This window comes from Lepidochelys olivacea (genome assembly GCF_965140295.1).
Source record: "Lepidochelys olivacea isolate rLepOli2 genome assembly, chromosome: 19".
Taxonomy (NCBI): domain Eukaryota; kingdom Metazoa; phylum Chordata; order Testudines; family Cheloniidae; genus Lepidochelys; species Lepidochelys olivacea.
In genome coordinates, this window is record NC_140429.1 from 7,961,201 (window position 1) to 8,099,834 (window position 138,634).

The window sequence follows — 138,634 nt, forward strand, 5'->3', positions numbered from 1 at the left end:
GTTACAACAGTGCCAGTAGCATGCATAGCACTTTACAGCTACAAGAATAAAAGAGACTTGTCGGGAGTACAGGGGCTGCCTCCCTCTGGAAAATATTTCTCCGTTACCAGACATTTGGTGTAATGCAGTGCATTCCAAAGGCCAAAAGTATTTGCTCATCAGAAGTATAATTATGAGCAAGCAATAAAAGGGAAGATTTAGCTGCACCAAGAGAAGGGGAATGAACCCCAGGGGCAAGCAAACCCCCATGCTCTCCCTGCACCACCAATATGGGGGAGCAGAGGATCATTAAGGTAACACATATGGTAATAAAAAAGAGCTTCTCTGGGTTTCCTATCACTGTCCCTGAATTTGCTTCAGACTAAGCCCAGCTCACCGGGTGACGTTTTACTTGCCTACTTCCCTGAGTTCCATCTGTAATATGACTTGCTGCTTTTGGCCTGAGATGGGTTAGGAAATGATTACCTTCCCCAGGCACAGGTGGTTAGGGGAACATCTTTTGTCATTATCATCAAGAGTCTTTCTAGGCATTTCCCTGTAGATCACAGCTCAGACCCCACCCCCTGGAAGGTCCCATGCTATAGCCCCCCCAGCTCAGACCCCACCCCCTGGGGGGGCCCAGCCTGTAGCCCCCACCCACCTCAGATCCCATCCCAGGGGGGCCCAGCCTGTAGCCCCCACCCACCTCAGACCCCACCCCCGGGGGGGTCCCATGCTATAGCCCCCCCCAGCTCAGACCACACCCCCTAGGGGGGCCCAGCCTGTAGCCCCCACCCACCTCAGATCCCATCCCGGGGGGGCCCAGCCTGTAGCCCCCACCCACCTCAGACCCCACCCCCCGGGGGGGTCCCATGCTATAGCCCCCCCCAGCTCAGACCACACCCCCTGGGGGGGCCCAGCCTGTAGCCCCCACCCACCTCAGACCCCACCCGCGGGAGGGAGAAAGCCTGTAGCCCCGCCAGCTCAGACCCCACCCCCCGGGGGCTTAGTCTATAAACGCCACCCCCTCCTCCTGGAACTGGAGCGGTAACCCCCCCCACCGACCACGCCCCATCCCATTGGCCAATCCCGAGCCGCCTTCCCGGAGAGGGGCGTGGTCCTCCTCCGGCCCGCCCCCGGCGCGTAGTTCCGGTGCGGCCGGAGGCCGGAAGTGGCGTGCGGCGTGGGGGCTGCTGGACGGGGGCTGCAGGCGGAAGCGGAGGGAGCAGCGAGCGGAGCAGAGGTGAGTGAGGGAGCGGCAGGGCTGGGGGGCCCCGCCCGGGCAGGGCGCGGGGGCCGCGGGTCAGAGCCCCCCCCTCCCCTCCCCAGCCTGGGGCACTCGGCTGCCTTGGCTCAGGCAGGGGCCGGACTCGGGTCTCCTGGAGCTGGGGCAGCGTGAGCAGCCGGGGGGCAGGGGTGCGCCGGGGTGAGGGGTGCCTGAGTGTGGGTGGGGGAGCAGGGCCCGCCCCCAGGTCCATGGGGGGGGCGGAAGGTGCCTGAGGGGGTGGGGGAGCAGGGCCCGCCCCCAGGTCCATGGGGGGGGCGGAAGGTGCCTGAGGGGGTGGGGGAGCAGGGCCCGCCCCCAGGTCCATGGGGGGGCGGAAGGTGCCTGAGGGGGTGGGGGAGCAGGGCCCGCCCCCAGGTCCATGGGGGGGGCGGAAGGTGCCTGAGGGGGTGGGGGAGCAGGGGCCGCCCCCAGGTCCATGGGGGGGGGCGGAAGGTGCCTGAGGGGGTGGGGGAGCAGGGGCCGCCCCCAGGTCCATGGGGGGGGGCGGAAGGTGCCTGAGGGGGTGGGGGAGCAGGGGCTGCCCCCAGGTCCATTGGGGGGGACGGTGCCTGAGGGGGTGGGGGAGCAGGGCCCGCCCCCAGGTCCATGGGGGGGGCGGAAGGTGCCTGAGGGGGTGGGGGAGCAGGGCCCGCCCCCAGGTCCATGGGGGGGCGGAAGGTGCCTGAGGGGGTGGGGGAGCAGGGCCCGCCCCCAGGTCCATGGGGGGGGCGGAAGGTGCCTGAGGGGGTGGGGGAGCAGGGGCCGCCCCCAGGTCCATGGGGGGGGGCGGAAGGTGCCTGAGGGGGTGGGGGAGCAGGGGCCGCCCCCAGGTCCATGGGGGGGGGCGGAAGGTGCCTGAGGGGGTGGGGGAGCAGGGGCTGCCCCCAGGTCCATTGGGGGGGACGGTGCCTGAGGGGGTGGGGGAGCAGGGCCCGCCCCCAGGTCCATGGGGGGGGCGGAAGGTGCCTGAGGGGGTGGGGGAGCAGGGCCCGCCCCCAGGTCCATGGGGGGGCGGAAGGTGCCTGAGGGGGTGGGGGAGCAGGGCCCGCCCCCAGGTCCATGGGGGGGGCGGAAGGTGCCTGAGGGGGTGGGGGAGCAGGGGCCGCCCCCAGGTCCATGGGGGGGGGCGGAAGGTGCCTGAGGGGGTGGGGGAGCAGGGGCTGCCCCCAGGTCCATTGGGGGGGACGGTGCCTGAGGGGGTGGGGGAGCAGGGCCCGCCCCCAGGTCCATGGCGGCGGGGGGGAGACAAGGAGATCAGGACTTTCTGTCCCAAACCAAATAACTATAGCTAAGGTGCTTCTCTGGTCACACATTAAGAATTGATGAAACTTCATTGGGAATATCATTTTAGGGGAAATACTTCTGTTTAGTCGTCATATGAGCTGCTTTCTCTGACTAAAGGGGCTTGCATGGAAGTGGGAGGGTGGTTGTGTGTGTGAATCTGCTACTCTAGAAACAAAACAAAGTTAAACAGGGTCACTTAACTATTCAATAAGTAACAAATATTCATAAGTGTGCTTCTCTTGCTATGGTCAGTTTAATAAAGACTCTTACAGATGTCACCCGTTAAGTCAGGAAAAGAGGTTTGGGCTTCTCTGACAACTTCCTGCCCTTACGGTTGGCAGTAAGCAACACTTCTGTTGTCAATCTGAGCTTAACAGGAAGAGTGCATCCTTTTGACTGTTACTGAAATAAGTAGATCCAAGTACTTTGCAGGGGAGTTGCTAAATTTGTGTGTATTCATAAAGCATTTTTCAGTCCTCAGGTGGAAGGCTTACTATACCAGTGTAAAGTGCTGTAGAGCTCTAACAGTGTAGGTCTGATTTCCTCCATTTAGCACTGTTCTGTGAATTGAAGTAGGAGTAAATATAAATAATGGTGAAAAAATCCTCTAGTGAAAACCTTGTGTGAAATCTGGCTCAAAATCTAGAAAGCGGTGATCCCATTCTGCCCTGCTCGATTTCACTTTAGTTCTTTTCGTGTTCTCTATGTATATAAATTTCCCCACTGTATTTTCCACTGAATGCATCCGATGAAGTGAGCTGCAGCTCATGAAAGCTTATGCTCAAATAAATTTGTTAGTCTCTAAGGTGCCACAAGCACTCCTTTTCTTTTGCGAATACAGACTAACACAGCTGCTACTCTGAAACCTGTCTTTAGTTCTTCTGAATGCCAGTTCTTCACTGTTGACGTATAAAAAGAAAAGGAGTACTTGTGGCACCTTAGAGACTAACCAATTTATTTGAGCATGAGCTTTCGTGAGCTACAGCTCACTTCATCGGTGCCACAAGTACTCCTTTTCTTTTTGCGAATACAGACTAACACGGCTGTTACTCTGAAACCTGTTGACCTATAGTCATTAAACTGAAAGCTGGGCATTTCACATGCCTATTCATCTTTCTGCAGATGTGTAGTGTGATAGATTGACATATTAGAAAGCAAACCAGAGGTGTAGACTAAAGAGATTGGTGTCTCTCAATGACTCATTCAGACATGAGAGGTGAACTTGGGCACTGTGTCCAAATTCGAACTACAGTACTGCATATGTCTTAGTACTGCAGTGCCGGAAGAATTTTCCTTTAATAAGGACAGGCCAGCTACATCAAACCACTGGTGCCTCTCTACATGTCACTCTGATGTTCCCTTTCTCTTGTTCTCTGTACTGCTGTTTTCTCCTCTCACCCTTCCATTTCACAGTGAAATTGATATCTCAGTTTCATGATCAAAATGCAACTGATCATCATGTCTTCACTATGCTGCTCCACTGTCACATAAAATTGGAGCAGTGGCTCTTCTGTGCTAAAACTCAGGATTTGTTATGCCAGCTTCTGGTACCATGCTAGAAGTTGCCAACATCTGGATTAGATACACATGGGAATGAAGGATTGGATTGTAGGAAATTAACCTGGGAAAAGCACTCTGTCCTGTTGTAACAAAAGTTAACATTCTTCTCTCAGAAAATCAAACGGGAGAAAAGTTAAAATGGATGTTTTGTGATTTTGAGGACTCTAGAATACTTCTCAACTTCTAAGGAGCCTTTTGTGTCCATGGTTTATCAGCTTTAAACAAAGCAATCTCTACCCAAGGAAGCATATTCAGAACTCCTTCGGTCCTGGATCCGTGACGCAAAATTTAGTACAGTGTCAAACTAGCTTAAATGTTGAGGTTCCAAATTATTTGTAAGATTAGGTGTAGGTTACGTACTCCGATTTTAAAAAGAGGGAATCTGTGCTAGACTATTCACCCTGACAGGAAACGTAGCAAGATACTCGACAAGTGCAAATCTTGTATTCCAGGTAATTCTAGTGAACAAAGATTCCTTCAGAGTCACTTCACTCTATTAACACAACTTCTTTCTAAGAAGTTTGTTTGGCACTTTTTATTCAGGTAAAACTTCTAGTGACTTCGGTGGAAGTTGTTACTCAGGAGTGCTGAATAGGATCCAAATAGATGGTTGACTTTATCTCTCTTATCTAACAGAATATCAGTATGGGATAACTTTCTAAATCCGAAATAAAAAGTTGTAATTCTGAGATATTGGCCCTAAATATCTTAATTTCAGGACCAATGTCAAAAAGTATTTAGACTAGAGAACCTTGTGTCTTGGCAGCAATCAGGGACTAGCAGTAGCAGTGTATTCACTGCTAGGCCTGGCAACTCCCAAGATGCATCAGACCCTAAATCAGTCACTCTGATTACTGTCTTGCTCTCCTTCAAGTAAAGCCTGATTCAAATGGTGTACTGAACAGCTAGTTAGAAACAGATTCTTAAGCTTTTAGAAGATACAGATCTCGGAAGTAGTATGAAACCTCCCAGGAGGTCAGCTGAGAGTGTCAACTTAGTCTTTTATTTTCTCATCTTAATTGAGAAATTGTCCCATCTTAGCTCCTCAGGACTGTGGAAACAGGAAGAACTCTTAATGCTGTTGGCAACATGAGGCTCACTACTGCTCATACTTTGCAAAAAGTGAATCTGAGCAGAGGTGCACATCTAAATCTAAGATGTGGGGGACTATTGAGAGGTTATAAAACTAACATTCAGTTATACTGAAAAATGATTAAACCAGATGACAACAACATTAAAATCTCGTATCTTGATCTGCCAAGCTAGAAGTACTTCCCCAAACCAATATAGATTATATCCGGACCTGTTCATTTTACTAAGCACTGGACTTGGTCTGGTTATTGGAAAGACTGTCAATCCCTGACTGACACTCCCCAAAATAGAAAACTCCCTCCGGTGCAGTATTGTTTTTCTTGGATTAATTAGCAGTTATACCTCTTATTGTTTTGAGTCCTGTACAGGGCAGATTGCTAGGTATAGTTGGAAGGCCTATGTCTGTGCCAGGGTGTGTTTACCTTCAGGGCCGGAGAAAATTATCTTAATTAATGTTGGCAAGTAGCTTAAAACCAAAAATATTTTCAGATACTCTGGAGGTGGATTGATCTCTCAGCCAGAGTGAAAAGCGTGGAGGTTCAACATGAGTTCTTAACTGGCCTGCTAACAGAGCTGAAACTAGTTATAGTTGGTTCTTGAAGACTTGACTTGTAACTATTAACAGAACAACAACATCTGAAAAACTTCCCATATAAACAAGACCTAAACCTAAATTCTGGAATATAACTCCAATGTTGTAGTCTCCTCTGAACCTCAAACTCTTGGTTATCCGAAGGGCTAGCCCTGATGTTTGAATTAAGATTTCAGTTCAGAAAGACTTTGAAGTTATCCAGGACACACACTGAGACAGATAATTTTTGTCCACTGCAATCTGTATCACCCCCCCGTTACAGAAAGTGGAATCTCAGTTTTGTTTGTATCTCATTGCAGTAAAGAACTTCAGAGAACCAAATTAATCTATAAATCGTGGATTCTATAATTTTATTACATTTTGTTTCAGCATTTCACGTTATATTAGATGACTGCTCAACCAGTGCAATAGTACGATCTTTTTTCCTCACAAAATTCTAGATTTTGGTTTGCAGATTCTATTCTTATCAATATCAGTATGATTCTTGTCTGTATAATGAGATGTCTCTTTATTTAAATAGCACCTTGATGCTATTTACATCTGGAGGGTAGAAGAGAGAGCACAGCAAGTAGTGTGAACTATGCTATGTTGTTCTGGTGAAGGCTGGCTGAAGTGTGGCAGACTCCTTCCAGAGTTCACATCACCAGCAATTGTCACTTGGTGCAGTGGCAGCAGAATCAAAGTGATTACTTTATAAGCTCCGTCCTAACGCAGAGGGTGTCTGTCTCAACTAAACAGATGGTGAATTAATTTAATCTTCATGTGGTGCTAGGTTCACAGAAGTGACCGCAAATGCCATGCATGTAGGGTTTTCCTGGCACAGGCTACAAGCTGCCCAAGAAGATTCTGACAGATCAGTGGTGGGAATGAGGGAGTCCATCTGAAGTTCTGCGGGATCTTTAGTAACATTACTCTGGTTTCAGCAGCTTGCCTGGGAGGGGTGTTGTGCATTCCGCTGTGTACAGGCCTGCAACATGTTGAATTCCTCTGGGCTGGAAACTGTCCTCCATCTGGGTTCTTTCATGTTATTCATAATCCCTATCTGAAATGCAGACAGACACTCAGGGTAACATGATCTGATCAGATTAGAGCCCCATATGGACTGGAGTAGGGATCAGTGGTGCAGAATGGCAGCTTTGTCTGCTCACTGTTCTGTAAACCTGAGATCCTTTTGGAAACATGCTTCATTAAAACATGTATGGAACTCACTTCCCTGAGTTTCTGGAGTGCAGCACCTACAACTGATGGCAGGTTTGGGGTTTGTGGTTTTTTTTTTTTTTTTTTTTTTGGTTCCTTCTGGAATACAGGGTGGGACAGGAGGAGTCAAGAGCTACGTCGTCATCTTTGTTGTACAGAGTGGGATTCATGTGTACCTGGGGTCTCCTGCCGAGGTAGAGCACTGAGATCCTGTGCTTGGTATCCTGCACCCTAGGAAATAGACGAGAGTTGATCATGTTGCCTATATTAGTGATTAACATCACACACGCACCTCAAACTTCTCTAAACTCTTTCTTGCTGTAACTTGTCTAGTAGCTGCTGATCACCTTTCTATAGTGAACTAGAGGAGAGGCTGTTCCAAGGAGGAAATTGCTCTCTTCCTCTCTGAAGTTGAGTAAATATGCTGGGGTAGAACATTGCATCAGATCCCTCTCCCCCTATTCCACCCCCATCCCATCCTCCTTTCTTCCGTGTTTCAGTGGCTCTTTTGCTGGTTCTTCATATGAAGAGAGTGATGAAAGTGACCTTGTTTTTCCTAGTGACATCAGTGTTCCTTGTGACTAATGCTGGATCCTCCATGGGATAGGGGAAAATAAACATTTTATAGCACGATTTGGGAGGCTTGCAAACAAAAAGCAAAACTAGTTAAAACTAGTTAAGTTTGATTTACAAGGCAGATCTATTCTCAGCTTTTTAAATAGAGCCAAACAAATCTAATTTCCTTTTTGAGTATGTTAGAGCCAGTGACTGAAGATGAAATTCTTCCTGTTAAGGTTCTGAGCTCTGGAGGCCGTCTGCAATAAAAGGAAGTTGTGTGTTCAGGCTGCAATCGTGATTCATGCTTCAAAATGTCTTAATGTCTGGTGATAAGATGGAAGCGTGTGACTGGCTGCTTGCTGACCCTTCCCTGCATTCCCTTTGGGTTAGTGTTCAGAGGGTGAACTCTGAAGCTCTCTGGTGCTGAGCAAGGCAGGAGCTAATAGAAAGTTTTATTTTACTTCTCCAAATGAGAAGCTTAAATGACTAATGTGCTTAAATCACCCTGGTCCATCGCTGGGAGACTAGTTCCCCCAGGATAGATAGAAAGTATTAACAGGGGACGCATTGTTTCAGAAGCAGCTTCGCATTCTGCTCCTGTGCAGCTGCTTGTCTTGGCTTGTGCCAGAAATGTCTTGGTTTAGCATGCTAATTCTGTGGGTTGAGACATTGCTGGAGTCTTGGAATTCAGGGGTGGGTGTGGCCACCTCAACTGTGTTTGCAGAATCAAAACCACTGAAACTTATCTGCAATTATCTCTTCTAGCGAAGCCGTTACACATGTAGAAAAAGAACCAGCCCTTTGATAGCAATCATACTACAAGTCAGTTATGGTCATAATCAGAGCTGTGGTCCATTTTCCTGTATTCTGTATGCAGAGTCTTATACCTCACCTACCGCCATGGTATCTGAGCACTTACACCAAAATATCTGAACGTTCTCCTTGTCAGTCTAATATGGATATGCTATGAATTACCATGCAGTAGACACTATTTGGTCATTATGGATTGGCCAATGGAGCCCTCTGATGGGTTCTGACAGCTGGGCTATCAAAAGAGTTATCTGAACAATGGGTAAGCGTGCTACATAGTCTAAAATGCCTAAACTGGGTGATGTGAGGCTAGAATAAGATTCCCCCTCTGACTGGGGAATGACTAACATTCAGAATGCTAAGTAAGCCCATCAGAATATTGAGCATTCTGATGATGTGCGTGAGGAGCTAATTGTGAGTAGTCTGTCTCTGCAGGTGGTGAGCAATGACAGATATGCAAAGCCTGGTTGAGCGGTTGGAGAAGGCTGTGGGTCGCTTGGAAGCTGTGTCCCAAAGCCCTGGCATGTATGGAGATGACTCTTCCAAAGGTAGGGACCCTCTGCTGCAAATCCCTGTATCAATACTGAACACATTGTACGGTTGATGTTGATTGTACTATACATTGAAAGTACCGATTCTGGAAGATGCTCTGCAGAGCGTGCAAGCTGATGTTGGGTAAGCCTGAATAGCTGTACCAGGAGGGGAAGTGAGTTTCACACAGATAACATGCCGACATACACTCAAATGCAGGGGGGGCCTGTGGTTATTGTACTGTTAAAACAAGAACTTCCTGTGGGTGCAGTACTTCCCTTGTCTCCTTACAGCCAAGCTGCTTCTTTCTTAAGCAAAAGTGCGTTTAGACCAGCATCCATCGGCATGCTTGAGGATTAGCAGCAGTGCCACATATACAGTAATTCCTCGCTTAATGCTGTAGTTATGTTCCTGAAAAATGCTACTTTAAGTGAAACCATGTTAAGCTAATCCAGTTTCCCCATAAGAATTAATGTAAACGCAGGGGTAGGTTCCAGGGACATTTTTTCGCTAGAAAAAAGACATACACACACACAGTATAAGTTTTAAATAATTTAATACTGTACACAGCAATGATGATTGTGAAGCTTGGTTGAGGTGGTGAAGTCAGAGTGTGGAAGAGGGTGGGATATTTCCCAGGGAATGCCTTGCTGCTAAATGACGAACTAGCACTCCCATTGTTGTTAATGTATCTTCACACTCTACAAGGCAGCACGAATGGAGGGAGGGGAGACAGGATGGCAGAGGGAGACAGACACACCCTTGTGTGTGAGATGCGCATTGCCCCTTTAAGTATGCTGACCCTACTCTTAAGTACACTGCCTTTTTAAGTAGATCAGCAAGTTGAGACAGCAGCTGCTGCCAGCAAGTTCCCTCCGTCCTGAGCCCTGTCCTGTCCCATACCCTCCGCGCTGTGGAGATGGGGGTACAGGAGCAGAGGGGGACACCCTGACATTAGCACCCCTCTTCCCCCCTCCGCCTGCCCAGCAAGAGCAGCTCCAAGGCAGAGGGCAGGAGCAGCACATGGCAGTGGGGGGAGGCACAGCTGAACTGCCTGGCAATTGATAGCCCTAGGGCGGCGGCTGCACAGGGAATTTAGAGGAGCTGGGGCTGATGGGGGTGCAAGGGGGTGGGGGGGGGCTGCTGACCCTCCCTGATTCCCCACCAGCTAGCTCCAACGGGCTGCTCTTTCTGCAAGCAGTGGCCAAAGCAGGCGACTGCCAAACAACGTTATAAAGGAGCATTGCGCAACTTTAAACGAGCAAGTTCTCTAATTGATCAGCAACGTAACAACGTTAACCGGGAGGATGTTAAGTGAGGGATTCCTGTACACTCTGACTTGCACAATGCTACTCACAAAGTGCTCCGCAAAACTTCAGCGTAAGGAGGGTAGCAGCATTTGCTGAAAATACTCCTGGATACTTCCAGTCTGAGTCCATCTGCTGCCACTTAACACTGCGCACTGTTCTGTTTCCGCAGGAATAGCTAAGTACGTTCAAGCTTTCGACACTCTTCTGGCTGGTCCAGTAGCAGAATATATGAAGATCAGCAAAGACATTGGTGGCGACGTTCAGAAACATGTAAGGATTTAGCTTTCTTTTCCCATGTTGTAAATATATGGCTGACCGCTGCTCTAGACTTTTAAGGGCTGAATAAGAGAAGTCGTTGAGCTTTGCCTCCCTTTCCCCATTCTCTAGAGCAAAGTACAAATATTGGAGGATTCAACACAGGTGTAGATCCCTTGATAACCCACGGGAGATCTCCATCTACCTCTCTATTGTGTATCCCTCTAAGTGGGAGCAGAACTGCCCAATTTCAGTGTTGGTAAATTTTTGTCTTGTCAGTCCTGACTCATCAATTTCTATTGAACTTCTCTCCAAGAATAGGGGCTGTTGTATAAATTGAAAACCAGACCAGATGGCCCAGAATCAGCTGTCTTCATGACTAAACCATGCAAGGGAGGCCAAAAAGATGAACTGGTCCCTGTAAATACTCCTGATACCTATGTGTAGTTACATTGTTCTATCTAGCTATGTTCTATGGCCCCCATTATCATAGTATTTGACCACCTCACAATCTCTTCTATATTTATCTTTAGAATGCCCCATTAGGTAGGGAAACAATATTATCCGCATTTTACAAATAGGGAACTGAAACAGTGAGAGGCCAAGTGACTTGCCCAAGGTCACTTAGAACATCTGTGATGAGCAGGGAATTGAACCCGCATCTCCTGAGTCCCAGGCTAGCACACTGACCACTGGAGCATCTTGTTTGCCTGTGTAAACAATATATCACTGATTTTTTTTTTTTTCCCCTTCCTCATAAGGCTGAAATGGTCCATACAGGCCTGATGACTGAGAGGGTTCTCCTGGTGACCTCATCACAATGTCAGCAGCCATCAGCCGTAAGTCTGGAGAACCCTAACGTAGGTCACTCAGAGCTGCATAGGTCTTGGCTAATTGGGAGGAAAACAGCAAGAGCTGAGGAATCTGGGCCCTTAAAATTGCTCCTAAAGAAACCTATCTGGAGTGGAATGAGTTAGCACTCTTCTGATCAGAGTAGCTTGCACAGAGTCTAGTTCCAGAAAGGTTTCAGAGTAGCAGCCGTGTTAGTCTGTATTCACAAAAAGAAAAGGAGTACTTGTGGCACCTTAGAGACTAACCAATTCCAGAAACTGACTCAAGACTCACTGAAACTAGTAGAAAATGCTGAGTATTTTATGGATTTCCCATAACTACCTAAGCTTGTACAATGCACAGGTGGCTCCTTCTCATACCTGCCAGCCTGTACTTGGCTCATATTTCACTTGGCATCTATACTAGATGCAGTTCCTATTTGTTAAGCCATGAATTACAGAACCGAACCTGTGAGACGGGAACAGCGCTGGGAATTGAGTTGATGATACTTAGATTATACAGTGTTCGTAAGTCCTCACAGCCCTACACCGAAGATTCTTACCTAGGTAGCATAGGCGTCTGGCTCGATGCTGTGATACCCAAATAAAGGCTAGAGTCATAGGGTCAGTTTTCCTTAGTATGCAGATCAACAATGTCCCCCATGCTGCAGCTTCTCTGACTGGGAGGGGAGTCTGATCCTGCATGCATTGGTTTTCTTCTGCTTATACCTCGACGTATCTAGTGATATGTTATGCACCTTAGCCCTTCCTTGCAATGTCCCAGTGGGACAACTGCTACTTCTGCTAATGCTACTTCAGGGTGTCAGGATTTCTGTGCTGCTTCCCCTTTCGTTGCAAAGTACAGTATCACCATACATCTTCAGGGTTCTGTTCCCCTCTTAAACCAGACTGCCTGGGGGACAGAAGTCTGCATAGAAGGCCTTCAGCGCAGGAACCCATTTACCAATTCAACAGATCTGAGACAAGGAAGCCTTGTTTAGAGTGGCTTACTCGTAGCCTTTAATTCCTAGATAGCTTTTTGTAAATGACATCTTGTGGGTCTCTAGTCAGTTCTGGAGCAGGCACATCCTTGTTTCGTATGCCAAATACTTGAACTCCCTGAAGCTTGTTTACTCAAGCATCCCTTCCCCGATCTTGGCTCTAGATCAGAGCTTCCCAAACTGTAGCCAGGAGTACTTGCTGGTGGTCCGAGAGAACTAGCTGGCCTCCTTTCCGTCTACACCTGAGCAGATAGGAAAGAACAATGAAATGAAGAGCGCAAACAGACTCTTCTTAAAGACACAACATTCTTTGCACTTAAAGAACTTTTAAAAAAAAAATCTGCCTATACTATACTCCGTATGTATTGCTGCTGACACAGTGAGATGTATGATCACAACGTATGATGGAAAGGAGGTTGTCCGCACAAACATAAAATCCTACTACTACAAGACCATCTCTGATATAGTTCAAGCTATTAAAGTTTGTCCTATAGTAGAGCAGACCAACCAAATGACCTGGGAAAGCTGCTTCTGAGCAACTGATTTCCTATGTCCAAATCTCTGAATAGACACCGCCGAGCAAGATGCTTTGTGAATATTTAAGCATAAAAAAAAAAAATTAAGGGTCTGAATTGAATTCACAGAAGTAACTTGATTGAAAGTCCAACTCTTTTTCTCTTTAACTTACCCTATCAAGTTTAGATAGCGGAGCAACTTGGGTTTTAATGAACCTGTAAACCAAGACAGCAAAGCAATTTGAAAAGCATCTGAATACTACAGAACCTCTAAAAGGATATTTCTGTCTTCATTATTGATGAGACTTGTCTCAAAGTGCCTCTTGGCTTCGCATTAGTCACAATTTCTGGCTTACTTCCATAGCACTAGTCCAACACAAAACTCTCACTTCTCTACAGGAGGAGCGTGGGGGCGGGGGCTGTAACTGGAATACTGGCAATACAAAGCTTGTACAAGAGCTGTAGCTTAGGCTTGTGCCAATTGGAATCCATCTAAGAATGGCTGTCTCTGTTTGCCATCCATCCCCTTCTGTGTTGCAGAATAACTTCTCAACGCTACTGAAACCCATTTCAGAGCAAATCCAGGTGGTGCAGAACTTCCGGGAGAAAAATCGTGGCAGCAAACTGTTCAATCACCTATCAGCTGTCAGTGAGAGCATCCCGGCACTGGGCTGGGTGGCTATGGTAAGGACTACAGTGGGTTGTGGGGGGTGGGGGGAGCCCGGGATTGCTGCTGCAACAGCCCCTGGTTCTAATATGTTGTATCTTCTCTAGGCCCCAAAGCCTGGCCCCTATGTGAAGGAAATGACGGATGCAGCCATGTTTTACACCAACCGGGTCCTCAAGGACTACAAAGATGTGTAGGTTCAGCTTCACTCTGCAAAGCGGGAGGGATGCAGACAGCTGAATACTGAAATTTCAGTCCCTTGATCTAACTGTGGAGGTGCATGTGGCCCTCCTAGCATGCAGTCCTGAAGGATTAAGATAATAAAATACTTTGGTTCCAGAGATCAGCATCTGCAGTGCTGGTCTGGTAATGCACCATTTAACCTGACAGAACCTTGCCTGCTTCAGCCAAGTCACTTAAAGTTAAACAATACCGAGCTCTTATGTACAAGCCTTTCATCAGTAGACCACAAAGTGTTTCACAGTCTTTAATGTAGTTATCCTCCCAATGCTCCTGTGAGGCAGTGCTGTTATCCCTATTGTACAGATGGGGAACTGAGACACAGAGAGTAAGTGACTTGCCAGAGGTCTGCAGCAGAGCAGTGAATTGAAGCTGGGTCTCCCAAGTCCTAGCTAGTGCCCTATCTCCTTAATTGATCTCCAGAGTGTGGAAATCAAACAGCTGTGAACAAAGCCCTAATGCAAGCTGAACCATCAAGAAAGATGACCCCTCCAAGACATCCCTGAAGCCTTGCCTAGTAAACGTAATACCACTCCTTTCCTTTAGTAGTGGCAGGGTGTGTTTAATACACCTCAGCTTCGGAAACAGCTACGTTCCCAAAAATGTATAGACTGTGACAGGTTTTCTTAGTTTTATGCTATTGGGCAAATCGATGGTAGCAATTCCATTGGCATCCCTCGTGTGTTCACTCCATCCAAAAACCCTCTTAGCTTTTTTCCCCTACGCAGTAAGACATCTTTCCAATATGTTATGCCAACTGAGCATCACCCAGTAGGGTTTAGTTTGTTGCAGGTGTTTTTGTTCTGCAGTCTGTGGACCTTTGACTAGGTGCGGAGGGCTAGCATTCAACAGTGGCTGGCTTACTGACCCAAACGCCCCACTGTCTAATTGCTCACGGTAGCCCTCAGGGCTGGGGATTGTAGCCGTTTGCTCTCTCCTTGCATTGGTATTGCTACTCAACTCCAAATAATCTTTGCCAACTAGGGGACAGGGAAATTTAAGGATCCAGTTACAGCCACATGGCTTCAGATCTTTCCTAGATAATAACTTGCACTACTTAGCTTGTGTTTATCTTTGTCCCCTTAGAGATAAGAAACATGTGGACTGGGTGAAAGCTTATCTGAGTATCTGGGCAGAGCTGCAGGCATACATCAAAGAGTATCACACCACTGGACTGACCTGGAGCAAAATGGTGAGTGCTGACTGTATGTTGGCAATCAATACTTCATAACCTAGGGAATCTAATGTTACGGGGACTGTTGCAGCAAGTAGTGATCACTCAGGTTTAACTCCCTCTCGGGCATCTTTTACAGGGTCCTATAGCAAAAGAGATGGGCAATGCACCTGCAGCACCCCCAACTGGTGCTGCTCCTCCACCACCTGGTCCTCCCCCCCCTCCTGCTCCAGGCCCCACAAACTCTGGCTCAGATGACTCTGTTTCCCGCTCAGCACTGTTTGCCCAGATCAATCAGGGAGAAGGCATTACCTCTGGTAAGAAAACTGGGCAACTGAAGGCTGGTGGTGGGCAGCCATTTGGCGAGTAGGTCAACAAAAGAAAACGTTCTAGGTTAAGTCTGCATGGGGTTCTGGGCCACTTATCTGCAAACCCTAAAAAGCTACCTCTGGGATGCAGGAAGAGTTCTCTTACTCAATAGCGTTGCCAGGATGAATGGGCTTGGGCTGCTTAGAACATCAGATACACAAAAGAGCATGGTTAGGATATTGTAGTTTAAAAACGAGCTGGGAGGTAGGGGAGGAGAATTTTGCATGTGCAAACCTGTACACAAATTACCATTTGCACGTTCAATGACCCAGTGAAATGTGGGTGAAACAAAGCTCATGAAAACTTGGTCCTAGATTTGTATATTCCCTACAAAGAGTGAAACAGCTGTGGAATTCTGGCTCTAGTTCTAAACATAACTCTTAAAATCTAGCTCTCAATCTCATATCATTAAATGCTAAAAGCACTTACCTTTCCTCCAGGTCCCTTTCTTCATAGCAATCTTTCATGTTGCCCAGTTCAATGTAGATCATAAACTCTTGAGGAAGAGAACTTGTTTTATGGGTCCTCAGAATTCAGCAGACTGCTATTATAATAGCTGCTGACTTCTGGTGTTTGTTAAACTTGGATCTTGCACACCTAGTAACTTAGCATTATCCAACCAAATGATGCCTGGAGTAACAGTGGTTTCTCTTGTAGCCTTGAAACATGTTCCAGATGATATGAAGACTCACAAGAACCCAGGGCTGAAGAATCAAGGTGGCCCTGTCCGAACAGGACCCAAACCATTCACCGCTCCAAAACCCGCCTGTGCAGCTAACCCACCCAAAAAATCGTCCCCAAAGAAGGAACCGGCGATGCTAGAGCTGGAGGGCAAGAAGTGGAGAGTGGTGAGTGTCCATGTGACAGCCCAGACCGGCTGCTAGAGTGATGGGAATTCAATAGCAGAAGATGGCCCACAAACATCTTTCATTTGAAATAACTCGAAGGTGTCAGCTTGAAGGAACAAGTCCTCTCTGAAGCCTTGTGAATTCTTCAGAAGAGAGAAGGTGACATGACACCTCCAGGCTTCACTCTGTAGCTCTTTAGGGAAACGAGAGTAACTGGTATTTGTCACCCCTTTTCAGGAAAACCAGGATAAAGCCTCCAACCTGGTGATCAGTGACACAGAGCTGAAGCAGGTAGCATATATATACAACTGCACAAACAGTACACTCCAAATCAAGGGCAAAATCAACTCCATCACAGTGGGTAAGAGCTGTGGTCCAAATGGGCTGTGCATGCTGGCACATCAGAGGGCTGTGGAGTGGGAGTTGTAGTACTATGAGCTCTTTTCTTTCTCCCCTGCAGATAACTGTAAGAAGCTAGGTCTGGTGTTTGATGATGTGGTGGGCATCGTGGAGATCATAAACTGCAGGGACATTAAAGTTCAGGTAATTACCCACAACCCTCCTTGTGACTGACTGTATAGAACTCTGCCCTGCATTATGTTGTGGTGCCTTAACAGATCTGGCGGTTCGCTTTGCAGGGGACAAGCTAATGAAGCCTCTTGAGAAAACACATCGAACTCCCTCTATGTAGGGGTTTTCAAACAGCGCTGAATCAAGCTGTCTAAACAGGCTTGCAGAATGGAAAACAAACTCCTCATACTGAGGATAGATTTTGGATGGATTATCCACCCTAAGGAAGGCAGTGTAATCTAGTAGCTAAAGCAAGGGGCTGAGGGTAGGAGTCTGTTCTAATTTCTATCCCAGCATTCCATTTGTGGTGATGGGCAAGTTGCTCAACTTCCATTAGCCTTCCATGGAACCAAGTTAATACTTGCTTCCCTCCAGAGATATGGTAGAGTTCAGTGTAGAAGACTTAATCCCTGGAGGATAATATAAAACAGTGAACTATAGTGGTTCCCTGGGATAAGCAGATGCTACTGTAACCACCTCCCTGCTGTTTTCCTCACTAGGTAATGGGTAAAGTGCCAACAATTTCCATCAACAAGACAGATGGATGCCACGTGTACCTGAGCAAGAGCTCCCTAGACTGTGAGATTGTCAGTGCCAAGTCTTCAGAGATGAACGTCCTCATACCCACCGAGAGTGGTGACTTTGTAAGTGTTTCCTCTTCCTGAAATGAGTGGAGAGAGCTGTAAGGGGCGGAGTGAACAGAGGGGCGGGCCTTGATCAACAGCAGGAATCAGAGCGATTAAGCAGTATGGCGTCGTGTCAGGTCACATCTTGTTCCATTGTCTTACTGAGACAAAAACTAACCCCTCCCAGCGAAGGATGTTCATTGAATGACCTGCCAATAGAGCCCTTCTCTGGTATCTAGATACTGCCCCAGATTCCACCCCTTACATGGTGGATTCTTGAAACCCATCAAACTTAAGATGTAGGTGTCTTCCCTTGATCTGTCTTCTCTGAAGCCAAATTCACTAGCTCCTAACCAGATGGCACTTTCTATGAAGACACTGTTGTTGGAAGTAACCCTCGACCCTCCTAGGTCCCGTGAGGAATGAAATGTGGCTATGGTAACACAGTGTGATATTAACTTTAGACTTGTTCAGTTTAATCTTCTAAAAAAAGCTGTGACTTGCTAAATGTAGCATCTACTTCCCAAACCAGTTTTTGGTCTTTATTTGGATTTTAAATCAAATTTTGTCCATTCTTTTTGCCTGTGTCCCAAACAACATGTCTGTAGTGCTCAAAACACTAAAGAGCAATACAGAAAGAGGGTAGTAACTTCCTAGCGCAGTGAAAATGATTCTTTGTCTGCCACTAGGTTTGTCAGGCTAGGCAGGACAGGAATAGTCTCTGATTTATATGAAAGACTAGACGTTTCACAACAGATTTCTTTCACCCTCCAGAACGAGTTCCCTATCCCTGAACAGTTCAAGTCCCTGTGGAATGGGCAGAAGCTGGTTACCAGTGTGACGGAAATTGCTGGCTAAGCAGAATGGCATTGGGACTTGTGCCTCCCCTTGCCCTGGCTGTGGGACAAATCTGCTTTCAGATGATTCTCTTAGATTTCCTGTACCTTTCTGCTCTCAAACTGCTTCTCTGTCTTCTACCTGAGAGACACAGCTACCTGCCTTCACTGAAATACCTCGGGCTGGGATTTGGTGTAGGGTGGCTGGTCAGTTGATCATCTGCATCTATCAGCAGGAAGGTGCATCATCCCCCTCTTGTCAGATTTAACCACACCAATCAATTACGTCTGACTCCTGGCGAACTTCAGAGCCAGGATTGGTGGTTGGCCTTCAGATTGTTCCATGGGTTTGTATTGTGTTATCTTCAGACAAATTGTTCATGTGAGAAAGGAATGTTGTCCCCCTGTGAATTGACATAATGGTGTCCTTATCAGGGTCCATAGTTCCCAGCTTGGTAAGTTGAGCTGGCAGGTGTGTTTCAAGAAGGTACTGGGAGCTGCTACTAACTCCAGCAATGTGTACTAATCAGTCAGTGGCATAACAAGATATGGGGAATGGCTTTGCTGGACCAAAGGCTGAGGACTGGGTGTGTAGCATTCCACCTTGAGTTTCCCTTTCAACACTCCTATTTGCTCTGTGTAATTCTCTTTGTGCCATGATGGGGAGCTTTGCAGTAAACAGGGGCCACGGAAGACTGCATTGGAGTAAATGATCCACTCTGCTGTCTGTCCAAGGTTAGAAGCTGAAGTTTCCACTTCCTTATGAGCCCTTCTCCAAAAGGGATCTTCACCCAAGGGGGTCCTTCTAAGCAGCTGAACTCAAGTTCAGTCTTCCAAGACAGTTCTTCTGAACATATCTCTCCTTCCCAGTGAGGGATGCTTCTTCATTCAAAATTCAGTATTTGTTTTGTAAACAAGAGTTCGACTAAGTCAGTTCCATCGTTCATCCTCACTCATGCTGAGTTACTATTGAATGTGACACTGTTCTCAGCCTCTCCCCTTCCCCTGTTGCTTGGCTCTATGCTCTACTGGAGGCTTGCAGCCTCTTTTCCAGGGCCTGCATTGACCTGTAAAGGGAGCTGCATATGCTTTACCTTTGTGTTTCCCTGTCTCTGGTGGCATCAGCAGATCTGACTGCATTTCCTCTGTACATTGTCAATGGTTTTTTCTCTAGGATGAAACTCACAAAATATGCAATTTTTTTTTTTATTTTGAGATTGTCCTGTAACTTGTACTCATCTTCTCCTGAGGCTTGTGGAAAAAACCTTTCTTATGTACTTAAAATTATACAAAAGATAGAATAAAGTTCATGCCAACCTGCTCCTTACACGAGCCCTTGTTTGCTGTTCAGAAGGGAAATATTGGAGTGCAGCTAGGAAACTTCTTGCTGAGAATGCAGATTGACACCCCCCACCACCACCCCCTGCTGCTCAAGGGGCTCTATGTTATTGACTAGATTAGAATTGTGTGTGGGTGCAAAGCTTATTGCAGGACCAGACACTAAGTGGGAAGCACCAACACTCCTTTTTTTTCAAATTCATGCTGCCAGCACCCTTGCTGAGGAAGGGAATCTGTCATGGGTATGGCAGTAAGAGAGGTTATCCTTTAGCTCATTAGACAGCTGTAAAACATTCTTTAATAAAGAGAATCGACATTGAATCAGTGCAAAACAGTAGCTAGTCAGCTGACAACTATCAAAAAGCTTTTAATAACCCTTGAAAACTTAATCCATAACCCACTCCCTCCCATGAGCCAGCACCCCTTCCCCCAGCTGTAACCTTGTCTTCTCCCCTATCCCTACAAACATCCTTAAATCTAAGTGGTGGTCGTCCTCACTCTGTGGACCTTATCTAAACTAGTTATGCTTATTAGTATTAACCTAAGTATCCTGCCAGAGGGTCAGGAAATGTGGTTAGAACATAGCTCTGTTAAAACTGAGACTACCCAGTCTCAAATGGCTCAGCTGTTAAACTATGCCAGTGGTTTTCAAACTTTGGGTCATGACCCAGTACTGGGGCACCTGGCTCAGCACCCAGGGACCCTGGTGGCCAGCCAGTAAAAACTCGTAGTCCCTACCTGTTCTGAGTCTGCCATGGTGCTGTGGCCAGTGGCAGGTCCAGTTCCTAGGCTGGGGGGGCCACAGGCCTCTGTATGCTGCCCCACCCTGAGCACCAGTTCTGCACTCCCATTGGCTGGTTCCAGGCCAATGGGAGCTGGTGCCTGCAAGCAAGAGCTGTGTGGAGCTGCTTGCATGCCTTTAAGAGCCAGACCTGCTGCCGGCCACTTTCAGGGTGCAGCACAGTCCATGGTGCCAGGACAGGCAGGAGACCTGCCTCTGCACCCCAGCTGTGCCACTGACAGGGAGCCACCAGAGGTAAGCCCACAACCCAATCTCCTGCCCCAGCCCCCCAAAACCCCTCATCCCCATGCCAGAGACTGGACCCTAGCCCAGAGTCCTGACCCCCTCCTGCACCCTGAACTCCCTGCCCCTGCCCCAGCCCAGAGCCCCTCATTCCTGGCCCCACATCACAGCCCTCACCTCCCCCACTCCAACCCTCTGCCCCAGCCTTGAGCCCCTTCCCACTCCCCAAACCCCTCATCCCCAGCTCAATTGCATCACAGGCATCAACAATTTTCTTCAACTGGGTCATCAGAAAAAAAAAGTTTGAAAACTACTGAACTATGCTCCAGCAAGCAACTGGTGCAATTACATTAGCTTGTTTGAAAACCATACAAAACTTGCTAACACCAAAACCTAGTCTGGGTTGGGACCATATGCTATACCATAATAGCATATTAAATTTTAGTAGATTTAAATTTAATCCGTGCCACTTCTCATATACTCTCTGGCAACAACCAGCAGACTAATATGCCCTTAAATACTTGGTTAGCTCTGATACGATGCTGCAGCAGGTTTGTATGGAGAATGTGCTGCTACACAGTAAGTGGCAGCTTAGTTTGTTAGCTACAGCAAGTGGATCCAAGTTAGAACTTGACAGGGTGACTTCCTCAGCCTTGTATCAGGAGCTTGGTCTGACGAAGTCACCTTCTCTTGTCAGGCTGCTGACACACATCGGCTTCAGTTTAGCAAGGGGATGATGTTTGTATAGAACCACTCTTCAGAAAAGTGAAGGTGATCTCCTGCCACAGACAGGAATACCAGCTTTCCTGCCTTGTCCATCTGCTGCAGCCCCAGCTGATCCTACAAGAGAAGACAACCAGCATGAAAGTAGGCTACCTATGATGCTTAAATAACTTTCCAAAGCGCCTTAGTGCCATTGACTTTCATGGGGACTTAAGTGGTGGTTTGCAGTATTGTAGCCATGTTGGTCCCAGGATATTAAAGACAAGATGGATGAAATGATATTTTAGTGGAACAGCTTCTGCTCATGAAAGAGAGAAGCTTTTGAGCTACGCAGAGTTCTCCTTCAGTTCTACGTGTAGCTCAAAAGCTTCTCTCTTTCATCAGCAGAAGTTGGTCCAGTAAAAGATATTACTTCATCCACCGTCTCTCTCTGATGGGGACTTAAGTTCAGATTGGTTCAGTGTAGCTAGGGTGCCTCCCATTTAACTTTTGGAAGAAAAGATTAAGTGATACAGAAATAAAAGAGCAGGGCTGGCCAAACGTACTGATCCTCTGAGCTGCATACAACAATCTTCAGAAGTTTGAGAGCCGGGGGCACACCTGCCAGAGCTCAGGGCTTCAGACTCTCTCCTGCTGAAGCCCTGAGCTCTGGCAGGTGCACCGATGGGACAGAAGCCCCTATCCCACCACCCTGTTGCAAGGCAGAGGTCCCGAGCTCCCCCTGCCCCAGTCTGGTAGGTAGAGAATGGGGGGCTCTGCAAGTCACTCTTTAACTGTAAAAGAGTCACATGTGTCTCACAAACCATGGTTTGGCCACCCCTGTACAAGAGTAATAGCTAATAACAGACCCAGGCCCTCCTGTTCTTGACCCTTTAATTCTAACACCACCACCACTGTCTACAACTAGCGTGGATCCCCCCGTATCTTCCATTAGGATCCACTCTATTTTCTCACTTTCGGCCATCAGTTATTTACAAAAGTTCCCCTTGTCTCTTTCTGGAATTCAAGTGCTGTCCCCTCCCCCTCATCATCATTACCAGGCAGGGGAGCCCTTTACTCTATTCGGCAATAGAACAGACCAATGTTTTGTTGGAGAATAAGCGTGGGTCAGTTACAACAGCCCTTGGAGTGTAGGCTGTATGGAAATAACCCTTCCCTTTGCATGGGGGAATTTCACAGCACAATCCAACTGCCTGGCTAGGAAAATAGTGCACATGCTCCTGTGAGAAGCACGAGCTTTCAACAGCTTATGTAAAAAGAAGGGAACTATATAAGTGCAATGAAAGCTGGACTAGGACAGGCCCCAGGAAACAGGTCTTCCCCTCCTCAAAACTACCTGCTAGGCTGAGGGTGCAGCGCCATGTTTTATCAAGGGCTCTCACAACAGTCCCCCGCATCCTGTTGCGAAGGCCATGGGCCAGGTTCATGGGTTGCTGCAGTGAAGCATTCATGCATTTCCCCCACTTACAAAGGATCTCACACCCAAAGGGAGAGGCAACCCAGCAGGCCAATGTGTGCATGAGGCTGTAATGGGCTGATAGTGTTTGTTCCACTTTTAGATAGGTTTTTAGCTTCAATGGAGTTACTCCTGATATAGAGCAGTGTAAACAAGATCAGCATTAAGCACACTGCATACGGGGGGTAGCTAGCAGTTTTAACATGGTGTAGGATGAAGAAATTGTGCAGGCCATACAAAGTGAAGTATGAACACCAGGGACTCTCTTAAATAAATAAACAAACCCTCATCTGGTGCAGCCTGGCTCATTCCAAAGGCCTAACTTTGCTCTGTAGAAGTACTTTTTAGCTAAGTTATCTCCAGCAGAGACTGGAGGAGAGAGGCTAGGTCAGTGTGTTGGCCTATAATTCAGGAGACCCAAGTTCAATTCTCTGCCCTGGCACAGATTTCTGTGGGACCCTGAGGTATTGAGGCTCCTCAGTTCACTATCTGTTCAACAGGGAAAATAGTGCTTGTTGGGAGAATAAGCGCATCTTTCTCGTGGTTAATCAGCAGATCCAGCCTTTTCCTTTCATGGGAACTAAGTTCACATACAAAATGCGATCTCTCTAACGAGAGGGAGAAGCTAGATGGTGGAACCCTGCCAAGATTCCTGGGGAGAGTTTAAGCTACTTACAGTGGAGACAGAGTTGCCGAGACTCCAGGAATTAAAGATTAATCTTTAATTAAAAATGTGATGTCATGTGATGAAACCTCCAGGAGTGTCCAACCAAAATTTGCAACCATATGGAGACAGCAGATTCTTCCATAGAAGATCAAGCTATTTACCTCTTTGTACAGCGAGGTCTCCTGCAGGGGGATGGTCTCCTTGGCTTGCCCACTTCTATAATATCCAAACCACTATAGAAGAAAAACATAGCTGTTGTAGAAACGAGCTTATTCTGCATCTTATTACTGAGGCCTATTGCTGGGCAGACTGTTCCTCTGACTGAGGAAGAGATGGAGCTCTGGCTGGAGGTCCTTGCCCCCACTTGAATCCACCAATGACTTCTTCAGATTGAATAAACCCCAGAGAGCCCTATCAAAGGACAGGACAGAAACTTGAACATCTGAAAAACCCTTGATTTCCAAAACCAGTTGAAGTTTGAGTGCCAATACTGTCCTTACCTAGCATCTCATAGATAACTGCAACTCTTCAGAGCATGAAATGCTCATCCTTAGACTTACATAAAAGATCAGGTACTGTACATTCCAACACCACCACCTTGTGTCTGACCCCTAAACGAACAGTATTCTTTCAGAGTCATGGTAGGGTGAAGTTAAAGGTGCTAGAAGACAGTTCACTGCAACCCTCATCTGTGCTTAATCTAATATAAGGCAGTCTTAATCTAGATCATGATGTATTTGAGCAACTCTCCTCCCACCATAGCTATCCAAGGCAGTTATCACCAGTCAGGTTGTCTGATCTCCACACAGTGGTTCTAACAGATCTGGATCATCACAGGGACTTTTTGGTGCAAAGATCCCGTCTGAAGAATTTCTCTCCCTGAGGAGGTCTGCCAGAGATCTTCTACAGCCACCTACAAAGTTTGGAGCATCCTGACCGCACTGAGACCATTTTCCCTTCCCTTTTCTGATTTTCTTTTCCCCAATTTATTTGCGAAACTGGCTGGACCTACATTAGTGGATCCAATTTTGGTTCCAGCATCCTGGATTTGTATTCAAAGTTGGGCACCATTCATAAAACTAGACAAAGACATTAGCAAATGAAAGCTCCAGTCTCCTTATCCCAAGCACCTGGAGGAGTTCCTCACCTCTGAAGCTGGAGGGTCTACCATCGTGTCATTGAGAAATTTCACCATCACAAACTTTTTCAAAGCCATCAAGTTTTTCTTGTAGGTCTCGTTGTTGCCCTGGGAAAGATGCCCGAAGAAAAACAATAGAATCTTCTCAGTAATAAGGCAGCTTGGAGCCTCACTGAGATGGGGGCAGCCGCAAACTTTGTCAGACAGGTGGCACACTTGTTACACATTGAAGCTGGGCTGTTGCTCTCAGCACGCCAGGCTGCTGACCCAGCCACCACAGTGCCTACTTCCCTCCCCATCGGGGAAAGGACAGCCTATGATCTCACTTGGTCTAGGGCTAGTCAGGGCAGATGCACAAGATGATGCTAGGAATGCATGATTGGGAATCAGGAACCCCCACATCCTAATCCCAACACCGACATCAACGTCCTATGCTGATGTCACTTATCCCCATTGTATAGCCATCCCAAATACCAAGCTAGGCTCAGAGCTGTAAGCATGGCATCCGTCCTTACCTTCTCCTGATTGATGTCAGCCAGGAAGATGCTGTTTTTCTGGTACTCTTCCTCCTTCATGGGGTCATGCCAGTATTCTGCCTGCACTAGGCTGGATGAGAGAGAGAATAAAGCTCACACTGGAAACACACAGGCCAAAGGGGCATCTTGCCTCAGCCTTTGCAGTCTGCGTAGTCCCCCGCTGAACATACTCACCGCTCCTGAACCATCTTCGTGTAGACGCCAAGGTCCAGCAGCTTTCGGAGCCAGTCACAGATGCGGGACTTCTCCCCAGGACAGCGTGGAAAGCCAAACACACCTGGGGCAACAAGATGTGCATCTCCATTCAGTGGTCAGCACTGAAAGCCATTGAACTGGAACCACAAATGAAGAACCACCTCCTCCTGACACAGCAACTGGACTTACTCCAAGGAATCCAGAGGTCTCTAATCCTATAATCCCATTACAGACAGCCTGCCCCCAAGGCACTATTACATGGAGAGAGAACTGAGAATGTTCTTTAGCTGACCAGCAGGGGGCATCATTATGGAGAAGATGGTCATTCAGATAAAAGGAAAGGCCTCCAGAACACAACAAGCACTCACTTAGTGATCAAATCCAATCAGGAAAAAGGAGACAGGCAAAAGCATCCAGTCACTTTATTTCAAATGAAAGTAGGTCAAAAAGAGGCTTTCTGGGGGGGGCTTTTGGTGGCAGGGAAAGAGGGGTTGTTTTATCCCACCAGAAGCTCCCCTTCCATTCACTACATGAGCGTTTAGGAAGCAGGGATGACTTGGAGGACTCTAGAAACCAAAGAGGGAGTTACCTTGGTGCTGCCCCCCAATGGAAATCAAATTGAACATTGGAGGAGAAGGACATCTCTGTGCCACTGCCCTCCTGGGGAAAAGAGAAAGAGTTTAGCTTCCCCCTCCTATACAGATCCTAGGCTATTTGTATATAGCACTTTAAATAACCATATTCAAGCTCTGTCTGCGACCAGCTTTAAAATAGTTAGGGACTTTTAAAATGTTATCCGAAGTCCCATCAATGGGACTTAAGCGCTTTTGAAAATATTACCCTGAACCGCTCTGTGCCTTGGTTTCCCCCTCTGAAGAAATCTTATCTGTGTAACAAAGGTGTTGTGAGGATTAGTTTATAATTGTACAGTTCTTAGAAAGACTCATAAGAATAAAGCATTTTAAAACAAATGTCACCCTCGAGCCCAGAGAACACTTATTTACATTTTATTTTGAACCCTATGGGAGGTGCTGGGGAGAGAGGGAGATTCCCACCTGAACTCCTGTAACCTAAAACATTTGCCCATAAATAAATAAATAAATAAAATCCAACTGTAAACGTACAGGAACTGGCCTCCCTGGGAGAATCCCATAGAATTGTAGCCTCCTTGCAAGTGAGGGTCCTTAGCGAGTTTGTCACAAACCAGCGTCACCTGTTTGTTCACATTCATGAAGTAGCTGTTCTCCATATCCTGGGGAATAAGCCAGAGGAACAGATGGGCAAATTATCTTTACAATGAGCTAACAGGTTAATTTTAATCTTCTAGTTCTTCAATAGGGACTAAGATTTCTCAAATTCCATGAGTTATAGGTAGGCCCCAATTTTATAAGACTCCCTTTGTGAACTCCCAGCCCAACTGTAAGCCATCCTATTTCTCCTGCCTTTATTAAAATTTGGATCCTCCCTGGACTTCCACAAAGTCAAGGTTTACCTGCACCCTCTATGAATCCAGGTAACAAGACATGTCACCCATTATTGTGATAGCTATTACTAGAACTATCCTCTAATACGCAGCTAGTAATGTACGCCTCTTGGCCATATAGCACACAGTCAACAATACAGGTGTGCAGGAGCCAGGCTATATCTATGTTATACAAGTAAAATGCAATATAAAATGAGTTTAAATAAGAACATGCACTTAGCTTAATAAACAGGAAGGGACAAATATCTCCCTTAAAAAGCATGGGACCTCATCACATAGCTAATATCTGTAGAGTAGGGGTGGGCAAACTTTTTGGCCAAGGGCCACATCTGGGTATAGAAATTGTATGGCAGGCCATGAATGCTCATGAAAGTGGGGTTGGGGCTCTGGCTAGGGATGTGGGCTCCAGGGTGGGGCCAGAAATGAGGAGTTCAAGGTGTAGGAAGGGGCTCCAGGATGGGGCAGCGGCTGTGGGACTGGGGATGTGGGGTTTGGGGTGCAGGAGGGTGCTCTGGGCTGGGACAGAGGGGTTTGGAGGGCAGGAGGGGGATGAGGGCTGGGGCAGGGGGTTGGGATGTGGAGGGGTGGCTCAGGGTTGCAGGTGGCACTTACCTCAAGCAGCTCCCAGAAGCAGCAGCATGTCCTCCCCTCCGGCTCTTACGCAGAGGCATAGCCAGGCAGCTCTGCTGCACATTGCCCTGTCCGCAGGTGCCGCCCCTGCAGCTCCCATTGGCCATGGTTCCTGGCCAATGGGAGCTGTGTGGGCAGCACATGTGGAGCGGAGTCCCCTGGCTGCCTCTATGCACAGGCGTTGGAGGGAGCACATGCCGCTGTTTCTGGGAGCCACGTGGAGCGGCCCCCGACCCTGTTCATCAGCTGGAGCGCAGGAGAGGGGCAAGTCCCAGACTGCACTCCCCAGCAGGCTCTCAAGGGCTGGATTAAAACATCTGGCGGGCCGGATGCGGCCCACAGACCGTAGTTTGCCCACCCGTGCTGTAGAGGTTTCAAAACACTTATCAGTGGATTTGGGTATGAATCCAGTTTGAATCAGGGATTTGTCACATCCCAAGTTTTCCTCAACATGTGATTAACTAGACTTAGTCAGTTTCTCCAAGACAAAAATGTTTGATACAGTCAAAAGGGAATAGTGAAAGCTCTGCCTGTGTCTTTAGGGATCTACGTCAAAAGCAGAGACTGTAAATTATTTACAGCACCTTTAAGAGTCTGCACAGTGATCACTAACCAGTAATACTCAATGAAAGCAGAAGCTTTACATCGGATAACTGTGACTTTACCTCTACCAAGTTGTTTCCAATCTGTAGCGACAGAACGTAAATTCCTGGTATTTTGTTTTCCACTATTTTTTTAATGTATCCCATGCTTCCAGGGTTACAGCAGCTGTCTCCTGCAAAAAGGATAAGGGAAATTTTCATCAAATATAAAACCATCGCACACTGGATGGCTGAGGTTCTGAATACCAAACTTCCAACCTCACCCGGGCAAGCAGCATGTATTTTTTCAAGTGTCAGAGCAGCAAATGTTCACACTCATTGCACAAAGCCTCTGTAAATGAACCATTTGAATGCACTTCCTGGTTTCAGCCGCCTTTCACTTTCTTGCTTATAACAAGTTCATGACATTGACTGACTACCAAAATATTAAAGCCAGCATGGACACTGAATTCTCACCCAGCCTTCCATGCCTTTCCCTTATTCCCATCCTTAGGGAAATTCTTTGCTGCCAATGCTTTTCATTTTGACTGAATAATCATTTGAATACAAAACAGTCTATACACGAAGCTAGAAAGTTCAGGACCCTGCTCCCACAGGAATATCTTTTTGTGGTATCTTTGGCCCAGACACTTCCAGAGGCATAGTCTAGTGGTCCAAGCTTTCAATCCTTGAGGGGGCCATTTAGGGACCAGGGGCAAAAATTGGGGATTGGTCCTGCTTTGAGCAGGGGGTTGGACAAGATGACCTCCTGAGGTCCCTTCCAACCCTTATATTCTATGATTCTGTGATCTCTCTGTCTCAGTTTCGCCATCTGAAAAGCGGGGATAACGATATTTGTAAACGAGCTATCGAAGTGTTTATTTAAAATCCTGCCAGGGCTACAAAACATAACCATGTTCAAACTGGTTTGTGAAACATGTTGTGGTGCAATAGCAGGCAAAAAGAACATTCCTGGATCACAACCATGTTTAAATGTGATTCATAATGTAGACAGGGCCTCAGATAGAAGATAACTGAGTAGGGAACTCTCCCAAAGGACGCTGGGCATCAGAGTAGTTTAACGCTTTAGAAGCCACCTTGATCCTTCATTCGCAGTCCAACTTCCCACACATCTATCACTACTTCGCTTTCTTCCATCCCCCATTTCACAAGGAAAGGGTGTTCCCTGCACTGCGGTATCACCCTCCTGGCGGTCCAATGAGAATCCCCTGATGAATGTGGGTGGTTGTTTTCTTTTATTACAGACAATCTGAAACGTGGCCAAGAGTGAAGTCCCTAGGGCAGGGAGCGGAGCTGCTGGTTTGAACCTGTGGGCACACTGGCTAATAACCTGCTTTCCACCCTCGCCCTGTGAGAGCGGAGATCCCATGATCTCCCAAGGCAAGCAGGCTCTGCGCACCGGCAGCTAAACCAGCAGCGGGCATTAGAGAAGTGAGAGAGGAAGCAGAGAAAGGCGGCCCGGGAGGCTCTTGGGGCGGGGAAACACCGCTCCCGCGGGAGGGGGAATAAGAGCGGGGAGGCTGGTCAGACAAGGGCCCCCAGCCGCTCCCTTTGCAGCCCTGGGGCTGACACCCCGCGCCCCGCCCTTGGCGGGGCAGCAACAGACCCACAACCCGGCCCCGCAGCGCCCCCGATTGCAGCTCGCGGGGGGGGACGGGACGGGACCACCAGCCCCGCGGCGGCCCCGCCCCAGCGCTCACCCATCCCGTGCCACATGACCAGGGGCACCGGGCCCGCGCGCCGCCCCGAGCAGCGCCCGCCGAGCAGCAGGCAGGCGAGCAGCAGCGCCGCCGGCAGGAACCTGAGCGCCGCCATCTTGGATTGTCACATGACCCGGTGGGCGGGGCAGCTGGGAGGAGGCGGGTTGTGGAGGCGCGCCCTGGCCTGGGGCGGGGGAGATGATAGAGCCGTGGGGGAGGGGTCACAGAGGATCATGGGAGGAAAGGGGAGATGATGGAGCCATGGGGGAGGGGCTGTAGGGGCAATGGGGGTCAGAGGGTAATAGAGCCATGGGGGGAGGGGGCTGTAGGGGTCACAGGGATTGATGGGGCAGTGGGGTGATAGAGCCATGGGGGGAGGGGGCTGCAGAGGTCAGAGGAGGTGATGGGAGCAATGAGGAGATGATAGAGCCATGGGGGGAGGGGCTGCAGAGGTCAGAGGAGGTGATGGGAGCAATGGGGAGATGATAGAGCCATGGGGGGAGGGGCTGCAGAGGTCAGAGGAGGTGATGGGAGCAATGGGGAGATGATACAGCCATGGGGAGAGGAGGCTGCAGGGGTCACAGGGGTTGATGAGGCAGTGGGAGCCAGTGGGGTGATAGAGCCATGGGGAGAGGGGGCTGCCGAAGTCACAGGGGATGATGAGGGGAGACAGGGGATGATAGAGCCATGCGGGAGGGGGCTGTGGAGGTCAGAGGAGGTGATGGAGCTATGCGGGATGGTAGAGCCATGGGGAGAGGGGGCTGCAGGGGTCAGAGGAGGTGATGAGGGGAGACGGAGATGATAGAGCCATGGGGGGAGGGGGCTGCAGAAGTCACAGGGGATGGTGAGGGGAGATGGGGGATGATAGAGCCATGGGGAGAGGGGGCTGCAGTGACCATGGGGGCAGGGGGTGTCCTCACTGTGATTTGACAGCAAGATAAGAGAAAGTGCCTTTTGATTTCAGAGTAATGTATCACCAGGAGAAGATGGGCAGGTCAGTACCAGGGTGAATTCAGCCCCTGGCCAAGGGAGGGCACCTACAGGTGAGTAAAAAGGCCGTTGAGGGATTGCTGGGATTCCAGCCCTAATACAGACCAGGCCCCCCATCCCATTGCGTGACCCTGCCCAACCCCAACGCTATTTCCACTTCTGTAAAAGTCTGAATCACCTATTGATTTAGCCCTGGTCTACACTAGGACTTTAGGTCGAATTTAGCAGCGTTAAATCGATGTAAACCTGCACCCATCCACACGATGAAGCCCTTTATTTCGACTTAAAGGGCTCTTAAAATCGATTTCCTTACTCCACCCCTGACAAGTGGATTAGCGCTTAAATCGGCCTTGCCAGCTCGAATTTGGGGTACTGTGGACACAATTCGACGGTATTGGCCTCCGGGAGCTATCCCAGAGTGCTCCATTGTGACTGCTCTGGACAGCACTCTCAACTCAGATGCACTGGCCAGGTAGACAGGAAAAGAACCGCGAACTTTTGAATCTCATTTCCTGTCTGGCCAGCTTGGCAAGCTGCAGGTGACCATGCAGAGCTCATCAGCAGAGGTGACATGATGGAGTCCCAGAGTCGCAAAAGAGCTCCAGCATGGACCGAACAGGAGGTACGGGATCTGATCGCTGTTTGGGGAGAGGAATCTGTGCTATCAGAACTCCGTTCCAGTTTTCGAAATGCCAAAACCTTTGTCAAAATCTCCCAGGGCATGAAGGACAGAGGCCATAACAGGGATCCGAAGCAGTGCTGCGTGAAACTTAAGGAGCTGAGGCAAGCCTACCAGAAAACCAGAGAGGCGAACGGCCGCTCTGGGTCAGAGCCCCAAACATGCCGCTTCTATGATGAGCTGCATGCCATTTTAGGGGGTTCAGCCACCACTACCCCAGCCGTGTTATTTGACTCCTTCAATGGATATGGAGGCAACACGGAAGCAGGTTTTGGGGACGAAGAAGATAATGATGATGATGATGATGATGAGGTTGTAGATAGCTCACAGCAAGCAAGCGGAGAAACCGGTTTTCCCGACAGCCAGGAACTGTTTCTCACCTTGGACCTGGAGCCAGTACCCCCTGAACCCACCCAAGGCTGCTTCCTGGACCCGGCAGGCGGAGAAGGGACCTCCGGTGAGTGAACCTTTTAAAATACTATACATGGTTTAAAAGCAAGCATGTGAAAGGATTACTTTGCCCTGGCATTCGCGGCTCTCCTAGATGTACTCCCAAAGCCTTTGCAAAAGGTTTCTGGGGAGGGCAGCCTTATTGCGTCCTTCATGGTAGGACACTTTACCACTCCAGGCCAGTAACACGTACTCAGGAATCATTGTACAACAAAGCATTGCAGTGTATGTTTGCTGGCGTTCAAACAACATCCGTTCTTTATCTCTCTGTGTTATCCTCAGGAGAGTGAGATATAATTCATGGTCACCTGGTTGAAATAGAGTGCTTTTCTTCAGGGGACACTCAGAGGAGCCCGTTCCTGCTGGGCTGTTTGCCTGTGGCTAAACAGAAATGTTCCCCGCTGTTAGCCACGGGGAGGGGGGAGGGTTGAGGGGGTAGCCACGTGGTGGGGGGAGGCAAAATGCGACCTTGTAACGAAAGCACATGTGCTATGTATGTAATGTTAACAGCAAGGTTTACCCTGAAAGAGTGTAGCCACTGTTTTATAAAATGTCTTTTTAAATACCTTTTTTTTTTCTCCATCAGCTGCATGTGTTTCAATGATCACAGGATCTTCTCCTTCCCAGAGGCTAGTGAAGATTAGAAAGAAAAAAAAACGCACTCGAGATGAAATGTTCTCCGAGCTCATGCTGTCCTCCCGCACTGACAGAGCACAGACGAATGCATGGAGGCAAATAATGTCAGAGTGCAGGAAAGCACAAAATGACCGGGAGGAGAGGTGGCGGGCTGAAGAGAGTAAGTGGCGGGCTGAAGACAGGGCTGAAGCTCAAATGTGGCGGCAGCGTGATGAGAGGAGGCAGGATTCAAGGCTGAGGCTGCTGGAGGACCAAACCAGTATGCTCCAGTGTATGATTGAGCTGCAGCAAAGGCAGCTGAAGCACAGACTGCCACTACAGCCCCTGTGTAACCAACCACGCTCCTCCCCAAGTTCCATAGCCTCCACACCCAGACGCCCAAGAACGCAGTGGGGGGGCCACCGGCCAACCAGCCACTCCGCCACAGAGGATTACCCAAAAAAAAGAAGGCTGGCATTCAATAAATTTTAAAGTTGTAAACTTTTAAAGTGCTGTGTGGCATTTTCCTTCCCTTCTCCACCACCCCTCCTGGGCTACCTTGGTAGTCATCCCCCTATTTGTGTGATGAATGAATAAAGAATGCATGAATGTGAAGCAACAATGACTTTATTGCCTCTGCAAGCGGTGATCGAAGGGAGGAGGGGAGGGTGGTTAGCTCACAGGGAAGTAGAGTGAACCAAGGGGCTGGGGGTTTCATCAAGGAGAAACAAACAGAACTTTCACACCGTAGCCTGGCCAGTCATGAAACTGGTTTTCAAAGCTTCTCTGATGCGTACCGCGCCCTCCTGTGCTCTTCTAACCGCCCTGGTGTCTGGCTGCGCGTAACCAGCAGCCAGGCGATTTGCCTCAACCTCCCACCCCGCCATAAACGTCTCCCCCTTACTCTCACAGATATTGTGGAGCACACAGCAAGCAGTAATGACAGTGGGAATATTGGTTTCGCTGAGGTCTAAGTGAGTCAGTAAACTGCGCCAGTGCGCCTTTAAACATCCAAATGCACATTCTACCACCATTCTGCACTTGCTCAGCCTGTAGTTGAACAGCTCCTGACTACTGTCCAGGCTGCCTGTGTACGGCTTCATGAGCCATGGCATTAAGGAGTAGGCTGGGTCCCCAAGGATACATATAGGCATTTCAACATCCCCAACAGTTATTTTCTGGTCTGGGAATAAAGTCCCTTCCTGCAGCTTTTGAAACAGACCAGAGTTCCTGAAGATGCGAGCGTCATGTACCTTTCCCGGCCATCCCACATTGATGTTGGTGAAACGTCCCTTGTGATCCACCAGAGCTTGCAGCACTATTGAAAAGTACCCCTTGCAGTTTATGTACTCGCCGGCTTGGTGCTCCAGTGCCAAGATAGGGATATGGGTTCCGTCTATGGCCCCACCACAGTTAGGGAATCCCATTGCAGCAAAGCCATCCACTATGACCTGCACATTTCCCAGGGTCACTACCCTTGATATCAGCAGATCTTTGATTGCGTGGGCTACTTGCATCACAGCAGCCCCAACAGTAGATTTGCCCACTCCAAATTGATTCCCAACTGACCAGTAGCTGTCTGGCGTTGCAAGCTTCCACAGGGCTATCGCCACTCGCTTCTCAACTGTGAGGGCTGCTCTCATCTTGGTATTCATGCGCTTCAGGGCAGGGGAAAGCAAGTCACAAAGTTCCATGAAAGTGCCCTTACGCATGCGAAAGTTTCGCAGCCACTGGGAATCGTCCCAGACCTGCAACACTATGCGGTCCCACCAGTCTGTGCTTGTTTCCCGAGCCCAGAATCGGCGTTCCACAGCATGAACCTGCCCCATTAGCATCATGATGCATGCATTGGCAGGGCCCATGCTTTCAGAGAAATCTGTGTCCATGTCCTGATCACTCACGTGACCGTGCTGACGTCGCCTCCTCGCCCGGTATCGCTTTGCCAGGTTCTGGTGCTGCATATACTGCTGGATAATGCGTGTGGTGTTGAATGTGCTCCTAATTGCCAAAGTGAGCTGAGCGGCCTCCATGCTTGCCTTGGTATGGCGTCCGCACAGAAAAAAGGCGTGGAACGATTGTCTGCCGTTGCTCTGACGGAGGGAGGGGCGACTGATGACATGGCTTACAGGGTTGGCTTCAGGGAGCTAAAATCAACAAAGGGGTTGGCTGAAGCTGACAGGGGGCTGCTGATGTGTTCCTGTGGCTCTTTGGCAATGCATATTGGTAAATTCTGGTTCCTTCTCAGGCTCAGGCTGGCCACCCCAATATATAGGTATCAGTGGATCGCAATGTTTTATTGATATATGTACAATTTGATAGCTAACAGACTGAGCCTCACTGCCCAGGGCTGACAGCCGGAGCCCTGCCTGCTCTCCTGATTATCCAATTTTTTTGATTACCCGATTTTGCCCCAGGCTCAATTAGATTGGTTAATCGGCGTTCCCACAGTATATGTTTTTATTTTTTCACAAAATGTAAAAAGATTCTCTGTTAAAACACAAATTCCATGTTTTTTTCTGTGGCAAACGGATTTCTAGGATCTCTGCTTAGCTCTATGCATCAGTCTCTCAGTGTCAAAGAATGTTTCGGCTTGGCAGCTGCCCTCTGGAACAAGGATTATTTTACAGTATACAGAGTGAGGGTAGGTTGTGGGTGCGGAGGGAGGCTATTCTCTGAGTAGGAAGGAATATCTGCAGTAGGGAATAGCCTTCACCTATGCTGAAAATAGAGCTCTCTATCCCACTATGAGGCTGTGACGATCAAAGACAAAAATAGGAAGGACCACACAAGACTGGACCTAGAAGTTGTTTTATATCATTGTAAATCACATTGTTCTTAAAACGTGTCCCATTTGCACTAGATGGATAGCATCCATATTCCACAATCCTGCAGCATTCCCACAATGGGACTTATTGCATTGTAGGAAGAACTGCAGGAGGTCGGTAGAGAGGAGATGGTCCCAGTGCCTTCGGTTCACTGGTGTCTATTCCAGAAGTTGTGGAGACACTGCCGGGAGGAGGACTGGGCATCAGCTTTGATTACAGGAGAGAATGCAGCAAAGCACTGAGGACCGTCCAGAGTCAGATCAGGAAGATGCTGCCCCTCTGCTCAACCAGCAGTTGTCACTTGGGAAAGGTAAATCTACCTGAGGGTAATGAGAGGTGTGATGTAGTGCTCCGAACATGGGACTGGGACCCAGGAACGTCCAGGTTCTAATTCTGGCTCTGGCTCTTGGGCAAGTCACGTCCCCTCTCTGTGCCTCAGTTTCCCCCTGTAGAAGGGGGATGGTGAAACTCAGCACCCTCCCCAGGGGCTTGGGAGGATTGATTAGTGCTGGTAAAGTGGGTTATTAGTCCTTTGTGCTCAGGAAAGTGTGTGCTCCTTCCTGAGCTGCTCTTGGGTTTCTTCAGGAGCTGGGTAGGTAAAGTCGGGACACCAGAGATGCCAGCTCAGTGCCACAACCCAGCTCCCAGCCCCAGCTCTAGGGGGCGGTGAGGGGCACGGACAAGGGTAAGAGGGGTGCAGCTCAGCACCCCCACTCCAAAAACTGTTCCAGCACCAATGCCTGGAGATCCCTCACAGCCAGGGGTGAGGAGGCACCTCCAGGGTTAGTCTGCAGCCTAACTGACCGTCTCTGGCTTGTTGTGGTTGTTCTCCACCCCAAGCCTCTGCTCAGCTCGCTACAGCCTGGTTCTCATCCTGCACTTCTCCCTCTTCATGATGTATTTGCTCCGGGTCAATCTCAGTATCACCATCATAGCCATGACGAACGGCACCAACCCGGGCAGCCTGACCAATAGCTCCACAGACGTGTGTCCCAATTGCTCCCACGCTCAGCCCAATGGCTCCCACCGAGCATTCACCCAAGGAGTAAGTGTACAGGCAGGGCCAGATCCTTTCACCAGCCTCTTGGCTCTACCCCTTGGCTTTGCACTATGGACCAACTCGGCAGCAACGAGGCACTGTTTAGAGAGGAGCTTTGGGGCTGTATCCATTGCACGTGTGTAAACAAAGGAGCCTGTGTAATTAGGAAAGCGCTGATCACCTGACTGGTGACAGGTCTGTTCATACAAGCCACTTACCCCTTCCTAGTGGAGTCCAGGCCTGTGAAAATAGTTCTCCCTTGGGCCTAGGTTTTAAAGCTGCTGCAATGTCCCCTCAAGGGACAGTCCTCGGTTTTGTCTCCCCCTTTTGACACAAGCAAATTTTGTCTCCTCCAGGCCCCCGTGTACGACTGGCGCGCTGAGACCCAGGGCGTCATCCTCAGTGCCTTGTTCTATGGCTACCTCTTCACCCAGCTCCTTGGCAGATACTGGTCGGGACAGTTCGGAGGGAAACTAGTGTTGGGCTATGGGCTGCTCTCTACCTCGGCTCTCATGCTCCTCGTGCCACTGGCAGCTGGCCTGGGAGCCGTGTACCTCATTGGGCTGCAGGCACTGCTGGGCATGGCAGAGGTAGGGCCTTCCCTTTCAAGCTCTTGACTTTCAGCGGCTTGTGGGTTTATGTATGCAGCACCATCTGTATGTATGACATTGCAGAAGAAGTTAACTAGTCAGGTCTCCGCCCCAATGAGCTTACAAGCAAGGGCTGATGACAAACCAAAGTGGAGGTAGGGGGGAGCAAGGGTCATAGCAGTGAAAGATCATGAGGTCTGCTAATGCTTTCCACCAGGTATCGCTCCCACTCCCCCCTGTGCTCACACACTCCTGTGTTTTCCTTGGCAGGGGGTGATATTTCCAGCCCAATACATGCTTTTGGCAAAATGGGCTCTCCCCTTGGAACGCAGCAGGCTCATACAGCTCGCTGTTGCTGGTAAGAGAGAGCGACTCTCTTTGCTTCCAAACCAAGTTTTTCTGTAGTTCCAGCCCCCCCGCCCGCCTGTGTAAAGGAGAGCTCTCCTGATGCCTGCTTTCCCTGCGCCACACTCCAGACAAGCGGCTACGAGTTGCAGAAACCTTCAGGTTCTAGACCAGGCCTGCACAACTCGTAAAGCGGCGTGGGCCATTTTACTCCTAAGAAAACAGCTGAGGGTCAAAACCCCGCGACCCCGCCGAAACACTCCCCCCCAGCACAGCCCGCCCCGCGGAAACAAACCCTCCTTCCCCAGCGCCACCCCACCGAAACAGCTGTGGGCTGAAAGGAAGGTTGGGGGCGGGGGCCATTGGGGAAGGGATCAGGGCAGGGGGCTGGGTGTGTGTGAGGGGGGTTCAGGAGTCAGGGCAGGGGCTGGGGGGAGCATGAGGTGGGATACAGGAGTCAGGGCAGGAGACCGGGGAGGTGTGGGAGGTGCAGGGGGCTGGGGGTGTGAGGGGGTGCAGGGGTCAGGGCTGGGGGTATATGAGAGGGGTTCAGGAGTCAGGACACTGGGCTGGGGAGGCGTAGGGGGTGTGAGGGGGTGCAGGAGTCGGGGCAGGGGAGGTGTGGGGGGTGCAGGGGTCGAGGCAGGGGAGGTGTGAGGGGGGTGCAGGGGTCAGGGTGGGCAGAGGGCTGGGGGTGTGGGCTGGGGTCATGGGGGTGCTCACAGCAGGGGCTGGAGGGGGTATGCCCCGATTCCAGTCCCTTCCCCAAGGCCACGCTTCTTCCTCTCCTCCTCCTCCCCCCCCGCCACCCCAGCAGCGAGTGGAGGCTCCGCTCTTTCCCCTCCCTCCTGCTGGCAAGCGGGGGGCAGGGAGAGGAGGAGGGGAGGGAAAGTAGCAAGCTGGGGGAAGCAGCGGGGGAGGAGCCCCAGCTGCTGGCAGCATCCAACTTCTGCCCCCACAGGAGAGAGCAGGGGGACGGAGAAGAGCGGGCCGGGCCAGGGCCCCTTTGGACCCGTGGGACCGGTGCCAGTGGTGCCATGGTAAATCCGGTATTGCCACCACTACCCGCCCACTCGGCTCGCCATCCCCCGACCCGCTCACCTGCCCCCAGCCACTGGCCTCTTCACGACCCCGCCGCTTGCCTGCTCACCCCCTGCGGGCCGCACAGTGAGCCCGTGAGGGCCGCATGTTGTGCAGGCCTGGTCTAGACCGAAGGTCCTTCATGAGGAAATGTTGGCTGCACATCCATCTCTACTGCTGTTTCTCCCTTTCCTACACAATATTCCACTCTCTTCATCCTTTATCCCCTCTGCCTTCTCCTCCACCCTGTCTTCTCAGTTCTGGCTTGATAAGGCTGGAAGGGTTACTACAGGATGGTGTGGGGTGAGCACTGGGAAGCCCAGGTCATCTTCTGTGACCACCACTTTATCACCCCCTCGCTCTGAACTCCTCTTAATCTGCTCCTTAGGATGCACTTTTGGGACCTTCGTCACCTTCCCTGCAGCTGGAATCATCTGCCAGTACGTGGGGTGGCCTTACGTCTTCTACATCTTCGGTGAGTAGCTGTGGTTTCCACTGTAGCAGATTCACTGGCAAGTTAAGCCACACAAGAGCGAAGCATATGAAGGTCTTCTCGTTGCCTCTATGCGAGGAGTCTGGGCTCTCAATCCAGTTCCTAATATAGAAATGTCCCCCTTCAGGGAGGCCACCATTGCAATCGGCATCTATGGCCAGAAGGGCTGGACTTCCCTCTTTCTCCTTCAGCTCATGATGGAGGTCTGTTGGCTGGGCAGTGTGAAAGAGGCTCGTGTTGCTGCTGCCCGAGCTGTGTCTACTCTCAGGGCTGTCGGGCTGGCACCTTTCATTTTAAATATAAGAGTATAGGCGTCAATAAGGTACAATAATGTGTTAGTCGGCAGAGCCCCTCGATCTGCCTTGAACCTCAGTGTTCTCTGTCTCTCTGTCTATGGTGTTTGCAATGCACCATCGCTGTCATATTGAGGGGTCTGTGACTGGGCAGATTGCCCGCTCCCCTCTCACCACAGCACACACATATAGAGGGGCAGTGCCCTAGATTCACCTCCTTTCCAGCACTTCCTTCATTCTCACACCAAGGAAAGCCAGACATGAACCACAGCCTGAGCTCTTTGGTGTTAAGGCAAAAACTCCTGCCTCAACTGCCTAATTCCTCCTTCCCCTAAGAGGGGGGACACACACACTTTTATACCGTGGATTGGCACTAAAGAGCCCCACCTGGTCTGTCTGCCAGCATGAGTCAGTAGAACAAACCTGCCCCTCCCTTCAAGACCCTCACACCTGACAGTCTGTCACAGAGCTGCCGTGTCTTGCCTGCCCATCTCTGCTGGTGTCTGCGCACCTGTGCTGCAGTAAGATCCGAGACAGGAGCCATTGAACTGTTCCCCTTCTCCATAGGTGGCATTGGCTGCGTTTGGTGTGGGTTCTGGTTCCTTCTCGTCTATGAAGATCCTGCATGTCACCCTCATATTAGTGCTGGAGAGAAGGAGTACATTGTGTCATCCCTGGCCAATCAGGTTCTTTGAAAGCCTTTTAACTCTGACCTAGTTTTCCTTGTAGTCCCCACCTTTGAACAGAGCTTGGGACAATGGGACCGTCTCCAAGTAAGCCCTTCTTCAGGGTTCCACTGGGTGTGTTATTTACAGAGCCATGCAAATGTCTGTGGCAGAAGAGGGCCCTGCCCCAAGGAGCTTACAGATTAGTTCAAATATAGGTATAGAGATACATCAGAGAGGAGATCAATGGGAAGGGGCCAAAGTCAGGGCCAGAGCGGAGATCGGTCTGCCTGTGGTTCATGAAACGTGTATTTAAGGAGGAATTTGTTGAAGCCAAAGGAGGTCTCTTGGCATATGAACTGGGGGAGGCAGCTCCATGTGGTGGGAGACTGGAAGCCACGTGGGAGGAGATGAAGCTTGGGAGAAACAGAGGGAGCAGTGGGAGGAGTCAGAGACAACGGGAGATGTAGGCCGGGACTGGGTTGTGCGGGAAGTCTGAGGTGAGGTCAAGGAGCTTGAACTTGTGGCAGAGGGGTCTGAGGAGGAGGGTGATGGTAAGAACTGTAGGAGAGAAAGGTGCCCTAAGCCGTGGTGTTTTGGACTGAGTGTCAGAGTGTGCCCCAGAGTGGGAGACTGCACAGGTGAGCTGAGAGATGCCCAAGGCATGGATAGAGTGTCAGCTGCAGGGATGAAGAGGGAAGGTTGCATTCTTGAGGAAAAGGCACAAGGATTTATCAGGGGGCTGGATGTGAGGGGAGAAGGGAGCAGACCAGGTCAAGGGAGCTGGAGGTGAAGGGATGAGTTGGATCATGGACCGTCATAGGAGGGGAATGGGTCTAAGAGGAAGGACGAGAACTTTTGACAGATTGAGTCAAATTCAGCCCTGACTTTAGCCTGTACAACTCTACACACTGCACCAGGAGCCCAGCGCTCTTATGTGAGCCTGGCGCTCGGCCTGTTGGATTGGAGGTGTCTGGCAGGTCAGGGAAATGTCAGATATGAGACTGCACAACTGGGAGAGTTGAGGGGTTACAGGGGGATCCAGGAATCAACACAGAGCAGGCAGCTAAAACTCTGGGAGGAGGTGGCGAGGCCAGGGAAAGAATAGACCACCTGCCTATGGGACATTGACAGAGCCAGGAGGAAAAGGAGCCCGCGAAAGGGGCACTAACTGGTGCGTTTCCTTCAAGGGCATCTCTCACGGACGGTCCCTTCCACTCCTGGCCATGATTAAATCGCTGCCTCTTTGGGCCATTGCAGTCCCCTGTTTCTGCAGCGAGTGGCTGTTCTTCAAGCTGCTGGCGTCAATGCCAACATACATGCACGAGGTGCTCCGCTTTGACATCAACGAGGTGAGCTCTGCTGTGGGGCTCCATCGCTCACAGCCAGGCCGGTCTATCTCCTGAATGGGGACATCCAGAGGGATAAAAGCTGATGCTAAGCAATTCTGGAAGGGCTGTTAAACCTCATGCTTCAGGGCTTAGGTCAGTTTCTGACTACTAGGGGTTGGGAGGTTACTTTCACCTTCCTCCAAAGCAGCCGGTTGGTGCTAGCTGCTGTCAGAGACAGGATATGGGGCTAGATGAAGCTCAGGTCCAATCCAGTCTGGCAGTCCCTACGGTCCTGAGATTTCCAGCCCCTCTGAGCACATCCAGCCAGATCTGGTGATGGTTGGGTCCCTCTCGCTGCTCTGTGCACAATCGCAAGTCTCTCACCCTTCTCGCTACAGAATGGTCTCCTCGCTGCACTTCCTTACATTGGGAACTGGCTGTGTACCATCGTGTCGGGGGTGCTGGCAGACTTCCTCCTGTCCAAGCAAGTGTTCAGCATAGCAACAGTTCGGAAGCTCTTCTCGGTGCTGGGTAAGGACAGGTGACTCCTGCCTCCAGGTTCTTTCAACAAACCTTCACCCGGTCAGCCACATAACCCACGTCCCCTCCTCTCCCTAGGGATGATGCTCCCAGCCATCTCCCTGGTGTCCGTGTCCTACGTCGGCTGTGATTACACAGCAGCTGTGGTCTTTCTGACATTGTCCATGACTGTAATCAGCATGTGCGGGGCCGGTTTCTACACTAAGCACATGGACATTGCTCCCAGGTGAGACCACCAGACCTTCCTCCTATCTCCTGGTCCAATTGGTTCGTTGGCCCATGTCATCTCCATCATCTCAGCCCTCAGCTACTTCAGCTGCCTTTTGCTTCTCCTCTCCCTGATCTTCTGCAGCTGGTGGCATCTGAAGCCGGACAGGCAAAACCAAGGCACAGAAGCGCAGGCTCAGAGCCAATTATAGCAGTGGGTAAAGGCTCTTACTGTCTGTCAACAGGGCAGGCAGTGAGCAAGCTAAGGAGGCATTTGTTCTCTTTGAAGCTCTCCAGGAGGTTGGGAGAGAGGGAATTGAAACCTAATTTTCTCTCTTCTTGCCAGTCCCTCTTTGCCTTGCTCAGGAAATTTTCCCTTCCCTTCTCCCCAGATACGCTGGGTTTGTGCTGGGAGTCACAAACACCCTCGGAACAGTCTCAGGAATAATTGCTCCCACCGCAGTTGGATTCCTCACCAGCCAGGTAATTCAGGGCTTCTCTGGATGGCCCTATTGGAGGCTTTTTCTCCTAAAGCAAAAATATTCAAAAAAAAAGTGGAGTTGAATAGAGCAGAATAGCCAAAGAATAGTCTCTGTCCACTGAATCAAAACATAGCCCTGGCTAAGCTCTTGAAACCCCAGGAGACTGGCTTCAGGGGGGGACTAACAATCCACATGTGCTAGGCAGCAACATTGTCAAATGTGTCCAGCAAGTACCTAAGTCATGGAGAAGAAGCTTTTATGATCCAAGAAGTAGGGACTCCTCCCAACATGGGCTTCCAACCTGGATCTACTTACAGATGGGGGGCGGGGAGACTGCTGTCAAACAGGACAATAGGGAAAGCTTGGTAGCAGTGATGACAGAGCTGCTTGAATTCAGCCTAGCAAGCAAATAATTCCCAAGCACGCTGCAGTGCAACGATATCGGAGCCCAGGAAAGCGGAATCTGAGGAGTTAAATCTACAGCTAGACAGGGAACTGGCATTGCAAGTCTTTAGGTGAATGAAAGCCTGTGGTTCAAGCCCCAGGTGCTCTCCTGTGGCCATAAGAGAGAATGGAGATACTAATTACCCTTTGTTTGGTATCCCCAGGACCTCCTGACTGGCTGGAGGAATGTCTTCTGTGTGTCAGCGGCCCTAAATCTCTTTGGCCGTCTGTTCTATGTAACCTTTGGCGGTGGAACTATCCAGGACTGGGCTAGAGAGGACACTGCTCTCCAGTGAAATGCCAAGGCATGCTGCCAGGGGAAGAATGTGTAACCAAGGCAGGAGACAGAAAACACCCTAGTGAACATAGATTAGTTAAGTTTCAGAGTAGAGCCTTGTTAGTCTGTATTCGCAAAAAGAAAAGGAGGACTTGTAGACAATGGATTGTGTGGTGTGGTCTGGATGAAAGCTGGAGGCTCTACGATACGACCGCATTTGCTCCAACCCCTCAGACAGAGACAAACACCTACAAGATCTCTATCAAGCATTCTTACAACTACAATACCCACCTGCTGAAGTGAAGAAACAGATTGATAGAGCCAGAAGAGTTCCCAGAAGTCACCTACTACAGGACAGGCCCAACAAAGAAAACAACAGAACGCCACTAGCCGTCACCTTCAGCCCCCAACTAAAACCTCTCCAACACATCATCAAGGATCTACAATCTATCCTGAAGGACGACCCATCACTCTCACAGACCTTGGGAGACAGGCCAGTCCTCGCTTACAGACAGCCCCCCAATCTGAAGCAAATACTCATCAGCAACCACACACCACACAACAGAACCACTAACCCAGGAACCTATCCTTGCAACAAAGCCCATTGCCAACTGTGTCCACATATGTATTCAGGGGACACCATCATAGAGCCTAATCACATCAGCCACTCTATCAGAGGCTCGTTCACCTGCACATCTACCAATGTGATATATGCCATCATGTGCCAGCAATGCCCCTCTGCCATGTCCATTGGTCAAACTGGACAGTCTCTACATAAAAGAATAAATGGACACAAATCAGACGTCAAGAATTATAACATTCAAAAACCAGTTGGAGAACACTTCACTCTCTTTGGTCTCTCGGTTACAGACCTAAAAGTTGCAATTCTTCAATAAAAAAACTTCAAAAACAGACTCCAAGGAGAGACTGTTGAATTGGAATTAATTTGCAAACTGGATACAATTAACTTAGGCTTGAATAAAGACTGGGAGTGGATGGGTCATTACACAAAGTAAAACTATTTCCCCATGTTTATTCCCCTCTCCTACCCACTGTTCCTCAGACATTCTTGTCAACTGCTGGAAATGGCCAACCTTGATTATAACTACAAAAGGTTCCCCCTCGCCCCCCCGCCCCGCTATCCTGCTAGTAATAGCTCACTTTAAGTGATCACTCTTGTTACAGTAAAAAGAAAAGGAGGACTTGTGGCACCTTAGAGACTAACAAATTTATTTGAGCCTAAGCTTTGTGAGCTACAGCTCACTTCATCAGATGCATTCAGTGGATAATGCGTTTGATGAAGTGAACTGTAGCTCACGAAAGCTTAGGCTCAGATAAATTTGTTGGTCTCTAAGTACTCCTTTTCTTTTTGCGAATACAGACTAACACGGCTGCTACTCTGAAGCTTGAAATAAGTGTTTTGCTACCCATGCTCTGGAAACTTTGAGGCTTGAGGGGGCTGTCTGAAAAGTTATTTGCAGAAGTAGATGGAGAAATGATCCCTTACTGGTTACCTTCCCCCTGCACTATAAACAGGAAATCTTTTCATTCCTAAAGCCAAATACTAGTATTAAAGTTTTTAAAAAGAGAAAGTAATCAAGAGATTTTACCAAAAGGTGGGTACTCTGAGAAACTCTCTACACACGTGGGTTTGCCAGGGATCATCGGAACGATGGCAACATCTCCAGACTTGGAGTTATAGTCACATCACAAGCGAGTTGTGGTTAAATTCATATTTCAGTGCTATCCTCCAGATGGGGATGTGGCTGCATGCAGCCCTCCCTGCTCTCCTGCCTTGAGAGGACCTGAACCTGCTCCATATCTTTATTTGTGCAAATAGTCCATTGGCTTCATGCGATCAGGATGGTGCCTGGACAGTGGATCTAGTTGTTGTTGTAGGATGTATTGGGTACATGGCCCACAGTGTGGGAGGACCACATTTATGTTTAAATAAATCAAAGTAAACAAGTAGTAAAAATCAAGATCACCTTGTTTGTTTTAAATCCCTTTCCCCTTGCGAGATGGGACCCTGATCTTGGATAGGGCTTCTAGATGCCTCCATAAAACCAACACCAGGCCTAGGATCATGGGATAAATTGGGAATGGAGATGGACATTGTGCATAGAAGTGTCTAAGGTTTTGGGGTCTTCCTGTGGTGCTCTATGGTCCCCTTGTCGCTTGCAGAATTGAAGTTTAATTGAGGAAAGAAGGATTTTCTCCCCCTTGGGTCTGTGAAGGTCTCCTCAGCCTGTAACTGAGTTTGCTGGCAGCAGAGACCGTTTCGCTGTTGAGGTTTGAGTTCACGCCCCATTGAAGTGAACTGCCCCATTCACCTCAATGGGGCATGACTGCAAAGAGCCCCCTTTCGACAGTTAACTCTTTCACACGGCTGATCACCTGAAACAGCCAGCTAATGTGTTTCTCCAGTGCAGGGGCTTGCTCCACATACAGGGCTGCAAGGGTTAAATGTGTAAATCCATGGCTGTGGTGTGACGTTGGGGGGACAACAGTACAGAAGTCCCCCCCACTCCAGGGTGACTGGCTGTCACATGGAACTGAACCATTCCTGATAGAATAAGTGCCCTGATTCCCAGCCAGTATAAAAATATTTGTCCCTCTTGTAATATTACTAGCTGGCTGCCTGGCCAGTTCCCACCCCCCAGCTCTCCCCCCTGCAGGAGATCAGAGCGGTCTCTGAACTCCATGGCTTGGCCCATCTCTATGCACAATGGAAACGAGTAGGTGTGCAAATTTCTCCCCAGCCCCTCTTTCAGTTGGTTCTGCCAACACCCCTCCAGTCCTGACCTAAAGACTCCTGCCCCACAGCCAGCTAGGCAACTCATTTCTGGCCCTCCCAGCTTTTCCAATACCCCCCTATCCTGATCTGTACCATCTTTTACTATTGCAGTCTGACCCCTCCTGTGTTCTGCCCCTGCACCTCCAATCCCACCCTATAGCACCTACTGCTATCTCAATCCTAGTTCCGTGTCCGTGGCTTTGGCAGGAGAGCCGGCAAGTCAGACCTCTAAGAGCAGCTGGAAGAGAAAAACTGCAGGCAGGGCCACTGGGGTCAACCTCCCTGCACTTTGTGCAACACCTGTGTTTTCAGGAGGCATTTGTAAAAGCCAACAGAGGCCCTGCTGGTATGGGAGACAGAGACGGCAGCTGTGGAGAGAGGTTGTGGTGTGAGACAATCCCCACTAATCCTGTTCAGAAATGATGGGCTTGAGGCAAAAAATTGTGTGGAATTCTCCGGCCTGTGTACACAGGAGGTCAGACTAGGTGATCGCAACCGTCCCTTCAGGCCTGGGAGTCTAGGTATCTACAACTCCTAGATCAGGTACTGTATAGAGGGACACTATCCCTCCCCCGCCAACCATGCTGCTGCATGAAGGGATTGCTTCAAAAATCAGATGTCAAGAATTATAACATTCAAAAACCAGTCAGAGAACACTTCAGTCTCTCTCATCACTCGATTGCAGACCTAAAAGTGGCAATTCTTCAGAAAAAAAACTTCAAAACAGACTCCAAGGAGAGACTGCTGAATTGGAATTAATTTGCAAACTGGATACAATTAACTTAGGCTTGAATAAAGACTGGGAGTGGATGGGTCATTACATAAACTAAAACTATTTCCCCTCCTCCTGCTCTTGTAAAGTGCTGGAAATGGCCCACCTTGATCATCACTACAAAAGGTCCCCTCCACCCCTGCTGGTAATAGCTCACCTTTCCTGGTCACTCTTGTTAGTCTGTATGGTAACACCCATTGCTTCATGTTCTCGGTGTATATAAAATCTCCCCCCTATATTTTCCCCTGGATGCATCCCATGAAGTGAGCTGTAGCTCATGAAAGCTTATGCGTGAATAAATTTGTTAGTCTAAGGTGACAAGTCCTCCTTTTCTTTTTATGGATACAGATTAACACGGCTGCTACTCTGAAACCAGAAATAGTCAGCTGGCCAGTTAACCCTCCCATGAGGAATATCCTCTCTCATATGTGGACTTTTAGCTGGAAATAGCATAAAGCCAAGGGCCAAGATGTTAGAGTGACTCCAGAGGCTGTGTATCCTACTCGAGACACAGGGAAGGAGTCTGAAAGTCCATCCCCTTTGACTTGAGCGGACTTAAGCACTCAGAAGACAGAGGCACCCACAACCACTTCTGTGGATCTTAGCCCAAAAGTTAACCTTCAAAGAGCACACCCCACTGACCTGAAGCACTGTTGGAGAAGCTGCTGCCAATGCATTGCCATACCAACAAACTGACTGGCCTTCCAAGAGGGAAGCTAAGAGTATGTATCCCAGCCCACTACCACCTCTAAAAACTTATGTAACAGACAGCACTGCATTTGCCATTCACCGTGTTAGGCATGACACCAGTAGGTATAGTTGAAGCTGGAGTATTTTTTATAGCTATTTTACTATACCTCTTAGTAGAGCTCACTTACAAGGATTGTGGTAGCTTAGATTTCCTGAGTAAGTCACTAAAACTTTACTCTTTCCTTCATAATGGACTAGCTTCCCCAGAGAAATGAATCACAGTTAAGTTGTGGCAGTTAGTCTACAGTAGTGACCAAGACTAACCCTCTCTGAAAAAGAGGGAGGTAGAGTTTACCTGCTTACAACTTCAAAGGAAAGATGTTAGAGGAGCTTTTATAATGTTTGAGAGGCTTTGGAATAGGTATGAGTTGGAGAAACAGCTTAGTTCTAAGAGAAATAACAGGCACGCTTAGCATCTCACTGAAGAGTTTTGACATCTGCCACCCACTATCTGTCAGTTTAGCCACACATCTTTAATGTTTATTAGATTAGTGGCTAAGGGCTAATCAAGAATGGGGCCCTCCTGTGCCAGTTAGTGATCAAACAGAGTAGACAGCCCCTGTCCCAGAGTGTTTACAGTCCAAGTTGCAGTCTCCCTGTTTAACAGGTTGTTAATTGTGTTGAATCTTTAAAATGGACTAGAACAGATCAGACTGCAAAGCAGCCCTAGCAGTTGTGTCAGCCACATGGCTGACAACCAGAACCAGCTTGGTAGGCTGCTTTGAAGACAAGTGCAGTGCTTACTCTTTACATTACATGCTACATTCAGAGAGCAACTCCCAGCTGAATTAGACCAAACCATTGAAACCAAAATCATCATCATCATCTTTTATTCATACCACCAGTGAGCAAGTCGAGGGGAAAAAACCCCACAAGTGCAGCCCAATATACAAAAGAAAAAATTAGGAAAAAAGAGTCCTATCATCTTCCTTTCCTTCAGAAGCTCTTCCAGTGTGTTTTACCGCTCAGGAGCCAGTCCTGGATAAGCGAGTCTAGACACGGATCTGTGATTGTAGGGGGCTGGGCATCCACCGTTGGTGCCTCTGAGCACGCTGGCATGTGGAGACAGAGGAGGAGAATTCACTTCTTACTGGCCTTCACTGCCGACTTGGTGACCTTGGCAGATCCACCAGCCTTCTTCTCAACAGCCTTGATCACCCCCACAGCCACCGTCTGCCTCATGTCACGCACAGCAAAGCGCCCTGCCGGAGAAGGAACACCCATTAGATGAAGACAAGGACTGAGTAGGAGACTTCCTGGATATTGGGAGGGGTTTCTATGCTAATGCCTGGAGTTTGGTTTGCAGATGGTAGAGCTGCAATTTGTGGATTAATGCCTTGCAGAAGCATTTTATTACTCAAGCTAGTGAAGGGGTAGGTCTACGTTTACCTCCCATTGCTATGGGGAGCAGGAGACTTTCTAAAAGCTGGATCCTAGCAGTAGTCATCTTAAACCAGAGTTGCCATGTTAAGACCTGTTCAAACAGACCCTCATCAAGAGCCAGACTTGGACCAATATAAAGGAATAGGAAATCTTACCAAGAGGTGGGTACTCTGAGAAGCTCTCCACACACATGGGTTTGCCAGGAATCATCTGCACAATGGCAGCATCTCCAGACTTCAGGGCCTTGGGATTGTCCTCCAGCTTCTTGCCAGACCTGCGGTCGATCTTCTCCTTCAGCTCTGCAAACTTGCAGGCGATGTGAGCAGTGTGGCAATCCAGCACTGGGGAGTAGCCAGCAGCGATCTGGCCAGGGTGGTTCAGGATGATGACCTGCAGAGAAAGAAGAGGGGGAAAAAATTCAAAATCAAGCAACTGGTCACATTTCAAGGAGACTGGTGGGCAGCAATGGGGATTGGACTTTACAGATCCCTAGTCACTAACCTGGGAGGTGAAGCTACCAGCCTCCATGGGAGGGTCGTTCTTGCTGTCTCCAGTCACGTTCCCACGCCGGATGTCTTTCACAGACACGTTCTTCACGTTGAACCCAACATTGTCACCCGGCAGCGCCTCTGCCAGAGCCTCGTGGTGCATTTCCACCGACTTCACCTCCGTGGTGACATTGGCAGGGGCAAAAGTCACCACCATGCCAGCCTTCATGAAGCCAGTCTCCACACGGCCCACAGGGACTGTTCCGATACCTGGGGAGACACGTACTGGTTAGTTTGGTGTTCATGAGCTAAAACAAGGTTATTTGGAGAGGAAGGAATAGGAGATGCAACAAGCAAAGACCACCAGCTCTTTGCTTCAGCATCCTCTGTCCAGAGGCCCTATTCAGTCTTTTGGGCATTAAGGGGAAATACAGCAATCTTGTCAGCCCAGCATTGCCAAGAGGTGGGTGTGACGGAGTCTTCATCCCAGACACTCCATACGGAAGTGTCCCCAGTAAACATGAGCTACAGTTTAGGTGGAATTACACCACCTTAAAATGGCAGCCACCATTTTACATGTTCCTTTTAGGGTAGAGTTCTTCTGTCCCAGCCCTGCTGGGAAACGCTTCTCCCACACTCACCGCCGATCTTGTAGACATCCTGCAGGGGCAGGCGGAGGGGTTTGTTGATGGGGCGGGAAGGAGGGATAATGGAATCCAGGGCTTCCAGCAGTGTTGTACCAGAAACGTTTCCTTCCTTCCTCGTAATGCTCCAGCCTTTGAACCAAGGCATCTGCAATGTATGTATGCAGGGGGAGAGGAGGAGATTATTGTAATTGACATCTCATGAGTCACCTGCAGAGCTCAGGTGAACTTGTCAGCAGGTCCCAAGTATTCCACCTCCAAAAGATTCCCTTTCCTCCCCCCAAAAAAGTTTAAACTAAGCAGAGGTGCATTCCTTGAGATTTGTGGGAATGAACAAGAAACATATCTTTAAGCTCAGCCTCCATCAAGCCATGGAGAAGGCCTGTGCTTTTAAGTGAAATCCTAGCTCAAGGCAGTGAGCTAATGACAGTCCAATTTAGAGACTCTCAGAGGGCCAGTGTCTTATTGCAACACGGAGCCCAGCAGTAGTAACTTTAAGCTGAACTCATATCAGTTTACAAACCACCCACTCTCTCCATGTGTAAGCCAATGCCTGCCCCAACCCCCCCAGATGTCTCCAAACCTCTCTACTAGAGGGGCCATGTAGAAACAGGCAGGCTACTCACATTGGCACTGGCCTCCAGCATGTTGTCCCCATGCCAGCCAGAGATGGGCACGAATGCCACAGAGGCTGGGTTGTAGCCGATCTTCTTGATGTAGGTGCTCACTTCCTTGGTGATCTCCTGGTAGCGCTTGCCGCTGTAAGGGGGCTCCGTGGAGTCCATCTTGTTCACCCCAATGATGAGTTGCTTCACCCCCAGCGTGTAGGCCAGCAGGGCATGCTCCCGGGTCTGCCCGTTCTTAGAGATGCCAGCTTCAAACTCTCCCACCCCGGCTGCCACAATCAGCACCGCACAGTCAGCCTGGGGAGGGAAACAGGCCATGAGAACAAGTTCATACTGGGAACTAGGGGACGATTAGGGATGTGACAGACCTAGGTACCCTACAGATAAAGGAGATCCTCTTCCCCCACTTCCACTCCCCCCACAAAAAATCAGTCTCTCTCAGGAGGGACTGGCAGCCCTTCCTGGTAAAGGCCTAAAAGCTGCACCACAACCCCACACCTAGAGCCCAATGCATCTAGTGGCAATGTTATTCCTTGCAATGCTAAGGTCACAAGACTAGTTTGCAGTTAAATTATGGCCTTATTGGGATGCCACAAGACATAGCCGCAAACCCAGCATACTCAAACTCTTTACAGGCATTCGGCTGCCCCAGCCTGTACCTGAGAGGTGCCGGTGATCATGTTCTTGATGAAGTCTCTGTGGCCAGGGGCATCAATGATGGTGATGTAGTACTTGGTGGTCTCGAACTTCCACAGGGAGATGTCAATGGTGATCCCACGCTCCCGCTCCGCCTTCAGCTTATCCAGCACCCAGGCGTATTTGAAGGAGCCCTTCCCCATCTGTGTGGAAGGAGACAGACACCAGTTACAGCGGGGCAGGCATGCTACCAGAGAAACAGGCACAAGCCAGGGACAATCCCTCCCCACAAGGGGCGTTAAATGCCGGGGCGGGGGTGCGTGTGCAATATTTTAAGCAGATTCCCCCTGCCTGGAAGGGGACACCTGCCCCAGCGGTGCCTAGTCACTGCAGAGCCATATACTAGGGTGCAAGTACAGGGAACCCAGAGGTAGGTGAATGGTCCCTGCTCTAGGGGAGGTGGGGGGCAGGCATGGGGCAGTGTTTACCCCCACCCCATTGTAACACCATAGCATTAAAGGGTTACACTGCAGGCCAGGAAAGGGCCCGATTCCCCAATCCCCACAGGGCTCAACACCTTGTGGGAGGTTAAGGAGCCAGAGGGGGGCCTTAGAGGCCGCTGGGCCCGTTAGGGGGGGTGCAGGTGAGTCGGAAATGCCCCCACCTCGGCTGCCTCCTTCTCGAACTTCTCGATGGTTCGCTTGTCGATGCCCCCGCACTTGTAGATGAGGTGCCCGGTGGTGGTGGATTTCCCCGAGTCTACGTGGCCGATGACCACGATGTTGATGTGGGTTTTCTCCTTGCCCATGGTGCCGGAGGGAGCGCGAGCGGGACCTGCAGGGAAGACCCCCGGGGCAGAGTTACAGCAGAGCCCCTGGGAGCGGAGCGGTTGACGCTGAGCCGCTCCGGTGTGACTCCGGAGTGAAAAGCCAGCGTCACACAGGGCGGGACACAGCAGAGCAAGCCCTGCAGCCAGACACACTGTTAGGGACTCCGATCCCCCGCAACCGGGCTAGAACCGGAGCCCAGCCCTCCCGCTACATTCACACGAGCCAATTCGGATCGAGCGATCGCTCCCAGCCCACCCTCCAGCGAGCTGCCTCCGAGCAGTACGGACTGTGCGCCCCCTCCCCAGCTCCGAGAGCCCCCAAAAAACCCCGCTCACCACGAGCCACGTTCCCCTAATCGGTCTCCAAACAGCAGCCACCGCCCGGCCCGGGGTTTTTAAAGAGCCCGCGGGGGAGGAGCCAAGCGGCCCCATTGAGGCGGCCTCGCCCCGCCCATTGAGAGGGGTTAATTCAATTAGACCCCAGTACCTGGCCGGCCCCCTATGACGGGGGGCAACACAGGCAGGGGTTCCCCCCTCCCCGCACTAGGCTAGCCCTGGAGCTTGGGCCAGAACCCGACCCCTTCCCAGCACCCCCCTTCCTAGGCTTTGGGGGAGTCGGGCTCTGGGAGCTGCAGGCCTTCCCCCGCCCCGCCATCTGCAGAGCCAAACACGGGGAGGGTTGGCCGGTGTGAAAACTTCACCCCCATCCGTCTGGCCTTGGCAATGCCCCTCTAGCCCTGCTTCGGAGTCAGCCCTGCCCTTCCTCTGCTGCCCTAAACCATCTCTGGCTAGTCCAGCTCTTGGGGACCCCCCAGTCACAGCTAATGCTCCCCCAGTGATGACCCCCACCAGCAACTGCACGTCCAGTTCCCGCTCCCCATCGCTCTGCTCTGCCACGCACGCTCCTCTCCACCTGCAGGCCCCCGGCCCTTGCTGGTCACTCCTGGGCTTTGCCGAGGCCTCCCCAGTTCCACAGACCAGACCTGGCCTGGACCCAGCTTTTTTTTAGCCTTGGGCTTCCCCAGGCACAGCTGTGCCCCTCCTCACCCCCAACTCCCCTCTGTGCTAAGCCTGGATTCAAATGCTGAACACAACAGCCAGTCCTAGCTATACTGTGTGGTTTGGGGTTAGCGTCTTTCCCTCTCCTGGCCATGGAGCTGTGTTCAGACCATAAGTAACTTATGATCAAATTAATATTTGAACCCCATCCTTCAGAGAGACACAGATCTCTGTACCTGTACTCCCTGCTCTCATGGGAAGACAGAGGCCCAGGGCCTCCATTGAGCTCAAGGGGAGATAGGAATTTAAATGCCTTGAAAGATCTGGGCCAGAGTTATTAAAACACTAATCACATTAGTAGAAAGAAACCCAAGAAAAAATACCTCTCTGTCAATGGGAAACATTTACTTGGACAATTGAGTGATAGGAAATCATGGAAAGAATATGAAACAAAGAGATAGGCCCAAGCTGAAATCCCACAGCTAATTCCCCTGTATTTTAGGGATATTCAAATCCAAACTTATTGGCTACCCAATCTCTGCAACAAGCTGGAACCAAAAGTCCAGAAGCCAGTAGCCCTTAAGCTTGAGGAAGTTCAGAATTGGGCCTAGGTGTGATGTTTGTACATCAATCCCTTTCTGAATGTTAGGTGGGGTGGAATATCTGGTGAGCTCAGGCTTGGTTGGTTTTCTCACAATACTGGGTACAATCAAGGCCATGAGGCTGAGCCTGCTTCTGTTAAAGTCAATAGCAAAATTCCTGTTGACCACATGGGATCAGGAATGGGGCCTGCACCTTGGACATTGATCCCACTACCTAATTGCTACTTTACAAGGAGGCAACATTTGCAAACTGCGGTTCCTCCTCTTCAGCAACATGGTCTGTATTTAGGCACCTGATTATATTGGCCTGATTTTCAGAGATCTGGGCACTCACAGCTCTCATAAATAATAGGAATGAATATCTAGTTCTTACAGCACATTTCATCCATAGATCTCAAAGCACTTTGCAAAGGAGATCAGTACCATTACCTTCCCCACACCCCCATTCCAGATGGGGAAACTGAGGCATAAAGCAAGGTAATGACTTGTCTAAGGTCAGCAGGCTAGTGGAAAAGTCAGGAATAGAATCCAGGTCTCCTGAGACCCAAACTGGTGCCCTATCCACGAGACAACCCTATCTCCACTGTGTACTGGAGGGCTGCTAGTGACGCTGACCTTGAGAAATTCAGGCTTAAACATATTGCCCTAAACGCGAATGAGCCCAAAACACCAGTCGAGCGTATCAAAAAATCAGTCAGACTAAACAAGAGTAAAATCTCAGAACCCTGACAGTTCTCAGAAGAGATTCCTTTCCCCTCCCACCCAGCACACTGTGCTTCTGGAAGGGTTAAAGGCAAGAAAGAGGCATTTTATTTCATTTCTTCAGCCTAGTTTCCTTTTTAGATATTTTTTTTATTTCCAGAGCTACAGTGGGGAGTGAGAGAAATGGCTGGCTCAGGGGCTGGAAATGAGCAGATGCTGGAATATGGGCATGTCTAGGATTGCCCCACAGCCTAAAGCTTCAGGATCTCCATGTGGAATTTTTGGGATCTCCCTCCCCCCCCATGTTTTCTGGAGAACCCAAGTTTCAATTTAAACAAAGAAAACAAAGCTCCCTTCAGCCTGTGATTGAGCCATAGATCTTGGAAGACACTCAGAGAAGTGTGAAATGCCCCATTCACCTCAACTGGGTATGAACTCTCTCACCTAAATAGCATCATCCAGAGGTGACAACATAGTTAACTCCTTCCCTGTTGGTCACCTAGCTAATATGCAGCACCAGGGTGAGTACATTCCTGCCGATTGCATTTTAATATGGAAAGGCTGCAAGGTGCAAAGCTGTAAGTGCCTGGCTGTTTTATGAGATATTTGATTTTGGGGATCTCAGCACAGCACTGTCCCTTGCCCCTCCCCAGGGGACAGCAATGCCCCAGCTTAGTGCAGGGGAGGTTCCCTAAGCCAATATTAAACCACTCTTGCACCATTGTTTACACGATTAACAGGCTACCTAGCCAGTCTCCCCCATCACCCCCCTGCTCCAAGTCCCCCCTCTGCACACACACCCCTCTTTTTGCCTTACAGCATCTCAGATCTTAGCTGGGTGGGACCTAACCTTTGGGTCAGTGGTTTGAGTCTGGCCCAGGGCCTTGGCAGCCATCAGCTTTGGAGCTGTGTGGTGACTGTAGAATGGGTTCTGTGAAATGTGCTGTCTGGGGCTGTCTGTACATTTCTCAGCAGACAGGGACCCATATCACATTAGCCTCCCCCTCTTCAGAGTGGCCAACAATGGAATGGGCCACGGAGAGGAAAAGATGATCCAGTGCCTGGGACTCGGCAGACCCTGCTCTGCCACAGAACTCCTGTGTGACCTTGGGCAGGTCACGCCGTTTCTCGCTGCCTCAGTTCCCCACCTGTACAATGGCATAACAGCATACTACAAAAATGGGAGCCATACAAGTGCCTAATATAGATGGTGAGAGGCCAAGCCTGAAGTGTGGGGAAGCTTGCCTGGCCATTGCTGGAGATAAACAGAGGACTTCAATCTCTGCTCCGAATTTTTACACGGGTACATGGTAAAGGATACATGCAGGGCCCTAAGTCAGTCTCCTCCCCATCTCTGACTTGGCCCCTCACTTCCCACGCTCTCAGTGGCAGTGTGGGGCACTCTCCCCCTTCTCTCTCAAGCAGACCACTGGAGTCTCCCTGCAATGTCTCTCTCTAATGTATCGCAATTGCCAGAGCAACAGTGTGTGTGTAAAAAGAACAGGAGGACTTGTGGCACCTTAGAGACTAACCAATTTATTTAAGCATGAGCTTTCGTGAGCTACAGCTCACTTCATCGGATGCAGGGAAGAGATGAATCATCTCCCAGCAACTCCAAGCTTTTTACCCCCTGCAGCGCTGCTAAAGAGGACAGTGCCTTCTCCACATTCAGGGGTCACTCTGTTTGTTGAGTTAGGCCTGGGAGCAGCCTCCTGGTACCGACTTGCATCCAGGCTCAGATAGCTGCTAGAATGTCTCTGTATAAGGGGCCAAATCTGAACCTCATGGCGCTTGGATACAGGCCCAGATTTATGAGTATTTGGATCCAGAGCACTGGTTCTGCCCATCACAGAGCTCAAACGTTGGGATTTGGTCCTGTCTTGAACAACAACACCTGTTCACCGCGGCTGGACCTAGCCACTTGTCTGACATAAGCCACTGAATGGCCACAGTAACAAAATTCAGGAGCTACTGAAATGCTGGATTCACACCATCAACCTGTGCCACAATCAACCCCCTCTTGCCGCATTCAGGAGGGATTAATGGCTGCCTTTAGCCCCTCTGTAAAGCTGCCATAAAGCCCCCTTAGGAAATACCACAGCATAGAGGAGGCTTCCCCATAATAACACACAGAACCAGTGTGACTGGCTCTGGAGCACCCCCTCGAGGAGCCCCCAGGACATGTCTGCTACAGACTAGGGGGCGGGGGGGCGTTGGCACAGGACGAAGTAGGTGTGGCCATGACTTTCCTACTCCAATCCCCAGCTATTTCCTTGGCTGTTACATCTTGCAGGCGTCACTTGAGTTGCTCTAAACTGTGCCAGGAGTGCTGTGAACCCCAGCAGCTCCAGGATAGGGTCTGCACTTTGTATTGCCTCCTGGTCCCTGCACTGGGCTCAGCATCAGCACACAGCTAACTGTAGGCCTGTCTCTTATGCACAATGAATATTTAACAGAGCCCTGAAGTCTGAGACCCTTGTGTATGTAAACTTGTATATTACACACGCTGGATTAGCTGTGAGATCTGCACGCGACTCTGTGTCCGACTCACTAAAGCGCTGTATCTGTTCATAGCAGGATGTCCCAATCTACTAGTGGGTATTCTCCCAGCAGACCACGAGGCTAAGCTTGCTGAAAAATTATTCATCGTTGATTGTGTTTTCTGCTCCACCACGATTTTGAATAGTTTGCATTTCCCAAGCAGCGTTCCTTGGAGAATCTCAAAATGCTGCCTGAACATGAATGAACTATGCCTCAAAACACCGCTGTGAGGCAAGTATTATTCTCACTTTGCAGATGGGGAAACTGAGGTAATTGGCTAAAGCTCACACAGCAAGTCACTGGCACTAACAGCTGGGAATAGAATCCAGGTGTCTGAACACTAATTAACAAAATCCTCACCGGCCTAGAAACATGTGTTGACTGATTGTGCAATTTTGCCAACTAGTGGCCAAAAGTCATAAATGCTCCTTCAAGTGAAAGTAGCAAGAGCCAAATTTTGGTGCCTGACTGGTATTGCTCACAATGGCTCCAGTTTTAGGGTGACCAGATCTCCTGATTTTATGGGGACAGCCCCAATTTTTGAATCTGTTTTTTATATACGCTCCTATTACCTCCCACCCCCGTCCCGATTTTTCACATTTGCTGTCTGGTCACCCTATCCAGTTTTGGCCTGTGGGTGGCCAAACTGATGTTAGTGAGGCCAGGACAGAGGTGGGCAAAGGTATTTTTATGTCAAGCACCTTAGCAAAATCATAAGAACATAGGAATGACCATACTGGGTCAGACCAAAGGTCCGTCTAGCCCAGTATCCTGTCTTCCACCATTGGCCAATGCCAGGTGCCCCAGAGGGAATGAACAGAACAGGTCATCATCAAGTGTTCTATCCCCTGTCACCCATTCCCGGCAATCTTCTAATGAGATATAGGTATTTCTCCATGTATTGGCTACTTGCTGGTGTATAATCTACAGAAAGTGCCATGTGCTAGGAAAGTGAGTTTCGGTCAGAAACTGGCAGGAGAGTTGAGAGTATATTTACCCACACTGGAAGTTGGCCAGGACACCAGGGTTAAAAATGGGGGAAAATTTTCATCCCTAGATCTCAAAGCACTTTAAAAAGGAGGCCAGTATCTTTATTCCAATGGGAAACTGAGGCACAAAGAAGTGGTGACTTGCCCAACCAGGGCCCTCATTCTCTTTCTTTCCATATGAGATCATTTCTGCCAAACTCACAACCCCCCAGTCCAAAATGAGTCACTGTAAGTGGCAATATATCTAGCATTTGCCCCCACTTGTTTAATGGTCTCATTCAAATGATGGTAATTTAGCAACTGTTTTAGTACTTCCTTAAAGGGAAGAGCACCCCCTGCTGGAACACCAGCACCTCTGTGATCATAGAAGGTTTCCCATCCATATACAGAGCACACACTTCTCTGCTGAGCTGATATAAAATCTGTGGCAAGTCTAGCCAACGGGGAAATAGCTGCAAGCTAATAGCACCTCTGGAGCCCGTTATAAGTGGTCAGTAATAAAGCAAGCCTGTTCTCCGGAGTGACACCAGGGTACATTTCCTAACACTGCTTGGCAACTGATTCCAGTGTTATGTGTCTGCCAATGACTAGGAAAAAAATTCTGCCTAAAACAATTAGTGCTCAGGGACTAAACTTAATTTCCCTTTATCTGTCTCTTTCACAGCTAGCCTCAGATCACACTGGGTCCTACGTGAAGCAGAGGCCTTCGTACTTCCCGCCAAGATCATGAAAACTAGACTACCTCCACTGAGGGCCCTGGAGAATTGACAACTCCATGGAACTGCAGTGATTCCAGCTGGCTGTGTTAGCAGTGATCTCATGCTTGGAGGAACAGTACAAAGCTCAGTGAGTTAGGGCCCAGAGCCTCAAAGGTATTTAGATGGCTCACGGCTAATAGGAGTGAGGCACCTAAATACTTTTGTGAATCTGAGCCTAGGTGTGTATGTGTTTATTGTTATTCTATATCCTTTATTAGTTTGAGTTTATTTATGATCATGTCTAACTATTTATGTATCTTTGCATATGTAGAATGGGAAAGACATGCCAAGCCAGTAAAAAGAATCCCTGGCCTGAAGTCAAAGGGTCCGGTCCTGCAGCCCCTATTCACAAGAAGTCGGCCACTGCCTTGACCCTGCAAGCTGCTCCATGCAAGCAGACGCTACAGCAGCCCTAGAGAACAGCTTTCAGAAGCAGGTTCACGGGGCTTCTCAAATAAGTAAGAACTGAAATAGGGGGCCCTCTGCATAGGCAGGCCCCTGTGAAGACCCAGTAAAGTCAATGGAGCCTTCTGGGATGCATGGAGGAGTTTGCAGGATCAGGGTCTGAAGCTATGTACCTACTTATTACACCCCATTATTTCTCCTTCTTTCTCTGTTGATTCATCTCTGTTGATTTCTTCACCTGAGTCCTTAATGACCTGTTATTATTCTGTAGTATTCTTTATTATTATCATTTATTTATATAACCATAGCTATTTACTATTGTTCCTCATTTTCTCATCATCTCTCTTTATTACCCCGTATTGATTAGTCCTCATTATGCATCTTTCTCTGGCTTTACAGATGTGTCAGGCTCTGTTGATTTCAGCCCATTAGCCTTTATCTTTGTTAATTGAAAAGTAGGACTTGTGGCACCTTAGAGACTAACAAATTTATCTGAGCATGAGCTTTCCTGAGCTACAGCTCACTTCATGGGATGCATTCAGTCCTTTGTTAATTGGTATTCATCCCTCTGCTGATCGTTTATTCATTATTATTATTTTTATTATAATAGGGCTGAACTGAGGCCTCTCAGCCCCGCCCCAGACCCAGGGCCCCCTGCTGGCTCCCCAGCACCCTGACAGTAGGTGAAGGGAGGGACTTAATCTGCTTTGTTTATCCCTTCCACGTGTTTCTCTCCATGTGGTTCCAAGGGGGCGTGGCTAAGCAGCCCGGAGTCAGTGATTGGTGCTGGGCATTCGGAAGGGGCGTGGTTAGGTTGGTACCCGCTCCCGGGCCAGGTTTAAATGGACTGGGAGGGCGGGGCGTGAGGAGCGTAGCTGCTGTTCTCCCGGGCTGGGAACCCAGGTAAGTACCCGTCGTGTAGGGTTTTGTGGCTCGGCTCGGGGGTTCCGTAGCTGGGCTTGTCTGTGCCCAGTTCTGAGCTCCCCTGGGATCCTGGTCTTTTCCCTGCCCCACGGGCTAGAGATGGGAGATTGGGTGGGGAGGGGCAGTACCTGCCACGATGCCTCTGGCAGGAGGGTGGGGTGGTGACTTTCTTCCCAGACCTAGTCGTCAGCCTGGGCTAGGAACAGGCTAAGGGTGGCCTGACGCATCTTGTCATTGACTTCCTGAGTGAGGGACTGTTCCCTTCACCCCTCCCCTCTGTGAGCTCTGTTGTACTGGCAAGCCCAGTGCTGTGACAGGGGCCCTCCCCCAGTGATGCAGGTGCTGTGAATTGGGCTGAAGGGCAGTCACAGGAGGCAACTGTTCTTGCATGATCACTGGCTAGAAAGCACTCGGTGCTGGCCGCTTGGGAGCAGTTCAGAGGGACTGGTCTCTGCTCAGATGGGGCGGGGGCGGGGGGGGGGGGATGATAGCTAACAAAGCTAAAGCTCCGGCAGTCTGGTCAGTGACCACAAACTCTCCTAGCCAGTTGCCTCCGGTACCTATGTATGCGGGACCAGGAGTCTCCAAGCAACTCTACTCGCTCTACCTTCCCCCGTTCATTTAGAAACCTGGTCCCCGGTTAAACCTGTACTTGGCAATAAACCTGCATCCTTGCTAGTTTTGCGGTTGCTCTGTGTGGAACAAAGCTGAGCATGGCCCGGGGAGGGGTTGTGTGGGGGCAGGGAGCCTGTCTTAAACCCCCTCTTTGTTATAGAAACCAGCACCATGGGAAAAGAGAAAATCCACCTCAACATTGTGGTGATCGGCCATGTGGACTCTGGGAAATCGACTACTACTGGGCACCTCATCTACAAGTGTGGGGGCATTGACAAGAGAACCATTGAGAAGTTTGAGAAGGAGGCAGCTGAGGTTGGGGCAATGGTGCCAAGCAGACTGGCTCCGAAGTGCCTTTAACTCATTCTGTGGGGCTGTGTGGGGTTGCTGTCAGATGCGTGGCTCAGTCACTGCATAAGTTGTGACTCTTAGAGCCATGAAATCCAAACCTCGGGGGTGGGGGGCGCCTGGAGAGCCAAGAGGCTGTTCATATGTCTGGGGTGCATTAGCACATCTGCCACTTCAAGGTCCTGTCTACACTAAGGAAGTTTGCGTCAGTTTCTCTATACTGACCTTACCCTAAGCATGTCTCTAATAGTCCCTTTTGCAAGCCCCCTGCTCACCAAATTGTATAACTGTAGACTGGGGAGGGGTCTGACACCAATTGTTCCAGTTAATGGCAGTTCTAAAAGCCATGGGAATCCCACTTGCAAACAGCACCCCAGTTAAAGCAATCTTATGTTGAGGGGGAAATGGGAGCTGTTCCCTAGTGAGTACTTGTGCCCAGCCCTAAACACCTAGTGTAACTGGTGCCTCCTCCCACGCAGATGGGGAAGGGATCCTTCAAATATGCCTGGGTGCTGGATAAGCTGAAGGCCGAGCGGGAGCGTGGGATCACCATTGACATCTCCCTGTGGAAGTTCGAGACCACCAAGTACTACATCACCATCATTGATGCCCCTGGCCACAGAGACTTCATCAAGAACATGATCACCGGCACCTCTCAGGTATGGACTGGCCCTGCTCCGGGTGAAGGTGATGAGGTGCCTAAGCAGCTAGAACTGTGGCATGCTCTTATACTGTGTCCCCTCCCTACCCCAGGCTGACTGTGCGGTGCTGATTGTGGCAGCCGGGGTGGGAGAGTTTGAAGCTGGCATCTCTAAGAACGGGCAGACCCGGGAGCATGCCCTGCTGGCCTACACGCTGGGGGTGAAGCAACTCATCATTGGGGTGAACAAGATGGACTCCACGGAGCCCCCTTACAGCGGCAAGCGCTACCAGGAGATCACCAAGGAAGTGGGTGCCTACGTCAAGAAGATTGGCTACAACCCAGCCTCTGTGGCATTTGTGCCCATCTCTGGCTGGCATGGGGACAACATGTTGGAGGCCAGTGCCAAAGTAAGGAGCATGCTTCTTTCTGCATGCCTCATGGAGGCCAGATCTGAGTGCTAGGATGGAATGACGGGCTGGGGAAGCTGCACAGAACCTATGGGCATGGGGGAACCACGCTCTAAGTGGAGCATGGGTAGGATCTGGGGGCTCACAGAGCTTTATTTCTTCAAGGTATGTTTTTCTCCCCCATACGTGGAGAAGCTGTTTAGCGCCAGGTGGGCACAAATGCCTCCTAGGAGATGCCTGGCACTCTCGGGCCCTGCCTAGCTTCAGTCTTGCCTCCTGTCTGTTTGTAGATGCCTTGGTTCAAAGGCTGGAAGATCACTAGGAAGGATGGGAATGCTGCAGGCACCACTCTAATGGAAGCTCTGGATTCCATTATCCCTCCTTCCCGCCCAATTAACAAGCCACTCCGTCTGCCCCTGCAGGATGTCTACAAGATTGGCGGTGAGCATGGGGGGAGGAGCTCACTGGGCATGGTAGCTCCTTCTCTAGGCCACACGACTGATGCCACTATCTCCATCCCCCAGGTATTGGAACGGTCCCCGTGGGCCGCGTGGAGACTGGCTTCATGAAGGCTGGCATGGTGGTGACTTTTGCCCCCACCAACATCACCACAGAGGTGAAATCGGTGGAAATGCACCACGAGGCTCTGGCAGAGGCGCTGCCAGGTGACAACATTGGGTTCAACGTGAAGAACGTGTCTGTGAAAGACATCCGGCGTGGGAATGTGGCCGGAGACAGCAAGAACGACCCTCCCATGGAGGCCGGTAGCTTCACCTCTCAGGTCAGGGGTGCGAAAACAACGGGGCTGGTTGACTCCAAATCACTCCTTCCTGGGTGTAGGAGGCTGTACTTCATGCTAGGCCAGTCTTGCAAATAAGCAACGCTGTTTCCAACACTACTACTGTATATGCTAGTACAATTGCTCCAGCCACTCTGTTTGCATGGAGATGTCTGCCATGGCAGCTGAGTGGACCGGGTGACCAGACAGCAAATGTGAAAAACTGGGATGGGGATGGGAGGGTAATAGGAGCCTATATAAAACCCTAAAATCGGGACAGCTGGTCATACTATGAGTGGAAGAGGACAAATGGCTCTCCCAGCCTGCACAAGAGTAATCCGTGCCATGCCCTTAGGTTAGGTCAAATTAGCAAATCTGGAGCTAATCCCCGTGAACGGAAAGGGAAGGTGTGTTTTGTCTTGCCCCACCCTGAAGGACCTGGTACCAGCAGCCACATAACCACTAGCTCTCCTCCCTCCTACCTAGGGTGACCAGATGTCCTGGTTTTTGGTTTTTTTAATAGGGACAGTCCTGATATTTGAGGCCATCTTATACAGGCTCCTATTAACCCACCCACCCCTGTCCCAATTTTTCACAGTTGCTATCTAGTCACCCCATCTCCATTTTGCCACTGTCATTGGTGCCATTAGTCATGTAGTGCCACACGTTCATGGCAGGAGGCTTCTGAACAATAGCTGTCCACCCATAGCTGCTAAAAGTCGTCCGAGAACCACCTGAAGTTAGCTAGAGTTCTTATTGGCAACTGCACTCCCTCTAACACTGTTCTCTGCATGGTTGCTACCCCTAATGAACAGATTGCTTTGAGACAAACACCCAGAGCGCTTGCTGTGACAGCCGGTCATGTTAGGAGCATACAGTAACCGTTCCTGTCTATTCCTCTCCAGTTGTAACAGATGGATTGTAACCTCTTAAGGACAGGGCCAAGCTTCTCACAGTTCAAGTTTGCTACCACTAGGCACTGTGCAATGTGGATATTTTTACTTTCAATCTCATCGGCTCTGGCAAGCTAGATGGTGCTTGCATCAACAGAACTAGGCCCACAAAAATCAAGCAACGGGACCAATTCACCTTAACTACACTAGATTCTAAGATGGCTTCTAAAAAGCTTAGTCCTTAGATTCCCCACATAGCCCTCACAACAGGGCTTCCCCAAGAACAAATGAGCAGGAGAACCTTCTGCTGCTCATCCAGGTTTCATAACCAACTCCTCCTTTGCAGGTCATCATCCTGAACCACCCAGGCAAGATAGCTGCTGGCTATGCCCCAGTGCTGGATTGCCACACTGCTCACATTGCCTGCAAGTTTGCAGAGCTGAAGGAGAAGATCGACCGCAGGTCTGGCAAGAAGCTGGAGGACAATCCTAAGGCCCTGAAGTCTGGAGATGCTGCCATTGTGCAGATGATTCCTGGCAAACCCATGTGTGTGGAGACCTTCTCAGACTACCCACCTCTTGGTAAGACTATAATGGATGGGATAAAGTAGGTACTGCCCTCTAGCACTGGTACATCTGCCTTCGAACCAGGTAACTAAATTGCTATGACCAATCTAGATCACAGGGCACTTACTCTTGCTAGTGTCTGTGCAGGGATCTGTGGTCCTGGCTCTGCAGGGAACAATAGTAGTCCGTACAAGTGCTGGCCTCTGACTTCATGGGAATCTATTAGAAGCCCAGCACAAACACAAGAACTAGGGGTCACTAAATGAAATTAATAGGCAGCAGGTTTAAAACAAACAAGAATGGACTTTTTCACACAATGCAGTCAACCTGTAAAACTTCTTGCCAGAAGATGTTGTGAAGGCCAAGACTATAACAGGGTTCAAAAAAGAATAGGTCCATCAATGGCTATTGGCCAGGATGGGCAGGGATGGTGTCCCTAGCCTCTGTTTGCCAGAAGCTGGAAATGGGTGATTGGATGGATCATTGGATTGCCTGTTCTGACAGTGTCCAATGCCAGGTGCCCAGAGAGAATGAACAGAAGGAAGGATACTGGGCTAGATGGACCTTTGGTCTTAGCATATGCCCTCCAACCTAGGGCTAAATCATCAGAGGCTAGACTAGGCCCTGCTGTGGCTGTAAATTCCTTCAATTCCTGTCCCAGAGCTGAGTGCCACTGAGATAGAGTAAGGAACCATTGGCAACCTTTGCCCAAAAGAGCCTCGTGGGCTGAACAGACAAAGGAAAACAACCACCTAACACTCCTCTCCTCCGGCAGGTCGCTTTGCTGTTCGTGACATGAGACAGACGGTGGCGGTGGGTGTGATCAAGGGGGTCGAGAAGAAAGTCAGTGCAGCTGCCAAAGTCACCAAATCAGCTGTGAAGGCCAGTAAGAAATGAAGACCGGCACAATCACCGTCTGGACTTACTTGTACAGCACAGATCGCTGAGCCTTCAGCAAATGGCACTAGCAGGTGGGATGGGTCTGCCTGACCCCTTGCACTTTAACTTTTCTAACTGTCCTCACTGAATAAACTGCCCATTGGAAAAAGGACCATGGTTTGGTGTGTCTGTACCCACTTCCTCTGGGGTGAGCAGTCAGCCCTCTAGGCTATGTCATGGGGGACCTCTCTAACCAATGCTGGCTCCTAACTACAAACAGTGCTGGGGGGGGGGGGCACAATAGATCCCATCAATTTTCCCATGGAATAGCATTTCTTTTCTAGCCCCCGCACTGCCATTCAGCCAGCAAGTACAATGTCTTGGCTTTGGCCTTCTCACCCAGGAATACGTGGACCGCATGGTTCCAAGTGGCAGTTTGAAGGGGGCAGTTGCTGGGTGCTGGAGCTACCAGTAGCAGGGGCTCCATCGGAGGAGGGGCAGCATCACAGATGCTCACAAGCAGGACAAATGAGAGGTATAGCAGGAGGGGAGGGAAAGCCCAAAGCTGGGGAAACACCAGCAAGAGACCCTGAGCATCTCCTGGCATTGTGGGTTTGAATGGCTGAGACCTCTCTGGAAAATCCTCAGAGGAGTCCACTTGCCTTTGAGGACATGTGAGGGGGTGTGGAAGTTAGGGTGAGGCACCCTCATTGCCAGTCATTACCACTCCAAGCTGGATGCTTAGCCAGGAGCCCCTAGCTGGCCCTTGTGATGGGAGGGAAGGGTCTGTGACTAGAGGAACTGATGCTAGCTTGTGAGCTTTCTCAATGGGGGTTTTCCAACAGGGGGGGGTTAGCAGAAGATGGCCAATGACTGGCAGTTTGATCCTTAGAACTGAGTTACTGTCTATGTACCGGTCACTCCTCTGGCAGAAGGTGGGTCTAGCTACTCACCTTAACAGAAGGTGAAGGGGTCACATGATCGGTCTAAGTATCTACTACATATTCATTCCTCCTGTCATGACCTCTTCCATCTAGCAGAGAAAGCTAGAACACAATCCAAGGGCTGGAAGCTGAATCTAAACAAATTCAGACTGGAAGGTGTACATCTCTAACAATGAGGGCAACTCACCATTGGACCAACTTACCCCAACACTGACCATTTTTAAATCAAGATCTGCTTTTGGAATGATTTTGGGGCAGTTCTCTGGCCCATGTTATGCAGGAGTCAGATGAGAAGATCACCGTGGTCCCTTCTCGTCTTGGAAGCTATGAATCTGCTTGCAGCAAAAAAAAAGGCCATAAAAAACCTTTAAGAGGTGGCTTAGAAGGAGCCAGGGCACCATTTTAAGCTAGCAGTAGAAGATCTAGACACCCCAAAAGCCACCCCCCCTATTTCCCTTTGAGATACTTCCCTCATTCGTTGCCTCCTATCTTGGGTCACTCCAGCAGGAACAGAAATGGTTGCAACCTGCCTTTATTAAATGCCACACATCTTCACCACCCTGGATGATACTGGCCCTTGCTAAGGAGCTCTCTAGTTCTGAGGCTCCGGGCCGTACTTGGAGCAAAGCCTCAATTGAGGTGGGGAGGGGGTTAGACCCTTGCAGAGGGCCACTCTAGAGCTAGCAATTCTGGATTTTTGGGAGCCAGGTATCTGTAGCACTCCTCCTCGCAGAAACCTCATGACTAGGCCCTGGCAGAAGCAGACGTGGGAACAGAGATTCTATCCCCTTCACAAAAGGGAATGGGAGGAGCAGGCCAGCAAGGATCATCTACCCTCTGAAGTGTAGCCTAACCTTAAGTTAGCCTGGATACAGTGCCCTTGGGTGAGGAAATATCCATGGCACCCTGAACCCCCTAGTTCTGCTGAGCTAACACCAGACACAGATGCAGGTTGACAGAATGCCTCCGTTGACCTAGCTATGATCACTCAAGCAAGCAGAGTTCCTACAGCAACAGAAAAACCCTTCTCTTGTTGTACTCTGGGTATGCTACGGGGCCATAGCTAAGCTGCTGTAGTGCTTCTAGTGTAGACACAGCCCCCTGAGCCTACCTGTGTGACTGCAAATCAGGTGAAGAACTCCCATGCCTAGGATGGGAACAACCCAGTCAACAGCTTAACTCTAAGGGGAAATGACTGCAGGCTGACTGCTAGCAGGGAGTAGCTGGCATGCTCAATAGCCACGCATTGGTCTTAAACCTCTCCCACCTGTGGGTTTCTGAGGGGTAGACCAAATTTCCCTGTGTGCACGGGATAGCTTCTGTAACTGGTAGGGAGAGCTGCACCTACCTCAAGGCAGAACTTGCCTTATGTCTTCTAATCTGAAAGTCCTACTGCTCCCAACTCTCTAGGGATGCTAGGTGAAAATGAGGACAGCCTGTGTTATCTTGAGGGTTACTCCTCTCTGGCATGAGGACACTTGCATAGGACATGTAGGCTTGTTCTGGGAACCAAATGCATGGAAAGGCTCCGGCTTGGTCTGTCCGATTTTGACTGTCCCTCTAACGATGAAATGGCCCCCCTGGGTGCTTTTCTTTCTGAGGCAGATAGAAAATCAGGGCAATAAACTAGCTGGCTGATTGAGAATTTATTAATGACTCCAGAGACAAACGTGGTAGCTGAGAATTAAAAAAGAAGTAATGCTAGTTGCAGCTGGTCTCTGACAAGAGCAAAGCCCAAGGAGGGTGGCCAAACGCAGCCCTGCTGGAACTGCGTCAGTGGAGTTCCACCAAGGCTGTGGCTGGGCCCTGTCTGGACAGATGAGACCCCATGGCATGTGAGGGCTGAGATGTGCCCTCTGGCCAGGAAAGGGGCTGAATGAGGTCTTTGTGGATCTCAGCTGGAGAAGGTAAAAAGATAGTATGGCTCCGCTACCCTGCCTAGGTGGTTATGACATGGCAGCAAGGAGGAATGAACTAGTATTAAAGAATGGAAGAGCAGGCGCTCTTCGTGATTCCCACGGGCAAGCAGCTGTGGCCAAGCCGGGAAGAAGGGAGGATGCCAGTAGTCATTCAACAATTACAGCAGAGCTGTAGCTCACAAAGGCTTATGCTCAAATAAATTTGTTAGTCTCTAAGGTGCCACAGGTCCTCCTTTTCTTTTTGCAGATCCCCTTGTAAGCTAGGGGTCCTCTTATGGGTCAGCATCCAAGCCCCACACTGCTTGGAGTCAAACTATGCCATTCAGAAGGCTACCAGGAGACCACAGAGTGATGGTGATTTTCTGCAAGCCACAACGCTCCGTCTTTCCACTGGATGTGGGGGGCATTTATCTGCCCGACTTGCGCCTCTAAGGTCTTGTCCCCCTTCTGACCATCTGATGGTTTTGCTACGTGCACCTGCCCACCTGTACAGCTCACACTGAAATGTTTAACAATGATCCCAAAGCACCCCTGTATCGTGGACTTGGCCTGTCCCCTAGCCTGTTGTCTGGGCCAGGTCACGTGATCATTTTCTGTAACGTTACTATCAGGGGGCAGCATGTGAGAGCTGCCTGGGTTTGAAGGCTGTTTTGTATCTCTGCTCCCCCTAGCCAGGACAGAAAGCCATTTCCCCAACAGCATAGAGACTGAGGCCGCACATTTGGAACCCAGGAGCTCCTTGAGGTCTAGGTCCTGTTCTGCCACTGCCTTGCGGGGTGGCCTTGAGCAAGTCTCTTCACCTCTCTAGCTGGCTGGGCCCCAGTCTCTAAAGCGGGGCTAATAATGTATCTCTGTCCCAGGCTGCTGGGAGGATTCCCCGGCTAATGTCTGTACAGCTCTTTAAAGATAAGTACGATGGAAATGCTAATCGCTGCCATGAGCGGGATGCAGTGAGGCGTTTCGCTTGCTGGCTGCTTTGGGTTCCCTCTGCCCATTTCCTAAGAGGAAAGTGAAATGAGCACATTGCTTCTTAGCCCTGCATTTTTTTTTATGACTAAGGGCAGCATCCCTCTCTCCTGCCATCAGAGGTGGCTGAGGGGGGGATCGGATCAGAAGCACCAGAGACTATATAGTATCGGGTGAGTTAGAACATCTGTGGTTTCTTTTCCCTCTAATTAGTCATTAGGGAAAAGAAACCTGGAATCACAATAAACACCTGGATTCTCTTTGAATCTCATAGGGTCCAAATGCAAGATGGCAGGCCCGACTCTAAGTGAAAGCTCTGTGCCCCTCAATGTTACGCCTGCCAAGAATAGTGGGGTTTGGAAGGGTCCTCAGAGGAAGGGCAGAGCCGGCAGAAGCAAAGAGCCGGGAGACACAGAGACGCCAGCCTGCGAGCCCTGTCCCCATTAGAAGCAGCAGAATCTTCAAACCTCAGGGCGAGGAAGCAGTGGACCCTAGACACTTTAGGCTCCCATGCTCTGCAGCCCTGGCACCCAGAGCAGGTGGAAGGTGGAGTCGGACAACAGGGAAGCTGCAGGTCAGGGAATCTCCATTGGACCTGCACTGTTTGGAAATGGCCGTTCAGAAACGCTCCAGACTTCACCATTTTTCCGTTTGATGATCTCGCAGCATGTGGTGATGGAGCTAGATGACATGGGTTATTGTCCTCCCTCTCCTGACTCTTTGGGAGTTGGGTGAGTGAGTCGGCTGTGGGGCCCCAAATTAGGGGACCCGCACCTTTCCCGTATTGGACTTTTAAAAGTGCACGCATTTGGCTGACTAAGAATAGCACCCGCACTTCCACTAATTCAGCTAAAAGGTTTCCAGGCCAATGATCCTCAGGCTTCAGGGTATAAACTGCTCACCAGCTGAGGTCAGGAGGAAATTACCTTCAGTGGTAAAATACTGCACAATAGCTGAGTCTATGGTAGGTGGGAATGGGGCAATGCTTTTCTGGAAGTATCTACTGTCAGAGACAGGGCACTGGGTTAGATGTCCCCCACCCCCACAATATGGTAATCCCTACATTCCTGATGAATCCAACACTATGGGAGGAGAGTGTCCTATTACCTGAAAGCCATGGACCTTCTCCTTGTCATTAGCAGTGTCCTGTAAGTGTGCGAGGCACTGCAGCTGCAATGAAGGTGGGTCTCAGCCATGCCAGCGTGGCTTCTCTTATGATTGGTCTGAATTAACAGAGGTGCAGCATCTCGCAGTACAAAACACACAAACCAGCCTTCCCTTACACTGAGATAAAGGCAGCTCTGACCCCCTTTACTCCAGCTGACCTCGCAGATCTGATCTCGTTTTACTCCTCTTTCCGGCTCCCTCTGCTCAGCCAACTCCCGCTGTTCCTTTTTGCAATCTTCCCCCTGACAGCATGAGAGCCTTCTCCTCTGCATTACCCACTGTCTGGAACTGCTTCCCCACGTCTCCAACTCCTCCATCACATTTCAAGTCTCCTTTCTCTTGCACTCCTTCATTTCTCTTTCCGCCAGAATCTTTTAGGACAGTTTGTAAGGCTGATCCTGCACAAAAAGAGGCCCAGCTCCTCCCCCTATTGGAGTTTACCAATGGAAGAAGGATCGGGACCTAAACTTGCATTGTAGAAGCAGTAGCAGCATGGTTTGATATGGAGGAAGCTGGCTGAACTGCCAGGGATCTCTCATCTCTAATGTTTCTCTTTAGGAGACCTGGGGCAAGTCTGTTCCCAAGATGCCTCCACCGATCTGAGTGAGAAACCAGGGTCCTCAGCTGCAATGCGAACCTTTCAAGACTGGAAGAAAGACAACCTCACCCGGATTAAAGCGAGGGCAAAGTCCCTCCGCCTGAAACAGCTGGATGTGGCCAACGCAGTTGATCTTCTCCATGCCTTCTTCCGCCAGTTCTTTAGCTACCTGAATGAATGTCCCGAGAGACCCTACTTCAGGGACGTGAGAGAACTGACGACGGGGAGCAGCTATGAGTTTGGGAAGGTAACAAGGAGAGGGAGGGTAGGCGGTGGGAGCAGTCAGAGCCTTCTAGGGCGACAGCAGCAGGGAAAAGGGGAGGTAGGGAATGAAAGCAGGAAGGAGGGATGAGAAGTGAGAAGGGATGGGATCAAGGGGATGGGTGGAGGAAAGGAGAAGGGGGGATTAGCCTGAAAAGAATTCAGCAGCATCTCCAGTAGGTGACTCTGTCTACAGCTCTTGCCCCCGAATGGGTTTGATGTGCTGCTGAGCCTGCCGATTCCAGATTATATTCAGTACGCTGAGGTGGAGGGGTACGATGGACTCTTCTACACCCTGACTCTGCTGAGAAAGTCCCGCAGCTTTCCAGCTGCCTTCCTGCTGGAGGACGGGCAGACTGTATCCCCTGGGAGCATCATGACGGAATTCCGGCAGCACTTGGATCAGTTCATCAAAGTGTTCTACTCAGGTGAGTGTCCCCGTGCTGGGGCTACCTGGATCCCCCCTTCCACCCTGACCTGTGACATCTCCTGCTCTTCCAGGCCTGAGTCATTCTTAAAATAACAGTGGCTGCAGCATAGCTCAGATAGGGGCTAGGCTGAGACCCACAAGCTCATTTTCACAAGCTCAAGTAGGATTTGAACCCAGGCTTCCAGAGGTGAAAGGCCGAGGTATTAGGCCCTTGAGGATCCTTCATACTACACAGAGATGAGTGTGTTGGACTCCATCTCCTGGGGAAAGCTGTGGGTTCCTCACTAGGAGTCCTTCCCTAAGGGATTTAGTTGAGTTTCTGGTGGGTTTGGTTTCTTTGGCTGACATTGATCTAAACACAAACAAGCCCCTTGATGAATTACTGCCTCTTTCTAAACTCTCCCATTTGTCTGTCCACTGTCTGTCTGGTGCCTCAGTGCCTTTTCCTGGATGGCAGATGAGGCTGGAGAGGAAAAAGCAGAACGGCCCAGCAGTGCCCCTGGTGATGGTGGACAACCGAGGTGACACGTTCATGTCTATTGACCTGGTCCTGGCTCTTGAGATCTCTGGCCAGTGGCCCAGTTCAGACGACGAAGGGATGGACATTAAGCAGTTGTTGGGGGAGAAGGAGCAATATCTGAGGAAGACCCTCTATTTCATTGCTAAACAGGCCCCTGGTCAAGATAACAAAGGTAACTCCCTCACCGGAGCCGCTGGCCACCACCGCATGTTCTCCTGGGAAACTGCTTAGGGATTGAATTGTCAGGCTGAGGCCTGGGGATGGGTGTAGTAGTGTGCAGAGCTGGGACAATGAACACCCCTTCAGGGGTCGGAACCCACACAGCCCGTGGGGCCAGCGCTCCCTCCTGTCTTTTCATAGCACTGCCAGAGCCGCCCGTATGTTCTCTGTAGCCCACTATGGTAAATGCACTGGCCTTAGCTAGTCTCCCAGAAGAAAAGCTGCAGAGAGTCAGCAGATAATATTTCTAGCCCCTGGTGGGGTATGCCGTGCTGAGACAGGGCTTGTATGTTCTGGAGACCTCGGTGGAGCCCATACATAACATGTATTGAGGGAAATTATGTCTCTCCCTTTTCTGTTCAGTTCAAGTCCTCGACCTAGAGCTACCCCACAAGGGAGCAAGAGGCATTCCCAGGAGAGTGGCAGGCGTGGGAGGAGAGGGGGAACCCTGAGCTGGGGAGGGGTAATGCTGGGAAGAGTGAGGAAGCCCTGGGAACCAGCGAGGGATGGGGGTGAGCCAGTGGCCTGGGGCTGTTTTATGAGCTTCACAGTTAGGGGTGACTTCTCAGGCAACACTGGAACCAAAAATACATTACAAATGATCCTATTTCCACATCACCTGCACAGTGTCCTCTGTTGCCCTGGCTTCTGTGCCCAGCTGCGGGGGGGCGTAGGCTGACACCAGGGTTGCTGTTATTTCAGAGACCTGGAAAATTTCTTTCTCTCATGTGGAAAAGGAGATTTTGAAGAGCCACACCAGCACCCGGAAGTGTCAGACGACCAAGTGCCGCAGGTACGTGCATGTGGCAAACCACTGCCACACCAAGTATGTCCGCAAGTCTGGAAAGCCAGGGCTGGGCCAGAGGTCTTTGTATCCCCCAGTTCTGGTCGAGACAGGCCAGACTAACATCAGGTTTTGTTGGAAATAGTTTACTTTCTTTGCCCTGGAAATCCTGACTTGAACCTGGACCCTCTTCTGTTAAGTACTTAGAGATCCTTGCATAGCAGGTGCTATGAAATGTAAAGCATTGCTATCAGCTGGGAGATTGAGTGTCTAGAGCACAGGGCTGGGAATCTGGACTCCTGGATTCTATTTCTCTCTCTGCCACTGGCTCACTGCAGGGCCTCGGGCAAGTCACAGCACCTGTCTGTGCCTCAGTTTCCCCCCCCTATAAAATGGGGGTAATGATCTTGATTTGATCCTCAATTTGGGATCCTCAGCCGGAAGGTGCAAATGAAGTGTAAAGTATTATTAATGAACATGATGATGCATTTGAAGTATATTCATTTCCCTTTACAGCTAGTTAGGCGTGATCTATGCTCAACTTCTATCGAAAGTGAAATAGCTGAAACTTCAATAGTGATTTAAAAACAACAACCAACAACTACTGAGCTAATAAGGCCTATACTGAAATCAATACTCTGTCACTTGCTTCAGCTGCATTACCTCCCCTCTTCTCCATGCAGACCTCGTTAATTAGAGCCCAATCCTCCAAACACTATTACTGAGCATAATGCTTACTTTTCTGAGTAATCCCATCCGTCAATGAGACTGCTCATGGTATGCCTGGCAGTAAGCATTTGCAAGATTGGGCCCATTGACTGTCAGCTCTCTGGGGCAGGGACCTTGGGCTAGATTCTGCTCTCAGTTACACCTGCATAAATTTAGTGTTGCTATATTTACCTTCATTGACTTACTCTGTGGAAGCAGCATTTGTCCCCTTTTTTATGTTCTTGTAGGTCAAATGTCTATCACACTGTGGCCCCCAGGCCCTTACTTAGGCAAAATTCCCACTGAGGTCAAAGCCTGAATTAAAACAGAGTAAGGAGCTTGGGATTTGACCCAATAGTAACAGAAATTGCTAATGCCAAGAATGTGGCTTTCCCTTCTCTAGGCCAGAATGTCTGCAGATGCTGGAAAGTCTTTTGGGAGTCCTGAAGACAGAGCACCCCTTGGAACTGGCTCCTTTGAGTTCCTACCATGCTGAGACCTCTTTCTTTCACACGCTGCTGGAATGGAAGCAGGACCAGGACGGGAACCCATCCAGTGTTGCTCCCTGTTTTGAAAGGGTCCGGGCCAATTTCATTCAGCAGGTGGCAACCGCTCACCTGCCTCATTTTTTCATTCCCAAATGCAACCTGTTTGGCACCAAATTCTTTCCACACAATGACCTGAAGTTTCTGCTGGCGCGCTTAAGAGAGAAGCAAAAAGAGAAGCAGTCAACCACTGTGTCCCGAAAGAAGAAGGTCACAGCCCCGCCACTGCTGGATGCTGATATGAGCTGGCCTCTAATGATCACTGTGGGTCTGATGGTTCTGGTGTCGATTGGACTCTCCCACTTTGGGACTTAAAGATTCTGAGCGCCTACCTTTCTATTTGTAAGGACTTAGGAGTCTGCTGGGAAGTGAATTGTTAGTAAGTGTGACAGGACGCACAAGAGCTACACAATCTACCACATTGCAGGATCCAGTTATAACACCGCTGTTCCTCAGACATGATAAAAACACACCCCGTAACGTGGCTAGGATCAAAGCGTGTTTAAACTGTGCGCCTGAACTTTGCAGGGATCTAGCCCGGTTCAGGAGTATGGTAATAACACGATTCCATCCTGTCTATGCTGCAAGACCAAACCATGTTTTAACTGTGCTATAACGCAGTCCTGCAACGTGGGAGCTTTGGGTAGCCTAGCTACACTCTAACTAAATCTGCTTGCAGATGAATCCAATACAGTATATTATTTTAAAACTACTTGGCAATAAGCAGATGTTGGTTTGTGTGTTCTGTCCTCCTGGAGTTAGGTCTTGTCTACACTTACAGTGCTGCAGCACCAGTGCAGCTGAACTGTTGCATGAAGACACTACCTACGCCGACAGGAAAGCTTCTCCCATCCATATAGGTACCCCCCAAGAGGTGGTAGCTATGTCCATGGGAGAAGCCCTCCCACAGCACTGTCTATACCTGGAATTCAGCTGGAATGACTGCATCACTCAGGGGTGGGGCTTTGTAGTGTAGACCAGGGCTAACTAGTCTAAGTTTGTAGTGTAGACCAGGGCTTACTAGTCTACATGCAAAATTCACCAACAGCATTTCTCCAAGTCTCTGCCATTCCCTGTCCAGCTGCTGGAACTGTGGAATCACCAAATCTCATAACCCAACCTCAATAGGATTTGAAACACGAAGTTGGCATTTTATGCACTAGCCGACACGCTCTTTAGTTACTAGTCACAAAAGCTGGAAAGTATTTTAGCCACCCTATTTTTTCCACTTCAGTAACAGAACTATTGAGAATGAATCCAGAACAGGTGTGTGATGTAATGTAAAGGCTCCTGTCATGCTCCCAGCCCAGCGCCTGTGTCACGTCTCTTGATCTGTCCTGAAGGTTTTTCTTGTAATTTCCTGAAAATGAAAAATAAAAATGGAAACAAAGGTTTGAAATGTTCCACCCTGGCTTGCCTGGATGATGTTAAGACCTAATAATGATTCTGTTCTCTCCAGTAATCTACGTGTGCTTGTAACACGCCCATCGCCACCGTTACCCACCCAGTACCTTTCAAGGATTTAAAAGTAACAACATTCTCTCTCTTCCTGCCCAGACTGGAGGGGGAATGGCCTATGAGTTTGGGGAGTGTGCTGTGTTTAGTGCCCATCGCTGTGGTATCTGGGCTCCTTAGAAGGCAGAAGCAGAGTCACTGGAGAGCTGTGTGCGGCTCCCATCCCCAGCGGGACCCTGTTTTCTATACCTAAAAATGATCCATGATTTGTCTAAACTCAGGAGTCAGACATCACAAGCCCAGCAGCACAGGAGGGGGCGTCCCACTGCAGAGCCCCACGGTGGGTGGTGGCCACTGTTCTGGGACACTGGGCAACTCCAGCTTATGGCTCCCAGCTGTGCTGGGGGCAACTAAGGTGACCAGAGGTCCCAGTTTTATAGGGACAGTCCCGATATTCGGGGCTTTGTCTTATATAGGCGCCCATTACCCCCCTGCCCTGATTGTTCACACTCGCTAGCTGGTATCTGGTCACCCTAGGGGCAGAAGGGCCTGGGAGCACCCAGCCCTGGGCTGAGGTTCCTCCTAAGCTTAGGGACGGAGGGGGGAGCTGTTCAGAGCCAGGTGCAGGGCCGCCCTCCGGCCGCAGGGGACAGCAGCGGCCCCTCAGCCTGGGCGTCTCTCCCGCCTGCCGCCTCTATGGGGCAGCCGGTCTGGGCTGCCGATTAAGATCCCGTTCCGGAGCTCTCGCGATCTCTTCCACGCCTCCATCATGGCGGTGAGTAGCCGCGGCCTGCAGGAGCGGGCTGGGGGAGGCTTGTCAATCCGCCGCCATCCTCCCCCGGCCGGGGCTGGCCGGGCCGGGCGCCTGCTCAGGCGGGTGGGAGAAGGGCTGTGGGTTCCTGAGGGGCCAACGTGGGGAGGTTCCGGAGTCTCCCCCGCTTGGGAGGCCTCTTCCGTGGGGCCAGGTGCCCTGAAACCTGTCCCCCCTCCTGCGGAGCCCGGGACCCGCATTGCTATGGAGCCCGGGACTGACAGCCCCCGCCATGCAGTGGGTACCCTCAGTGGTGGGGCGCCCTGCCTCAGAGCTTGGGCCTGAACCTCCCCCACCCAAATCTTGCCCCTTTGCTGGGATTGGTGCTCTTACCTGCCCTGGCCTAGGGTTAAACCCTCACGTTACCCTTCCCGTGGGATGTGAACTGCCCCCCCACCCATCCACAGAGCTATAGTCTGAATCCCTGGCCTCCCCTTCGCAGGCTTGCTGGGGGGCTCAAGGCTGCCCCAAACCCCCTTCTTGCCCTATAGCTCTCATGCCTGCTTTGAACACTGGCCCTGCAGTTAAGCTCTGTGGGGTGGTTGCATCTGTACAAATTGAATGGGAAGTGCTGGGCACTGCCTAGTACAGAATTCCCTTGCCCCCTAGATTGGAGTGTGGGAGGAGCACATATAGGGTGGAAGGGTGTCAGGAAAGCCAGGGCTAGTACTCCAGCTGGGTTAGAAGGAGGCTTGTCTCTATCAGCTGTATGTATTTTCTCTCTACAGCAAGATCAGGGTGAGAAGGAGAACCCCATGCGTGAGCTGCGCATCCGCAAACTCTGTCTCAACATTTGTGTTGGGGAAAGTGGTGACAGACTCACCCGGGCAGCCAAAGTGCTGGAGCAGCTCACAGGCCAGACTCCTGTCTTCTCAAAGGGTAAGTCATTGCTTCTGTGGGCCATCCGTAGGGTTTATCCCTCCAGGTCAGGGGAGAGGTATGTGGGGAGGGTGGTATAGAGAAGCCTGCACTATCTGTGCCTGTTATGTGAATAAAGGCCTTAAATCGCCCCTTCTACCACTGCATAAAACTCTATTAGATTTTAACTTTTACTGTTGCCCTTTCCTCCCTCTAAATATGGTGTCAAAAACAGTGTTGGAGTTTTTTTGCTTCAGTCTTATTAAAGCAAGAAACATGTTCCAGTCTGACTGAAAGCCATTGGAATAGCCCCGTGAGAGCAACTGACTGTGTGGGTTTGTCTCCCGCAGCTCGATATACTGTCAGATCCTTTGGAATCAGGAGAAATGAAAAGATTGCCGTTCACTGCACAGTTCGTGGGGCCAAAGCAGAGGAGATTCTGGAGAAAGGGTTGAAGGTGAGAATCTTGACTGCTCTAGCTGTTCATGTGGCTTGTTAAAAGCTTGCATGAACTTGAAGTTAGTGTAAACAAAATAATCTGTGTATTTAACAGCACTTTAAAATTGATGATTTACACTGTTCCCCTGTGTGGTCATTAGTTTCTCCCTTGTAAAAAAAAAAAAAAAAAAAACCTTAAACACACACGGGAGCAGAAAGTCACTTAACAATTTCCAGAACAGTTTTTTAAAAACTTCCGGACATACTGTTAAGTGATGCTGTATGAAACTGGAATTTGAAAAAAATTAGTTTTAAAAGAATAATTCAGTTGTGTGTCCCCCTAAGGGTATGTCTACATTGCAGTCAAAAGTGTGACTGCAGTACCTGTAGACATACCGGAGTTAGCTTTGTTCTAGCTATCTCAAATAGCAGTGAAGCTGCAGTAGCATGGGCTATACAAAGGCACCTGCTAGAGTACGTACTGGTACTCAGGTGGGTTTGTCACCTGGACTACTGTTGTTGTTCAGGCTTGCTTGGGTGTGTCTACAATTGCTGCAGTCACAACTCTGCAGTGTAGACATACCCTGAATTTGTTAGGACAGAGTTGGTGCAGGTGCCTCTTCAACTTTGGAGAGCTCAGACCCTGCTCAAGGTGCAAGGTCTCAGATGGGTTCATGACGTCTCTGTAGACAATGTTGTATCTGTCAGTATCACCTGCAATATTAGATGTTAAAAGATCTAAACTATGCATATACAGAGTAACAATACAGACATAGACATTTAGTAATGTTTCTTATGATGTAGAGTTTCTGCCGTTTTCTGTAAATTTTTGTAATCTATCATTGCAGCTTGCATGAAGTGTCCTGTGCTAACAATCCTCCTGGCTTTAAAAGTGATCAGGGTGCTTACTAGGACTCTAGGCTTCGTTAGGCACTTGTTGGTAGTTAAGATTCTTAGCCCTGTGTGCGCAATCTGGGCAGCCCTCTGTGACGCCGCCTTTGTTGGTGTGACTGCCAGATGGGTGAAGAGGCCCGAATCTGCTGGATAATACCCTTTAGCTCTTGCCAGGAGCTGTTTGGTTCCCAAGTGGATCCTGTTGCAGCTCAGTGGAAAAAGCAGGACTCTGTTTGGAAAGACATAGAATGTAACTGGCTCTAAATGGATTTCAGGTGCGAGAGTATGAGTTGAGGAAAAACAACTTTTCAGACACTGGGAACTTTGGCTTTGGAATCCAGGAGCACATTGATCTGGGAATTAAATATGATCCCAGCATTGGCATCTATGGCCTGGACTTCTATGTGGTATGTATGCTTTACTTCCTTGTCTCTGCCAGCTTTGTCCCAGTGCTAGAGAGGTCACCTCTGGGTGCTCCAGAATAGCAGAAAGGTGTGGGCCAATGGGAAAGTCAGAACTGTCTTAAATGTCGGTATGCTGGGGAGGAAGATGGAAAAGTGAGGTTTTTGTAGCTCTCTGCTTACAAAGAGGACACTAAACTCCTTGGGCTCAGCCAAATCAGCCAGAACATAACTTCGTAGCCAGCAGCAGAGAATGTTTTACTCTAGGTTTCATTGAGACTAGGTGCTCTGCTTAGGTGGGTATAGCGTAGGAAGACCCACTGGTATTTAACATGAAACATGTTTGCCTAATCCTGTCTGAAGATGAGTAAAACTAACAAAGTTACTGGTGCGCTAGAGATGGTGACCTTGGGGAGGAACAGCTGAGCTGAATTTTGCTTTATCTTCGTGGCATCTTTGCTCTTCAGACAATGTAATAAAGAGTGTCTGGCACATCTGAAGGTGCAGCTCTCCAGGCCTCGGGATTTGTGAGAATTTAGGCAGGCAGGCTGGCTTCTAGTATCCACTAGGCTGTGTATTTTGTATTCTAAAACTTGAGTTCGCCTCTTGGCTTCTTTGTTTTGCCCATGTGCTAATATATAAAGACCAGTCCTTCCCTGAGTAGGAAGTCGCTCTGGTCCCTCCATGGCTGATGCACAGTGCAGAGAACAAGGCCATCACAAACCTCACCACCTTCTTCTCCAAGTGCAAAGTGCATGTCTTTGACCTGGCCTTCTCTAACCTAAATACATACGGTTTAAATATCCATGTTGATATCAAAACAAGAAACTCCATTGCATGCTTTTCCTGTTGAGAGGATGGGGACCAGGCACATGATAGATGTTAGTCGCATGGCTGAGTGTGCTACTGGAAAGCAGTTAGCTACTATTGTGATGAGCACAGTATACATTTCTGTAGTATAGAATAGCTAACTCAGGATGTGCATACTTTCCTATTTCAAAAAGTGACATTCCCCTTTTCTACAGAACAGGCACCACAAGGTTGGCAGCAGTGCCAGCATGTTCCTTTTCCACTGCTCTCCAAATATGCTTCAGCAGTGACGTAGAGGGAGAACCACTTTAGCCATGTGTTTACTGCGGGAAAAACATGAACTAAAGCATATTGACATATTTAAAAACACCATTTTTCCTAGTTAAGATGAGTCCTTAGAGTGAGAAGGTAACTAAGTCTCCAGGGCTCATTCTTTGGTTCCTCTGCTGAGACTGTGCCAGCATAATGACTTATGGGGCTTGCGGTCCACTAAGAACTGATTTTATCAAGTCACTTCACATAGGTTGCCGAATACCATCACAGTAGTAGCTTTTGATCTCCTTTGGGACCAGTGGCCTACAGGTACAGTTGCCATTAGAGGGTCTATTTCTTGCTTGGGTTTTAGTGCAGACAACAATACAAATGTCACTTTGATGGAGAATCTTTTCTCTCCATATGATGAGTCTTGAAAAAGAGTCTTGAACTGCCTCTTCAGATATTAAAAAGTGCTGTCTGTCTACTCCAGGTTCTGGGCAGGCCGGGCTTCAGCATTGCTGACAAGAAGCGCAAAACCGGCTCCATTGGAGCCAAGCACAGAATTGGGAAGGAGGAGGCCATGCGTTGGTTCCAGCAGAAGGTAAGCACCGACCTCATTTTCAAGTCAATCAAGCTATTCAGCGGCCTAGTGAGCTACCTCAAATACAGCCTGCTTGCTCTTGCTGACCCAATCTGTGATCTTCTAGTGAAAAGTGCTGACACACTGCTGAGCTGTGATGTGAGCATCTCATTAGCATGGGATTTTGAAGAGAGCAGAAGCATCTCTGAAGTGAAGGGTTTTCACTCCTTAGCTTTCCTCCTTTTGTGTTGGAAACCTGAAGCATAAAGATCGGCACCTTGACTGCAAGAAAGCGCCTCCGAAGCAAATCTGCTTATAAAGCATTTAAACAGGTGATTGTTAAAGGATAGTCCTAGGTGCAGGTTTCACTGCAGTCTGGTGAATTCCAGAAGTAGAATACTGTTCTACTGGTCTCCGTTCCCGAAGATGTTTTGCTGTATCCACAATCTGGGACCAAGATCCCCAGGTAGACAACTACAGATCTGACTATGGGGATTGAAAATCTGCAGGTGTAGACACACTCAAAGGAAACAGCAAATTAGATGGGCTACAGTTGCCTCAGTCCCAATACCCTGATTCCCATGGACTGCTGGTCCCACGTTCCAGGCTCTTACACGATCAGAGGGGCACCTTCTGTGACTGCTGCTATGAAAGAAATATGTAGACAATGCTGGTGAGGAGGTGCCTTGTGCAGTGAATAGCATCTGTCCTGCTAGCTAGTCTGTATATAGCAGAGGAATGACGTTCACTTTTTTTAATTGTTTAAAACAATTGTATGAAATGGGGGTTTACGTTCAATTTCTCGCTTGCATTTCTGTGGTTGGGATAGGCCCCATGGCATGTAGACTCTGTTCTACATATTGGGTGGCCGAAGCTGAAAGTTATTTAACCCTGATTTCTAGGCCCAAGGATTCATGTAATAGTTGTGACCTGCAAAGGGGAAAACTGCTTTGTTTTTTTCCACTTGAGAAATGTGCTGCCTTTTTACGTGAGCAGTGTTGGGTCTTCCCTGTCCTTGCTGAGGGCGTAGAACTGTTCTGCTGATGTCTCCAATTGAGCAGGCAGGATTTCTAGTCACTGTCTAAATATTGTGGGGTCTTTCTTATTTAGCGAAACTCCTGGCAAACACTTGTGAGCAAAGCTTCATATGAGTTTCAACATTCCATTGAGGCGTGAACTCCCAGTGCTGTTCGAGCAAACCCAGGAAATCTTTACGTGATGATTGTAAAGCAGCCTAAAGGCCTCTCGAGAGACACCTGTTGTGCTGTCTTTATCCACCATAAAGAGGCAGAAAGGCTTCCAAATCCAATTTTGTCATTGTGCAGGTCACCTTTAACTTACTCTACAACAGGGATTCTCAAACGTCATTGCACTGCAACCCCATTCTGACAACAAAAATTATTACACGATCCCAGGAGGAGGGGACCGAAGTCTGAGCCCGCCCGGGGAGGCAAAGCCCAAGCCCCACTGTCCTGTGCAAGGGGTCTAAAACTGAAGCCCAAGAGCTTCAGCCCCAGGCAGAGTACCTGTAACCTGAGCCCCGCCACCCAGGGCTGAAGCCCTCGGGTTTCGACCCCAGGAAGTCTAAGCCAGCTCTGGGGTCCCCATTAAAATGGGGTCATGACCCACAGTTTGAGATCTGCTGCCCTACAACATGCTGTCCTCTAACAGATTCATTCCACTGAGCTGTGGGCAAACAAGACCTGGTCTACAAACTATTGGGCAAGTTTTGGGTGTCTCTTTGGCCTGAAGCATCTAGACCATGGTAGAAGCAAGTTCAGCTATTCAGTAGGGTTGTACTTTAAAGACTGCCTGTAAGCCGTGGGCGGACTCACAGGCCAGGACTGTCTAAATGAAACCAACGCTGGAATTCACTTCCATGTCCACTTTCTTACGACAGGTTTATTAATAAACATGATGAAAGGTTGATATATTTGGTAATGGAGACCTTTCCCACTTTCTGCAGCTGGAATGGGGAAGAACAAACCTCCTTTCACCATCATGTAGGTCCCATTAGCCCTTTTCTAGCTGCTCTGGAAAGACCCAGGCCTGAGCTTCCCTGACCTCTGGAATATGTCTGCTGCCCCTGTTAAGAGGCATGTGGCCTTCTCTGGCTACCTGTAAGGCCGTGTGCTTGCCCATTCCTGAGCATGTGTCCTGTGACTACAGCTTCCAGTTACAAGAGCTGTAACGTGCACACTGGGATGCTCACATGTGCCCCAAGGCCCAGTGCCCTGTTACAAACCCAGTCAGATTAAATCTTTTTCTCAGTGGGGAGAGAGGACTTCCTCACCTAATTAACACTTCAAATAATTGAAATTGAATCCCCCTTATTACCAGATCCCAAGCTTTTCACTTGGACAAAACCTCCTTCCATTGATATGTATAGTAATTTTGTGGGAGTAAGCATTTGCAGGGTCAGCCTTCTGCAACGTTCCTGCCACTAAAGCTAAGATGCAAAGAGTAAGTCATTCAAAGAGACTAGTTTTCACTTGTTCAGAGGTTGTTTTACCTCCTGGTTTGTTCTGCTGTCATGTCTGGCTTGCAAACAGAATTCTAGGCAGCCTTTTTTTTTTTTTTTTTTTTTTTTAAAGCCTTTCATTGGAAATGCATTTCTGGGAATGTCTTTTTCTGCACTTAGCTTTTGTAAAAAAACTTCATTTTCACAGCCTACGTCTTTTGGGTCAAACTGATCTGATTGACAGATCACTATTAAAGGAACACTAAACAGAAAATAAGATGGAAAGTCAGGTTCCTTGTTCACTTTGCAGACTGTAAATTTGGACGATCGGAGTCTTACTGTAAGTCACATCTGTGACCTGATATAGGTGGTGACCCTAGTCTCCTCTTCGGCACAACCACAGCCCTGACTGGCCCTTATTTCTGACGCTCCCTTTTCTCTCTCTTTCAGTACGATGGCATCATCCTTCCAGGCAAATGAGCAGTTCCAGTTACCAAAAATGCTAATAAAAATTTCTAACATTTAACTTGCTGCTGTGCATTTTGTGACTGGCTCCTCACCCCTCCTCACCATAAGCTGCTGGAACTTGAAGCCGATCAAACTGGAGAGGAGAGCAGACCCCCACTGGTGCGATTGCAGTGTGCAGCAGAGATGGCCAGTCAGTGCTGTGCTCTTGGAATGGGAGTTGCTGTCCAGATGGTAGAACCACACGGTGTGACTGAAGAGAACTTCACTCCATTTCTGTGCTGGCCAAGGGGGGAAGCTACGGATAACATTTAAAACCTAGTTCCATGGGCAGAGGATGGGTAACCAGACAGTGTGAAAGTAGAACTAGAGCAAGATTTGTGAAGCATTTAGGGACTGAGCTATAGCTCTAAGTAGGGAGAAAATAAAATCTAACCTCCATGATCTGATCCTAAAAGGCCGCCTAGCATGTGGTGTTGAGGTTAGTGCCGCTTGGGAACTTAAGAGGGACTCTCCACCACTGGCTGAAACCATGAATAGTTTCTCTGCTCTTGGACCAAAACATCCATTTCAGTCCAAAGGCAAGAGCACAAGTGGTGAGGACTAAAGGTGGCTGAGGCTTGATGACTAAACAACTATAATATATTTGTAACTGGGACTCTCATTAGAGGAGCTAGTACATCCCCTATCAAGTGCTTATAAGCCCTGCAAAAGTGGTGACTTAAGAGCTTGCTCTCTCTTGAGCTGCTGGCTAACTTCCAGTGCACCCAGTTGAGAACCAGCATCCAGTGCTGTTAGTTACCAGCAGAGGGTGCAGAAGATCCAGACAAAGAAACAGCTGGTGCTTATTTCAGCTTGTCTGAGAATCCAGCATCCCTCACCTTAGCTCACCTGGTGCACAGTTGCTGGAATAGAATCTGGGAGTTCTGCTTTGTACTCCTGCACCAGGTACCCTTTTTTTGGTATTCTGACTCAGTCCCCTGATACATTTTTCTATATGCCTGGCAATAGAGCGATTACTATTACATGGGCTTTAAAGGGGAGTACAGATATTTAGGAGGAAAGAATCCTGTGTCTCAAATAGGTGTTTTAGCCAGCTTTTTTCCTTCTCTCCAGCATACTGGGAATATAACAGCCTCACAGTACCCTAGTCCATGTAACAGACAAGTTATTCCTTGGGGTGTTCATCTTTTATTCTATTTCATAGATAGCAGTACTCTCTTAAAGGGCTAGCCAGGGTTTAGGAGTGTAACGTGGTTCATTAAACATGGTTTAAGCCTGACTGAACAAACAAGACCAAACTTAGAATGGTTGGCACAGAGACATGTTTGCTGGCCACCCCACAGGTAGTATGGTTGTATAGACTGGACCCAGGACTCGGCTAGTCTACACTGAAAATGTACATTGGAATATCTGTCTCAAGGGTGTGAAAAATCTACACCCCAAGAAAAGATTACCCTGACCTAACCCTCCATGTAGACCGTGCTAGGTTGATGCAAGAATTCTTCTGTCGACCTACCTACTGTCTCTCAGGAAGGTGGATTAACTACAGTGACGGGAGAAGCCCTTCTGTCACTGTAGCAAGTGTCTACACTGAAGCACTGCAGCTGTTCTGCTGTAGCATTTTAAGTACAGACACAGGGCTTGGCTACAGTGGCACAGCAGCGGCGCTTCAGTGTAGACACAACCTAGGCTGAGGGGACAGATTCGCTGTCGGCGGAAGTAATCCACTTCCCTGAGAGGCAGTAGCTAGGTCTACAGGATGATCCACGTCATAGACTGGGGCCAGGAAATAAGCATCAATCTCGTCTCAGTGCTGCTGCACGTCACACCTTAATGACTGTTCCAGTTCCCCACTTGCACCCCGCTATGGGCAGGGGCTCTCTGTCCAGCTTACGGCTCTTCTAATTGTATTGCAACTCTGGTAGGCAGCATGGCTTAATGGACTATGGGGTTATTACAGGTCTAGTAGGGGGTGAATTCCATGCTTTTAACTGAAATGTGACAGCTCTACCAGGGAGTTAGCACAGTACAGCCCTTTAAACCACACCTTGCCCCCTCATTCCCAAACACCTTCACAATATGCAGACCCTTTCATCCAATAATGCAAACATCTAGTCCATTAAATTCTCCCCCTGTGCCATTGTCCTGCCCAACGGTTTCTTCCTTTAGATTTTTAAGAATTTTCCATATTCCAGGTTCTCTGCTGTTGTGTTAACAGTGGGAGCAGTGGCTGAGGCCAGGTGTAGGTTGAGGGTAAGCAACCCTCGCCTACTGCCTGTGACTATAACTTGCCCTGCGTGAATATTATTGAGACTGGACTTCCTGGTTAAGGTTTGTGTAGGTACTTACCCCTAGTGCAGTGATGAGGAGGGAAAGGGTTTGTATCCTTGTAATTACAGGTGTGTTTACATCTAATTATCTGGTGCCCTAGCAACTCATTTCCCTTGACACTATTGAAGATAAATACATTTTCTCTGATTTAACAGATACATGTCTCAGGTGACAGTGTTCTTTTTTAGCCTTATTTCTTTCTTCTGGCTAACGTAAAAGGGTGTAACTACTGTAATTTTTATGAGTGTCTCATCATTTTTACTGGTTTCAGAGTAGCAGCTCTGTTAGTCTGTATTTGCAAAAAGAAAAGGAGGACTTGTGGCACCTTAGAGACTAACCAATTTATTTGAGCATAAGCTTTCGTGAGCTATAGCTCACTTCATCGGATGCATACTGTGGAAAATACAGAAGATGTTTTTATACACACAAACCATGAAAAAATGGGTGTTTATCACTACAAAAGGTTTCCCCCCCTCCCAACTCTCCTGCTGGTAATAGCTTATCTAAAGTGATCACTCTCCTTACAATGTGTATGATAATCAAGGTGGGCCATTTCCAGCACAAATCCAGGCTTTAACAAGAACGTCTGAGGAACAGTGCGGGGGGGAAGGAATAAGCAAAGGGAAATAGGTTACTTTTTATAATGACTCAACCATTCCCAGTCTCTATTCAAGCCTAAATTAATTGTATCCAATTTGCAAATTAATTCCAATTCAGCAGTCTCTCGTTGGAGTCTGTTTTCGACTTTTTTTTGTTGAAGGATAGTCACTTTGAGATCAGAAATCGAGTGACCAGAGAGATTGAAGTGTTCTCCAACTGGTTTTTGAATGTTATAATTCTTGACATCTGATTTGTGTCCATTTATTCTTTTACGTAGAGACTGTCCAGTTTGCCCAACGTACATGGCAGAGGGGCATTGCTGGCACATGATGGCATATATCACATTGGTGGATGTGCAGGTGAACGAGCCTTTGATAGTGTGACTGATGTTATTAGGCCCTGTGATGGTGTCCCCTGAATAGATATGTGGGCACAGTATCCCTGTAATAGGATCCCTGTAAGTGACTCCAGTTTATTTGTATGTTTTCTTGTTTGTTTTACCCAGCTCTGGTACAGTCTATACTGCAACCGGATTGGTGATCAAAATCCTCCTTTCCTCCCTGGTTGCTTCAGGGCCTCATGCCCTGCTTATCAGCTGTGGTTAAAGTTACGGGCATTCATAGGCACCTTGACACGGAGCCTGAAATGTAGACAGTCCATCAAACACTTCCCTAGAGCTCAAGACTTGCCTTGATAGAATAAGGAGATTTGAGGAGACCGTGGAAGGACTCCAAACTGAAATGACAGTTGGTGCCGTGGCATTCTAACCTTAACTCTGACCCTTACAAAGCAAAAAAAAAAACCTCCTAAAAATGACAGGTTGAAAGAAAGGGAGGAAACCCTATTTACCTTTTAGCTGTGTTAAGGGGTGACATTAGTTGCAGCACTGGTCCAGCAGGGCTGCTTGCTAGGAGGAGAGGGGTGGCAATTTGCATTTCCATGGCACCTTCCAGCTGAAGATCTCCAAGTGCTTTATGGGGGAGGGTTGTTCTTTCCACGATCCCCCTTTTACAGAAGGGGAAACAGGAGGAGGAGAGTGAAGTGACTAGCCCAAAGTCACACAGTAAGTCCCAACAGCAGTTACATTTCCTGACTGCCAGCTGTAACCACTGAACCACCTTGTCTCCCTGTTACATCTTGCAGCATGAAGGAATTAAACCATTGTCTAGAGCTAAAAGGTGCCTTGTTTGGGGGTCTCAGGCAAATCCGAAATGCCACTACCTAAAGAATTAGGTGTCTTCCCTTATCCATAATGTTGGGAATAAATCCAGTTAAAAATGACCAGATTTGGGAAACTTCTCTTCTGAACATCAGACTAGCTGCAGTGTTCCTAGAAAACCTGAACGCTAGTTGAAGCTGGTGAAGGGCGGTGGGGCTTTGCCTGCCCTGGGTTGAGTCACATATTCTGATCATTACCTGATACCGTCAGCAGGATCTGGGTGCACTGACCCATTGTCAGATCTCACTGGCTTCCCTGATTAGATGGGAGACAAAACCAGCTGAGAATGGAAAGAATCTAGCAAGCCTGGCGGTATGCATAGGGATGAGCAGAGACAATGCTAACACTGAGCATGCCCTCACGGATTCTTAGCTTTGAAGTGCTTCCTCCCAGTGGCGATCAGTGTCATTTTCCCCATGGCGTAAGGGGGCTAGTGACCTGCCTAAGGCCATAGAGGGCTTTCATTTCACAGCTGGAATAAGAATTCAGGCATTTCTAGGTCCCAGGGCCCTGTGCTAACCATTAGACTGTCTGTCAAAGATCGCCGAACACTGCTCTATCCGCTAGATCGTGCCGCTCCGCGGGCTCCCCGACTGCTGTGACACGAGCCATTGCTTAGTTCCCAGGTCTCTTGGTGCGTTCCGATCTCAGCTGCCCTGCAATCTGAGGCAAGGTTTGAGCTCTGTCTGTGTCCCCAGCTGCAGGCGGAAATGCTAGCCCCCGGCTCCTCCATTAAATGCTGACCGCTGCCGATGCCGCTGAGCTAGTCCTGGATCCCTTGCTTCCTGGGTGCGGGAGGGTGGTGGTGCAGCAGGACACGCCCACGGTGGCCTCAGGGAGATCCTCCTCCTCTGCCCATTCATTCAGATCGGGGTTGTAGCTCTGCACACACTTCTGGTATTTCTTCCCACTCTCATTCCAGCCTCCCACGAGGCAGATGCGCCCGTCAAGGATTGTTACCCCGGCCGTGCTGACCCCGGTGGGCACGGGTGCCACATAGCTCCACTGGCCTGTGTCGGGATTGTAGCACTCCACAGGGATCACATCCACCCGCTCACCTCGAGGGCCCAGCTGGCTGCCCCCTAGGACGTACGCACGATCAGCCCAGGTGGCAGCACAGTGCCAACCCCTGGGGGTGCTGAGCCCAGCCCGGTCTCTCCAGGTGTCTGTGCTGGGCTCGTAGCTGCACACGGTGCGCGAGTAACAGTTGTTGATGTAGCCCCCGGTGACTAGGATCTTGCCGTCGATGACCATGCTGGCATGGCAGCAGCGAGGGATCTCCATGCTGGCCTTGCTCTGCCAGCTGTTGGTGGAAGGGATGTAACAGTCGATGGAGGCCAGGACCCGCTCTGCGTTGCGCCCACCGATGGCGTAGAGGAGACCGTTGTAGGCGCTCAGACTGAAGTGAGTCCTCTTGTGCTGCATGCTGGCCAGGTGCAGCCAGGTGTTGAAGCGAGCATCATACCTGCGGAGAGAAGGAAGAGCGATCACCTAGCCTCTGATCCCATGCTGCGGAGGGCTGCTCTGAACCCGCCCTGGGGACATATGATCTCTCCCTTCTACCCCTGCTTGACAATGACAAGTTACTGATCTTCAGGCATCTCTCAAGCCACAGATCCTACATCACACCTCTGATCTTTCCCTTGTGCCCCCTGCAGCGCAAAGCTGAGCACATGCTGCAAGGCAAACTGCTGCCGTGCGAACTTGAGCACTGGCAGGCAGATGGCATTGCAGTTACTGTACCCAGAAAACAATCCAAGGGAAAGTCTGGCAAGGCCAGAACAGCTGAATAAGGTACGGGATAGAAATAGAAAGGAGGAGACCTGACAGGTGGAATCTTGAGGCCTTTCTCAGCTGCAGGAAAAATACATGGTGCAGGGGCCGCCCCATGTTTTATTAACTTCTGAATGAATTCAGTGGTTGTGAATGGCCTGGGCCAGGCAGGCTCTGACGGTGCTGCTTGCCCTGTGGTGTATCCCCTGTGTATTCCTGACCTAGGCTAGCCTGCCCTCCCAATCCTGAGCCCCAGAAGCTTCTAGCACTGTATCTTGACTGATAAGAAGCCCTTCCAAGTCCATCCTTAGACCTATTCTATTCTAGAGAGGTTCTTCTGTCCTCATCCCAGTAGTATTTGAAAGCCTGCTAGTAGGGCATGAAGACATGCTTGACATATGTCCTATGAGGGGGTTCTTCCTCACATTCTCTCCCTAGCAGAGGCTAGCAACTATTTCTAACTCTGTGATGATTTTGTGATCTGGAGACAATGTCTCACAGGGATTAGACTGAGACCAATAAACTCATGTCAGGAAGGCAAACTTGAACATAGATTTCTGGGAGGCAAAATGCTATTCATTAACTGTGCTGGTTTTCCTTTGTAGCATCCATGTTCTTTATTCTGAACCCTGGGTACAAGCCCAACCCCAACTGTGTGTCTCGATTTTCAACAACATCCTCCATTTGGTGTTGCCAGGGTTACGTTTCTCCTCTGTTAATAATAATCCCCACACAGTCCCATGACATGTTTCATAAGAACTTTCCAAAAACCCAAACCCTCCACTTAAACTGTGCGACAAAGAAGAAAGAAAGAAGACAAACAATAGAAATTATACAGAGGGTGAATTTAATTTTTTTAAACTAATTCTGCCAAACTGGGAATCAGCTAAAGAATGGAAACTGACAATTTATATATAGATTTGAGCAATCTCCAGCCAGAATAGAAAAGATAAGCTTGAAGAGCCACAAAAAAGCAGAAAAATTACATGAAAGCTGCTCTTGCTTTCTGGATCTGTATCATTAACTGTCTGACTAAATAACGGATATTCTTATTATTTATTTGTATTATGGTAGAGCCTGGAAGCTTCAACTGAGATCAGGGCCCCAGTTGTGCTAGGAGCTGTACATACACATAGTAAGAGACATTCTCTGTACCACAGAGCTTACAATCTAAGTAGGTAAGACAGACAAGGGGTGGGAGGAAACACAGAGGCAATCTGACTCGGCCAAGTCACACAGCAGATAAATGGCAGAGCTGGGGATAGATTGCAAGTCTTTTGTCGCCCACTCCAGTGCCCACTCTGCTGGTCTACACTGCTTCTCTGATGGGATAGTCCTTAACGTAGCAATATTTCACTCTGTGAGCTCCTGGAGCTATGTGTGTATAATAGATATTTCTGATTGGGTTAGCCTGTATTTTCCTCCTGCTCATTTACCCTTGTGAAAAATATCCTCAGAAAAAATGATGATAGAATTTACTGTTGCTTAATGCGTGTAATCCTATCTGTCCCTCAAGGCTGGGCCCAAAGATTATAACAACCTACTACTCACGCGCAGCAAAAGGAGTTCTCCTTTAGCTTATGTGATAGAGGCCGGCATTTGAGATCTCAGGTTCAAACCCCATTGATGATTGTGGCAGGTATGTATGCAGCCACAGGTTTGTAAACTGAGTACTTATTTTTTTAGATGCTCTCTCATGGGACCTGTCTTGCCTTGAGGAAATGTTGTGTTACCTGCACAGACTGTTGACTGCATGCTTAGCCTGGTTCCTAGCATCGTTTTGATCTTCCCCTCCTGCCACATAGAGGAACCCATCCATCACAATGACGCACTGGTTGAAACTTTTTGCTGGCATCTCAGCCATCTTGTTCCAGTTTCCATCCAGGTCCCTGTAGCTGATCTCTCTGCTGAGAGCTTTCTCGGTCAAAGCTGGACGGCCACCAACTGTGACTAGCACCCTTTGGCCTCCACGGATTTTGGTTCTTCTGGACTGAAGAGTATTTTGCTGGTAGGGGAGCAGATGGTAATTCATAGCCTCCACCAGCAACCTGTGGCACTCAGGATCTTGCATCATCCGTGGTACCGGTTGCACATGGTTGACCAAATCGGGAGCTGATATGGTGCCAAATCTAATGTTGCTCAGGAGGCTGGCAGCATATGTGACTCGCTTAGGGTCAAACTCGAGCCATCTCGTGGCAATCTGGAAGGCGATGACCTCATTTGGGATCTGCAGACCATCATCAATCAGCAGCTCGTTCAGCTGGTCAAAGGTGAGTTTCATGAACTGCTCAGTCTCAGAGAACTCCAGGAAGTTTTCCTGGATGAACTTTTGAGTGGCGTCCTTGGTCTGACTGAGGTTGTACGTCCCCGAGATGTTGGCGATATACATGCAGTTCTCTACGTTTAGCTCCTGAATGAGGAAGTCACTGCATATGTTGAACAGAGCATGTATCTGTAGGCGGCTGGCAGTTGAGATGGTGCTGCCAATGGTGTATAGGGAGAGATTCAGCTTACCGGTGTAGGCGTAAGTGATAATGGCGGTCAAGCCCAGAGGGGAGACATCGTTGAGTTCTACTCGTGGCAGGTTGGGATCTCTCTTCAGCAGGCTGTGGAAATACTCGCTGCATGAAGCCATGACGAGCTTATGGACATCGAAGGACTTGGTTTTGGTGGCAATGGTGAGGTCACAGAGGAACCGCTCTTGGCGCATTTGACTCATCTCCTCCAGGAGGCTGCCTCCATGACTGGGATTCTTGACCTCTGTGGCAGTGCAGCGGAAGCCATTGGAGACATTTTCATACAGACCGTTCAAGTGGTTGAGGTGATCGATATCCAGCAACGTGTCCTCCACCACCACATGGGCTGGGGGACCCTCGCCCTTGTCGACTTTGTTCTTCTTGGGATTTTTCTTCTTGGGTGCCATCTCAGTGGACGTTGGCGTCAGATGATGATCTACAGAGACAGGAAAAGTTAGAAGACACTGTAGCAAGAAGTACTGTAGATGTAGAAGTACTGTAGATATCGCTAAGTAATGGCTATAGTACAGGAATAGACAAGGGTTGGAGCTGGTCAGAAATTTTTGTCAGAACAATTTTTCATCGGAAAATTCCATTTTGGCAAAACTTTTTTTTTCTTCCCCCAAATCATATAGATTTTGACAAAAAATTTGTAATGAAAACAATTGAGGGAAAAATTGAAAACCGTTTGTTTTGAAATGTTCAGAATGAAAAGATTTGATGTTTCAGTTCAAAATGACGTTTTTGTTTAGACATTCACTTTATTTTACATAAAAGAAATTTTAAAAAATCTTTTAAAAGGGTTGAAATTTAAACTAAATGTTTAGATTGACCCAAAAAAAAACAAAAATTGGGAATTTTCTTTCATGAAAAATTTCAAAATCTCAACATTTTGGGCGGGGCGTAAAATCCATTTTGCGACCAGCTCTAGTTAAGGCACATGGGGCCTGATCCAAAGCTCTTGAAGTCAGTGGAAAAACTCTCTTTGAATAAGGGAGCAGAATGGAAACCTCTCCCCAGCTTTTGATCTACCTCTAGTGGAGTGAGGCCTGAGGCTGGGAGTCAGGAGTCCCGAGCTCCACTCCCAACTCTGCCACTGACTTCCTGACCTCAGGCAAGTCACTTAGGCCTATATCTTCAACTAATTTTGAGTGCCTCAGGTTTTAGGAGCCTAACTTGAAACATCAAGGCCCAAATGTTCAAAATGGCCAGTAATTTTGAATGCCCAGCCTTGGACACCTTGGGCTTGATTTTGAGAGGTGCTGAGCACCCACAGCTCACGGTAGAGTTGTGGGTCCTCAGCACCAATTGAAATTACTTCCAAGGTGTCTCCATCTGGACACCCAAAATCAATGGCCACTTTTGAAAACTAAGGCCTTATCCCCCTGTTCCTCCATGTCTCCCTTTAGAAAATAGGGTAATACTATTTAAGTACCTCACAGGGCTGTTGAGAAACTTAATAAATATTTCTAACCCCTGTGAATGCTTTGGGTAGAAGATGCTACAGCAGAGAAGTGCATGGTCTCAGTAGCCGAGGCCTTTAAAGGTATTTAGACACCTAACCCCCATTGATTTCAGTGGGATTTAGGGCATAAATAGCTTTGAGGATTTGGATCTTTATTCCTGTTCTAAATTAAATGCTGGGATAGACCTTAAACACACCCTGTGGACACCAAAGGAACGTTTGGAAGCCACTTTTATTCAGCGTTAGTAGTCATGAATTGGCCATCTACAGTAGAAAAACAGTGGTGTTGGGGGACTAGGTTATAACAGGGAGTGGTTTTGAGAAGACCAGCCTGCTACCACCCATTTCCTTGACGTGGTAATTTTTAGAATGTTGGCCAAAGCAAAACCAACGAAAAAAACCCCAAACCCTGTGAATTGTTCCCAGGCAAAATGTAACTTGCACACCCGTTAGAGACACTGCAGTACCCTGGCTATTTCTGTCCACCTCCTACTTGGTGAGCAGAGAGAGACCCATATGCTTGGATCATAGATGTGTTATAGGCCAGAAATAGCTTTAGGGTCTATGTCTCACACATACTTCAGGGCTGTTTATTACACTTAGACATAAGATCAGGTTTCTGGAGGGTTGAGCAATCAGGTTATATTTAGAACTGGGAGGTGGGGGCTAAATATCGTTCCAGACAGTTAGGGATGTGACTCACATTTAGCCCAAAACCAGAGAGGGAAAAGTTGAGTGAAAGCCTCTGCTGAGGAAGATAACACGGAACTGCAACAGGGTGTTATCACTGCGTCCCCTAACCTGCTGCTGTCCTGTGCCAACCACCGGCTCAGGAGGAGTTGACCAGTGTGAGGCAGATGGAGCTTTCTGACTGTTCTCCTGCCTGACCGCATGTTACCTTTAGAACATACGTAGAGGCGAGTCAGGAAGCAGGGGAAAGGTGCTGTGTGCCTAGTTCATGAATCCCTGGCGTGGTAATGCTGGGAACCGGGGCGGGGGGCTGCAGGGATGGGTATGCCTCTGTAAGGTGAACAGAGGAAAGTGATTTCCATGGTGCTTAAATCTAATCAAATCTGGGTTTAAAAGAGTTCAGCCATTTAAGTGATCCTGCTGCAAAACTATAATCAGAAAAATAACAGTAGTGTGGGCTTCTTCCACTGCTGTGTCCATGTGAATAGAGAATCCAGTCGGGCTCTGCTACTCCCCTGCTTCTTTCAATCCAAACCCAAAAGGTGAAATCCTGGCTCCATGGAAGTCAACGGGAGTTTTGCATTGACTTCATTGGGATTAGTCCCAAGGTAATTAGCATTTTCATTCACCTCTAAGTACTAAGAGTTTGACCCCAGCTGACATTCTTGTTTCATTTTGATACTGTTGAAATGTTTCGATAAGGTAAAAACATTTAGTTTCCACTTTATCATTTCAATTCATGTGACTTTTAGTAAAAATTAATGTTAATATTATATCATTTTTATATATAGTCTATTTAATCATATACATAATAGTTACATTATATTATAATGTTTCAACTTTATCTAAATAAAACAGTTTTACTTCTCAAAACAAAATGTTTTGATGGTTCCAAATTGAAATTTTTCAGAATTTCTGTTCCACAGGAACTGTTGACATTTCAGCTTTTCGTTCTGATTCAGAATGAAAACTCATTTCAAAATGTTGGAACTTCCCATGGAACAAAAGTCCGTTTTCTAACCAACTTTACTCAGCTCCTTACAGCATCAGTCCCTTTGCCCCTATGGTACAGGGAAGGTCTGCCTCTCTGCTGCATAAACAAAGGACAGAGCATCCAGATTTCATTTGGAGTTAACTTGAATTTCCTGCCTCTTGTATTTTGAATCTCGAGTTCAGCATGACTAACACCCAGCTTGGAGTCTGTAGCTATTATGACATGCAGCTGGTGTAAAATGGTGTAATCCAGTGGAATAAATGTAGCTATGCTGATTTACAGCAGCTGAGGATCTGTCCCTATTATTTCAGCTTCCATGTGGTAAAGGAGCTTTGTAGAGTGTTTCTGGTTTTAAGGGTGCTGTTCCATAGTAGCGGCTAAATTCCAAGTGGCATCATGCAAGACACTCCTAAGGTGAGAGTTCTTAATAATAACGATATTAAAAAAAATCCTTCCTGGATATTTTGTATCTCTGGGTCTGTCTTTTACACTGTAAATTCTTTGGGCCAGGGACTGCCTTCACTTTTGACTTTTATACAGGGACAAGCACATTATCTGCACTAACAAATCATCATTGATTTGAAACTGGACGCTAGAGGTTAACCCTGTGAAGGGCCTGGCCTGGATCAACACTGCTGCACTGCATGACAGGATGGGAGCATTGCATGAAGAGGCCCCTATGGAGGCTAGAGCCTGGATCTATGCATCCATCGCAAACCCACCTAGATGACCGGCAGGCCACAGCAGCATGATATTTGCACATTTTCCTGGCCCTCATTTTAAACTCAGACACCTGGAGGAAGAGCTGGACTCCAAGGGCCAGATTTTCCAAAGAGCTCAGCATCCAACAGGCTCTTTGGAAAATCTAGCACCAGAAGTCTTGCTAATCCCTTGTGTGTATAGTATGAGTATTGCTTGCTTGCGCTCTCTCGCGCGCTCTCTCTCAGTGATTATTCTCCTTTGGACTCTATGAGTAGCTAAATAAATAAATAACTGGATACATAGATGACTGCACCCCATATGTTGGTATATTAACTTGCATTTCATCCCTGGTGCAACTCTTTTGACTTCATTGAGTTTTGATCTATTTTTCATATATATATGTTGCATTTTATTTAAATGAGCAGGAGAATGAGCTTTACCAGCTGTGGTAACTGATTTCTGGTTTCTGTCATTCTATAATCTCCCATGTCTCAGGATATCTCTAACAAAGCGCTTCATTGACATATCTGCTTTGGTGTCTCAGGGCTTGTCTACACGGCAAAGTTATTCCAGAACAAGTTAGGGTGTGAATTTAAAGCACCATAACTATTCCAGTGAGTTATTCCAGAACAGTTATTTGAGAAAAGCTATGCCCACCTGGACAACCCTTGGTCCCAGAGTCCAAAACTCTCAAGACCTAACCTGTGTCCTGACAGGATATTTCTGAGTTACATTAAACTTTATACAGATAAAGGGAAGCTGGGATTTTCAAAGGACCCTGAAAGAGTTTGGGCAGCAGCTTCTACTAAATTTCAACAAGGTGGGGCCCCTCACTCCCTTGTCTTTGAAAAATCCTAGTTTACAAGTCTGGGTTAATGTTGCTCTAGTGTCCAACTGCAAAAGGGAAAAGCCACCTTTTTAAAATACAGTTAGTTCAGAACAGGACAGTTTTGCTGTTTCTGGTCAGATTATTACTAAGATTATTTTAAAAGGAATATTTTTCATACAGACTAATCCCTGGCTACGTGCAGTTCAAATGGCCTGATTAGATTTAAAAGGGCACAGATAGAAAATGACGGAAGGATATTTTATTTTATTTTTAAATCAGTTATCCCTCCCCCCAAAATTTTGCTAACATAATCTCTGTACCAATATAAGGAGCTGACTAAGAGCATTACCCGGTTAACAGCAAAGATTCACCTGTAGTTGGTTAATTATACTCTTCCTCCCCCTTAGGTATTTTGTTTGGATTATTTTCCTTGGTGTCTGATCAAATAGCCTGTGTCACTGTCAATTAGTATTAATACCACCGTGCACTGTGTTTCAACATGGTATAACAACACAAAACTATGTGATTTACAAAATAAACATACAACTTTCCTGGCAAACTATTTGGAAGCCAAAACTCCAGGTTTAATTTAAATGCCAATAAATTGTTTTGCCCCACTTTTTAATCCCGTGCCCCACCCCCAGGGACACTTTCCCTGTGCTATTCTTTGCCATCTACAGTCAAATTAAACATTTCAAATGACCCCCACAAGAAAATCTCTCTGTAAATATTGAACTTGAAAGGGCAAATATTGGCTTTCTGGATCCATTCAGACGAAGCTCTCTCTGCTCCTTACCTTGGTGGTAAAATGGGTTAGTCCAATGGGGACTGTGAGCAGGGCAGAGGCTCTGTGCTCTGCACATCAAGAGACATCAGGAGACATGGAGAGACCCTCAGACTTTCCAAATGAAACATCCTACCCACCCCTCCCCCAACCCTGCTAGGCCAGCTGACTGTTCTTATCACATCAGCATTTACAGCAGCCTTCTGGTGGTGACGCAGGGACAGCTGTCCTCAGCACAGGCCTGAGAGACCTGGAAAGGGCTAGAGTCAGGAAGAGAGGGAGCTCAGTTCCAGCCAAATTCAGCATGACAGTGGCTGCCAGAATCTAGAGGTAGCAAATAAACTGGATGTGCTTCCAAAAACTTCAGATTGTTCTCTAATCTGCCATCGACCACGAGTGAAAGTGAGTGGCGGTGGCTCCAAAAGGGACCGATCAAGGACAGAGGCCATTTGAGGACGGGGGGAGGGGGAGGACAGCCCATCAGTGGAGCGCCTCTGATTTACACCATCTGCGAATCTGGCCCAATAATCTCACAGACGGACTAGCAGGAATGGAATATACAAATCACAGTTTGCGTCAGGATGGTGGACATGAACTGTGACTTTGACAGTCAACATTATTATTAATTATTATTGATAATAACAGTATCTAGGAGCCCCAGCCATGAGCCAAGATGCCATTGTATACAGTGCAAACACAGACCAAAAAGACAGCCCCTGAGCCAGAGAAGTTACAAATCTAATTAAAATTGGCTTTTGGCAACTATTAAAAATCTGCTTTTCACATGTGTTCGCACCAGCCACGTTTGGATGCTTGGATGCTTAAAACAAACTGGAAAAGAGGCTGAGATTTGTTTCCAGATTCAAGCAGAGATTTCACAGACCATGTTTACGCCATTTTCTTAGCTCTATGGAGGAGTATTTTGTCTGTTCGCGTTTTTCATGTCCCTTTGAAGCCCAGGCAGTTCTAGAGTGAAATTCAGCTCTGTGGTTCAGGCATGAGGCCTATGTACCACTAAAATCCTACGTAAGCCCTGTTTTGAGACTTCACGTGGGACTTATGCCTAGGCATTGTGCTGGCCCTTTGCAAAGGAGTGAATCTGACCCCCTTGAATGAATGAGGTAAATGATCGACAGAATCAGAGCCCAGGGATTCTTCAGAACGGTTTTCCAATGATCAGACCTTCTCTTAATCATTGGGTGGTATCAAATATTGTCAAGAATATTCATACTAAGGGGTATTTATATTATTCCTCCAATTTCATTCTTTTTCTCACCATATTCCACCATAACTCCCAGCTACAGCAGCGGGAACTGTATTTACCTATTAGTATGTTACATTGCCCAGTGTTTCGACTTCTGAGCAAAGATTTACCTCACTACATTCCTCTCTTTGGATTATTGCTATGTTTCTCATATGGCATTCTAAATTTGGTGACAATCTAAGACGACGTAGTGGTGGATTTAGTTGTGGTAATGCATATGAACTGGAGCAAAGCACCAGTGGTAGGTGCTACAGCAGTGGCATGACAGTGCTAGGCCAGCTGTGAATTTTGAGGTGAAAGATTGGGATGGTTGAAAGGCAGAAAGCATCAGCCTTCCCTTTCTGAATGCATTTCTTTTTTGTTGTGGTTTGTGTAACTTGGACCATCTCTTGGTTGTTAAATCCAGTGGGAGGTAATTTATAAACATCTTATTTCACGTTATTGTTCGCAATCTAATGGAAGCTTGAAAACACAGTTTTTGACAGATTTTTCTATTTTCCATTTTTCCAACTATGGTACTTTCTCCCCTGTGTTTTGAGTGGAGCTAAAAGTAACAGGGTTGTTTTAACAATTTCATTGTACTCATCCCAGCACAATGCAGTTCAGGTACTAGTATGTGTTAAACTGCTGTACCGTAGCTAACAGAGGAAGAGTAAAAGTCCCATAGGAACAGTAGCTTCTTTATCTACTTTGTAGAAGTGTGAATTAAATAAAAAGGTTGTGCTTAGAATTGTGAGGGCTTTCTTGGGCAGTTAGAATAATTTCAAGATGGGTGGAATCTGCCTTTTAATAAGATACCTGAAAATGCTGCATAGGCCAGTGCAGAGCTCAGCAAAGAATTTACGCTCTTCTGCAGTCTAAACAGGACAAAAGGGCCTGAAATTCTCTTGGAAATGACCTTAGCATCATTATAAGCTTGAGAACTGTAAGAAATCTTGAATACAACCAGGGTGGGTGCTGTTAAAAGCATTAAGAAAATCTATATTTTTAGCTGAAAATTGAGTGCCGTGTACAACGCACCTGCAGTGCCATAAGTAACTTGAGACATTGTAGAATAGGGTCTTCTCTTTCAATGTGTATAATGAACATCGCTATGTACAATACTAGCAAATGAATGCCTATACATATGGAGTTGGGTGTGCCTGACTCCTAGAGTTGCCTATTTTGGTTGGATGTATTTCTGGAGGTTTCATCACATGACGTAAACTTTAATTAAAGATTAATCTTTAATTCCTGGAGGTTCCAGGACAATCCTGGAGGGTTGGCAACCCTACTAACTCCCATTGATGGGCATTAAGCGTGTAAATGCCTCTGAGGATCAGTGGTTGCAACTTAATTGTAAGATTGAGTTCCATTTTGTAGTTAAAGCAGCGATCAACTTGTTTTGTATAAAAACCACAGTGTGTTCTTCCCAGTCTTACAGTATGTACTTTATGAGTGCAGAATTATTTTTGTGAGAATTTACAAGTCAATAATGTAATTACTTTAGAGTTAAAATTAATTAAAATATATTTTGATAAGAAATGTTACATCTGTGTCAGACTTTTCTTTGTCCTGAATGGTCTTAACAATGGACTAAAGCAGACTCTTCAAACTTTGCATATAGTTAAGATTAACTGAAATCTTGTGCACAGACTGTACCTGAAGAAATTAAGTGTGTCATTAAGCTAGTTTATTAATGATTATTAACACCATGAAGGAAATATGAAAAAAAGTAATCTGCTTTAAAAAATTTGTTTAATTTAGTCTGGTACTACAACTATTAAAATCCCTTAATTGTAAATTGTACCATTCATGGGGTCATTATTGGGCTGAGTTAAATTTGTTTGGATGCCTTAACAGTGTATTTCTGACTTTAACATGTTTAGATTTTTTTAAGTGTAACCTTAACTCTGAATTTCTTGGGTTTTAAAAGATTTTGAGATAATTACAACCTATTTTTACCCTTTAGCTATTGATACATAATCTTAACCCTGACTCCTTCTTAGCATAGGTTTTTGTGTGGGAATATAATTGCTGGACCAGAGCAGTAATACCTGTAATTCTAGAACAACCCGATGCCCAATATGTGTAATTCTGGATCTGAGCATCGATACATACAATGACAGGATTGGGTTGAATGTGTCTAATTCTGTCATTGTTCCCTGGATACCTATAATTCTGTAACTGGCACCCAATGCTATTGATATAATCTATGTAATTAGGTTTGGAGGGATTAGATTTTTATCAGTTAATGTTGGTAAACGTCAATTTCACCGTACACACACACATCGATGAAACATATTTCTATTGATAATAATACCAATGTACAGGTAGGCAAAGTAAGAAAAAATGCTGTTTGAGAGCTTATTAGGGTTTGAGTTCAGGATCTTTACTTTGTATATTTTGACATGTGATGTTAACACTTTGTGTTTTAACAGTTATAAAGTTTCAACTTGTTGAATCTGTCAGGAAACAATTACTATCTGATATTACTCCCTCCCCCCCCCACACCAAATTTCCCACAACTGTGAAAATTTAAGTAGATAAAAATCTAAAAAAAAAAAAAAAAGCATTGATGCTCTGTGTCAAAACGATGAAACCAATGGAAGTCCGCCACGCCTGTGTGTAATGATCCCTGCGCCTGCCGAGCCATGGGGTCATTACGAGCCCTTACACAAAACCCACAGTCTCCATCTCTCCCCAGACTGTGTGTTGTAAGAGGGGGGGAACCGCATTATCGGGAATCACTCGCAGGGGGTCCCGGGGTGCCACCGTGTATCGGTGCCATGGCAACTCAGTCTCTGACATGGCACGGGGGGGGGCACAAGGCAGCAGTGCAGATATGGGCCTCCTGGTGCCCAGGTCAATAGGGTATGAGGGATGGCACCTGTCTTTATAGTCCCCAGTGAGGGAGCCACTGAAAAACCAATAGAAAGGGGGTAGCTGGCCTCTCAGTGGCCCATCGTGGTAGACAAGCCTCTTGCCAGCAACCAAGATGGCGGTTGCCCCTAAGCACAGAAGCTTCTTGCCAATATCCAAGATGGCAGCGGGTCCGTTCAATACGGAAGCTTATAGCCAGTATCCAAAATGGCGGCTGACCCCTCTCGGCGCAGTAGCGTCTTGCCAGCACCCAGGATGGCGACTGGCTGTTGACCAGACGTCTGGTTTCCGTTTCCTGCCAGGAGCGAAGATGGCGGCGGCGGACGGGGAAGCTCAGTGTTGTCGGTGGGCGGTGAAGCCATTTCCGCCACGGAGGCCTCTCCAGCAGTAAAAATGGCGGAATCGGTGCTGGAAGTTGTGGGGAAGCTGCAGTCGCGACTCTCGGGCAGTTCGGAACCTAAGAAGGTAACGGCGCCGACGGGAGGGGGCGGTGCGGGCGGGAGGCGGGCTTGGGGGCTGCGAGCGCCCGGGCCCCCTCCGGCGGGTGTCGGGGCGGGAGGGCGCGGGCCCCCCGCGAATACCCCCGAACTCAGGCGAACACGGGGGAGTGAGGGGCCGTCCGAGGGCCGCTGCCAGGCAGAGGATCCCGGGTCGGCAGGGCTGGGGGGCCCTTCCAAGGGTCACTGGGGGCAAATGGGGGGGGCAGGGATCCAGGGTTGGCGGGGGGGATTCCAAGGGTCGCTGGGGGCAAATGGGGGGGGCCAGGGATCCAGGGGAGGGAGGGTTGGAGGGGGGGATTCCAAGGGTCATTGGGGGCAGGGATCCGGGGGAGGGACAGTTTCTGAGCTGTCCTCTAAGGGCTGCTGTGAGGGAGAAGGGGGGCTGGGGTCCCATTCCAGGGCCCCAAGGGATCGATGGAGGTTCACTTTCCTGGGTCCCATGCTGGGGACGTGGGGAGAAGGGATCAAGAGAAGGGGGCTGGCTCAGCTCCTGAGAATACTTCTGGGGGAGCTATAGGGAATATACGGGGAGAAGGCCAGGAGAGAGAGGCTCTAGCAGAGGGGGCCATAGAAGAGGAACTGACTGAGAGGAGTTGGGTCTGGGGGATATCGCAGTGAGGGCGGTCCTGCTGGGGATGACCCTTCGGTGGGCTACATGTGTTTGAACGCACAAGTGGTTCAGTATGTGCCAAGCAGTGGGGAAGTTGCAGCAGCAGCAGTCCTGAGTGTGCTTGCAATATTTTTAGGGGGTCCATATCCAGGCCCTAACCAAATCAGTAGGCTCTGGAGACTCCCGGGTCCCTAACTTGCATCCTACAAAAAGACTCTTAAACAAGGAATAAATTCAATAGGATTTCAGAATGGACTCCAAGGGGGATACCTGCCCCTCTGGGATGGGTTATTCTGCATGTGTGGATGTTTTTTTTTATGTCCTAGATATGGACTGCTTAGTGAAACAAATAACATAGATCTGCTGAGGGAACTTGTTTCTGGAAGGTCCTTCCCCAGTGATGCTGAGAGTTATGGTGGAAACCTGTAATTCCTAATGTAATATTCTGGGTGTGATCATAGTGAAAGGCAATGGTAAACCAAAGCTTTGGCTGTTTGGCTGAAACTGCTCAGGGGAATTTAAAGAAATTTAATTTAAGCTACAGTGGGCTCTTCTTTCTAGAGAGTCCTGGCCTGAGCTGGAAGCCTAGAGCTCCTGGGTTCTAACTCTGGCTCTGACTTGGAGATTCCCTCTCTGTTCTCTGGCAAGTTGTTTAGCCTATATAGCTTTGTCTCCACTTGGAAAGTTATGTTGCGGACATCCATTGTCAGCAACAGTTGGAGATGAGACAGTGCTGAACTCAGTTCACTCTGATCTGTCCTTGCAGTTAAACTGTGTTTAGCACCAATTCAGCTGCATCCATTGCTGGTTCCCATTGTCAACAATTGATGATTCCTGCTATAGACAAGGCTTCTGTGCCTCTTCTCCATCTGTAAATTCAGGACTCTGACTGAGTCTGTGTACTGGCACCTCACTTATGCTGCTACCTTGTTCTCTAGAATCCAAGTTTTCACTGGGGGGCAGGATCGGGGTGGGGGAAGTATCTATCTGTTGTTGTGGAAATGCATGCACTTGGTTTTCTGCATCTGCAAAATCTAAACCAGTAAGTGCTGGTCTACACACACATTTTGCACTGGTAGAATTAAATCTCCTTTTAAACTAACTAGTGCAAGAAACTGAGTAAAACAGCCTTAACTCTGAGAGATATGAACTGTCCCACTCATCTCTGAGTGCTAACTCAGATGTTCAAGGAGCGCTGATGTTGAGACTTGAAGTTTTATATATTTCACTGCTCATCAAATCATGTAAGATAGAGGTAAGTTTATACTATGAAGATCTACACAATCTACTGTGTGTGACAACTCATTTTGGCATTGCAAGACATTATTACTCATGGTCTATAGGTTAGATCTCTTTTTGTGCACATGCATCAGTGATACAGTGAGAAAATTGCATTTTTATGGGGTTTATTTTCTTGTTACTTCTGTCTGGAGTAAACATGCTATACACTTTTCATAGCACTCATTGTTTCAGGGTGTTAGTAACATTAACCCTCAAAACACCTTTCTGAGAGTATTATCTCTATTTTACAAATGGGGAAACTGAGACATCGCTGTCTAGCTCAAGGTTTCTTGGACCGTCCTCGAAAGCATCTGGTTACTGGCTGGTGGCCCAGCTTATCTAGAATATGGGAATAACAATGTTTATCCACTTTTGTAAAGTGCTCTGAGTTCTACTGCTGAAACATGCTAAGTATTAATATTATTTTTTGCGACAACCTCAGAGTACTGGCACAGAGCGCTCTGTGGGAGACTTTGAATGCTGTTGTCATGAGTTGGAAGCAATCATATTTTCCAGTGGAGGGGGTGAAAACTCTAAAACAGTTACACTGGAGCTGTATTGTGTATTTTGTGTCCCTTCAAAACTGCTTGTTTCCTGCTGAAAGGAGAGAGGGGAACATACAAGCAACATAAAATGTTGTTGAAGAGAATGGGACCAAGCTATGTTGCAATAATCTGAAATATATATGCCTTGTTAGCATTGCAATGGTCTGGTTATTTAAAAAACATTAAAAAGGAAAATGAGCGGTTCAATTAAAATAAACAATATGATGCTTCACAGTACTACTTCATAGGTGGGTACCTGTTAGATTAGGCTCAAGTTTATTAAGGAAAAAATCCAAAAGCTTTGTTTAAACTTTCTCCACACATGTTTTCAACAGAAGCATTGTGGTAGGGCATGAGACTTGGGAATGAAAGTTGTTTTGTTTTGTGGTACCTAAAGGCCGCAATTGTGCTATAAAAACACACCTGAATACAGTCTCCCTGCTCCAGAGGTCATGCAGTCTAGGCACAAGACTGAAACTGTTTTGTGATTCATTCTCCTTGGACAGTGGTAAATAAGCAAGTAATGTATATAATGATAAGTGAGTTTGACTATTACAGAGAACTGTTTTAGCAACCTAAGGCCTGGTCAACACTGAAAAGTTGTACTGGCATAGCTACATCGATCAGGGGTGTGGGGGGGGAAACCCACCCTGATAGTCATAGCTATGCTGACATCACCCCCATGGTAGATGCTGCTGTGTCATGAAAGAAGCTCTGTTAACAGAAACCTAACTTCAAGGAAGTGGTGTTCCTATACTGACAGATAAACCCGTTCTGTTTGTATAGGCTTTGTCTACACTATTGGGCTATGTCAGTATAGTCTTCATAGTGTGGATGTACCCTAAGGTGCTGTTGGCGACAGAAGTAACCAAAAGAAAGTCTTGTGTCTGACAGTGTTCATTTAAAAGTTTGCAACTCAGCTAGAAAACCGTCTGAATTACGGATTATGAAAACAGCATATAACATGTCTTTATATATGTACACATTGAAAGCTAGACTCTGCCGTGATGGGCAAGGAAGGATGTGATTCAATTGTTATATCAATTCGGGTTAGCTTAGCATGATTGAAAGAGCCCTCAAATCTTAACACAGGAGTTTTTCCAAGCATGTTTTCCAAACTAACTTGATTGAAAAATGCACCCTTTTTGCTCATCAAGACAGGGCCCTAAAAGCTACAAATAACCAAGGAGTGAGAGGAATTGCTGAGTATGCTACAAGGAAGTATAATTAGAACACAACTGGGATGAAATTAAAGAGAAAACTTGGAGTAAATATAAAGGGGAAAACATTCTAATAGTGGGATCTTTTAGGTGTCTGTATAGTCTCCGCAGGGAAGTGGTGGATGTTCCATTGCCTGAGAGGTTTGAAATTAGATAGGCCGAACCCCTAGGAAGTGTACAATGGGGAACAATCCTAAATGTCCAAGCAATTGTCTGAATGGTTCCAATATCTCTCCATCTACAATTTGCTGTGATTCCTTAACTGAGATTGGTGTCTTAGTTGACACTGCAATTGTACCGCCCTCTGATGTAGACCTTAAGGCAGTGGTGGGCAACCTGCGACCTGTCAGGGTAATCCACTGGCAGGCTGCCAGGCAATTTGCTTACATTTGCACGGCCGGCCAGCGGATTACCCTGATAGGCTGCCTGCGGGCCACAGATTGTCCATCACTGCCTTAAGGAATGCAGAGCTTATTCCAGTGGGAGATGCATTCCCTATGTCATACTCAAACTGTCAACATGGCAGGGCCGGCTCCAGGCACCAGCGAACCAAGCAGGTGCCTGAGGCGGCAAATGTAAAGGGGCGGCAGGAAATTGGGCTCTGGGGCGGCAATCTGCCCTCGGCGGCCACTCCATCACAGCACGTTTCATGCTTGGCAGCAATTCGGCGGCGGGGACTGGCAGCAGTTCAGCGGCCGCACCATCACTCCACCTGCGTGTTCAGTGGCAAGGTTTTTTGTTTTGTTTTTTTGCTGCTTGGGGCGGCAAAAACGCTAGAGCCGGCCCTGCAGATGGCAACTTCCTATCTGATTTATTTGGGACCCTTTTAAAAATATTGTCTTCTCTGTAACTAGAGGGAGTGATTAGAGTATCTTGTTACATTGCTGTGATCTGCAAGAGGATTGGTTACTCTTCTTGGTTGTACTTAGGTAGCACTTATTTCTAGGCCATCAAATGTGAGATGCAAACTTGACCTGTGGTGTTGGTGCCCAGTTTTATCAGAGATCCTTGTGTGGAGCAGCAACAGACTAGGGCTCAGTAGCCCCTTGTTTCCCCCAAACTATCTGCTGAGGAGTGTCATGATAATAGAGCTGGGGTGAAGGGAGAAGAAACGTTGTTACTCGACAGTAGCACCTGCTACTTAATTCGCAGCAATCTAAACGATATGAAAGGAGTTATCTTGGGAGAGCAGATGACAAGAGGATTTACATCAACAAGACCAATCAGTCAAAAATGGAGGTATAACTTCCATCCCAATGCTTGATATCCAGGCTCCAGACCTCATGATCCGATGGGGTTCCTTCTCCTGGATGTATAATCTGGGTGGGGTAGCAGGGAGGGTGAATTTAAGAATCAGTTAATTATTGTTGGAGCACATGGGGGATAATTCAGTGTCCCCTTCAGTATTTCAGAACAACGGTGCTAAAAAGCCACGGTTGGTTTAAATACTTCGAGACCAACAGACAAATTAACCTTCAACCATGGAGAAGTGGTGATCAGCCCTCTGCAGTGAGCAGAAGCCATCCCATTAGTTCTTTAGGATAGATGAACTTCTGCTTTTCTTATGTTAAGTTTTGGAAAGTCAAAGCATCTTTCAAATGTATGTCAAAACTTATTTTGTTCAGTGATCAATATATAACTTTTATAATCTGGCACTGGAAGGATACTTTTAATGGCTGAGGTTAGTAGAATGTCTAATTACACCCCAAAATTAATGTTAATTTTAAAGGTAAGTGCTTCTGGGTCATGGATGTCATCGTCTTTTGTGTTTGTATAGCACACAAAACAACTGAGCTCTGAGCTATGATGGGAGTGTATAGGTGCTATGATAGTGTCTTGATTTTAGATGCTGAACACTCAGACTTTTGAAAGGGGCCTGATTCTTGGAGGGTGCGTGCTCAGGCATGATTTTCAGAAAGGTTTCAGAGTAGCAGCCGTGTTAGTCTGTATCCGCAAAAAGAAAAGGAGGACTTGTGGCACCTTAGAGACTAACCAATTTATTAGAGCATAAGCTTTCGTGAGCTACAGCTCACTTCATCGGAGCATCCGATGAAGTGAGCTGTAGCTCACGAAAGCTTATGCTCTAATAAATTGATTTTCAGAAAGTGCCCTTGAAGAGATCCCAAGATGGACATCAAAAATCACTGGACACTTCTGAAAATGCTGGCCCTGGGTTTTATATCCATCCCTTTTACAAACTTGCTGTGTGACTCTGGATAATCTCATCGGTGTTTCCATTCTCCATGAGTAAAGTGGAGATAATACTTCACAGAAGTGCTGCGACTTAATGCTTACAGTGCACTTTGACAGGTTTCAGAGTAGCAGCCATGTTAGTCTGTATCAGCAAAAAGAACGAGGAGTACTTGTGGCACCTTAGAGATGAACAAATTTATTTGAGTATAAGAAGTGGGTTTTAGGCCACAAAAGCATCGGATGCATGCCGTGGAAAATACAGTAGGAAGACACACACACACACACACAGAGAACATGAAAAAATGGGTGTTGCCATACACACTATAATGAGAGTGATCAATTAAGGTGAACTATTATCAGCAGGAGAAAAAAACCTTTTGTAGTGATAATCAGGATGGCCCATTTCCAACAGTTGACAAGAAGGTGTGAGTAACAGTGGGGTGGGGGGAATAAGCATGTGGAAATAGTTTTACTTTGTGTAATGACCCATCCACTCCCAGTCTTTATTCAAGCCTAATTTAATGGTGTCCAGTTTGCAAATTAATTCCAATTCAGCAGTCTCTCGTTGGAGTCTGTTTTTGTTGTTGTAATATTGCGACTTTTAGGTCTGTAATAGAGTGACCAGGGAAATTGAAGTGTTCTCCGACTGGTTTTTGAATGTTATAATTCTTGACGACTGATTTGTGTCCATTTAGTCTTCTATGTAGAGACTGTCCAGTTTGGCCAATGTACATGGCAGAGGAGCATTGCTGGCATATATCACATTGGTAGATGTGCAGGTGAACGAGCCTCTGATAGTGTGGCTGATGAAATTAGGTCTTATGATGGTGTCCCCTGAATAGATATGTGGACACAATTGGCAATGGGCTTTGTTGCAAAGATAGGTTCCTGGGTTAGTGGTTCTGTTGCGTGGTGTATGGTTGCTGGTGAGTATTTGCTTCAGGTTGGGGGGGCTGTCTGTAAGCAAGGAATGTCCTGTCTCCTAAGGTCTGTGAGAGTGAGGGAGCATCCTTCAGGATAGATTATAGACCCTTGAGGATGCCCTGGACAGGTTTTAGACGGGGGCTGAAGGTGATGGCTAGTGGCGTTCTGTTACTTTCTTTGTTGGGCCTGTCCTTTAGTAGGTGACTTCTGAGTACTCTACTGGCTCTGTCAATCTGTTGCTTTACTTCAGCAGGTGGGTACTGTAGTTGTAAGAACGTTTGATAGAGATCTTGTAGGTGTTTGTCTCTGTCTGAGGGGTTGCACTTTGAGATTCTCAAATGACAGCAGTGCAAATTAACCTTTGATGCATCCGTAATGCTGCTGCCTTGCAGACTTCCCCTCTCTTTCTGCAACAAAACGTTATATTTCTTTGAATCAGTCCTACCATCTTAGTAGCTTGATTTGAAGTCAGATAACAGCTGTTTGTGGATATGAGTTTAGAGAAGTTTGTTGCTCAGACATCTCTAATAAGCTCCCATACAGTGCTACAGTGCAGAATTTTCTTCCTTTCTAATCTCAGTATGTGATTAGTATGATAAGTCTAAACACTTCTCTTGTTGTCTCTGCAGCTGCTGAAAAGTCTGAAGAGACTTTCTGAGTTGCCTATCACGGTTGACATCCTTGTGGTAAGAACTATAACAATCTTATATTTTTATGGTACCTTTCATGGAACAGAGTAACAAAATGTCTCCCTAAATTGAAATGTGACTAGGATATTGGGGCTAACGCTTAGTTCTTATGGAAAATGCCATGTAGGGCTAAAGACAAGTGAAGCTGAAATCAGCATCAAATTGGAAACAAGGTGTAAATTAAAAGTGATCAACCATTGCAATGGATTACCCAGGGATGTGATGAATACTCCATCACTTGGAGTCATTAAACCAAGATTGGATCTCTTTCTAAAACAGATGATCTAGTTCAATCACAAGTTATAGGGCTTGATGCTGGAATCCCTGGGTGGATATTGGCCTGTTGTACAGGGGGTTCAGAATAGATTATCGTAATGGCCTCAAGACCTTAAAATTAGGGCTGTTGATTAATTGCAGTTAACCCATGCGATTAACTGAAAAAAATTAATCGCGATTAATCGCAGTTTTAAATGCACTGTTAAACAATAGAATACCAATTGAAATTTATTAAATATTTGTGGAATTTTTTGTACATTTTCAAATATATTTATTTCAATAACAACCCAGAATACAAAGTATACAGTGCTCACTTTATATTATTTGTTACAAATATTTTCACTGTAAAAAGATAAACAAAAGAAATAGTATTTTTTCATTTCACCTCATACAAGTACTGTAGTGCAATCTCTTTATCATGAAAGTGCAACTTACAAATGTAGATTTTGTTTTGTTACATAACTGCACTCAAAACCAAAACAATGTAAAACTTGAGAGCCTACCAGTCCACTCAGTCCTGCTTCTTGTTCAGTCAATCGCTAAGACAAACAAGTTTTTACAATGTCACCTGAAAGTGAGAACAGGCATTCGCATGGCACTTTTGTAGCCAACACAGCAAGGTATTTATGTGCCAAATATGCTAAACATTCATATGCCCCTTCAGCTTTGTCCACCATTCCAGAGGACATGCTTCCATACGGATGATGCTCATTTAAAAAAAAAATGCATTAATTACATTTTTGACTGAACTCCTTGGGGGAGAATTGTATATCTCTGGCTCTGTTTTACCCGCATTCTGCCGTATATTTCATATTATAGCAATCTCGGATGATGATCCTGCAGATGATGATCGTTTTAAGAACACTCGCTGCAGATTTGACAAAATCCAAAGAAGGTACCAATGTGAGATTTCTAAAGATAGCTACAACACTTGACCCAGGCTTGAAGAATCTGAAGTGCTTTCCAAAATCTGAGAGGGATGAGGTATGGAGCATGCTTTCGGAAGTCTTAAAAGAGCAACACTCCGATGTTGAAACTACAGAACCTGAATCACCAAAAAAGAAAATCAGCCTTCTGCTGGTGGCATCTGACTGAGATGATGAAAATGAACATGTTGGTCTGCACTGCTTTGAACTGTTATCAAACAGAACCCGTCATCAGCATGGACGCGTGTCCTATGGAATGGTGGTTGAAGCATGAAGGGACATAAGAATCTTTAGCACATCTGGCAAGTAAATATCTTATGATGCCGGCTACAACAGCACGATGCAAATGCTTGTTCTCACTTTCAGATGACATTGTAAACAAGAAGTGGGCAACATTATCTCCTGCAAATGAAAACAAACTTGTTTGTCTGAGCGATTGGCTGAACAAGAAGTAGGACTGAGTGGACTTGTAGACTCTAAAGTTTTACATTGTTTTATTTTTGAATGCAGTTTTTTTTGGGGGGAGGGTAAATTCAACTTTCACAATAAAGAGATTGCATTACAATACTTGTAATTTTTTTAATCGCTTGAAAGCCCTACTTAAAATCTGTATCTGAAAGTGGTCATGACCCTTTTTCCTGTGACTTATCTGACAGATGACCTCCTAGCACTGTGATGGAACATTTCTGACTCTTCACCATCAACTGAATGTGAATTTCTTTCTCTTTACTAAATATTGAGCACAAGTCTGGTACAATTCCTACCCTAAACACTCAATTGCTTTGGCCATCTCTCCGTTGCACCATGATGATCTCATCAGCATTCTTGGATTGGTTGATGAGCGTTGAGTTCTGTCTTCTTAAACACTGACACCTCCTGGAAGAAATTTGAGCGAAACCATTCTACTTATCGTATATTCTTAAGGGCATTTGCTTGAAAACAGACTATTTGAGTTCACACTTGTTTTGGTGCTGCTCCCCTCCTGAATCTATCATCGGAGCTTGATGGAATTCCAGATCTTTTTATTTAAACCCTTTTAGTAAAAAAGAGTTTCATAGCAACTCTAACATGGCCTGGTGTGAACTCTTGCTGTGGCCGCTCTCTTTCTGTTGCCAAATTGGAAGCTGGTGATGCAATAGAAGGACACTTTGCCTGTGTATCTGGTATGTTTAGGTAGCATTGAAACGGTTAAATTTAGTCTAGCTTTCTTGAGGCCGTTAACTTGAGGGTTCTGGGTAATCAAGTGGATCTGGTAGTTTGACTTTGACAAACCTGTTTTGGGATGACCAATGCTGAGACTGACTCGTTTGCAGAGATCAGCTGATATCTTGCATCTTTCTTGCAGGAGACTGGTGTAGGGAAGACTGTGAATGGCTTACGGAAACATGAGCTGGTGGGAGACTTTGCCAAGAACCTAGTAGCCAGATGGAAGAAACTGGTGCCAGTCCCTCAAGAAGTAGAGCGGTAAGCTAGCCTATCCATTTGTTTCACTGGATAAGCTGCATTAAATCTCCCAGTGGAGGTGATGCTAGATTTCTGTGGCCTTGGAAATAAGGCTAAGCTTCAAAATACTCATAACATCAGAGTGATAACTCTGCATGAAGTGCTTACCTCATTGTGGGGTAAGTTTCCTGCCTACAGTGGCCACAGAGTTGCTGACTACTGCAGTTTCAGGTCGGAGTAAAGTTTTTCTTTCAAGAAATGGTAGTGTGATGGAGAGAGATGCTACACACCTAGAAAATGTCTTCAAGAAAGCAGGAGACAAACCCTACATCTCACTTCCCTAATGTTGTAAAACTAGAGAGGAAACTATAGGTACAAAGCAGTGTGGAAATCCTCTTTCTGTGAGCCAATGAAAACAGCTGTTACGAAAACTCAGCCCTTTGGTTAATACTAGCAAGTTTGTTGTAGGAACAGTGCTGTGGCTCCAGGGAGAAGGATTGGCTGATTGAATTGACCTCTTCTGTGGCCTAACTCATGACTCTGTGGTACTAGAGATTGGATTGTAATGGCTGCTGTAGCCCTGCATGCCAGTGTGTGTAATTAGGAGAATGTAGCCCAGTATGGCCCCATGCATTCTTCCTCTGTCTTGAGCTGCTTTGCACTCTCACAGATTGCTGGGAAATCTTCAGTCCTGGTTAGTTAGGACTTGAAGATTTCTGTACTGGAGACACTACCAATAAAGCCCTGAACATTGTGCAGGAAAGAATCATCAATGTTTTTACTATGTTCAACCTCCAGACACTCTTATTCTTCTGTGTACCTGGTTCCCATACGTAATGTCCTCAGGAAGTCGTTCCTTTTATTCTTGTTAGTAGGTTTTTGTCTAACTATTGGGTTGTCTTTGTATCTCTTAGAAATAATATTGATTCAGAAGAACGTGACTATGAGAGAAGCAGCTCTAGGAAACGGCAGCGAGAGCCTTCCCCAAAAGAGGATGAGGAAGCTGAGCAGGACTACTCGGAAGCATTCCAGCCTTCCTGCAGCCAATCATATGAGCCAAACTACAGAGAGAAGAAGGCCAAAAGGTATTCAGAGCCTGAGAGAGCCCATGAGGCCATCAGCTATGGCAGCCAGGAGGACAAGGGCTGGGGCAGAGCTTCCCCAGTGCACTCCTCAGATCAGGAATACTCGGACTATGGGCACGCTTTGTCACCTGAGCTGAGAGAGAGCCCTCAGGAACTGTACATGGATCACTCTGCCTCTGAGGAACAAGAGGTGGAGCAGACAGTGTTTCATCGGAAAGCTAATAAAGGCCAGAGCTTTCAGGACAAGCTGGTGGGAAGCCACGAAAGGAATCCCAGCGAATCCCAAGACAAAGGAAACCTGACTCGGAGCAAAGAGCACAAGTCCTCTCACAAGGAGAAGCAGCGACTGGACACCAAGGGGGAGGTGAGGACCTCTGCCTTTAGCCCAGAAAGACTGCACAAGTCCTCTTTCAAGGAGCAGGTCCGAGAGGCTCCCTCAGCAGGTGGCAGCAAGGAGAAGCTCAGGACTTTAGACAGCACCAAGAGGGAGAAGAACAGAGAAAGTGGTGGCTCCAGGAAGGAAAAGTCACAACCTCACTTGGAGGAGGCTGTTGACAACCATAAGAAGCAAAAACACCGGGACTCTGAGAGAGCCAAACTGGAAAAGTCCAGGCTAAGCCTGGAGATATCCAACATGGATCGGGAGAAACGGAAGTTAGAGGGTAACTCCTCAAACAGGAGCAAAGAGAAGGGGCTTTCTAGCAGCTTAAAGACTACTGAGGGCAAATCCAAAGCCTCTGACTCAGACAAAAAATCTGTGGGTTTCTCACCGAGTTTTGGGGAGGTGGAAGTGGAGGATGAATATGAGCAGCCTAAAATGTCCTTTGAGTCATACCTCAGCTATGACCAGCCCCAGAAAAAGAAGAAAAAAGTGGTTAAACCCCCTCCTCCTCCAGCCCCTGAGAGAAACAGAGGGCATGGCAAGCAAAATGGGTCTAAAGCCAGTACCAAGAGCTCAGACTCGAGCCGAAAGAACACAAGTCACAAGCAGACAAGCGAGAAAAGGGCAGAGAAGAAGCCATCTGGGACATCCAAACCAAAAAAGGTAAGATCTCAGAGAGTCTGAATATGAACAAACGGACATTGGTAAGTGCCACCTTCCATACCAGGGATTCTCTGCCCTACTTGGCAGGTGCTTAGGATTAATTCATGTCCTCTTTGCCATCTGAGATACTGAATTTAGCATAGGGCTGGTGTTCTGTGGGGCTGTGAAACCTGATACGTGGGGATGTCCCATCGGGTACTCCATGGGACCACATTTGGTAATGCCTCCTTCTGAGTGACATTTCTGCTGTTGGGTGAGATGATCCATCCCACACTTGGCTTATTACTAGTGTCATTGAGCACAATACTCTGTAGCATATACCGGTATGAGTGACTCTCATGTTAGTGAGTGTGGGGATGCTTGGAGGCTCATGGTTGTGTTCTATGCTGAAATTGCCTTGGGCTCATCCACCGATAACATGGACAGGATTGAAATCTCAGCCTGAGGCTATGCCCTGGTGCAGGCTGATCATCGTCATGTGGGTTATTAAACTGTTTTAAATGAATCCATCCTACCAGCTTCTGTGCATGTTATCTCCCTCCTTTTATCTCTGTTCAGTTTTGTGATTTCTCTCCCTCCAGATCCCCATTGATGTGATGCCAACGTTACCAGATATCCCCTTGCCTGCAATTCAGGCAAATTATCGCCCACTTCCCTCTCTCGAGTTGATTACCTTCTCTCAGACAAAGAGGAAAAGTATGTGCTGGTCAGGGGATGGGCAGAATCTTTGGGACTGGAAGAGTCCTCGGGTGCTTTTTGGGGGGGTAGAGGAGGAGGGAGATTTTGGTATGATTAACCTCCATGTGCAGAATCCAGTATGTCCCTGTGATTCACTTTGTGTGACCTCTCCCTATCCAGCCTCAGTACCAGTGCAAAGCTCAGGGGACTTAAGGCCTTATATTCTTAGGGGCCACTGTTCTGCCTCTGGCAGGGGCCAAAACCTGGTCTTTCAGCAGAAGATGACTCCCCTCCTCCCCACTTTGTACATTTTGGGAGGGACAGGGGAGAGTCCTTCCTGACCCTGAAGTGGTTGGCTCATTCTGAAGCATGAGCTTTGATTATGTGTCCTTTGGCGCATGACTCAATTCAGGCACAAGTAAAGGGGCTGCAGTCACATTAGAGGTCGGCTGACCAGGCTATGCATGTGCCTCTGAGCCTGCTGTATTAACCTTGATCTGTCTCAATAATTGCTCAGGACTTGCTCTGCAGTTCAAGATGCTCTTAGCACTCAGGTGAAACCATGATGCCGGTCTTGTTTCTTTTCTTTCCCACCTGTCCTCTGACCACAGCAGTGTCCTCGCCCATTGAGGAGGGTGAGGCTGGCTTTACAGGACGCAGGCTGAATTCCAAGATGCAAGTGTATTCGGGTTCTAAATCTGCCTACCTCCCCAAGATGATGTCTCTATATGAGCAGTGCATCAGAGTCCTCAACAACAATATTGACTGTGAGTATCACTCCTGCTTTGCTTTAAAGGTGTAATCATCCACTGTCAGTGTGAGGAGAGTTCTGTGCTTCTGCTGACTAGTTCTGAATACCGGTGGAATGCTACTCATAGGTGTCATGCGGTGCAGTGAGTTGTTAACCTGCGTTTATATCTCCAGGGAGCACCTGGCTTTCTACACTTTACAGTCAAATCACTTAGCAAGCTAAGCAGGAATGGGTTAGGCTAGTACTTGGATGGGAGACTGCATGGGAGTACTATTGCTGCAGGAATTGGTGGAGGGTGTTCTTCCTCTGTGTCAGTACTGAGCCAGTGCCCCAGCTTACGTCTGGAGAGCACTGCACTGTTAGAAATAAGGCACAGAATTGGGGTTTTGACTAGGGAAGTGACAAGTGCCCACATATGGTTAAGATTACCCATAGCACTCTTTTGCAGGAATAGAGGTGTTGGGCCCTATGACTTGCTCAAATTCTGCTGCCTGTAAATTGTCTCTGCAGCAGGTGGATACGGTATATTCCTCTTTCCTGCCCTTCCTGTTTTAAACTGCTGTGTAGTATTGCTGTGAGCTATTTAACAGCTGCCATGGTCTTCTGCATTTCTCTGGTGGCTGCAATGACCCATGTGTTTACCAGTAAGCTCTGTTAAACACTTTCCCTCATGCTGAAAGGAGTCAGATAAACACTGTTGGTCTCTCTCTCACTCTCCTGTAGCAATCTATGAAGTCGGTGGAGTTCCTTTTTCAGTGTTGGAGCCAGTATTGGAGAGATGCACCCCTGATCAACTGTATCGCATTGAGGAATGTAATCACGTAGGTGTCTCCAACTCGGAGGCGGGAGATGGGCAGGAGGGGAATGCTGATATTTCCATGCATGGGTAACATTCTGTCCTCATTGGGAGGAGAAGACGTGGACCATGGCTGAAAGGCTTTGGGAGAGGTCCCCCAACTCTTCATTCTGGTCACAATTTATCTCCTGCCACTGAGCCTCGCTTCCCCGTCAGCAGCCAGTATTTCTGGTGTGACCGTGTTGCCTGGAAGGGCCATCCTCGATTGCTCAAGCAGGGCAAACGGCAAAGAATGGGGCAGACAATCCCCAAAACTGGTGGATTATTCTAATAATTAGATTCACCAAGCCAGCAACAAAACAGCTTCTGCAATATCTTACTGGTTACCCAGAAGCCAAAAATACAGCTTCCTTAAAGCAATCCAGCCCTGAACTTCCACCCAGACAGCCAAGTCAAATATGATGAGGATTACTTAAAATCTTGTTCACCATACATAAAATTCTACCAATCCCAAAGGATCAGACATATTGCCCACCAGGTCAATGAATATTTCATACTTTACCCAAATACACCCATACAACCACTTATTAACTAAACTAAGATTTATTAAAAAGAGTGATTATGGTTAAAAGATCATTATACATACAGATATGAATAAAGTTCTTGGGTCAGTTTCATAGTAGAGATGATGAGCTGCTGAGTTGCAAAATGTTCTTTCAGAATCAATTCCATCAGTTATAATCCAACAGGCAGTCCCTATGCAGAGGCTGTACACATTCTTCCCTGAGAAATAGCAGAGTAATCCAAATAGGGTGTCAGCTTCCCAGTCTTGCAACTCAAAACCTCCCCTGATAAGGTTCAGGCAGACTTGAGATGACAGAGTTCTTTTATAGATCTCTGGCAGGCTGTGCTAGCCTCTTGACATCAGGTAGCACAGCAGGTATTCGCTGGGTGAAGAATAGGTACTAAACATTGTGGCTTTGAAGCAAAACCTCCTATTTCGTATGTATACACAAGAAATTAGTTGTATTCATCAGCAAAAGGTAATTATCCATTCAAGTAGTTCATAGACAATGTACTACAAACTTCAAAGAGAAATATAGACAATGATATTATTACACCCAAGTTTCATCTAAATATTAATATTCCCTTTTGATTTCTAAATTAATAGAACATAGTAACAGATGGGAAGAGAAGTTTATCATCTATCAGTTAATGAGATCACATTGTGAAGTTTCTAACAGATATAGGAAAACACAGACAAATACAATTAGTATTTACTTCTAATTCTTTGACCATACAAAGTTTCGAGCACTCTGATCTATCTAACATGGCTTTGATAACCATCTACAAGAAATGGCCCTGTTTACCATGTCAGTTCTTCTCTAATATGTTCTTAAAGGTTGATCTGGGTCACGTTAGCCTGCTGGTTGCTTAACTCTTTCTGGCTCATTTTCACACCAGGATATCCCACACCACAGATGAGGTGCTTCTGACAGGGGTTAGTGTTAAAATCAGCCTTGGTTGGGTCCCAGGCTACTGGGGCTCATCAGCCATTTCCTGTCTCTCTTGAAATCTGTATCTCCTTCATGCTCCCTCAGCTTCCAGGCTCTCTGGAATTTGGACCTGAAACCAGTTTTCCCTCAGTGCCAATGGTTTGCCAGGCCACCTATTGGGATCTCCCAGCATGGTGCTTACCCTCACTGTGCTAGGAGCATATGGTTGGCTTCTCAGAGCTGCATGTGAATACAACCCAGTATGCAGTTGCACTAACAGCAAGAGGTTCAGAATGCCAGGAGGGTTTTGCCTGATAGGGAAAGTGTCTTATGAGGCTGGAAATGTTCTGGTTTTGAACTAAATGTGGCTGGTTGTGTCCCAGGTCTTTGGCAGTGGATAATCTTACTTGTTGCTTTGCACTGCAGGAAGCCAGTGTTCATAGCACCAGGCCCAGCTGCTGAGTGGATAATGAGACTGACAGAGCTCCCAGCTCTGAGCTGGTGCCCTAGATGACTTTCAGGAGCACCCCTAGTCTGGTCATGGGTTTTGGCATCCCCCACTTCCTTCTAAGTAGTATTGAGGTCCTGCCTCCTTGTTTACTTTGGTTACATTAATCTCAGGAGGCGGATTGGTGCTGAACACCCTGACCGCTCCTACGGAGGTGCGTGGTGCTTGCCACGTCTGTTAGTTCAGGGCAACCAACTGCAGCACCGGCAGCTGAGGCTTGGAGATGGCTCCACTTCTGCTCATGCTAGCATGTGGTGGTACCGGTCCAGTGTAAATCACGGTGAGAGTCAGAGGAAAGAGGAATGCCACCACTTCCTTCTCTTTCCCCTGCCCACCAAAGATAACATGAGAGCAAAATACATTGGCAGCCTGCTTCCCTGCAGCACACCATGATTTCCCATCATGCAGGAGGGCTAGCACATGCCCTCTGTAAAGACCAATGGAGGATCTGGCCTGGAACTCCTTATAAGCTAATCACAGTGCTTCTGAATCCAGCTGGGAGGAGCAGTTTGCATTAAAGCAGATGCTCTTTCATTTGAGAAGAGCCTAGCCAGTGGTATAGACTCCTCCTTTGCCGTGGCCAAGTTTCCAGCTCTACTTTTTGGAAGGCAACAGGGGGTTTTCACACTGCACCTTTGGGCTTTGCTGTGCTGATGTGAAATAGGTAACTGCCCCATAGGGGGCGAATAGACTTAAGTACTGAGGCTACTGTGAAATTCTGCCCTTTGCCTAAGGTCCCTGCAGTCTATTGGATGAGCATGGCAGGAGGGCAGCATGACACAACCCTGTAAACTGGGATGAGCTGAGTGTAATAAGGAACCTAGCGGAACTTCTTGAGAAGAGTCATTATCTCACTGCTTGATTCATGTAGCTGGGACATGCTAGACTTGTGAACTACTTAATAGCACTAGGGGTAATGGTATGTGAAGGGAGGAGGGCCACTAGGTGACACGTGGGTTAAAGATCTGAGCTTGTGCTCTCTGGAGAGAGCCCAGGAAACTGTCTGAGGTAACTCGTGGGTCTGTCTCCAGGTTTTAATTGAGGACACGGATCAGCTGTGGCAGAATCACTGCATCCGGGACTTCAAGAAGGAGAAGCCAGAAGAGTTTGAGTCCTGGAGGGAGATGTACCTCCGACTCCATGATGCCCGAGAACAGCGGCTGCTCATGTTAACACAGAACATCCGCTCAGCTCATGCCAACAAACCCAAAGGTAAAGCAGGCACTGGGTGATGCGGGGGCGACCAGAAGGGAGAGGGACTGGTGAATGGGGGGGGGGGGGGGGTTGTGATTCTTCGTGCTGGAGTTGAAAGGAAGGGATGTCTGTCTAGGTGGCTGGTTCAAATCGGGCCTCGGTTAGAAGCTGTCCCAAATCACTGTTGTCTGCATGATGGGCCCGCTTAAATGGCTTTCCAAGCCTCAGTTCAGTTCCTAAGAGATTTGTTCCATAGCAAAACCGGCTACTGTCCCTCCCTGTGGGGACATCAGCGGTCACGGAGACTAAAATCTCGTTTCGTTCCTAGGGTAGCTCCCCCAGGTTGGAATTGAAGTTATTGATAGTGCACTCCAGGGCTGTTCTGAAATTCTCTCTCCACAGATCTATCAGTCTGGCCTCTCTCAAGCATGAAGCTCGGTAGCAGAGGGGTACAGGGTCAGGGAGGGAACTCTGCCCCATGTAATGGAGTGAAAGGGTGAGGATGTGGTGGCCGGTGCTTCCACCAGGGAGCATAGAGGTGGGATCGGTGCTTTGTGACAGTGAGTTCAGAGGACCCACTCGTGGCTGGATCCTAAGGGGTGTGTTTTCTCTCCCTCTGCAGGCAGAGTGGCCAAGATGGCATTCGTCAATTCAGCAGCAAAGCCACCTCGGGATGTGCGGAGGAGACAAGAGAAATTTGGAACTGGAGGAGCTGCTGTACCAGAGAAGATCAAGTGAGTCTTAAACCTCCCCAACCTGTCCGGTGAGAACCTTTCCTTAGAGTGCTGGGCAGTGGGAGAAACCCAGCAGGCTGTCTCCTGAGCACAAAGAATCCCTGCTGTATTATGGAGGCTGGAGGGAAGGGAACAGGAGAAAGGAGGTTCCCCCTGCCTTTAGATCCTTTCCACTGTGACTAACGGGGAGGGAGAGGTTTGCCACTCATTAGCAATCGATGGCATGTGAATAAATCTAAAAACAATAGACAAGCATCTATCTCACCTGCCAAGCTCTTGAGTTTAAGCTCTCCCAGTTCCCTGGTTTGCTGCAGGAGTAACTTAGGCCGTCTGTTCTGGCAGGAGACACTGGGGCCCTGCAGCACAGGCCTGGGCTGGGAAAAAAACTTCTCAGGTCCCTTCTATCTGTGGAATGTTCCTTGGCAGCCATTGAACATGTTGGAATGCTATACGCAGTGCTCAGAGGGGCCTGGTCTAATGTTCGAGCACTGGACTAGGAGCCAGTTTTAATCTTGGCTCCTCGACTGTCTGACTCTGTAGCTTTGGGCAAGACACTTAATCTCTGACCCTGTTTCCTAATCTGTGAAATGGGGCTAATGATCCCCCGTTCACTGGACACTGAAGATGAATTGTTGGCAAGGTAATAAGTGCAGTTCAGTCATGTTGCTGGGGAGCTCCACCTCAGTTGTGTGGGTGGGACAGAGAGAAGGGCGTATCGACACAGCCGCTACCCGCGCGTGGCACAGAAATGAATTGATTCCGTCATTGGAACTGTTTGTAGCTCCTCCACGTTTCTCTGAATTGCAGGATAAAACCAGTCCTGTTCACACCGGGTAGAAGTTATGCCCAGCCCGAGGAGGAGCAGTCCTATGATGGGCCCAGCACCAGCAGTGCCCATTCTGGCCCATCTCCAGGCAGTGCCACCTCCGGCTATGACCCCAGGAAACCACCAGTGAAGAGTGAGTTATGCAGGCATCGCTGTCGGCGCTAGTTATTTCTAGCTATCGTTACGATGAGCTTTAACCACTGACTGACCATGCATGGAAGAGATTGATTGGCAGGGGGATGACTCTAGAGAGGGGGGTTCCTTTTCCAACCCTCCTGTTAACGAAGGGTGGCGGAAATGGTTCAGATTGCTGCAAAGCTTTAGAAATGGTCTTGTGGTGGACGCAGAGACTTGGTTTCATTACCCACCTCTGCCATATATTTCCTGGGCAACCTTGGGGGAAGTCAGTTTCTCTGCCTCAGTTTCCCTGTCTGTAAAACTGACAATACCGACCTGTCTCAGAGGGGTCTTGCAAGGATAAATTCCTATATCTTGGGTGTCTGAAATATTCAGCAGTGGCAGGTGCTCTCACTAAACCTATTCACAAAAATAGGCTGGAATTTAGTCTCAGATTTAAGTGAGGTTTGTTGGATTGTGGTCACGGACTGAGCGCAGCCCTGAGTATGTTCAGCTTAAAATGCAAATCCCACCGCTTTTGTTAATCTTCCGTGGATAACTGCATCCTTCTCATGGATAGCTCACCATGGAGAGGAGGAGGAGGGGGAGAGAAAAAAACTGGCAGAAGGAAGATGCCCTCTGAGCGACATGACCATGTTTGCTGCTTAGATATCACCTTGATAGGCACCTGAGATTTATGGCCAACAAATGAGGAGGATAAATGCCTTTCACAGGTTTGCCGTGTTATCAGTGGAAAGATCTAGAAGACCAGCTGAGGTTCTTAGTCAGAGCTACCAAGTCTGCTGCTCTTTCGAAAATTCTGAGTGTGGCACATGATTTGAATGCTCCCAAAAATTTAAAGCTGTTCAAAATCCTCTGGCCTGCTGGCCAGCCTTTCTTTTAAAGGCACCACTAGCAGATGCTGATATTGTGCGGTTAGTAGGGGGAGGATGGGTGAACCTTGGACTCCTAGTTAGTTCAATCCCTTTTCCACCACGTTGGGGCCTTGCTTTTCCCAATGATGATCAGACCATGGCATAGCCTCCCAGAAGGCAGTGAAAACCCCATTGCGTGAATTAGAGCCCTGCACAGATACACAATTTTGTATCCGCATCCAATCCACAAACATGGTTTGCAGATATCTGCAGATTTGCAGGACTCTAACTTGAATCATGTAAAACTAGACTGGATAAAGCACTGGGGAATGTATTGTAGGGAGCAATTCTTTACTGGCCTGGGGCTGAAATAGAAGATCCCAATAGGTCTTCTCCACGTCTTAGCCAATAGAATGGAAGCTACAACGTTGGCTTGTGCTACTTGGATGCCAGTGGGATCACGAGAGCTGCAACTAGGTAACCAGTTCTCTCTTCTTGTGATTCTTTGTACCACTACTCTTAGGTCTGTTTTTTTCCCTTTGTTTCAGAAATTGCACCCATGATGGCGAAGACTATCAAAGCATTCAAAAACAGGTTCTCTCGAAGATAAGCTGCTCAGGAGAGAGATAGGAATTCCTCTCTTGTGGGGGAGCGGCATTGAAGGTGGAGGGGAAGGAAGGCACCCAAGGAGCTCCGAGTCCTTTCCTCAGTATGCTCCATGGAGGCTGCAGCAGCTGTGAGAGGCTTAAAAAACCTGCACAAGGATGACAGCACAGTATTTTTCAAGCCAGCCCTCCTGTCCCTTTCTCTACCTCCCCTGCCTTGCCCCCAATTTCTATCAAAACCACCACGTTCAGAATTATGAAACCTTCAGAAAATGTGAAGTCTTGGTATCTGCTGAGAAGGGAAGGTCCAGAGACTGATGTTGCTATTTAACCTCTTAATAAATTTACAAAATGGTTTTAATTAATATTTCCCCCAGATATTATTTGTCACCCCCCCACCCCCACCCCCACCCCAGTCCTGGTAGAAGGACCCTGTCTCTTTCCCGGTGACTTGAGTTGGAGCCCCTTCCCTCCATGTGGACGCTGTTACAATGGGAGACTCTTCCTTGATTTCATGCCCACTACATGTCAAGTCCTATCCGGAACAGGTAATGCTGGAGGCCAGTCTGCTCACCAGTCCTTCAGCAGGCTGGTTGGGTCTGAGGCATCACTCTCCAGTTGTGTACGTTCATGAATCCCAGCTCTCAACCTCTCTGATTTCCTTGTACAGATGCTTAAACTGTTGTGTGCGAATTCTGAGGACCCTTCTCCCGCTGTTCTCTTCTTCAGTGTATTGGAAAAACACGAGAATTCTTTTGGGAGAAATATCACTGTGCCAAAATTGAAATTTTAATCACCCTTTTGGGTTTTAGATCGGACTCTGGAAGCCAGAACAATTTTAACAAAACCAATGAAGGAATTGGTTTTCTTTTAGCAGAAGGAAGCAGTTTTATCTAGTTTCCCAAGCATCACACAGCATTGGAAAGGATTTTCTGTGTCTAAAAGCTGGCACTTAAATCCTGCCTTTTCCCCTGTAAATTATTGCTGGAAAAAGCAAAAGCTTTAGTGTTTTTTTTTTTTTTTTTTTTAAAGTAAAACCACTTCATGGGGAAAGTGAATCATGTCTTATGTTGGTGCAAACTCTACAATACAAATTCAAAACACATGGTGATTGCACCTGATGTCTGAGGGAAAAATCCCAGCTGTGAAAGGGAGGGGTGAGATTTTACCTTTTAGTCAGCGGCCTCTGTTGAGATTGGTTGAAAAGTAACCAGGGAACTTTGGCGCAAAACTCCATCATGAAGGTGGTCATGGGTAAGGATGTTGGGACTGTGACTTCAGTTAAATGAGCAGAATTTCACTGTGGCTGCAGCTGCTTCTGGCACAGTTTCAAGTGAGCGACACTACTAGGGAGTCTCTGTAGGGTATAAAATCCTTCAGCACAAGCACTGAATCTGTCTCGACAGATGTGAAAGCAAGTTTACCTGGAGCCCTGCTAGCAGAGGTTGGACTGGGTGAGAGCTGGTGGGTGCTCTGAGGGAACCTGTCCTGCTGTTGATGGATCAAGCCTATCTGATGGGCTCTATAACTGGATCTGGAAATGGAAACTGTCCAGGTCTCAGACCCATTTGAAGTGCTCCTAAATGCAACTGCTGTCTCTGACTCCGTAGGACATTCTGCTCTCCTTGTAGGAAAGGAGGCAGTGCTGGCTGCTGCGCTTGGTGGTAGCTGCTCAACGACATGACCGTATTTTCTTGACTGGAAAACCCTGAACAAGTGGACTTGGCCGTGTATGCTGGCCTGAGGGAACTTTGCTGTGAAGCGTATACCACAGAGGACTTGGGTGGGTGGGGGGGAAAGCTTTCTATTTAGGCATTTGAACATCATGAAAGCCCCACTTCTTGTTTTTAATTTTGAAGATCTTGGAAGAGTTTTCTCAGAATCTTGTGTGCCGTAAATTTGTTAAAGTCCCAGATGCTTTAATCCTGTTACTGTGCGGCATTTCAGTGTGTACTGTGCTGTAAAATAATGCCTTTTTGCTCTTGCATTTTGCTGTATTTAATTTGCTGTATTTTTAATTAGGTAACAATATATAATCTTCTGCCAACTGCTGTGCTACCATTTATTTCTGTTTTTTACTTGGGGTGTGGGGAAAAGGGAAGACTCATCTGTGTCTGGGCCATGGTGGAGCCACTTCTAAAGAACCTTGAGAATCCTCTCGGGCACCATTAAATTGCTACCTAGCATTATTACAGTTTAGATATCCATATCTGGACTGTGGGTACATCATCCCATTAAAACCAGTTCTCTCATTGCAGACCCTGTCATCTGTCAGTAGTTTAGCCTATTTTGGTGGATTAGTGGGGAAAGATGCAATACAAATATTGTTGCTTCTCATCCCATAACATTTCAATCCACTTCCTCAATGAGGAGCAGATCCTTCTTCGTATGAGACCAACACTCCCTTGCAAGGTGCTTTCTTTTTTTCAGTCAGACACTAAATCTCCCAGGCTGAAAGAATTTGAACAGCTTTTACTGAGGGGGAGGAATTATTTTGGTGAGACACAAACTAAGCCATCTGTAGAGTAAAATTGCTTGATCAGTTTCCAATCTCTTCCAGCATTCAACATGTTAAACTTGTGCAATTTTCTGTGCTATACTGTGTGCAAAGAAACCATCCAGGACCCAACACCTCCTTTCTCCGCCTCCCCCTCCCCTCCCCTGGAGTGCTTTGGCTGGGTGAGATGAGTGATGTGGGCAGGAGGGAGAGTTGTGCTGACTTGCATTTGTACTTTGGTCCCCAACTGTGTATATACAATTTTCTATGTTACTTTTTTGTGGTAACTATGGAGATTAATATTTTAATTAGATAAGTTATATGAAAAGAAGAAAATCATGTCTCAATAAAAGCCAAAACACTGGACAGTGTCTGTCTGTTCCTTTCTGGCTCTGGTGATAACTGAACATAATGAAATAGCAAATTAGAAAGTATGATTGCTTGATATTGCTAATGAGCTGAAGTTTGCTTTTTAATCTGACAGCCCTATTTCCTGTTTACTTTTCATTCTCAAAAGTCCCTTCTTCTCAAGAGGCTATAGATAGATGGATGGAAACTGAAAAGCTTTGGCAAATAAGTGTGAAATCCTAGGCTTGCAACAGAATTTAAGCGGTTGTCTGTCAAGTTTTCAGATCCTTTCCTCTTTATCTGCCACAGGCTGAACCAAGGATCATAAATTGATATTAAAAACACCTGTAAAGCAATATAAGAAAATGGCCTCTCCAGGTGTATGTGGGAATGGCTTGTAAGAGAGGAAGGGACAGACCCATGAGTCTGCCTGTGGCTGCTAAGAAAAGAAACGGGCTTCCCCTTGGGAAGGCCTGCTTCTGCAACCTATTACATGGCTATTTCTGAGGGAGTGAGCATCTGAGTAGGGTTTGCAGGACTGGGCACAGTCACAGTTCAGGACAACAACATCTGGTATTTTCCTTCAGTGGTCCAGCAAGGGGCTCCCTAGCCATTGCCTCTCTTGGATGGAAATCTGTCTCTCTCTCTCCCTTCTGATCAGAGAATTTCCTGGCTGAACAGTTCCTTGCCTTCAGTGTTACTCCCAGCAAAAAACAGTCTGCCTAAAGTAGCCTGCTTCACTTCTCTCCTCAGAGACCAGGTCAGAGGGTAATTGCCCTGCTTATGTTACCACACAGCGTTCTCTAAGCAAGCCTGTTTTATTAAGGTAATAAAAGCACTACAGAGAAAACATTAAAACCAATAAAAGAACCTACACACATGTTAATTAGTGTACAAGAGATTACCTTACCCCACCCCAATTCCAACATCGGCTCTAGCTGGAGCAGTCCTCCAAACCCCCACATAGGATTTCCTGTGATTTTAAGTTCACCATATGCATTATTCAGAAGGGGAACCCAATTTTATGGGTCTTCAGTAGGCAAAAATCCTTCTATAAGAATAGGGACCTTCCAGGGACCAGAGATCCTGTCCCTTTGCTGGATTGGAAAGAAGGCACTAAGTATTAGGGCTTGTCTACACTTAAAGCTAAAGCAACATAAACTACTATAGCGCCTCAGCATAGCCACTTTAGTGATGGGAGGGATTCTCCTGACACTAAAAACAACGAGGAGTCCTTGTGGTACCTTAGAGACTAACAAGTTTATTTGGGCATAAGCGTTCATGGGCTAAAATCCATTTCATCAGATGTATGGACTGAAAAATACAGGACTATGGCACCTTGGAGACTAAGAAATTTATTTGGGCATAAGCTTTCGTGAGCTAAAACCCACTTCATCAGATGCACGGAGTGAAAAATACAGTAAGCAGAATATATATTATAGCACATGTATTTTTCACTCCATGCATCTGATGAAGTGGGTTTTAGTCCACGAAAGCTTATGCCCAAATAAATTTCTTAGTCTCCAAGGTGCCCACAAGGTCTCCTCATTGTTTTTGCTGATACAGACTAACATGGCTACCACTCTGAAACCTGTCTCCTGACACTAATTAATCCACCTCCCCAAGAGGTGGCAGCTAGGTCAATGGAAGAATTCTTCCACTGACCTTCTGTTGTCTATACAGTGATAAGGGGTGTGGATTTTTCATACCCCTGAGCAATGCAGCTGGGTCAACCTAGCTTTTTAGTATAGACCTGGCCTTAAACTCAGGTTATTTATCCCAAAGTCCTTTCTTTGTCTGCTGGTCTCTTAGAGAATTCACTGTGAACCTTTGAAGAGACTGAATGGGTAATCAGACAGACAATGGATTCCCTCCCCAGGGCAAAGCTTCAAACCTCTGATAACCAGAGGAATTACATTGACATTCCTCCTTCTCCTAAAGAAGTTAGGTACAATGACAATCACACAAACAAATGCATTTTTAATACAGTGGACCCAAAAGATATTAAATTTAATTCAATAAGATTTATCCAGAATCTTGTTATATCTGTCACAGGCCTTTACACTGCAGTTCACAGTAAACACTCTATAGGGCTCAGAGTAGCAGCCGTGTTAGTCTGTATCCGCAAAAAGAAAAGGAGGACTTGTGGCACCTTAGAGACTAACACATTTATTTGAGCATGAGCTTTCATGGGCTACAGCTCACTTCATCAGCTGCATGCTGTTACAGATTGAACAACCTAATATACCAAAGTACTGCAGTTTCTCTTTAAAGCAGGGGTGGGGGACACTGAATATATGAAGTAGCTGAATGTCTCTGTAGCTGAAAGTGGCTGTTCCATTTGATACCTAGTTCAGAGGTTCTCAACCATGGGTGCACGGACCCTTAGGGGTACACACATGGCCAGATTAAGGTTATAAGGGGGCTAAGTATGAATTACATATTTCAAAATAAATTGTGAAGTCATCAAATATTTCTCTACGTACATATTTATGTAAAATTAACAAGTTTATTCTACTCTCATGACACTCAATTCTTCAAACAGCTACTTCTGAGTAAGAGACAGCAGGAGGGATGCTACGCTGTCCTTCTCCTGGGCCTCCTTCCTCTGAGGTAGTGCGGGGCTCATCTGTATGAGGATGAACATGGCAACATTCCCCATCCTGCTCACCTCTTCCCACCTTGTGCTTCTACGCTCACCTCTCCCCTGGCACAGTGCAAAGCCAAGCCCTGCAGGTGACTCCCGCAAGCTATGGACTCTACACCACATACCCCATCTCACTCTGACTGCAGTCTGGGAAGCAACCAAAACCACTCCGGTGTAAAATCCTCTGGAGTAGAGGAAGTAGGAGTGGGGAAATGACATTGTATTTTAGGCTGTCTTGCTCTGAAAGCTGCCTCCCAGTGTTGCACTGGCTGAGGACAATGAATGACTGTTTTCATATAGAACCCAAATATTATTTGTGGGATGATACCCAGTTTGTGTGGTTAATCTCCAGTGATTCACCACATCAGGCCATTCTGTCACCAAGCGCTTCCACAATTAGAATCATGGAATAGAATTATAGGACTGGACGGGACCTGGAGAGGACATCTAGTCCGGTTCCCTGCACTCACGGCAGGATTAAGTATTATATATTCTAGAATGTGTGATCAGCAGCTCTGACATGAGGTTTTTTTAAGCATGAGTTCTGTGTGCACCAGCCCCCCTACAGTTTGCATTTGTTTGTTTTAAGCTTTCTGTAAGAAAAAGGGTTCAGAGTAGCAGCCGTGTTAGTCTGTATTCGCAAAAAGAAAAGGAGGACTTGTGGCACCTTAGAGACTAACCAATTTATTAGAGCATAAGCTTTCGTGAGCTACAGCTCACTTCCTCAGATGCATATCGTGGAAACTGCAGCAGGCTTTATATATACACAGAGAATATGAAACAATACCTATTCCCACCCCACTGTCCTGCTGGTAATAGCTTATCTAAAGTGATTTCCAGCACAAATCCAGGTTTTCTCACCCTCCACCCCCCCACACAAATTCACTCTCCTGCTGGTGATAGCCCATCCAAAGTGACAACTCTTTACACAATGTGCATGACAATCAAGCTGGGCTATTTCCTGGATTTATGCAGGAAATAGCCCAGCTTGATTGTCATGCACATTGTGTAAAGAGTTGTCACTTTGGATGGGCTATCACCAGCAGGAGAGTGAATTTGTGTGGGGGGGTGGAGGGTGAGAAAACCTGGATTTGTGCTGGAAATCACTTTAGATAAGCTATTACCAGCAGGACAGTGGGGTGGGAATAGGTATTGTTTCATATTCTCTGTGTATATATAAAGCCTGCTGCAGTTTCCACGATATGCATCTGAGGAAGTGAGCTGTAGCTCACGAAAGCTTATGCTCTAATAAATTGGTTAGTCTCTAAGGTGCCACAAGTCCTCCTTTTCTTTTTGTAAGAAAAAGGTAACAGCTAGAAGTGACACAGATCTTTTAATGGTTGCCCGGTCATAATATTTAGCAAGTCTGTACTATGTTAGCTCTTCAAAATCACTGTACAAACACAGCTTTTGAATGACTAGGAGTTGACAAAACAGAGCTATTCCCTCTTGTGTTCTCTGCCCCTCTGAACAAAAAGACTTCAGCATCTTAAAAAAACCATGAAGGATCTTTCAAAAGAACAGTCCAACCTAGGCTGCTGTAGTGACATCCTTGTTACATCAGGTCTGGTGTTTGTTTAAGGCTGGTGTAGAAAGAAAGGAGAGATTCCTGTATGTGTAAATCAAGCTGACCTTGCTTATTTTTTCCCCCTTAAAGTGCTCAGAGTTTAGGGGAGGAAAGTGAATGAGATTCTGCTTATACCAGGTGTGAAAAAGCAGAAGAGACCAAAATCTATTCTTGTGCAAAAATCTGTTCTCCCTGAAGTCAATAAGGCTGCAGAGGTGTAACTGTCAGCAGGACTTGGCCTGTGTTCTCCTTCCCGTCTCGAATCACATCCCATACTTACCCAACGTTTTCCACTTGGGGAAGAAGTTAGTTTGAGATGGGGCAGAAAAATGAGGACTAGCTTCAGGTTTATTTAGCTTTAAGTTTTTGGAATGAAACTCAAAAAAAATCAAACGTGAGGTACTTTTATGATGGATTGACCTGCTAGAACTGGCCTTTAGCGAATACAGCCAGTCTTTCTATCATAGCCTGCTAAGTAGTGGATTTAAAATCCTTGAGGGAGAGGGGTGGGAGAAACCTACAACATTGTGTGTGGAGCTTCCTCCAGTGCTCGTGCAACCCCTTAAAAGTACAAAGATGCGTTGGCCTGGGGAACGAGGCTGAGCATAAGCAGTTGCCTGTGCATCCCAGTACAGAAAAATACAAAGAAACAAATTGGACGTCTTTGATTTTTAGTACAGTTCACTACACAGCGCATCATGACTCTGAAGCCCCTCGATGGATGTTTCTGTAACAGTTAAAGGACTGGTATCCAGAATGGGGTGTTTTGTTTTGTTTTTCCTACAAATGTGTGGGAATTCATTGCTTATACGTGGGAGGAGCAATAGTTCTGGCTGGAGCTGGACAGAGTGTGCGCAGGTTCTGTGCAAGCTTCCTACCCTACTGTCCCACCAGGCACTCACCAGTTGTATAGAAACGGGACCCAGCACACATAAACGATGACGGTGACGGACACTAATACCCGGGAGGCAGTGTCCTGGAGCCTGCCAGCCTCAGTTGAGGAGAGGGAGAGTGGGAGCTTCTTCCCTCCCTGACAGGCAGCTACGCAGAACTCTGGAGAAATCGGTGGTGGGGAGAGCTGGTGGGCGGACAATGCCTGCTCAAACTACACCCACGGCTGGCACGGGTTCCTGTGATAACCGGATTTTTAGTGTCCGGTCATCAGTACTAACTGAATACCTGGCAGCGTGTTCCTGCAGCGCAGGGAGCCACAGCAGGCTGCTGGCTGAGCTCCTTCCAAGCCACAGGGAGCTGCTTTGCCTTTCCTGCTGGCCGGAGCACTTCAGCAGGGCTGCAGGAGCAAGTTTGCTCCCCCCACTCACCTGGCCCCGCCCGCGCTCCTTGCCTGACCAGTAGGGCCTAAAAAATAGGAGGGCCTAAAGCTATAGGCTTATTAGCGTGATGGTTAATCCAGCCTTGGGGATGCAGAGGTCTTCCAGGAGGTACATCAACTCATCTAGATACTTGCCTAGTTTTACAACAGGCTCCATAAAAGCACTAGCTAAGTCAGTACAAACTAAAATTTCACACAATGAGTTGTTTATACTGCTCTATATACTATACACTGAAATATAAGTACAATATTTATATTCCAATTGATTTATGATTATATGGTAAAAATAAGAAAGTCAGCCATTTCTCAGTAATGGTGTGCTGTGACACTTGTATTTTTATGTCTGATTTTGTAAGCATGTTGTTTTTGGGGGTATGCAAAACAAATCAGACTCCGGAAAGGGGAACAGTAGACTGGAAAGGTTGAGAGCCACTGATCTAGCTAACTGAAGTTTGGGAGTGGAAGGATCTGTCTGGCTACAGCACTCCAGGAACAATATCATTTCAAGTTCTCCCAGAAGAGAGCTGTCAATCGATCCCTGCTGACGGCCTATCCTTATACCTCATTATCAACTCACATTAAGTTTTCATTATAGCCTAACACTTCCCCTGTGGCTTTATGACACTTCCACACAATCTACGTTGAGCTCTTATCAGTGCCGCTCCTATGTGCACTCCCCCCCTTGCCTCAGCTTTGTTGGCTTCCAGTCCCTCTTACCTAAGCACTTATCAGCCTTCAGACAGTGACTGCTTAAAATGTCTGCGCAAATTCTATCCAACATGACTAAGTCTAGTGCAGTTCAAGCCCAAAGGAGACTCTCTCCCTCCTGGTGAAACAAAGTAAGTGATTTCTTGTACGAGGAGGGAAGCCTGGGCAGGGGCAAGAGCCTGAGACAGGTACAGGTTGTGACTACCAGGAAGAGCCTGTGGGAAGGAGGTGAAATGGATGTGTGTGGGGTGGGGAAGGGATCTCTTGAGGCAAGGGATAATCTTATAGTGAGAGGATGAGGGAGTTTGAGCTCTTTTGAGGTACTTATAACACACACATCTGTCCTGCAAATCACAGTTGTCTGAGTACCTTACAAACCCTGACTGAATTTATCCTTGCAGCACTCCTGTAATGTAAGGAAGTATACTCCTCATTTTACAGATGAGGAACCTGAAGCATAGAGAAAAAGTGGTATCCTGCTGCAGAGCTAGGAATGTAACCTGTATCTTCCTCATCCCAATGCCTTAACTGTAAGACTATCCTCTCCTTCTAATAAATTCTTGAGTCCAGCGGGACTCAAACCCATTAGATTTTTAGCATCCTAAACACAGCACACTTCTGAGTCAGATGAGGATGACTGTAGGGGCTACAGTAGTAGACCTTGGTACCAGAAGCCCATTTTAAACTTAAATTGATACTCTACGATGGTTTGGCTAGATGACAGCACCTACTGTATCTTGCACTTGCTTAAACTTCTAATGGTTTGCAGCAGTGTATCTAGCTAACTCATTAAGAACCAGTTTCCAGATGTGTCAAATTAATGTCAGTGTGCTTTGTTCAACTCAGTGCATATAGGCAGTAGGTAAATATCGGGGGTGGAGGGAAGAAGTGCTGGCCTAGTGCTTCTGCTATTGTAGTCTTCTGAAAGGAGAAAAGGGGACGGGAAGGAGATTCTATCACTCCAGGCCTACCACTCACTTTGAGCAACCGTTCCAACACCAAAACCATTTTATGGTAGATACAATCAACTGCATTGGTCTCAAATGTGTCTTTTTAAAAATCCAAGTTTACAGCTCTAGCCTGGACAACGTGGGCCAAATCCCTCTTTAATGTAACATCATTGAAATCCATGTATTTTCACCAGGGACCAATTTTAGTCCCCTGCATGTGATTCCTCTTCTTGCTTTGCAGCAACCAGTGGACAAAAACATCATTTCCAGAGCTCTGCCCATTCCTGTCAGTATCAGTGACGCTTAATGTTCAGCCAAGCCTGGAAACAAAGGTGTGACACAATCACTGTTCTCCCAGATGGAGCATGCTCTCTGAACTGCACAAAAAGGTTCTGAAGTCAATAGAACAAAATCAAAAATTGATTAAAAAACTGTCCCTGTCAATGGTGACTAAGAATCGACTGGAAAGAAGCAGCACTTCTGTCCTACCGAACACAGTTCCAGCTAGTGAGTGACTCTGCCATTTAACCCCTACGGAGCTAGGTTTGCAACGTTGGGAATTGGTTTGCTAAGTTGGCAACGTCAGAAATTGCCACAAAACAGCATAACAACAGGCTTATCCATTATCCCGTCTAGGCTCCTGCCTAACAATGAGTTGGATTCTGCCCCTGGTTATTTCTAACCCCACGGAGTTGCTAATGTATTACTTGAGTGCAGAGTCTGATCCATTAGCCTAATTGCAAAATTGTACAGAAAACTGCTTTTTGCCCATAGGCCCTGAGCAGGGTATCAGGTGTAGTAGCTGGATCAGTAATCCTTTTCCTCTTCCGCTAGCAAGTGTAACTGTAAATGTTACAAGGTTACACAGCTAATCTGTCTGTCCTTAAACCTAGAGGAGTGTTTTGCTATTCCGAGCTAAAGCGACCAGAGTATTACTCTGTACAGCATCTCTCAGGCCAGGCTCTATTAACTACTGAATTATGCGTCTCAGAGAGGGGGGCTGGTACCAATGGGGATGAGCGTGTCACGCAGCTGATCTAGCCTAACAGAACTGCTGTTAGCCTCAGTTCACAGCCATGGAATCTGAGCCAGTAGAAAATAGTAAGAAGGCTACTCTAGTTCCTGTCACCAATTCAATTCCTTCCCCACGGGCTGTAGAACTCATTGCCACCTTCTAGCAGGGGTGGAAAGAGCGTAGTAAGAGCAGAAAAGTGCAGGCCGCAAGACAACATGAATAGCTGCAGTAACAGTGCATCGGATAAACCTGTGTCAGGGTTTAAACCCAGAGTATCAGGTGCTTGCCTGTCCCTCCCACTACAGAAAGTCACCTTTGTGCCCTGGCCCCTTCACTGAACTTTTAGTATCTGCCTGCCCCGGCCCCCTTCCCGCCAACCCCTAGGCATTTGCTGTCCCCTCCCCACTGACTTATGGGCAGCTACTGCCCTCCTCCCTGCCAAGTCTGACCATGGCACCTGCAGCTCCCCCACCCCACTGACCCCTGAGCACCTGCTGCCCCCCCAGCTCCCCGCCCTGCTGACGCCTGAGCACCTGCTGCCCCCCACCCCACCGACCCCTGAGCACCTGCTGCCCCCCCAGCTCCCCGCCCCGCCCCCTCTGACCCCTGAGCACCTGCTGCCCCCCGCCCCGCCCCCTCTGACCCCTGAGCACCTGCTGCCCCCCCAGCTCCCCCACCCCACCGACCCCTGAGCACCTGCTGCCCCCCCAGCTCCCCCACCCCACCGACCCCTGAGCACCTGCTGCCCCCCACCCCACCGACCCCTCTGACCCCTGAGCACCTGCTACCCCCCACCCCACCGACCCCTGAGCACCTGCTGCCCCCCCAGCTCCCCGCCCCGCCCCCTCTGACCCCTGAGCACCTGCTGCCCCCCCAGCTCCCCCACCCCACCGACCCCTGAGCACCTGCTGTCCCCCCAGCTCCCCGCCCTGCTGACGCCTGAGCACCTGCTGCCCCCCACCCCGCCCCGCTGACGCCTGAGCACCTGCTGCCCCCCACCCCCTCTGACCCCTGAGCACCTGCTGCCCCCCAGCACTAGCCCCCCCCCTCCCCATACCACGTGACAGGGCTGGCCCAACCCCGAGGGAGCGCCCCCCCACCCCGGCGGCGCGTCGCGTGACGCAGGAGCCGTCGAGGCTGAGCCGCCCTCCCCGTCACGTGAGCAGGCGGCCGCGCTCCGACGCCGCGCGCGCTCCCTCCTCCCGCGGGCCGGCGGCGGGGCCATGGCGCACGGGCACGGGCACGGCGCGGGCGGCGGCTGCTGCGGGGCCGAGCGCGAGGAGCCCCCCGAGCGCCGCGGCCTGGCCTGGGGCCTCTACCTGCGCATCGACCGCGAGCGGCTGCAGTGCCTCAACGAGCGGCGGGAGGGCAGCGGGGCGCTGGTGTTCCGGGCCTGGGAGGAGCGGGCGGACCGCAGCCAGGTACCGGCCCGGGGGGCGGGGCGGGGCGCAGCCAGGTACCGGCCGGGGGCGGGGGGGGCGGCCAACTTTTCTAATACAGAGAACCGAATGCCCTGGCCACGCCCACTTTCAGATGCCACGCCCACTTTCAGATGCCACGCCCCCTCCCCTCCCCCCGCTCGCTGTCCCCCATCTTCGCTCACTAGCTCATTTTCATAGGGCGGGGGTGCGGGGTGAGGGGTTTGGGGTGCGGGAGGGGGCTCGGGGCTGAGGGGGGCAGGGGGTGGGCGCTAGGACTGAGTTCGGGTGCGGGAGGGGGCTCGGGGCTGAGGGGGGCAGGGGGTGGGCGCTAGGACTGAGTTCGGGTGCGGGAGGGGGCTCGGGGCTGAGGGGGGCAGGGGGTGGGCGCTAGGACTGAGTTCGGGTGCGGGAGGGGGCTCGGGGCTGAGGGGGGCAGGGGGTGGGCGCTAGGACTGAGTTCGGGTGCGGGAGGGGGCTCGGGGCTGAGGGGGGCAGCGGGTGGGCGCTAGGACTGAGTTCGGGTGCGGGAGGGGGCTCGGGGCTGAGGGGGGCAGGGGGTGGGCGCTAGGACTGAGTTCGGGTGCGGGAGGGGGCTCGGGGCTGAGGGGGGCAGCGGGTGGGCGCTAGGACTGAGTTCGGGTGCGGGAGGGGGCTCGGGGCTGAGGGGGGCAGGGGGTGGGCGCTAGGACTGAGTTCGGGTGCGGGAGGGGGCTCGGGGCTGAGGGGGGCAGGGGGTGGGCGCTAGGACTGAGTTCGGGTGCGGGAGGGGGCTCGGGGCTGAGGGGGGCAGCGGGTGGGCGCTAGGACTGAGTTCGGGTGCGGGAGGGGGCTCGGGGCTGAGGGGGGCAGGGGGTGGGCGCTAGGACTGAGTTCGGGTGCGGGAGGGGGCTTGGGGCTGAGGGGGGCAGCGGGTGGGCGCTAGGACTGAGTTTGGGTGCGGGAGGGGGCTCGGGGCTGAGGGGGGCAGGGGGTGGGCGCTAGGACTGAGTTCGGGTGCGGGAGGGGGCTCGGGGCTGAGGGGGGCAGGGGGTGGGTGCTAGGACTGAGTTCGGGTGCGGGAGGGGGCCCGGGGCTAGGGTGGGGGTGGGGGTCCCGGGGGCTCCAGACGGCGCTTACCTCAGGTGGCTCTAGGGGAGCTGCCGGCATGTCCCTCTGGCTCCGAGTGCGCTGCCCCCGCGGCTCCCATTGGTCGTGGTTCTCGGCCAATGGGAGCTGTGGAGCCGGCACTTGGGGCGGGGGCAGCATGTGCACCTAGGGACGTACCGGCTGCTTCCTGGAGCCGCGCGGAGCCTGGGAGGGAGCCTGCCCGCCCTGCAGCACTGCTGACCGGACTTCTGGCGGCCCGGTTAGCAGTGCTGACCAGAGCAGCCAAGGTCCCTTTCTGACCGGGTATTCCAGTAAAAAAACCAGACACCTGGCAACCCGGGGCGGGGGGAGACAGGTGCCAGCAGCACCAGTGCAGCCAGGTGTCCCTCTAGTCTAGGAAGTCTCTAAACTCCCCCCATATCCTGAACGGCAGCCGGTGTGGCTACTCGCTGGGGACCTCATCTCTGCGCCCCTGCCGGGGGTGGCTGCTGGGCCCCAAGAACACAGGGCTGGGAGGGAATCCCCTGGGGTGTGCAGTTCAGCTGTCCCCCTGCTTTTCTTTCCCCTCCCCCCCCAACCACTTGCTGTCGCAGCCACCTGCTATGTGATCCTTGCCTGCCTCCAGTCCCTGTGCTGGCTGGGCTCTGCAGCTGCTCCTGGTGCTCTCTGTGGTGGGGGTCTGGGCACCTAGTGCTCCGCGGACAGTGGGGGTTGCACCATGGGGGAAAGCAGGCAGGGTGGGCTGAGAGATTCCAGGCTTTCTCCAGTGCCCTGGCCCTGAAGCGCCAGCAGTGAAGGTCCACGCTTCGTGTTTGTGGACCTTCCCTAGAGCTTTGTTCCATCTGGGACACTGACCCTTCAGGAGTTCGGTTCCTCTGATTCGGGTTGCTGCTTCCCAGATGTTGCTAGCGCATTCGCCATACCAGTTCGTCCTTGGCTTTCTTCGCTTTCTCTCTCCTCCCTTGGGTACCCAATTCAATGCTTGCTTGGCATTGAATGTTCCAGTCCCAACCACCCGAGCCTTCTTTCTTTGTTGGGGATTTCTAACATGCCCTGCTTTGTCAGCTCCGTTCTCCGTGCTCTTGCATTTGTGATTTTGACGCTCTGTGACATGTAATGTCTTTCTCAGCCGTCTGTGGTGGGCAGCCTCCAATCTGCCTTTGTTAGCCACAGCTAAGGGCCATGTGTCTGCTCCATACAGCAGCGTGTTCAATCGCATGGTATAGTCTGACCTGTAGTTTGGTGTGGAGATCTCTGTTTGACCAGCTGTCATTCATTCTATTTGTATACCAGCATAACTGTATTTGTTGGGGGTGTGTGTGGGGGGGTGGCTTTTCCAAAATAAGTATACTAGCACGGCCCCACTGTGGATACACTATACCAGTAAAAATCACACTTTTGTATTTCACTTGAGAAGGCCGGAATAAGGTATGCCAGTAAAAGGGCAGTTCTGCCTTTATAAGCTGCATCCACACTTGGCTATAGAGGTATAGCAATACTGTCCATGTGTGCCTAGTGTAGATGTGGCCTAAGGTCATGTCTATACTATAGACTTCTGCTGGCACAGGCTTGTCAGTCAGGAGGTGTGATGAGGTGTGATCCCTGACCAATATAGCTGTGCTGGCAGAAGCCCTTAGTACGAGTAGACAGTTATACTGGCAAAGGTGTGCTTCTACTGGTATAGCTTCTTTTGCTTGTAGAGGTGGTTTATACTGCTACAAAGTGCAGCTTTGCTAGTGGTATAGCATACTGGCATCCCTATACCAACAAAGTACTCCTAGCGTAGATGTGATATTAGCCATAACAAAAAAAGCCTTTGTGTCTCATGCCTCAACAGAGATTTTTCTAGTGGATGCTTCAGTGGGTTTTTGGATTAAATCTCTTTCTACTGGATACATTAGAACACTTACTAGTACAGTATCTGTGTAAATACAACTGAACTATAATTTTCAGTGTAAACAAAGTTCCCTGGCTAATGCATTGTCCATATTGTTCATTCATAATTCCCAAAATAAAGTAGTGCATATTAACATATTCTACTGTATTAGCACAAAGCTTCCGATGGAATACAGATATGAACGGATGCAGAAGGAAGTGCATAGGAAGCGTAATATATGGCATTACAGAATATCTTCATTATCTGCTTCTAAAGGATTATTTTTAATCCAGTTTTGTATCTTTTAGTTTGTCGAAAGTGATGATGAAGTCGAACTTCTGTTCAATATCCCGTAAGTACCTGCTTGGCACCATTTCGTGCCCTGTTAGCACCTGATGAACTTAGTTTTATTTGTGGCTGGGTTCT

The 138,634-nt window shown here is 48.2% G+C and overlaps 9 protein-coding genes and 1 pseudogene across 13 annotated transcripts in view; 7 read left to right on the top strand and 3 right to left on the bottom strand.

The window, feature by feature from the left end:
- Positions 1–1,101: 1,101 nt before the first annotated feature.
- Positions 1,102–19,438, top strand: CAP1 (cyclase associated actin cytoskeleton regulatory protein 1). 3 transcript variants are annotated; one of them, XM_084652483.1, is made up of 13 exons: positions 1,102–1,222; positions 8,775–8,887; positions 10,350–10,450; positions 11,197–11,274; positions 13,322–13,465; positions 13,556–13,641; positions 14,775–14,880; positions 15,002–15,179; positions 15,889–16,079; positions 16,317–16,440; positions 16,540–16,622; positions 17,150–17,293; positions 18,050–19,438. In XM_084652483.1, the coding sequence occupies exons 2-13, from the start codon at positions 8,785–8,787 to the stop codon at positions 18,131–18,133; spliced, it is 1,422 nt and encodes a 473-aa protein (XP_084508609.1). In that variant the 5' UTR covers positions 1,102–1,222; positions 8,775–8,784; the 3' UTR covers positions 18,134–19,438. The 3 variants fall into 3 exon arrangements, with proteins under 3 accessions (XP_084508609.1, XP_084508610.1, XP_084508611.1); XM_084652484.1 differs by having other exon boundaries at positions 1,135–1,222; positions 8,762–8,887; XM_084652485.1 differs by lacking the exon at positions 1,102–1,222 and adding an exon at positions 1,350–1,374.
- A 271-nt stretch (positions 19,439–19,709) lies between these two features.
- PPT1 (palmitoyl-protein thioesterase 1) lies at positions 19,710–29,737 on the bottom strand. Its single transcript, XM_084652488.1, has 9 exons — positions 29,604–29,737; positions 27,967–28,076; positions 26,313–26,440; positions 25,778–25,848; positions 25,168–25,270; positions 24,973–25,063; positions 24,467–24,565; positions 23,481–23,552; positions 19,710–21,313 (listed from the first exon to the last, which is right to left on the bottom strand). The coding sequence occupies exons 1-9, from the start codon at positions 29,716–29,718 to the stop codon at positions 21,191–21,193; spliced, it is 912 nt and encodes a 303-aa protein (XP_084508614.1). The 5' UTR covers positions 29,719–29,737; the 3' UTR covers positions 19,710–21,190.
- On the top strand, positions 29,605–43,805 carry LOC311533233 (sodium-dependent phosphate transport protein 3-like). The gene is made up of 13 exons (XM_084652486.1): positions 29,605–29,739; positions 30,568–30,646; positions 35,261–35,472; positions 36,002–36,207; positions 36,558–36,791; positions 37,062–37,149; positions 38,605–38,691; positions 39,570–39,688; positions 40,858–41,019; positions 41,397–41,529; positions 41,617–41,764; positions 42,138–42,228; positions 42,836–43,805. Exons 3-13 carry the CDS (start codon positions 35,388–35,390, stop codon positions 42,965–42,967), a joined length of 1,485 nt encoding a protein of 494 aa, XP_084508612.1. The 5' UTR covers positions 29,605–29,739; positions 30,568–30,646; positions 35,261–35,387; the 3' UTR covers positions 42,968–43,805.
- LOC311533234 (uncharacterized protein) lies at positions 31,226–32,877 on the top strand. The gene is made up of 2 exons (XM_084652487.1): positions 31,226–31,729; positions 32,309–32,877. The coding sequence occupies exons 1-2, from the start codon at positions 31,315–31,317 to the stop codon at positions 32,827–32,829; spliced, it is 936 nt and encodes a 311-aa protein (XP_084508613.1). The 5' UTR covers positions 31,226–31,314; the 3' UTR covers positions 32,830–32,877.
- A 4,305-nt stretch (positions 43,806–48,110) lies between the features above and the next one.
- On the bottom strand, positions 48,111–52,244 carry LOC311533100 (elongation factor 1-alpha, somatic form-like). Its single transcript, XM_084652218.1, has 8 exons — positions 52,210–52,244; positions 51,709–51,878; positions 51,068–51,247; positions 50,409–50,705; positions 49,780–49,930; positions 49,152–49,408; positions 48,806–49,040; positions 48,111–48,469 (listed from the first exon to the last, which is right to left on the bottom strand). Exons 2-8 carry the CDS (start codon positions 51,850–51,852, stop codon positions 48,348–48,350), a joined length of 1,386 nt encoding a protein of 461 aa, XP_084508344.1. The 5' UTR covers positions 51,853–51,878; positions 52,210–52,244; the 3' UTR covers positions 48,111–48,347.
- Positions 52,245–59,711: 7,467 nt separating this feature from the next.
- Positions 59,712–64,940, top strand: LOC311510190 (elongation factor 1-alpha, oocyte form-like; annotated as a pseudogene). Its single transcript, XR_014714596.1, has 8 exons — positions 59,712–59,772; positions 60,569–60,723; positions 61,236–61,415; positions 61,510–61,806; positions 62,097–62,247; positions 62,331–62,587; positions 63,824–64,058; positions 64,819–64,940. The product of XR_014714596.1 is annotated as an elongation factor 1-alpha, oocyte form-like (transcript).
- An 11,149-nt stretch (positions 64,941–76,089) lies between these two features.
- Positions 76,090–83,472, top strand: RPL11 (ribosomal protein L11). Its single transcript, XM_084609733.1, has 6 exons — positions 76,090–76,213; positions 76,978–77,128; positions 77,458–77,564; positions 78,715–78,846; positions 80,396–80,506; positions 83,397–83,472. Exons 1-6 carry the CDS (start codon positions 76,208–76,210, stop codon positions 83,424–83,426), a joined length of 537 nt encoding a protein of 178 aa, XP_084465859.1. The 5' UTR covers positions 76,090–76,207; the 3' UTR covers positions 83,427–83,472.
- Positions 83,473–88,291: 4,819 nt separating this feature from the next.
- On the bottom strand, positions 88,292–100,018 carry LOC311533187 (kelch-like protein 31). Its single transcript, XM_084652383.1, has 3 exons — positions 97,330–100,018; positions 91,071–92,289; positions 88,292–89,029 (listed from the first exon to the last, which is right to left on the bottom strand). Exons 1-3 carry the CDS (start codon positions 97,394–97,396, stop codon positions 88,297–88,299), a joined length of 2,019 nt encoding a protein of 672 aa, XP_084508509.1. The 5' UTR covers positions 97,397–100,018; the 3' UTR covers positions 88,292–88,296.
- A 1,739-nt stretch (positions 100,019–101,757) lies between these two features.
- ELOA (elongin A) lies at positions 101,758–123,121 on the top strand. 2 transcript variants are annotated; one of them, XM_084652330.1, is made up of 11 exons: positions 101,758–101,908; positions 109,346–109,402; positions 111,953–112,071; positions 112,965–114,180; positions 114,762–114,876; positions 115,470–115,625; positions 116,333–116,430; positions 119,441–119,621; positions 120,226–120,337; positions 121,145–121,296; positions 122,704–123,121. In XM_084652330.1, exons 1-11 carry the CDS (start codon positions 101,837–101,839, stop codon positions 122,763–122,765), a joined length of 2,340 nt encoding a protein of 779 aa, XP_084508456.1. In that variant the 5' UTR covers positions 101,758–101,836; the 3' UTR covers positions 122,766–123,121. The 2 variants fall into 2 exon arrangements, with proteins under 2 accessions (XP_084508456.1, XP_084508457.1); XM_084652331.1 differs by having other exon boundaries at positions 115,473–115,625.
- Positions 123,122–134,984: 11,863 nt separating this feature from the next.
- The window catches only part of PITHD1 (PITH domain containing 1), a 9,547-nt gene continuing 5,897 nt past the window's right edge, over positions 134,985–138,634 (top strand). Inside the window, exons 1-2 of the mRNA XM_084652384.1 lie at positions 134,985–135,246; positions 138,517–138,560. Of these exons, the coding sequence (XP_084508510.1) occupies positions 135,049–135,246; positions 138,517–138,560 (242 nt within the window). The 5' untranslated portion in view covers positions 134,985–135,048. The remainder of the gene's footprint in view (positions 135,247–138,516; positions 138,561–138,634) is intronic.

Bases quoted from the DNA above. Each gene is read 5' to 3' on its own strand.
- LOC311533234 (XM_084652487.1), top strand. From the start codon at position 31,315: ATGAAGGACAGAGGCCATAACAGGGATCCGAAGCAGTGCTGCGTGAAA. The intron at 31,730-32,308 runs GTGAGTGAACCT...TTTCTCCATCAG, and splicing joins AGGCGGAGAAGGGACCTCCG to CTGCATGTGTTTCAATGATC.
- ELOA (XM_084652330.1), top strand. From the start codon at position 101,837: ATGGCGGAATCGGTGCTGGAAGTTGTGGGGAAGCTGCAGTCGCGACTC. The intron at 112,072-112,964 runs GTAAGCTAGCCT...TGTATCTCTTAG, and splicing joins GTCCCTCAAGAAGTAGAGCG to AAATAATATTGATTCAGAAG. The intron at 115,626-116,332 runs GTGAGTATCACT...ACTCTCCTGTAG, and splicing joins CCTCAACAACAATATTGACT to CAATCTATGAAGTCGGTGGA.
- LOC311533100 (XM_084652218.1), bottom strand. From the start codon at position 51,852: ATGGGCAAGGAGAAAACCCACATCAACATCGTGGTCATCGGCCACGTA. The intron at 49,409-49,779 runs GTGAGTGTGGGA...GTGTCTCCCCAG, and splicing joins GGATGTCTACAAGATCGGCG to GTATCGGAACAGTCCCTGTG. The intron at 49,041-49,151 runs GTTAGTGACTAG...CTTTCTCTGCAG, and splicing joins CTGGTAGCTTCACCTCCCAG to GTCATCATCCTGAACCACCC.
- LOC311533187 (XM_084652383.1), bottom strand. From the start codon at position 97,396: ATGTGCAGAGCACAGAGCCTCTGCCCTGCTCACAGTCCCCATTGGACT. The intron at 92,290-97,329 runs GTAAGGAGCAGA...CTGTCTCTGTAG, and splicing joins TAACCCATTTTACCACCAAG to ATCATCATCTGACGCCAACG. The intron at 89,030-91,070 runs GTAACACAACAT...TTCTCTCCGCAG, and splicing joins GCAGTCAACAGTCTGTGCAG to GTATGATGCTCGCTTCAACA.
- CAP1 (XM_084652483.1), top strand. From the start codon at position 8,785: ATGACAGATATGCAAAGCCTGGTTGAGCGGTTGGAGAAGGCTGTGGGT. The intron at 8,888-10,349 runs GTAGGGACCCTC...CTGTTTCCGCAG, and splicing joins TGGAGATGACTCTTCCAAAG to GAATAGCTAAGTACGTTCAA. The intron at 17,294-18,049 runs GTAAGTGTTTCC...TTCACCCTCCAG, and splicing joins CCACCGAGAGTGGTGACTTT to AACGAGTTCCCTATCCCTGA.
- PPT1 (XM_084652488.1), bottom strand. From the start codon at position 29,718: ATGGCGGCGCTCAGGTTCCTGCCGGCGGCGCTGCTGCTCGCCTGCCTG. The intron at 28,077-29,603 runs GTGAGCGCTGGG...TCCTTTTTGCAG, and splicing joins GGTCATGTGGCACGGGATGG to GAGACAGCTGCTGTAACCCT. The intron at 26,441-27,966 runs GTAAAGTCACAG...CTTATTCCCCAG, and splicing joins TTGGAAACAACTTGGTAGAG to GATATGGAGAACAGCTACTT.
- LOC311533233 (XM_084652486.1), top strand. From the start codon at position 35,388: ATGCAGCAAAGCACTGAGGACCGTCCAGAGTCAGATCAGGAAGATGCT. The intron at 39,689-40,857 runs GTTCTTTGAAAG...GTTTCCTTCAAG, and splicing joins TGTCATCCCTGGCCAATCAG to GGCATCTCTCACGGACGGTC. The intron at 42,229-42,835 runs GTAATTCAGGGC...TGGTATCCCCAG, and splicing joins TTGGATTCCTCACCAGCCAG to GACCTCCTGACTGGCTGGAG.
- RPL11 (XM_084609733.1), top strand. The intron at 77,565-78,714 runs GTGAGAATCTTG...AATGGATTTCAG, and splicing joins TTCTGGAGAAAGGGTTGAAG to GTGCGAGAGTATGAGTTGAG. The intron at 80,507-83,396 runs GTAAGCACCGAC...TCTCTCTTTCAG, and splicing joins TGCGTTGGTTCCAGCAGAAG to TACGATGGCATCATCCTTCC.